At 48.4% G+C, this 144,179-nt stretch overlaps 1 protein-coding gene and 6 non-coding genes across 7 annotated transcripts; all 7 read left to right on the top strand.

The window, feature by feature from the left end:
- The first annotated feature begins 41,034 nt into the window (after positions 1-41,034).
- On the top strand, positions 41,035-92,735 carry LOC143959506 (uncharacterized). Its single transcript, XM_077468184.1, has 4 exons — positions 41,035-41,104; positions 65,932-67,143; positions 77,513-79,186; positions 91,758-92,735. The coding sequence occupies exons 1-4, from the start codon at positions 41,044-41,046 to the stop codon at positions 92,114-92,116; spliced, it is 3,306 nt and encodes a 1,101-aa protein (XP_077324310.1). The 5' UTR covers positions 41,035-41,043; the 3' UTR covers positions 92,117-92,735.
- Positions 92,736-103,628: 10,893 nt separating this feature from the next.
- Positions 103,629-103,700, top strand: TRNAP-AGG (transfer RNA proline (anticodon AGG)). The gene has a single exon. It is a non-coding gene; the product is annotated as a tRNA-Pro (tRNA).
- A 406-nt stretch (positions 103,701-104,106) lies between these two features.
- Positions 104,107-104,178, top strand: TRNAA-CGC (transfer RNA alanine (anticodon CGC)). Its single transcript has one exon. It is a non-coding gene; the product is annotated as a tRNA-Ala (tRNA).
- Positions 104,179-104,522: 344 nt separating this feature from the next.
- TRNAP-AGG (transfer RNA proline (anticodon AGG)) lies at positions 104,523-104,594 on the top strand. Its single transcript has one exon. It is a non-coding gene; the product is annotated as a tRNA-Pro (tRNA).
- A 3,740-nt stretch (positions 104,595-108,334) lies between these two features.
- On the top strand, positions 108,335-108,406 carry TRNAP-CGG (transfer RNA proline (anticodon CGG)). Its single transcript has one exon. It is a non-coding gene; the product is annotated as a tRNA-Pro (tRNA).
- A 142-nt stretch (positions 108,407-108,548) lies between these two features.
- Positions 108,549-108,620, top strand: TRNAP-UGG (transfer RNA proline (anticodon UGG)). The gene has a single exon. It is a non-coding gene; the product is annotated as a tRNA-Pro (tRNA).
- Positions 108,621-108,834: 214 nt separating this feature from the next.
- TRNAP-AGG (transfer RNA proline (anticodon AGG)) lies at positions 108,835-108,906 on the top strand. The gene has a single exon. It is a non-coding gene; the product is annotated as a tRNA-Pro (tRNA).
- The last annotated feature ends 35,273 nt before the right edge of the window (positions 108,907-144,179 follow it).

The following is a 144,179-nucleotide window of genomic DNA, read 5'->3' as shown; positions in this document are numbered from 1 at the left end:
AAGATACTGACCAGTCTAGGTTACATCATCGTCAGTCTACGTCAAGTTCTAGACGCTCTAGATCACCCTCCAGACACCATAGATCAAGATCTGGATCTGGTCGTCATTCAACCCACCGTTCCAGCCGCTTAGAGAAAGCCTGCTGGGGTTGTAAATCTCACGTTCCAGAGGGTAAATCTCTCTGTGAGTCTTGTTATTCCAGAGCTATGAAGGAAAGGGGAGCCGGAGACCAGCAAGTGGAAGCATTGGTCAGGAAGGTGGTTCAAGAATCTCTGAACAAAGCAGAGTCTGATCGGATGTTTAACCCTCCTTCCGTTACAGCTCCTGTCGATGTAGATGCAGACCCCGTAATTCCGGGTCCCTCCAGACACAGTGTCTCTCCAAGTGAATCTTCAGACAGTGAGATTGATGATTCAACTGCAGGTTTTGATTTTTCTCTTGTCCCGCAGTTAGTCAGAGCAGTCAAGGACGCTCTAAAATGGGAAGAGCCAGTTGAAGCACCCTCTAAACAGAGGAAGTACTTTAAACACCTTAAGAAGGACCGCCCGAATTTCCCCTTCTTGGGTGAGCTCGGTGAGATTATTTCAGACGAATGGGGAAAAGTGGAGAGGAAGAACTCCTTAATTTCCAAGATTGCCAAAATGTACCCGTTTAAAAGCGAGGAAGTTAAATATCTGGATTCAGCCCCTCTTATTGATGCGGCTCTAATGCGTCTAGTCAGACATGTTACACTCCCTCTTGAAGATTCCGTTTTGTTCAAGGATGGTTTAAAGAGGAAGATTGACACCGACCTGAAGCGCATTTATATCACCGCAGGCATGGCTTGTAAGCCAGCTCTGGCTCTTGCAGCATTATCTAAAGCCATGGAGTCTTGGACGGATGATGTTGGTGCGGCTTTGGGAAGCGTTTCGGAAGAACTTATCCGGAATTCACCAGTACATGAACTGAAGTTAGCATCAGTCTTTTGGGGGAAGCATCCCTTGATATTATCCGCCTAGTGGCACGTGTCATGCTCTCCTCAGTTACTGCGAAGCGCGCTCTGTGGCTTCGTCTGTGGGTTGCAGATCCTGCCCCTAAACAGGCATGGTGTAAGATTCCCTGTGAGGGACCCTCCCTCTTCGGGAACAAACTTGATTCTGCCATTTCCAGTGCTACTGGGGGTAAATCAGTGTTCTTACCCCAGGATCGTCGCCTCTTGGGTCAGAGGAAAGTTCAGCCCAGACAAGAACAAGAGCGTGCTAGAGATGCTCGCCGTTACAGGCCTGGTCGGGAATTTAGGAAGAATTGGAGAAGGGCTCAGTCTTCAAGCCAAAAATCCTCTAAGTCAACTACATCAAGGTACAATCCTACCACTTGTGGAAAAAAAAAAAAAAAAAAAGAGGTACTCCTGTCTTACACAGATTCCCTGTTGGCTCAAGGCGCTGCCATTCCGGTCCCAACCAGAGAGAGATTTCAAGGGGTCTACTCCCCCCTCTTTATGGTCCTCAAAAGAATGGCTCCTGGAGACCAGTTATCGACCTAACGCATCTGAATTCCTTCATCAAGAAGGAAAAATTCAAGATGGAGACATTACTAACAATACGTCAGTCAATACAACCAGGCGACTGGTTGATTTCCATAGACTTGAAGGATGCTTACTTCCATGTTCTGATCGCAAAAGAGTTTCAGAGGTACCTTCGGTTTGCAGTGGGCGAATTACATCTTCAATTTGTATGTCTCCCGTTCGGGCTTACATCGCCTCGAGTGTTTTCGAAGCTCTTACTGGCTGTGGTAGCACTAATCATGATCAAAGGTATTCGATTACACCATTACCTAGACGATCTACTATTGCTTTCCCAAGACAGAGATAACGGCTACTGTTACATCGAACTCAAGTCATCTCGACACTCACGGAATTCGGTTGACTGTTGAACCGGGGGAAAAAAGTCATCTGGACCCAACTCAGTCTTTGATTTTTCTCGGAGCCCAGTTCAACACGGTCGAATGTACCATCTCCCTTCCGGTGGAGAAAATTCTGGTGATCCGAGACAGGATTCGGCCTGCATTGCATTCTCTTCTTCTCAGGGCCTCACAGTGCCTCAAGATAATTGGCACTATGGTATCCACAGCCCCATGATAAAGTGGGCACAATGGAGGATGTGTCCCTTTCAGAAGGGTTTTCTTCTACAATGGGACCAGGGGTCTCGAGACCATCTGGTCAGGATAACCCCCTCCATGCGGGAGAGTCTCTTCTGGTGGCTCCAACGAAAGAACCTCCTCAATTGCCATTCTATAGCTTCCGTCTCTTGGATCACAGTAACGACGGACGCCAGCAACATGGGCTGGGGCGCCCTGTGTCTGTCAGAAATAGCCCAGGGCGTGTGGGAATTTCCAGCCCAAGAGGTAGTATCCAATGTTCTAGAGCTTTGTGCTGCTCTCCGTGCTCTTCAAGCCTTTTCTCACCTGATTTCAGGGACCTCGGTTCTCCTAAGGATGGACAACACAACAGCAGTGTCTTATATCAAGAGACAAGGAGGCACCCGCAGTCTCTCTCTGCCGAGGGAAGTGAGCCCGATCATGTCTTGGGCTCAGATGAACTTGTCAAATCTGATGGCGGTTTATCTCCCCGGAATTCAGAATGTCCAGGCGGACTTCCTATTAAGGTTCTCCCTGGACAACGAGTGGTCTTTCCATCCCGAGATATTCACATGGATTCTGTCTCTGGGGATCCTGCCAGAAGTGGACCTGTTTGCCTCCCCGTGCAATTTCAATCCTGAGAAATATTATACGAGGTGTCGTTGTCCTCAGGCCTTCGGTATGGATGCACTGACGGATCAGTGGAGGTTTCGCGCGGCTTATGCCTTTCCCCCAGTCCCGGTCATCCTGCGATTCCTTTCAAGACTCAGGTGGGAGAAAGTTATGGTGGTGACGGTTGCTCCATTTTGGCCCAACAGGCCGTGGTTTCCGCTCCTAATGCAGCTGAGTTTTCGGGATCCAGTTCCTCTCCCTTCCAGGGCAGATCTCCTGCTACAGGGAACATCTCTTCACCCATGCCCGGCCCATCTTCATCTGATGGTTTGGTTCTTGAAAGGGGAAGGTTGGAAGCATTAGGGTGTCCAAGTACTGCCATCGCTACTCTACTGAATGCTAGAAGGCCAGGTACTAATAAAGTCTATCAAAGAATTTGGGTGAAGTTTGCTGACTATACTTCTTCCGTTGGCAGTTCCTGTAGTGACCTGAAGATTCAAGACATTTTGGGTTTCCTACAGACGGGACTAGACCTGTCACTATCAGTGAGTTCCTTACGAGTTCAAATTTCGACAATTTCAGCATTTACTGGCGTTTCCTGGGCCAAACACCGTCTTGTCAGATAGTTTTTCAGGGGAGCAATAAGACTCAGACCCCAGAAAAAAAACAAGATTCTCCAAATAGGATTTTCCTTTTGTCCGGGATTCCTTTTCAGAGGAAAGACCTGAGCATATGGTTCAATCATCTATCAAGGCTCTTTCTCTCAAAGCCGCCTTTCTGGTGGCTATAACATCGGCCAAGAGGGTCTCCGAGATCAGCTCTCTGGGTTGCAAAGAACCTTTTCTGACGTTTTTCCCGGATCGTGTGGTCTTGGTTCCCATGTTAGGGTCAAATCCTAAGGTCACATCTGTATTTCATGAGAACCAGGAGATTTTTCTTCCTACTTTTCGGACTTCCGGAGATTCTAACATTCATCCTTTAGATGTTGGAGAAGTTCTAAAACAGTACTTGGAATCCACAGCTCCTTTTCGGACTTCTGACCCTTTTTGTTTACTTCAATGGAAAGAATAAGGGATCACATGCTTCTTCAAGAACCATCGCAGCTTGGATTGTTCAGGCTATTCAAGGGGCTTATAAAGCTAAGGGTTTGGCTCCTCCAGAGCGGTGACGGCTCATTCTACCAGGAGCGTTTCAACATCATGGGCGGCTGCTCGTCATGTTTCTCCAGAAGTAATCTGTAAAGCGGCCTCATGGTCATCAATTAATACCTTTATGACACATTATTGTGTTGAGCCGGCTTCTTTATCGTCGGTTAATTTTGGTTTGCATGTCTTATCTGTTGACGGTGCCAATTAAACCTTTTTCTGTTAACCAGCAATTTCCCACCCGGGTGTGTATGGCTAGTTATTTCCCATACGTAGGCTGCCATGGAGTCTGTCAGGAAAAAGGAAAATTTATATCAAATACTTACCGTAATTTTCCTTTCCTGATGGACTCCATGGCAGCAGGAGTTCCCTCCCTTTTGCTGGAGTAGGCTAAGTTACGGAACACAGTCTCTGTTCAGAAGCAAAGATTTATGGGAGTGGGGTCCTATGAGGTATGAGAGGCGGGGATTAACCCATACGTAGGCTGCCATGGAGTCCATCAGGAAAGGAAAATTACGGTAAGTATTTGATATAAATTTTCCTTTTTTTCAAATATTCTTGGTCCAAAACACAATGAAAAGAAAATGATCTTACATACACCAAATAACAGACCTACCCCTCTGAAAATGATATCATAAACTCTATAACCATCATGGCTGGAAATCTGATACAGTTCATTCTCCATCAGAATGGAAGAAACAAATCTTAAACAACAAAAAACTAAAAAAAAAATATATATATATATATATTCTAAATAAAAATAATTTCCTTTACTTCTATAAATATGGGGAGACTTGGTTTGAACACATATAATTCTATAATATTTCAAATGGGATTTTTTCATTTCATTTGTTTTAACCTTTAAAGATTTTGTTTGTTTTATTTGTATAATATTAGGTTTAAAAAAAAAAAAAGTTTTTAGGTTAGTCCCTGTCAAATGTACATTTTATTTATCTACAATGGCCTATTTTTTTATTTATTTTTTTACAATCATTAATCTCTTTTTATTTAATAAAGCAGCAATATATAAATAAAAATAATTTCCCTTATTTACTCACTGTATATAAATAACGGAAGCTTTGGTTTGAACACATAAAACGACATATTATTTAGGATGGATTTTGTTTTCCTTCTCATAGATATTTTTTTACCTTTAAAAGAAATTTTATTTTGTTTTAATTAATTAAAGTTAGATTTGAAAAACGAGTTACTGTCAGAGGATATACATTTGTATCTGCAATGGCCTACATTTTTTTATTATCTACTTTACTTTCTTCATCTCTTTATCTTAGAAAAACAACAACATTATATAGAAAATTATTTGCCCTACTTCTACAAATAATGGAAGCCTTGCTTTGAACATGTAAAACGCCATAATATTTAAGGATTATATTTGTCTACTCGCAAATATTTTTTCTCTTTATTTTAATTATTTTAATTGAATAATATTACATTTTAAAAAATGTGTTTTGAGGTTAACCACTGTCAGATGATGCAATTTTATCTGCCATTGTCTAAATTTTTTTGCAATCTTCTTGCAATCGCCGTACAATATATGTGGTTAAAATTTGTTGTTTTCTCATCGTATTGTTATTCTATACCTTAATTTAATTAAAAAAAGAAACATTTTATATATATATATATATATATATATATATATATATATATATATATATATATATATAAAATGTTTCTTTTTTAAATTAAATTAAGGTATTGTTATATTCTTAATATCTAAATTTTAATTGGCTTTATTGTACTTTATTCAGAATATAATTTTTCCATATTGTGTGAAAGAGAACTCTGAATCAATAAATTTCTATGTTGTGACTTGCATAGTTGGAAAAGTAAACATTTAAAACCTGTCAGGATTTTGATAAATGTTGTTTATGTTAAAATTCTCCAGTTCATTATATATATGTTTTTAGAAAGTCATTTTCTATGTCAGGCATGTCCAAAGTCCGGCCCGCGGGCCAGTCGCGGCCCGCGGTCTGGTTTTGAACGGCCCGCCTGGTTGTTTAAACACATATATCTTTTGTGGCCCCCGGCGATCAAAAGATATATAGTCCGGCTGCCTCGGAGGGAGGAGGCGGGACGAGTGCTGTGCACACAGGAGGAGAATTTCCTGTTTACACGGCAGCTGTAATAGGAAGTCCCGTCTCTGCCATTGGATGACTGTGCTGTCCATCAAAGGAGGCGGGACTTTCTCTTAAAGAGGCCGTTGTGTAAACAGGAGATTCTCCTGTAAGATGTCTTTGGCGCTCGTCCTGCCCTCCATGGCTGCACTGATGGTAATGGTAGCTGCATTCCTGGCAATGATGAGTGAATTCCTAGCAATGGTGGCTGCATTCCTGGCAATGGTGGGTGAAATTCCTGGCAATGGTGGGTGAAATTCCTGGCAATGGTGGCAGCATTCCCGGCAATGGTGGCAGCATTCCTGGCAATGGTGGGTGCATTCCTGGCAATGGTGGGTGCATTCCTGGCAATGGTGCCTGCATTCCTGGCAATGGTGCCTGCATTCCCAGCAATGGTGAGTGAATTCCTAGCAATGGCGGGTGAATCCCTGGCAATGGTGGCTGCATTCCCGGCAATGGTGGCTGCATTCCCGGCAATGGTGGCTGTATTCCCGGCAATGGTGGCAGCATTCCCGGCAATGGTGGCAGCATTACCGGCAATGGTGGCTGCATTCCCGGCAATGGTGGCAGCATTCCTGGCAATGGTGGGTGAAATTCCTGGCAATGGTGGCTGCATTCCTGGCAAGGGTGGCTGCATTCCTGGCAATGGTGGCAGCATTCCCGGCAATGGTGAGTGCATTCCTGGCAATGGTGGCTGCATTCCCAGCAAAGGTGAGTGAAATCCTGGCAATGGCGGGTGAATCCCTGGCAATGGTGGCTGCATTCCTGGCAATGGTGGCTGCATTCCCGGCAATGGTGGCTGCATTCCCGGCAATGGTGGGTGAATCCCTGGCAATGGTGGCTGCATTCCTGGCAATGGTGGCTGCATTCCTGGCAATGGTGGCTGCATTCCCGGCAATGGTGAGTGAATTCCCTGGCAATGGTGAGTGAATTCCCTGGAAATGGTGGCAGCATTCCCTGGCAATGGTGGGTGAATTCCCTGGCAATGGTGGGTGAATTCCCTGGCAATAATGGGTGCATCCCTGGCAATGGTGGGCGCTGCATTCCTAGCAATGGTGAGTGAATTCCTAGCAATGGTGGCTGCATTCCCGGCAATGGTGGGTGAATTCCCTGGCAACGGTGGGTGAATTCCCTGGCAATGGTGGGTGAATTCCCTGGCAATGGTGGGTGAATTCCCTGGCAATGGTGGGCGCTGCATTCCTAGCAATGGTGGCTGCATTCCTGGCAATGGTGGCTGCATTCCTGGCAATGGTGGCTGCATTCCCGGCAATGGTGGCAGCATTCCCGGCAATGGTGGCAGCATTCCCGGCAATGGTGAGTGAATTCCTGGCATTGGCGGGTGAATCCCTGGCAATGGTGGGTGAAATTCCTGGCAATGGTGTCTGCATTCCCGGCAATGGTGAATGAATCCCTGGTAATGGTGGTTGCATTCCCGGCAATGGTGAGTGAATTCCCGGCAATGGTGAGTGAATTCCCGGCAATGGTGAGTGAATTCCCGGCAATGTTGAGTGAATTCCCGGCAATGATGGGTGAATTCCCTGGCAATGGTGGGTGAATTCCCTGGCAATGGTGGGCGCTGCATTCCTAGCAATGGTGGCTGCATTCCTGGCAATGGTGGCTGCATTCCCGGCAATGGTGGCAGCATTCCCGGCAATGGTGGCAGCATTCCCGGCAATGGTGAGTGAATTCCTGGCATTGGCGGGTGAATCCCTGGCAATGGTGGGTGAAATTCCTGGCAATGGTGTCTGCATTCCCGGCAATGGTGAATGAATCCCTGGTAATGGTGGCTGCATTCCCAGCAATGGTGAGTGAATTCCCGGCAATGGTGGCTGCATTCCCGGCAATGGTGAGTGAATTCCCGGCAATGGTGAGTGAATTCCCGGCAATGTTGAGTGAATTCCCGGCAATGATGGGTGAATTCCCTGGCAATGGTGGGTGAATTCCCTGGCAATGGTGGGTGAATTCCCTGGCAATGGTGGGCGCTGCATTCCTAGCAATGGTGGCTGCATTCCTGGCAATGGTGGCTGCATTCCTGGCAATGGTGGCTGCATTCCCGGCAATGGTGGCAGGATTCCCGGCAATGGTGAGTGAATTCCTGGCATTGGCGGGTGAATCCCTGGCAATGGTGGGTGAATCCCTGGCAATGGTGGGTGAAATTCCTGGCAATGGTGGGTGAAATTCCTGGCAATGGTGGCTGCATTCCCGGCAATGGTGAATGAATCCCTGGTAATGGTGGCTGCATTCCCGGCAATGGTGAGTGAATTCCCGGCAATGGTGAGTGAATTCCCGGCAATGATGGGTGAATTCCCTGGCAATGATGGGTGAATTCCCTGGCAATGGTGGGTGAATTCCCTGGCAATGGTGGGTGAATTCCCTGGCAATGGTGGGTGAATTCCCTGGCAATGGTGGGTGCTGCATTCCTAGCAATGGTGGGTCTGCAGATAGACATTGACCCTTGTTTTGCTTCACAGTTCTTTATTTTAAATTTTAAGGTTTTTTTTTTCCTGTAGCTTCCCTCTTAAAGTGAAGGTGCGTGTTATACGTCAATAAATATGGTGTATCCAAATAATACACTTGAGTTCATCTATTCACCACACACAGCCACAAAGGCAAGAGAATTCTTGTTGGGCCGTGTATTAGTGCTCGGATGGACACGCTTAGACCGAATTTTAATGGTTCAAAGAATGTCAGGCAAAATGGTCGGCCCTCGCGCATGTTCACTTCATCAAATCTGGCCCTCTTTGAAAAAAGTTTGGACATCCCTGTTCTATGTAATTGAGAAGTTCTGTGTAATTGAGAAGTCCTATGTAAATTGAGACGATATTTTTCTTAGAGTCTGACATTCTACCCTCCTCCCCATTTCCTGCCATTTCATCAGAAGGTAGAATTGTGTTTTAAGTGTTAACATATGGTGACTTGACTATAGTAACAACTCATTAGCCCACACTTTTGTAAAGGAGGAGTTATCTTTCGGCGCCAAAATTAGGAATTTCGGCTGATATAGTTATAAGATTTGGAGAGCAGACCCTCTCTTGAAGATTTGCAGCCTAGAAGGAACACCTTAGAAAGACATCTCATGCACACAGAGTTTTCCAGCATACAAAGGGTTATTCCGCCATTTTAGACAATAGAAGTTACATGGAAATAACCTTAAATCTTTCATAAGACAATTTTTAAAGATACAAATGATTATTATTGTACTATTTTTGTAAGTATTCTTTTCTATTTAAATGTGTACAAATAAATACACATTTTCGAATTACGCTGACTCAGAAATAATTAAGGAAATTCGTCTCACAAGTATCAATCGATCTCACCATATATACTTAAGACTTTGAAATATTTATTCATTACAAGCAATATTTTTACATTGGCGAAGTCATCCAGTCAATCATAAGTCGGAAGTTTTTTTTTCAACTTCCATCCTTTGATCAGAGGGGAAGTGATGAACAGAGATTAACTTCGCAAAGATTGAAAAGAACCTAGAAGAAAATTTGATTGATTGATTGTGAAAGACCGGAGAATTTCAGATATACAGAAGTCTTGAAAGACGGTGGACAGCGGGAAAACTGACGAGTTTTATATTTGGTGAGTAGAAAAGTAATATGGAATTTGTAGATGTTTTAGCTGATGAAAGTACATTAGAATTTAAAGGTTTAGCGAAACAGGTCTCTGATGCTGTTTTATGGAAATCAATGTATGATCAATGCTCTCAGGCAAATGCTGACATTGAGAAGGATAGATTCTCATTAGTTAAAACAAAGAAAAAAGTACGTAATGTAATGAAGCTTGTTACAATTTATAATAATATGGTGTTTGATATGCCAGGAAAACAAAGTCAAAGTGTAACTGAAAATGTACTTTTTGAACCTAGTTGTTCAAGTTGTGAAACTTTTTGCACGTATATTGAGCATTTAGAGAATGCAATAGAAATTGCAGCAAAGCAGGAGAAGAAATATACTGAACAATTATTGACTGAAAAAGTTGAATTGGAACATAAAATGAATGCATTATTGCAATCCTTTAAAGAGAAAAGTCAAATTGTTTTTTTGACTCAGGAAAAGACTGCACATGTTCAGTGTTTAAAAATAGAGGATGGTGAACATGTGACAAAGGCAGACTTGAACGTCATATCCTGTGATGAGTCAAATGTTAATATTTCCTCAGACAATGAGAGTGGGAAGTCAGTTGACTTAAATAATACTGATATTAAGCAGAAATGTAGATTTTCATCGCCATATGCTCAGAGGAGAGTTTATACAAAGTTGACTAATAATAATAATAATACACAAAAGAGGTTGTATTATCCGAAAATTTTGCCCAGGCGTCAAGAGGTTTATTCTGTACGTTGGCACAGTAATCTGAGGTATAGAGGTCATAATAAGCAAATTTATTTTTCTTCTAAGGCCGCGTACACACGGGCGGATTGTCTGCCCAACTTAGTCCGCTGAAACGTGTTTCAGCGGACAATCCGCTCGTGTGTGGGCTTCAGCGGACTTTTTCAGCGGACAGTCTGACGGACTAAGTCTTTCGGAATTTCCGTAATTTTGTCCATCCAAACTTGGTTTCAGCGGACAGTCCGCTCGTGAGTAGGCAAGTTGGACGGACTAAGTATGACGCATGCCCAGAAAGGATTTACAGGGCGGACAGGGCGGAAGCGCTCGGTCTTGTAAAACTAGTGTTCGTATTGAAGCTAGCATATTCGTCATGCTGCTAATTTTGTGATTTTTTAATATAGCCCATTCTTTTCTTCTTCATAATGCAAGAAAAGTGAAGTAGCTTTGCTGCTTATATTCACACAGAGTTATACCAAATGTTTTTATTCATCCTCATCCTATGATTAATCTTCCAATTTTAGAAAAATATTAAAAAAAAAAAAAAAAATCCAAAAATATATATATATATATATATATTAAAAAAAAAAAATATATATATATATATATATATGTGTATATATATGTGTATATATATATATATATATATATATATATATATATATATATATATATATATATATATATATATATATATATATATATATATATATATATATATATATATATATAAAAATATATATATAAAAAAAATATAAAAAAAAATAAAAATTATATATTTAAAAAAAAAAATAATAATAATAATAATAATAATATATATATATATATATATATATATATATATATATATATATATATATATATATATATATATATATATATATATATATATATATATATATATTTTTTTTTTTTTTTTAATTATAGAATTTATCTATTACTATATATTTTTGGAATTACTATTGTCAGTTAAAAATTTTCTTTTTTTTTTTTTTTCTTTTTTTTTGTGGGGGGGGGGGGTTGAAACAAGATGGACTTGCATTTTTTTTGGCCAAGCAGGACTATGTAAGTAGAGATAGATAGATAGATAGCATTTTAGCTTACACATGATTGCATGTTCAAAATCAGCAGAGCTTCCCCTCATTTCAAATGTTAAGCCTCAAATTTACAGCGACTGCACTTCCAAGTGCACTTGCAGTGCTTTAAAAATTGCACTTGAAGTTAGCATATTTATATTAACATGAACGTGTGTTTTGTAAATAACCCCCAGAGTCTTTTGACATGTACCTGCCTACTCACAAATAAACTCTGTTTTTTAAGCCAAAATAACAAAAAAAACATACAATATTTTTGGAAATAATAAATATTTATTTTTCGTCAGAACAAAACTAAATCAAGAGGGAGGCAACACTGGAGACAATTTTGACGTTTGTGAAGCCTTTTGTCCCCCAGACACACATCAAGTGAGTGGCCACCAAAATTCAGAACCTGTGTAACATGTAAATAGGGAGCACAACATGGTCCTAGAATCCCACAGACCAGGAACAGCAGCAGATGAGATCTATGTCCCCAGACTGTGCTACTACAACAGCCTGCGTCTTCTTTCAGAGCAGACTGAAGCCAGGCAGTCACTTCCGACTCTTCCATCTTGCCTTCCCTCCACGCTTCGCTGGAGGCTGTGCCTCTGGTGGTGGACTTGTGGTAGGAGGAGGAGGAGGAGGAGGAGCAGTAGGGTCTGCGTTATACAGTTTGGTGGTCGGTGTTAGCTCACCCTTCAGACCCCGTTGAATGGCATAAAAAAAAATGGCTTCGCACAAGTTGCGCTGTGCCTTCTCCATTTCTAACAACCTGCTTGCTAAATAAGTACCGTAGGCCTCCTCAGGATTGGGGGGTTTGCTCAGCACTTGGGTGGCTTGGCGTATAAGTGCCAAGGACTCCTCCTCTGTACGTGTCATCCTCCTGGGCCTTTTGCTGGCTAGGCGGAGGGGAGGGACCTTGCTTTCGGTCCGACTCCTGCTGGGCCCAGCTAGCTCTTGTGTGGGGCTGGTCCCGGCCTCCTCCTCCATACCACTGGTCCCGGCCTCCTCCTCCATACCACTGGTCCTGGCCTCCTCCTCCATACCACTGGTCCCGGCCTCCTCCTGGGTGAGCTCATCCTGTGTAAAAAAACAAAGAAATCAATAAATAAAATATGTCTATATTTTGAAATCATCAATCACTAACAATTTTACAGTTCTCACTTGCAAATACATTTGTCTTGAAATACAAAAGGCTATCATTTTGACACCATCATTTTTCCATCAGTTCACCAAGATTTGAGCCACATTTGTGGAAACTACTATATCCTTCTATCTAATTTAATTTGTGATGAAATCCTAGATTTGGAAGCAATTCAAACATTGAACTTTACATCATTAATATTTGAGCAATCCTAACTTTAGAAACTAAAATATACCTGGCTCCAGCTGGGCGCATCAACTTTTCCAGCAAGGAAGGGTCTGGATCTTCCAGGGATGGCTCACCTGAGGTGGAGGGAAGGGTGGAGGGAAGGGTAGACGGAAGAGTGGAAAGTGACTGCCTGGCTTCTGACGTGTCATCTAGAAAACGCAGCCTGTCATAATACCACAGCTTAGGTACATAGACCTGACCTGCTGCTGCTCCTGATGTTTGGGAGTCTAGGATCTTTTTGCGCTCCCGCCTATACACGCTACGCAGGTTCTGAATTTTGGAGTTCACAAAGTCAATGTCTGCCTGGGGGAGTCGGGTTTTCACAAACGTCAAAACTGTCTCCAGTGTCTTCCTCCGGCCAGGACGGCTGGAATATTGTGGGTGTTTGGAATCCCAAAGGCTCCTGTGTGATTCTATTAGATCAATAAATGTGGAGAGGAAGGCCTATACTTTTGCATTTTGATTTCTGAAAAAAAAAAAAAATTATAAAAAAAAAAAAATAATGTCAGACCAAATGCACACTATTTATATTGTGACAATGTAGGCAAGACACACACTACACCCACACACACACACACACACACACTACCACACACGCTACCCCCCCACACACACACTACCCCCCCCACGCACCCACACTACCACACGCTACCCCACACACACACACACACTACCCCCCCACACACCCACACTACCCCACACACACACACACTACCTCCCCACACCCACACTACCCCTCCATACACACACACACACACACACTACCCCCACACACTACTCCCCCACACACACACTACCCCCCCATACACCCACCTCCCCCCCCCACACACAAACACACACACACACACACTACCCCCCCCCATACACCCACCCCCACCCCCACACTACCACACAAAACACCAACCCCACTCAACCACCAACCCACATAAAAATCAATTAACCATCAATAAGGTGAAATTTCACTATATACATTCCTAACGCAGGCTTAAAATTTAAATAAAATAAAAAGATAACTATCTTACCGTCGCGTGTAGCACTCGCTGCTTCCGTTCGGACAAGCGTACGGCCTCGCGGTAACGCTTTATATACAGCGCATGCGTTCAAGCTCCGCCTGCGTCGCCCGCCCCTGACGTTCCGTGTGACCGTATTTCTCCGCCCCTTTTACCCTCGTTCCGCTGTGGGAGATTGATAGGTGAAAATGGCGGACGGAAATTCAGTGAGCAGCGCGGAGGAAAGCCCTGAACCCCATGCTTCCGGAGCAAGGAAGAGATATAAGGCCACAAACATGGCCTTTGAAGAGATGGTGGATATATTAAGAAGGGAGGATTATGATGGGGAAAATGGCCCGTACCCCAAACCCAATATCCGCAAAAGCGGCATCATGGATATGGTCGTCACAACTTTGCAGAGCAAATTTGGGGTACGAAGAGGCAAGGACCAGCTCCGGAAACGATGGTCCGACATCAAGTCCAGGGAGCCGGACCAATATCATCGCATCAAAAAGGCCCTGAAAAAAAGTGAGTAAACTCCGCGTTTATCGTGACTGTCGGACATAATCGTTCGTATAGGTATTATATGTAAATCTGGCGAATTTGATCGTGTCTGGCGGACATAATCGTTCGTATAGGTATTATATGTAAATCTGGCGAATTTGATCGTTCGTGTAGTTAATAGTTCATGTAATGAGCGCATATGCTTGTAATGGTGTGGTGTAAATTTATCTGGTGTTGGATTCGATTTTAATTAGTTATTAATTTTTTTGTATTGTTCATGATAAACTGAATTGTCACACTCAGTTTAGGATATAAATTTTTAATAAAGTTTCATAAATTTATTCAGTGCAATGTAGTCTCAATAAAAAAATGAGATAGATAGATAGCAGTGCAAATCACATGTGATCTCTGTGTGATGCGATTTCAGCCATACATATAGTATGGCTGAATTCGCATCGCATCCGGCCCAAACTTGTACATGGCCCTTTTTTTAGTCCACAGCCGAATCGGATCACATGGGTGTTCACACCATGTGGTCCGATTCCTGTCTGAGTTTAAAGATTGCACTGTGATATGAGAACTAATTTGGAGGTGTCAATAAAACTTTACACTGACACTCCCAGCAGGTCACATAGGGCAGTGCGAACTGCCTCCGGGAGGCATGCGATGCGTGAAACCACAGTAGATTTGCAGCGTTCACACATCGCAGCAGTCTGAACACAGCCTAACTAAAAAAAATTCATTTTAATGGTGTATTAAACTAGGAGCTTGTAATAACCAGCTAATAATTGTACACCACTTCAAACCAATGTTTCAGATTCCAATTTCTGAACTCAAATATCACTATGCTTAAAAGTATACCTTTTTTTTTTTGTTTTTTTCATTCTCATAGGGGAACAAAGACTCAGACAAGAGGCGGAGCAGCCCAGGACCCCCCGACCTCACCAGCCTGATTGGGCAGTTAGCCCAAGCCCCGTGTCCGTGATGGAGCTGCCCAGCCCCGTGTCCGTGAGGGAGAAGCCAAGCCCCGTGTCCGTGAGGGAGCAGCCAAGCCCCGTGTCCGAGCTGGATCAGCCCAGCCCAGGGCTAGATGTGGAGGAGGAAGAGGTGGTGGAGATACGCACCCCACAAAGTGAGTGTCTGACAACCCAGCTTAAGGTAAACAATTAATGGCTGTATATGTTAACCAATTTTTTATCTACACATGTTTTTAGGTGATGATCTGGTTGTGGAAGGACAACAAGCCACAGAGCCATTTACGACCGACAGTGCCCAGAGGCTGATTGGGCAGATCATGGCCTGGAATGGCAGGATGGATTTAATGGAGAACAACATCCATGCCATGCAACAACAACTGGTCACTATGAGGCAGGAAATGAAGAACATGATCGATGTTTTAGGGAGAATCTAAGCCCCTTGTCCCTAAAACGAAAGATCATGTTCTTCATTTCCTTCCCAAAATTTTTTTAATGTTTTTACAACATTGTTTTTAGAGGCCAAATTTTGAAGATGCACACGGTGTGTCAACATGTGCTATGTGCCATCAGAGGATCGCAATGTACGCATTTGGTGTTTGCAAACCCTTCCTCATTCTAGTATGTGAGAGGAAGGGATTGCACCCACCAAACACATCCATTGATCACTCATGATGGTACATAGCACATGTTGACATTACCAATTTTTGGTGTGCATCTTCAAAATTTGGCTTTACCCCTTGTTTTCTGTAAATAGTTAAAAATTAGATTTTATGTATTTTTTTATAATTTTATTTTATATATAGATATATCTATATATTTCTATGTTTCCAAAAAAAACAAAAACAAAAAACAAAAAAACAAAAACAAAAATATCTAAAAAAGAGGCACTGGTTGGAATGTGCACTATTAAAAATTCCAAAAAAAAGATGTGTGTGTGTGTGTGTCTACTTCTTTCAATACTCAATACCAGTTTGGGAAGTCATTTTGTGTTTTCTGTCACAAAGGGCCTTATTTACTATTGGCAAAAACCACTTTGCAATACAAATGCACTAGGACAGGAATATGCAATTAGTGGAAATCCAGCTGTTGCAGAACTACAAGTCCCATGAAGCATAGCAAGACTGACAGCCACAAGCATGAGACCCAGAGCCATGATTGACTTGTAGTTTTGCACCAGCTGGAGGTTGGCCAATTGCATATCCCTGAATTAGGAGAATGTAGGAGACAAGCAACGTGAAAAGCAAACAAGAACCAAACTTAAAAATTTGAACAGACAATACATATTTCAAGAAAAATAAATTTTTATTGGTCAGCTGGCATTGGAATAGCCCCCCTACCATTAAAATAGCTGACATAGCGGTCACGCACCTCACGTGCTGTTTGGGGGGCTAAGCCAGGAAGGGCATGATCCAGCCCTGTGAGTTCAGGTAATATTAGTCCGGCCTCAGGCCCAATAGGTTGCAGGTACTGGTTCCCTGAAAGTTTGCGGAGAAAATTGTGCAAAATGCAGCAGCAAAGTATTACATAGTTCAGTTTATATTCTGCTAAGTTGATGGCTGTCAGTAACAGACGGAACTGGCTGGCCATAATGCCAAAGGCACTCTCCACAACCCTTCTTGCTCTGGCCAGCCAGTAATTAAAAACCCTCCTCTCCGGGGTGAGGGTCCTTTGGGGGAAGGGTTTCATAAGATGGTCACTCAGACCGAACGCTTCATCAGCCAGAAACACAAACGGTAGACCCTCCACATTCTCGGCATCTGGTGGCAAGTCCAGGCCACCAGTGATGAGACGGTGGCAGAACTCGGTCTGCCTAAAGACTCCTCCGTCAGACATCCGGCCGTTCTTCCCCACATCCACATAAAGGAAGTCACATTGTGCCGACACCACCGCCATTAGCACCACACTATGGAACCCCTTATAATTCCAATAGTAGGACCCCGAATGGGGTGGGGGCACAATCCTCACATGTTTCCCGTCGATCGCCCCTCCGCAGTTGGGAAAGTCCCAACGGGCAGCGAATTGGGAAGCCACAGTCTGCCATTCCTGTGGCGTGGAAGGAAACTGGGGAGTCAAACACAGGAAAAAAAAAATTAGTCATTAAATAAAAACAATTCATAACAAATAAAACTCAAAAACATTTTGGAACAACAGTTAAACAGAAATATTGCAAAAATTTTTCTGCAAAAAAAAAAAATAGACGGCCCAATTCACAGATTAATCAGCCCTCTGATGGACCAGGGGACATAAGTTAGGTGGGTGAGTGGGGTGGGGGGACTAGTTAATGAGTAGACAATACCTGCAACCAATTTGAGTGGGGTGGGGGGACTAATTAATAAGTAGACAATACCTGCAACCAATTTGAGTGGGGTGGGGGGACTAATTAATAAGTAGACAATACCTGCAACCAATTTGAGTGGGGTGACTAATTAATGAGTTGACAATCTATATATATATATATATATATATATATATATATATATATATATATATATATATCTATACATACACACACACACACACAAAGGGTGTATACAAAGAGTATACAAAGGGTGGGGGGGCCAGTAAAATAGTACAATGGAGCTGACAATATGGATTATAGAGAAAAACAGTCCACAAGGAATGACCACTCACAACATCAGTTCATATGGGGTGACCACTCCCAACACCACTGTCTTCAAAAGCCTGACCACCAAGACCTGCAAAGGTAGGAAGGGTTATTAATAATTGTAGCACTCACCCCCGTAGGGCTCACTGCAGAGTTAAACGGGTACTTTCCCAAGTAAGTTTGAAAAAGTCCTCCCATCGAACTTGTTTCTTGGTAGCACCAACTTGGGGTGACCTAACCTGCCTTGATTGTCCCTGGTGAGGTGTTCACTTTCTTCACCAAAGTGCGTTCTCGCTTCTCCTCTGGAGGTATTCCTTCCTGCACCTCAACATGGTTTGATTCTGTCATTCTCTAGTAGAAAGACAGCAGTCAATCCACTAACTGTTCAGCCATCTGAATTTGTCACTCCAGCCAGGCCATCCTCGTACCTCCCAACATTTTGAGATGGCATTGAGGGGCATCTATTAGCAAAAGTATGTAGGCATAGGACACACCCCCTGCCACACATTATTAAAGGAGAATTATACAAAAACTTGGGGTTCTTTGAGAAGGGGGTGTAGCTCCTCTCTCACTAAGAGGTTGGTTGTAGATTGTTGCTCAGGTAGCCCACTGAAGAGACCCCAGGCAGACTCCACAAGATATGGCTGGATGAGCCTTTTGGTCTGGAGGTTCAGTTGGCTGAAGGTCCTCTGGAAGGGCAGTACTCTGAAATCTGCTGGTAGAGTGTCCAAAAACAGCAACTAGGGTTTAACAGAGATGTGTGCTCTTGCACCCTCTGCTAGAGGCCCGCATGCCAGACACAGCGATGGAAGAATCAGCACCTAGTAAGAGCTCATTTACCTGGTCACTGCTGTATCATCAGCCAGGGTCTCTCTGAGTAGCGGGAGGAGATGGAATTTTTAATCTCCGGGTCTGTCCAGGAGTCTGGAGGATGATGGAGAATTGTTGGGAATGAGTTAAAGAAGCCCACAGCTCCTGCTGAGGGAGGTGAGTTAAAGGGAACCCAGCACGATGGGTGATAAGATTGTCATAGAGGAGGGGGGGGGGGGCAGATCCCTTGAGTCAGCTTAAATGTAAATTTTATGTTCTGCATATCAATATTGTGAATACCGACTAACATGTCTCTCTTCCTCCTTCAGATGGGTTGGCCGACCTCTACATGATGAGCATGCAACTTAGTTGGTGGGACGCCCTACGCTACTGCCGCCAGTACTACACCGACCTGTTCAGTCTTCCTGATCAAAGCACCCAGAACCTTGTGGCCACCACAATGAGGATGGCTAGTATGCCAAAGAATGGTCTATGGATCGGCCTCCGCAGGCACAAAGTGTGGGGGTACCTATACTGGACAGATGGGGAACCCACCAACTACATGAACTGGGGGAATGGTGAGCCCAGTGACCCCATCACCAACATGTGTACCCTCATCTCACCAGACAAGAACTTCACCTGGATGGGCCAGTGCTGTTCCATGAAGCTTAGCTTTATCTGCTACTGACACCCCTTCTGGGATGCATCTCACATCCATCAATCACCACTGAGACCCCTCCTCCCAGGATATATCACATCCACCAATCACCACTAAGACCCCTCCCCCCTTTGGGATATATAACACCCGCCAATCACTACTGACCCCCCCAGGATATAATATACCCACCAATCACCTTTGATACTCCTCCTCTGAGATATATAACTCCCACCAATCACTACTGACACCCCTTTCCCGGGATATATAACACCCGCCAATCACTACTGACCCCCCCAGGATATATTACATCCACCAATCACTAATGAGACTCCTCCTCTGAGAGATATAACACCCGCCAATCACTACTGACCCCCCTTCTGGAATGCATCTCACATCCATCAATCACCACTGAGACCCCTCCTCCCAGGATATATCACATCCACCAATCACCACTAAGACCCCTCCCCCCTTTGGGATATATAACACCCGCCAATCACTACTGACCCCCCCAGGATATATTACACCCACCAATCACCATTCAGACTCCTCCTCTGAGAGATATAACACCCACCAATCACTACTGACCCCCCTCCTCCCAGGATATATTACACCCACCAATCACTATTGAGGCTTCTCCCCCTGGGATATATAACACACACTTATAACTACTGACACCAATCCGGGGATATATCACACCCACCTATCACTACTGACACCCTTCCCATGGTAAATCACATCCACCAATCACTACTGAGACCCCTCCCCCAGCATATATAACACCCTCCAATCACTACTGACCCCCCCAGGATATAATATACCCACCAATCACCATTGAGACCCCTCCTCCCAGGATATATCACATCCACCAATCACCACTAAGACCCCTTCCCCTTTGGGATATATAACACCCGCCAATCACTACTGACCTCCCTTCCCCCAGGATATATAACACCCACCAATCACCACTGACCTCCCTTCCCCCAATCACTACTGAGACCCCTCCCCCCAGGATATATAACACCCACCAATCACTACTGACACCCCTCCCCCCAGGGTATATAACACCCACCAATCACTACTGAGACCCCTCCTCCCAGGATATATAACACCCACCAATCACTACTGACACCCCTCCCCCAGGGTATATAACACCCACCAATCACTACTGACCTCCCTCCCCCCAGGATATATAACACCCACCAATCACTACTGACACCCCTCCCCCCAGGGTATATAACACCCACCAATCACTACTGAGACCCCTCCCCCCAGGGTATATAACACCCACCAATCACTACTGAGACCCCTCCTCCCAGGGTATATAACACCCACCAATCACTACTGAGACCCCTCCTCCCAGGATATATAACACCCACCAATCACTACTGACACCACTCCCCCCAGGGTATATAACACCCACCAATCACTACTGAGACCCCTCCCCCCAGGATATATAACACCCACCAATCACTACTGAGACCCCTCCTCCCAGGGTATATAACACCCACCAATCACTACTGAGACCCCTCCCCCCAGGGTATATAACACCCACCAATCCCTACTGAGACCCCTCCCCCCAGGGTATATAACACCCACCAATCACACCCTTCCCATGGTAAATCACATCCACCAATCACTACTGAGGCCCCTCCCCCAAGATATATAACACCCTCCAATCACTACTGAGGCCCCTCCCCCCAGGATATATAACACCCGCCAATCACTACTGACCTCCCTTCCCCCAGGATATATAACACCCACCAATCACCACTGACCTCCCTTCCCCCAATCACTACTGAGACCCCTCCCCCCAGGATATATAACACCCACCAATCACTACTGACACCCCTCCCCCCAGGGTATATAACACCCACCAATCACTACTGAGACCCCTCCTCCCAGGATATATAACACCCACCAATCACTACTGAGACCCCTCCCCCCAGGATATATAACACCCACCAATCACTACTGAGACCCCTCCCCCCAGGATATATAACACCCACCAATCACTACTGAGACCCCTCCTCCCAGGATATATAACACCCACCAATCACTACTGACACCCCTCCCCCAGGGTATATAACACCCACCAATCACTACTGACACCCCTCCCCCCAGGATATATAACACCCACCAATCAATACTGAGACCCCTTCCCCCAGGATATATTACACCCACCAATCACTATTGAGGCTCCTCCCCCTGGGATATATAACACACACTTATAACTACTGACACCAATCCGGGGATATATCACACCCACCTATCACTACTGATACCCTTCCCATGGTAAATCACATCCACCAATCACTACTGAGGGCCCTCCCCCAGGATATATAACACCCTCCAATCACTACTGAGGCCCCTCCCCCCAGGATATATAACACCCGCCAATCCCTACTGACCTCCCTTCCCCAGAATATATAACACCCACCAATCACCACTGACCTCCCTTCCCCCAGGGTATATAACACCCACCAATCACCACTGACCTCCCTTCCCCCAGGATATATAACACCCACTAGGGATGAGCTTCGTGTTCGAGTCGAACGCATGTTCGACTCGAACATCGGTTGTTCGTGCGTTCGCCGAATTCCGAACGTTTGGGCCGTTCGCGGCAAAATTCGTGTGGCCCACAATGCACTGCGATGGCGCAATGCATTGCTGTCTCACGATTGGCCAAGCATGCACTGTGACCCCGCATGCTTGGCCAATTGCAGCGCCAGCAGCGAGGAGAGCCATGGTTGGCCACAGGCATCCTGCCTGTAGCCAATCATAGCTCAGGATGTGTAGTGCACGCCCCACACTATATAAGGCCGCCATTAAGGCAGCCTCGTGCAGTGTGTTGGCGTCTGAAGCAGTGGGTGTTCTGTGTACCTTCAACACAGTTACACACCAATCGTTTTTGGCTGATTTACTATCTTGCTCTTGTGTAGTGGTTACTGTCTGTGCCCTGACCGCAGTATACACCACTATATTCACCTCACCTATATAGCTAGTGATCTAGCTTTAATAATAGAGCTTGCAGTCAGTAGTGTTAGTGCGTGCTGTCTGCGTGCTCTGTACCCAGTACATACCACTATATACACCTACATAGCTCTTCTCTATTTGAGCCCGATTGTCATCTGCAGGAGTTATTGGAAGTTGTGTGTGCTTCCAGCACAGCACAGTATACATCTGTATATACCCCTTTATCTCTGCTGTTTTCTTGTTATTGTCTGCGTGCCCTGACCGCAGTATACACCGTGATATTCACCTCACCTATATAGCTAGTGGTCCATCTTTAACAATAGAGCTTGCAGTCAGTAGTGTCACTCAGGAGATAGTGCGTGCTGTCTGCGTGCTCTGTACCCAGTACATACCGCTATATCCACCTACATAGCTGTTCTCTATTTGGGCCCGATTGTCATCTGCAGGAGTTATTGGAAGTTGTGTGTGCCTCCAGCACAGCACAGTATACATCTGTATATACTCCTTTAACTCTGCTGTTCTATAAAAAAAGGCATCTGCAGGAGTTAGTGGGTGTTGTGTGCCTCCAGCACAATATAAACTACCCAACTACTGTTTTACCCAACTCCCTTCAGGCCATTACCATGTCTGGAAGGCCAGCAAGGAGAGGCAGACAGGCGCGAGCCGATAAAAGAGGGCAAGCAGGCTCTGTGTCTAGAGACAACAGTGCTGGTCGTGGACGAGGTGCATTGTCATCAGCACGTGGCCATGGGACATGCTTGTCCTTCTTTTCTGCAGCTGGACATGTTGAACCGCAACATGCCAACGACTTGGTAGAGTGGATGACCAAGCCCTCTTCATCCTCCTCATCCTCTCTCACCCAGTCTCAGGGTAGTAGAAAAGCAGCTGACAACACATCGTCTTCCCTCCTCTCAATGTCATCATCAGTGACTCCTTCCCTAGACCCACCACGTCCTCCTGAGGAGTCTCCTGAACTCTTTGAGCACAGTGTTGGGTACATGCTCCAGGAGGATGCCCAGTGTTTTGTAGGCTCTGATGATGACACTCAGCTAGAGGAAGGCAGTAGCGTGAGCGCAGAGAGAGGGGATGCTCAAGAAGCACAGCAATCTGGCAGTCATGTTCCACAAGCTGCAGCATACTGCCAGGTTTGCTACAGCGATGAAGAGGGAGGGGATGATGAGGGCACTGACTCCACGTGGGTGCCTGGAAGGAGGGAGGAGGAGGAGGAGGAGGCACATGTCCAACGAGGCAGGATGCCCTCCGGGGGCCAGCTTAGGGGCAGCACACCGACTGAATCACACCGCAGAGCTCCGCCTGCGCAGAGCGCTTCCTCTGCGCGTTATTCTAAAAGTTCTTTGGTGTGGGCCTTTTTTGAGACGAGTGCATCAGATCGCACCGCTGCTATTTGCAACATATGTCTCAAGCGTATCTCACGTGGCCAAAACATCAGCCGCTTGGGCACCACATGCTTGACCAGACATATGTTGACCTGCCATGCAGCTCGTTGGCAAGCATACCTCAAAGACCCACACCAAAGAACAAAGCGGACCTCTCCTTGCTCCTCATCAGCTGGCATCTCCAACCCCACTAGACCTTCAGTCCTCTCTGAAACCTGCTCTGAGAGGAATGAAGGTGTAGAATTAGGTGTGTCACAGCCAAGTGCTTCCGGGAACTCTGCTAGTGGTACATCCACATCCGATTATAGCAGGCAAATGTCCCTGCCCCAGCTGCTGGACCGGCGGAAGAAATTCACTCCCAGCCATCCACATGCCCAGCGGTTGAATGCTAGCTTGGCTAAATTGCTAGCACTTCAACTGCTGCCTTTTCAGTTGGTAGACTCGGCCCCCTTCCGTGAGTTTGTACAATGTGCGGTTCCTCAGTGGCAGGTCCCCAAACGCCACTTTTTCTCACGGAAGGCGATTCCAGCTCTCTACCGGCATGTGGAAGGCAATGTCCTTGCCTCGCTGGACAGGGCGGTCAGCGGTAAGGTGCATATTACCGCTGACTCATGGTCCAGCAGGCATGGACAGGGACGTTACCTGTCTTTCACGGCCCATTGGGTCACTCTTCTGGCTGCTGGGAAGGATGCAGGACAAGGTGCAGTAGTGTTGGAGGTTGTTCCGCCACCACGCCTCCAAAATGCTACTATTGGTTGTGACACACCTCTCTCCTCCACCCCCTCCTCTTCTTCTTCCTCCATGGCCTCTTCCAGTGCTCTGTCCTCAGAACCAGCGGTGCTCCGTAGGCGTTGCAGGGGCTACGCAAGTACGCAGGAAAAACGATGCCATGCCGTGCTTGCGCTGGTTTGTTTGGGGGACAGGAGCCACACTGGGGCGGATGTTTTGTCAGCTCTGCAGGGGCAGGCCGAGAGGTGGTTGACGCCACGCCAGCTTAAGCCAGGAATGGTGGTTTGCGACAATGGCACCAACCTCCTCTCCGCCCTCCGACAGGGACAACTGACCCATGTGCCCTGTGTAGCTCACGTCCTTAACCTGGTGGTGCAGCGGTTCTTGGGCAGGTACCCCGGCTTACAGGATGTCCTGAAACAGGCCAGGAGAGTCTGTGTGCATTTCCGCCGATCATTTAATGCCTGTGCTCGGCTGGCTGAGCTCCAAAAGGAGTTGAACCTGCCCAAGAACCGCCTTATATGTGACATGCCCACCAGATGGAACTCAACATTGGCCATGCTGCAGCGGCTGCACACGCAGCAGAGGGCCATCAATGAGTACCTGTGCGACTACGGCACCAGGACAGGGTCAGGGGAGCTTGGTTTTTTCTCACCACGCCAGTGGGGCATGATCAGGGATGCATGCACTGTCCTGTCACCGTTTGAGGAGGCCACAAGGATGGTGAGCAGTGACAGTGCATGCATCAGTGACACTGTACCTCTTGTCCACCTCTTGGAGCATACGCTGCGTGGAATAATGGACAGGGCACTTGAGGCAGAACAGAGGCAGGAAGAGGAGGACTTCCTTGCCTCTCAAGGCCCCCTTTATCTAGACAGTGTTCCTGCTGTGCCACCCATCACACAGGAAGAGGGTGAGGAGGAGGAAGAGGAGGAGGAGGATGATTGTGTCAGCATGGAGGTGGAGGCTGGCACTCAGCATCAGCAGCAGCAGCAGCAGTCTTATAGGGATGATTTACAGTCCCAAGAAACACGTGGACTTGTACGTGGCTGGGAGGAGGTAGCTGCGGATCAAATTGTCCTTAGTGACCCAGAGGACTCCGGACCGAATGCCTCAGCTAACCTACGCTGCATGGCCTCCCTGATCCTGCAAAGCCTGCGGAAGGATCCTCGTATTCTTCGGATCAAGGAGAGGGACCATTACTGGCTGGCCACTCTCCTTGATCCACGGTACAAGGGTAAGGTTGCCGACCTTATCTTGCCATCGCAGAGGGAGCAGAGGATGAGACATCTCCGAGAGGCCTTGCAGAAAGCTCTGTGCAACGCGTTCCCAGAGACTGGGAGGTCACAAACTCCTGGTCCTGGACAACGTGTTGCTGAGGCATCAGTCAGAAGGAGCGGTGGAGAAGGTGGCCGTCTGACTGATGCTTTCAGACAATTTTTTAGTCCGCAGCCCCAAGGTATGATTGGTTCCAGCACCCATCGCCAGCGTCTAATTTACATGGTGCAGGAATACCTAGGGGCAAGGTCAGACTTGGACACCTTTCCCACTGAAAATCCTCTGGCTTACTGGGTCTTGAGGATGGATCACTGGCCAGATCTTGCACAGTATGCAATTGAGCTACTGGCCTGTCCTGCATCCAGCGTTCTTTCGGAACGCACCTTCAGTGCTGCTGGTGGCTTCGTTACCGATCACAGGGTGCGCCTGTCCACCGAATCAGTTGATCGACTGACCTTCATCAAGATGAATCAGTCTTGGATCACCCACAGCTACCAAGCACCTGAAGCTGATGTAACCGAATAATTCTTTTTGAAATACCACATCCCTTCAAGACTGCCTATGCTGATGCTGAGTGACTGTCCTGTTATGTTGATTGTCTATCCTCTTCCTCCTCCACTGATATGTTGGAAGAACATTTTTGGTTCTGGGTGATGCCATCAGCCCAATTTTTCTGCCCCTGTTTAACAGGGGCGTTTAAGTACAATTTTTGATGCAATGCTTTGCAGCAGGGCTAATTCCTGCAATAAAACTAGAGTATATGGGAGAGGTTGCAGTGTGGTGGCACCAGCACCAGTGCCTAAGGCCCAATTTTTCTGCCCCTGTTTAACAGGGGCGTTTAAGTACAATTTTTGATGCAATGCTTTGCAGCAGGGCTAATTCCTGCAATAAAACTAGAGTATATGGCAGAGGTTGCAGTGTGATGGCACCAGTGCCTAAGCCCCAATTTTTCTGCCCCTGTTTAACAGGGGCGTTTAAGTAAAATTTTTGATGCAATGCTTTGCAGCAGGGCTAATTCCTGCAATAAAACTACAGTATATGGCAGAGGTTGCAGTGTGATGGCACCAGTGCCTAAGGCCCAATTTTTCTGCCCCTGTTTAACAGGGGCGTTTAAGTACAATTTTTGATGCAATGCTTTGCAGCAGGGCTAATTCCTGCAATAAAACTAGAGTATATGGCAGAGGTTGCAGTGTGATGGCACCAGTGCCTAAGGCCCAATTTTTCTGCCCCTGTTTAACAGGGACATGTAATTACAATTCTTGATATAATATTTCACAGGAGGGCCCTTTCCTGTGCCCACCCAGAGTAACGGTGAGGACTTATAGTGTTGTGGCACCAGCACCACAACCACCAAAGGTCAATTTTTCTACCACTGTTCAACAATGGCATGTAATTACAATTCTTGATATAATCGTTCACAGCAGGGTGCTCCAGCGCCCACCAAGAGTCACTTTGAGGGCTTACAATGTTGTGGCAAAACCAACACCTTGTTCCGCCATTTCTGCAGAGCATATAGGGCAGGCCCCTACTTTCAAACATCCAATTTACAAACATCTCCTACTTGCAAACGGAAGGAGACAACAGCAAGTGAGGTGAAAAAAGATGGACGACAAAACAAATTATACAGGGGTGATAACCCTTCCCTATGTTTTCCAAAAAGCTTAAAAATTGTTTTTTTGACCGGAGCTACACTTTAAAAATGTACCAGTTGAAAATTACAAACAGATTCAACTTAACACAACAAACCTACACAGTCCCTGTCTTGTTTGCACCGCCTGTATACTGCTGTTCTGAGTATATAGGGCCTGGGGGCCACACACATTTCCTTTTTTTAATATGGGTACGGGGTTCCCCTTAATATGCGTACAAGACCCAAATAGGCTGGTAATGGGCAGGGAGGGCTACCCATGCCATTTTTCTGAATGATTTTCAACCATATTGCAGGAACCAGATATAACATTAAAACCGCAAGCAGTTTTAAATGGTGTTATTTCCGTTTAATGTCATTTTGTGCAGGGACTGTTCTAAACACGGGAAACACGTGGCACTTCACAGGCATACTACAGACACCCCCCAGGCACCATATTTAAAGGAATATTTCATTTTTTTTTTTCACTTTAATCGTCATTAACCACTACAATACAGGGCACTTTCGCCCCCTTCCTTCCCAGCCCAATTTTCAGCTTTCAGCGCTCTAGCGCTTTCAGTGACAATTGCGCGGTCATGCTACACTGTACCCAAATGAAATTGTTATCATTTTGTTCGCACAAATAGAGCTTTATTTTGGTGTTATTTATTCACGACTCCGTTTTTTTTTTTTGCGATATAAGCGCAAAAATAGCGGAAATTTGGAAAAAAAACAATATTTTCTTTTTTCTATTTGAAAAGAAATCCAATAAAATCTAATTTTGTCATAAATTTAAGCCAAAATGTATTCTGCTACATGTTTTTGGTAAAAAAAATTCCGTTAAGTGTATAATAATTGGTTTGTGTGATCACGGACATATGTACGCAAATGATCATGTACAGATGTGTGCAGGTGATCACGTACATATGTGTGCAGATAATCATTGGGACATGTGATTTTAGTGGGACATATGTGGGGGACATGTTTTTATTATTAGGGACATGTGTTTTTATTATTTGGGGACATGTATGTTTTGGGGACATGTGTGTTTTGGGGACATGTGTGGGGACTGTGTTTGTTCTATGTGGTGTGTTGTGTGTTTACACTACACTGATGATCAGTGAGTAAAAAGCTGTAAAAAGCAGCCCATACTCACTGATCATCAGCCGGCTGCAGCGTTCTGCTCTCCTCTCCTCAGCAGTGACTTCCGTGTGAGGAGAGGAGAGCCGATTGCCTAGCAACCAGCTGTTTGTTTACATCGCATGACGGCCGTGATTGGACACGGCCGTCATGTGATCAGGAGGGCCAATCACAGAGCCCTCCTGCCGATCTGAGATGTGCCGTGTCCGGGTGACACGAGCACATCGGGATCGCGCCGCTGCGCGGGCGCGCGCGCGCGCGATCCCGCTACTCCTGAATGACGTTCCTGAACGTCCTATCAGGAGTAGACGGCTCCCACCCGGCCGTATATATGCATTGGCCGGGTGGGAAGTGGTTAAAATCAGTGTTCCCGCCAAAACGGCCGCTTTTAAAACTTTTTATTGCATTGACTCATGTCCCCTGAGGCAGGAGTCAGGTCCCCAAACCCTTTTTAGGACAGTATCTTGCATATCAGCCGTTAAAATTAGCACTTTCCATTTCGAACGTTCGAGTCCCATAGACTTCAATGGGGTTCTAACGTTCGTTACGAACGCGGGGTCCGTTCGAAAGTTCTGGTGCGAACCGAACCGGGGGGTGTTCGGCTCATCCCTAACACCCACCAATCACCACTGACCTCCCTTCCCCCAGGGTATATAACACCCACCAATCACCACTGACCTCCCTTCCCCCAGGGTATATAACACCCACCAATCACTACTGACACCCCTCCCCCAGGATTTATACCACCCATCAATCACTACTGACACCCCTCCCCCCAGGATATATAACACCCACCAATCAATACTGAGACCCCTTTCCCCAGGATATATAACACCCACCAATCACCACTGAGATCCCTCCCCCTTTGGGATATATAACACCCGGCAAACACTATTGACACCTCTCCCGCGGGATATGTTACAACTTCCATCACTAATAAGACCCCTGCAGAGATTTATTACATTGGCGGGTCACTGGGGGGGGGGGGGGGGGTGTAAGGATGAAGGGGTTATAGGGGATGGTCCACATTATCCATTCCATACCAGAAGAAGAAGAAGTCATATTCTGTAGTCACCTCCTTTTATTTTAATATTGTTTGCTAATTTGTCTGGATTGTAACATCCGTCTTTTCCTTTCCTGCCCCCCCCCCCCCCACCCCCCAGTGATAATAAATCTGAGAATTGAGAATCTGGTGTTCATTGCTCAAAAGGATGCAGGAAGAAGAAGGGGTTGTTGTGTGTGTGATTGTATTGTGTCACCAGCCCCTGTACGCTGATTGGTAAATCACTGAGATTGCATTGTGTGGATGTATATTTATGTATATTGCAGAACTTGGCTGACAGACAATGAGATGGCCAATCCGATTGCATGCAGGTTTGTATCTGTGTATGGAAATTATAGGTGGGCACAGATCTGATTGCCAGACAGGGACTGTATGACTGGTGCGTGTATGGGGGAGTGGGAAAGATGAATGCGTAGGATTTTGGTTCTGAAGCCTGGGGAAATCACTGTAGCCCCCCCCCGTCTTATACAGGGGCTACCAGTCACATTTAGTGCTGCTGGGTGATAGGCAACTTTATTAGTTTATAGTCTACATCAGGGGTGTCAAACTTAAATTCATTGTGGGCCACATCGGCATTATGGTTGCCCTTAAAGATCCGGTTGTATCTGTAAGACTATGTATCTACTTAGATACTTAGGAGTACGCAGTATACAGAGTGTCGAAGTATCCACCATATCTATATCCACCATATCCACCATATTCATATCCAAAGTATCCACCATATCCATACCATATCTATATCCACCATATCCATATCCACCATATCCATATCCACCATATACATATCCACTATATTCATATCCAAAGTATCTACCATATCCATATCCAACATATTCATATCCAAAGTATCCACCATATCTATATCCACCATATCCATATCCACCATATACATATCCACCATATTCATACCATATCTATATCCACCATATGCATATCCAAAGTATCCACCATATACATATCCACCATTTCCAAATCCACCATATCTATATCCACCATATCCATATCCATAGCATATCCATATCAAAAGTATCCATCATATCCATATCCACAAAATCCATATCCACATATCCATATCCAAAGTATCCACCATATCTATATCCACCATATCCATATCCACCATATCCAAAGTATATATCCACCATATCCATATCTACCCCATCCATATGCACCATATCTATATCCAAAGTATCCACCATATCTATAACCACCATATCCATATCCACCATATCATGGCCAAAGTATTCACCACATCTATATCTACCATATCTATATCCCCCATATCCATATCCAAAGTATCCACCATATACATATCCACCATTTCCAAATCCACCATATCCACCATATCTATATCCGTCATATCTATATCCACCATATCCATATCCATAGCATATCCATATCAAAAGTATCCACCATATCCATATCCACAAAATCCATATCCACATATCCATATCCAAAGTATCCACCATATCTATATCCACCATATCCATGTCCACCATATCCAAAGTATATATCCACCATATCCATATCTACCCCATCCATATGCACCGTATCTATATCCAAAGTATCCACCATATCTATATCCACCATATCCATATCCACCATATCATGGCCAAAGTATTCACCATATCCATATCTACCATATCATATCCACCATATCCATATCTACCATATTCATATTCACCATATCCATATCCAACATATCCATATCCACCAAATGCACACCATATCTATATCCACCACATCCATACCATATCTATATCTACCACATCCATACCATATCTATATCCACCACATCCATACCATATCTATATCCACCATATCATATCCAGCATATTCATATCCAAAGTATCCACCATATCCATATCAACCATATCTATATCCAAAGTATCCACCATATCTATATCCACCATATTCATAACATATCCATAGCCACCATATCCATATCCATCATATCCATACCATGGGTGCGCTACCTACACAGTTCAGAGTTCAGAAGTCTGTGACCTGCAGAGTTCAGGAGTGTGCGGTGTACAGAGTCCCCCTCAATAAAAAAAGCTTCCTCACATCTCATCTGCCCGGCTCTAGTACCTTCTGGAAGTTTAGGTGGCTCTGCGTCTCTCCCTCTCACTTGCAGGAGATCATTGGTGGGCACTATTATGTCCCAATGTGAGTGCGTGCTGGCTAGGCAGAGAGCTGCAAGAGCCAGGGGTGGTGGAACTCTGTTCCAGCTGAAAAAAAAAGCCCTGGGTGTGAGGGCCACATAAAGTGGCCTGGTGGGCCATATTTGGCCCACAGGCCTTGTGTTTGATACTTATGGTCTACATGTTCATTTGGTTTTCCCCTAATTTCAATGTAGCTGTGGTTTCTGCCTGCTGCCCGTAGGTGTCACTGGCACCTCTGGTATTAGTATGACAAGTTACAGTAAAACTGACTTACGAATAGTCATACTTCTCTTAGCCAACCAGTAAGAGTTTCCTGGCTACTGGTGCATGCCGGGAGAGGAAATCCCTCCAAAGTGAGGGTAACAAGGAAAAAGCTGTCGCCGCCACGGAGGCGCCATTTTGTTGGTTAGTATTGGAGCGGACTAAGAATATCCGCTCATAATATGGTGTACCCGACTGTACACGGTTGGCGGTGTGGTGTAAAAAACAGCAATAGTGCTGTCAAAACAGCAATTCATCAAAATCTCCAATTACTCATGGTTTACAATAACCCGGAAGTGACGTGATTGGAGATCTTGATGAATTGCCTAATTTGACGGAACAAGGGAATCCTTGATTGTCACCAGAACTACTGTCCCCATTGGAAGATTTCTCCTCTATTCCAATTCTGGTGACAACCTAAAATTTGGGATTTTTTTCTACATTTGTCCCAATCTATCTCCACTCTATCTAAAACCGACGAGTGCGGACTGATGGTGGCCCCCGCTCATCAGTTTTAATGATGGTTTTCTCTACAAATGCTGAAACTATAGGGCCCGGCCCTCCATCTAACAATGCAGCCTGTCCACCTTTGAACCTTTAAGGAGCATCAGCTGGTTGGGTGGGCAGTGGTCACCAAGGGCAGGCCAGGCTCTGTCATTGAGGTTCCAGTCCTTCCTTCCAGGACCAGAAGGGAAGAAGTCCACCACCCACCCTTTTTTGCACCACTCCCTGCGGTCTGGAACCCCAACCAGGTATGAAAAATTAAGAATCGTACATGTTGGAGCAACATGATGATCACTTATTCCTCAACCTAATTAGGAAGCATGCTGTGGGTACAAGGACTGAGTCAGACATGTGCAATGTATACATAGGGAAAATTCACACTTTAACCTAGTATACTGTATCTACACAACACCCAGTGTTGGAATCAAACAGGAATTAATGTTATGCATATAAAGTTCTACACAGCTGTTTGTACAGCCCAACTCAGCCACATTGATACTTGCAGTCCCACATGTAAAGGATAAAGGAATGTCGCACCAAAACACAATTGTCTTAGCAGAATGAGTTCTATTCAGCCCACCTGGAGTGTACTGAACTTCAAGGACAATATGGTGCCGGTCTGTCTGCAAGAACAAAGAAGATAGTTAGTGAGCGGGAGGGGCGTCCGAGATCGAACCACAAGATGGGAACCCAGTCGGAGCAGTTGCAATTCATGGGCAGACACTGCCCCCCAGAGGCCAAGTATGGCAGGACTGTCCGAGGTGATTAGCCTGGGGGAGGAAACGCCCCAGAGACGCTGATTGGTCCACATGAAAAGCAGGGTGGACTATGGGGTGTGGTATGGCTGAGGTATGTTTAACAAAAAGGGTTGCAACAATGAGCTCGGTCTCTCACTTTCATCATGAGGCTTAGCTGCAAAGGTCTGATAAGTATTGCTTATATTGTATTCTGATTGTATGCTATGTATTCTTGTAACCTTTATTGATACCTTATGTAAGCTTTCTTATTTCCTTGGGAAATAAATGAGATTTAATTGATCTTAGACCGTGTATTGATTTCATAGCCAATGGTGGTAGTATTGTGATATTAACGATAGCATGTGCTTGGCGTATTGATGGACTAGCTGAACTATAGGGACTAGACAAAGGAATACATAACTGATAATAATAATAATTGATCAGTTACTTCACCCAGTATTTAAAGGGGTTGTAAAGGTTTGTTTTTTATTTTCTAAATAGGTTCCTTTAAGCTAGTGTGTCACGTACCTAGTAGGCGAGCCCGGAATGCAGGGAGCGGCCCCTCGTATCCCCTGGTTAAAGAACCCCTGGAGGTGGGAACAGGGATTCAAAAGTTCAGAGGGCACAAGTGCCTGGCAGGTAGAGGCAGGTCCGGATCGTCAGCAGCACACAGACAGCAGGTAGATAGGGCTGATGACAATCGGCTGATGTAGGTAGGCACAAGTGGGTAGACTGGCAAGCAGACGGTCGTCAGCGGAGATAGCAGTCACAGGAAATCCGAACAGATTGGCAGGAACAGCAGAGTCGGGTACAGGCCGGGTCGGCAGCAGGCGGTCAACACAGTACAAGGGGACGAGGCAGAGACGTGGTCAAACAAGCAGGTAGTCGTAGGCAGGCAGCAACGGATCGTGGTCAAGAACAAGCCGGGTCACAGGAATCTAGGCAACAGGTACAGGTAACAGAATAGCAGAAACTCCGAACACGCTGTAGACTGGACAGCAAGAAGGGAATGGAGCGGAGACCTTAAGAAGCCTTTAGGGCGCCAAAACGGTCGCACGACGAGTCAGTGTGCCCCTCCGAGTGGCCGTGCGCCCGTTCGTGACCCCGCGTGCACGCGTGCGCTCGTTCGTGCCGACGCGAGTGCGTCCGTTCGCGCTAACGCGCGTCAAAGGGGAACGACGGGTTCTCGACAACAGGCTTCTGCGGGTAATTCTCCCATGTGTGACCGAGACGCCAGGACGATCGTGACATTGCCCCCCCCCCCAAGGGGCAGCCTCCGGATGCCCAATTGAGCCATCTTACTCGGGTGGGAGCTCTTAAAGGCACGGATGAGTCTCTTAGCGTGAATGTTGGATTCTGGCTCCCAGGAGTTCTCCTCAGGTCCGTAACCCTTCCACTTGACCAAGAATTGGATCTGGTTCCGTCTCTTCCTGCAGTCCAGTATGGATTCAATCTCGAATTCAATTTCCCCATCGACCATCACGGGTTCTGGAGGACTGGTAATTCTGTCAGCGAAAGGATCCGGGACTGCGGGCTTGAGTAGTGACGCGTGAAAGACTGGATGGATCCGGAAGGATTCAGGAAGCTTGAGCCCGAATGCCACATTATTTAATTTCCTCTTGATCGGGAAGGGACCCACAAATTTCGGGCCCAACTTCTTGGAGGGGCAAGACAGTCTAAGGTTCAAGGTGGACAACCAGACCTGATCCCCAATCTTGAGATCCAGCTCCCCCCTTCTCTTTCTGTCGAAAACTTCTTTGTTGTACTCCTGTGACTTGGTCAGGGTTTCTTGCAGAAGTTTGTTATTTACTTCAAAGAAGTTAAGATTCTCCTGTACCGCTGGTACCGAACACTCGGGGAGATCGCCAGACAAGAACAGTGGGTGGAAGCCAAAGTTCGCATAGAACGGGGATTGCTTGGTTGCAGAGTGGACTGTATTATTGTAGGTGAACTCGGCCAAAGGCAGAAGGGAGACCCAGTCGTCTTGGGAGAAGGACGAGAAACAACGTAGGTACTGCTCCAGCGTTTGGTTCGTCCTCTCGGTCTGGCAGTTGGTCTGCGGGTGGTAGGCTGAGGACAGACAAAGATCGATTTTCAGGGCTCCGCAGAGCGCTCTCCAGAACCTTGAGGTGAACTGCACCCCCCTATCAGATGTGATGTTGGCGGGGATGCCATGGAGTCTCACAATCTCCTTAATGAAGGTGTTGGCTGTCTCTGTGGCTGAGGGGGTGCCCTTCATGGGCAGGAAGTGGGCCATCTTGGTGAGCCTATCGACTATGAAAAAAATTGTTGAGTAATTCTCCGAAGGGGGTAGTTCAACGATGAAATCCATGGAGATCATACTCCATGGTCTATCAGGAACAGGTAGCGGTTTTAGCAGACCCCAGGCTCTTGACTTGCTGCCCTTACTCCGGATACAGGTGACACAAGCCTCCACATATCTCCTGCAGTTGTCCTTCATTCGTGGCCACCAGAATGTGCGTCGGAGTAACTCCAACGTCTTGAATACCCCAAAGTGGCCGGCCAATGGGTGGTCGTGGCAGGAGGCCAGAACCAGAGTCCGAACTTCCTGGGGAACAAAAATCTTGTCCTCATGCCACAGAAGGTCATTACTGGATGATAACGGGATACCGGATGGAGGTGTTGTGCCTATGGAAGCCTGCTTAACTTGAGACATCACGTCCCCCTGCAGAAGAAAGTTCCCCGTAGAGAGGATGGTATCTGTGGATGGCAGACTCTCCGGCTGACTGTACATTCGGGACAGGGCGTCCGGCTTGGTATTCTTGGATCCGGGACGGTAGGTGATATGGAATGAAAACCTGGAGAAGAAGAGTGCCCACCTGGCCTGACGTGGTTTCAATCTCTTTGCTGTCTTAAGGTACTCCAAGTTCTTATGGTCAGTATAAACCAGGATCGGATGGGTGGCACCCTCCAGAAGATAGCGCCACTCCTCGAGTGCCGATTTTATTGCCAGTAACTCACGGTCTCCGATGTCGTAGTTCTTTTCCGCCTCCGACAGTTTGCGGGAAAAGAAGGCAACCGGGTGAAGTAAGGACTTGGGCCCCTGCCTCTGGGAAAGTATCGCTCCAACTGCTATTTCCGAAGCATCCACTTCGAGGATGTATGGTAGAGCGGGATCGGGATGTTTTAAGACGGAGGTCGATACAAACACATCCTTCAGGGTCTTGAAGGCCTCTTGTGCCTCAGGGGTCCATCGGAACTTCTGACCCTGTTTGGTCAATCCGGTAATGGGAGAGATAATGGAAGAAAATCCCTTAATAAACTTCCGGTAGAAGTTAGCGAACCCCACAAATCGCTGAACCCCCTTTTTATCGGAAGGGGCAGGCCAGTCCTGGATTGCAGAGACCTTCTGGGGATCCATCTCGATCCCTCTTACAGAAATGACCAGGCCGAGAAACTGGATGCTCTGCCGTTCGAAGACACATTTTTCGGGTTTAGCATACAAGCCGTGAAGACGAAGACGAGTCAGGACCTTCTTGACGTGTTCTCGGTGGTCGGCTAAAGTGGGGGAAAAAATGAGGATGTCATCAAGGTAAATAATTACAAATAGGTCAAGGTAGTCTCTAAAAATGTCATTGACAAAATGCTGAAATGTAGCTGGGGCGTTACACAACCCGAACGGCATCACCAGATATTCGAAGTGCCCAAAGCGGGTACGGAAGGCAGTCTTCCACTCGTCACCCCTCCGAATACGGACGAGGTTGTAGGCACCCCGAAGATCCAGCTTGGAAAATAACTTAGCAGAACCTAGTCTCTGAAAAAGTTCGGGTACTAATGGCAGGGGGTAACGATTCTTGATGGTGATCTTGTTCAAAGCCCGATAGTCCACACATGGGCGTAGGGAATGGTCTTTCTTCTCCACAAAGAAAATCCCTGCGCCAGCCGGGGAGGTAGAAGGTCGGATGAATCCCTTTTCAAGGTTATCATCCAAGTAGGATTTCAGGGTACTCAGTTCCGACTCGGATAGAGGGAAGATTCTTCCGAAAGGGATTTCTGCCCCCGGAAGTAGTTCAATAGGGCAGTCATATGGCCTATGGGGTGGTAAGGTCTCGGCCCCCTTCTTACTGAAAACGTCTAGGAAATCATGATAGTCCTTGGGTACAGCTTGCCGGGTTTCTTCATCTGCTTCCAAACAGAGGAGGGCCGAAGAGTCCCTGTTAACAGCAGGGCAACAATGCTGGAGACAGTAAACCGAAGGGAACTCAATCAATCCAGTGGCCCAGTCGATGCGTGGGTTGTGTGCTCTCAACCAAGGCATGCCTAGAATGATGGGGAACAGAGGAGACTTAATGACATCTAGACAAAGGAATTCTTGGTGAGTCCCGGCGATGACAGCAGATAAGGGGGTAGTCTCCTGAGTCACTGGTCCTGATTCCAAGGTAGACCCATCAGCCAGAAATACCGAAAGCCCCTTCTCTCTAGGTCTAAGGGGAATCTTGTTCTTCTGGGCGAAGGACGAGTCTACAAAGCCACTACAAGCCCCGGAGTCAATAACTGCGTGGGTTGAGATAGTCCTTCCTGGAAGCTGCAAAAGAACAGGAACAGCCAGGTGAGAGGTATTATCAGACAACACAGGTGAGGGGACAGGTGGGACGAGGAGGCACTTACGCATCTTAGCTGGGCAAGTGTGAACAAAGTGTCCTGATTCTCCGCAGTACAGGCAGAGGTTACCGGCCCGGCGACGTTGACGTTCCTCTGGAGTCAGGGATGGACGGAGTAGCCCCAGCTGCATAGGTTCCGGAGGATCCAGTGTGACTGTAGCAGGAGCAGAAGGAGCTGGGTGGGTGGAGCTAGGCACCCGTGGCAACATCCAGACCGGGCGAATAGCTGCGGTGGAACGCTCTTGGCGGCGCTCTCTCAGGCGTCTGTCAATTTGGACTGAAATGTCTATCAGAGCTTCCAAAGTCTCGGGAATGCCTACACATGCCAATTCGTCCTTCAGAGGCTCGGACAGACCCATGCGGAATTGGTATCGCAGGGCCGCGTTGTTCCAGTCCGTGTCAGCGCTCCAACATCGGAATTCCGACACATAATCTTCCACAGGCCTGCGACCTTGTTGCAGGGCGTGTAAGGCTGCCTCTGCAGTCGCAGCGAGTTGGGGGTCCTCGTAGAGTCTAGACATCGCCAGGAAGAAGGTGTTCAGGGTGTCTAAGGACGGATCCTTGCGTTCCAGTAGATGGTGTGCCCAGGCCTGAGGTTCGTTCGTCAGTAGGGAAATGACGAACCCCACATTGGTCGCCTCGAGGGAGAAGGTCCTCGGTTGCAGGGCAAAATAGAGCTCACAGGAGTTGCGGAAAGCTCTGAACTTATTCCGGTCTCCGGCAAATCGCTCCGGAGTTGGGACCCTGGGTTCGGGTGGCATCATCACCACTGATGGTAGGGCATGGGCCCCTGGGGCAGCTGGCGTGGTAGCAGATAGCGCCTGGACTTGTTCTTCCAATCTGCCGTAACCTTCTTGTAGACTCTTTACCGCCTGGGTAAGGCCAGCCAGGTGGCAGCAGAGCTCGTCCATGGGGGAGGCTCCCTGCGCAGGCTCGGACATGGCTGTCCAGTACTGTCACGTACCTAGTAGGCGAGCCCGGAATGCAGGGAGCGGCCCCTCGTATCCCCTGGCTAAAGAATCCCTGGAGGTGGGAACAGGGATTCAAAAGTTCAGAGGGCACAAGTGCCTGGCAGGTAGAGGCAGGTCCGGATCGTCAGCAGCACACAGACAGCAGGTAGATAGTGCTGATGACAATCGGCTGATGTAGGCAGGCACAAGTGGGTAGACTGGCAAGCAGACGGTCGTCAGCGGAGATAGCAGTCACAGGAAATCCGAACGGATTGGCAGGAACAGCAGAGTCGGGTACAGGCCGGGTCGGCAGCAGGCGGTCAACACAGTACAAGGGGACGAGGCAGAGACGTGGTCAAACAAGCAGGTAGTCGTAGGCAGGCAGCAACGGATCGTGGTCAAGAACAAGCCGGGTCACAGGAATCTATCCAACAGGTACAGGTAACAGAATAGCAGAAACTCCGAACACGCTGTAGACTGGACAGCAAGAAGGGAATGGAGCGGAGACCTTAAGAAGCCTTTAGGGCGCCAAAACGGTCGCACGACGAGTCAGCGTGCCCCCGCGAGTGGCCGTGCGCCCGTTCGTGACCCCGCGTGCACGCGTGCGCTCGTTCGTGCCGACGCGAGTGCGTCCGTTCGCGCTAACGCGCGTCAAAGGGGAACGACGGGTTCTCGACAACAGGCTTCTGCGGGTAATTCTCCCATGTGTGACCGAGACGCCAGGACGATCGTGACATAGTGCATTGTTGGTTCACTTACCTTTTCCTTCGATTTCCCTTCTAAATGTTTTTTTTCTTTGTCTGAATTTCTCACTTCCTGTTCCTCCTCAATAAGCTGTTCAGTAAGCTGTTCTGGCTGACTAAACACCGCTCGGATGATGGTGTGAAGTTTACTGAGGAGAAACAGGAAGTGAGAAATTCAGACAAAGAAAAAAAAAACATTTAGAAGGGAAATCGAAGGAAAAGGTAAGTGAACCAACAATGCACTAGCTTAAAGGAACCTATTTAGAAAATAAAAAATGAACCTTTACAACCCCTTTAATGTTTTGTAGCCACACCCAACTTTCACGATGCAATGCAAAGAGGGCCCTTCTTCTCCTTTCTTCTGTGGTCCCCGGCATCCCAGTTCACCCGTGGAGAAAGGTCTTCTGAATGGGGTGACCGAGGGGTGATTGAAGATCAAGCACACATTCTGAATATTGGATCTGATGAAGATGATGAACTTTGTCGTACATTGTATTGATTTCCAGGTGTGATATGATTTATATTTGGCCACAAACGCAGTAAACAGTATGGCTCGCACGCAACAGATTTCTACCCTAACCAGCTGGTTCCGCCGTTGCTGGTTGGGATGAGTACCGACTCCTCAGGATCTCTCTAGGACTACAGGAATATGGCGCCCATCCACACATTGTCTTGGCACACTGTAAATAAAAATGGCTCCAGATTTGTCCCCCACCCACCTGTAGAAGAACCCCCTAATGCATGTTACCCATGTGACTTTTGGGTGAAATGCGTTAGTAGGGGTTCTTCTATAAATCTTTTTTTTTTTTCATACAAGTTTCACAATGTTCTGAGACTATGTGTGGATGGGCGCCATTTTCCTGTGATATGATTATGTTGCATGTGCTCTTTTGCTTTCTTCCTCTCTATAATATCAGTTATTGAGTAGGTTGTGGCTTTGTATTCGATGGATATTTATGTCTTATTGTCTTTTACTTATTTTTATAAAATGGACCCCAGATCATCATCCTTTTCCTAGAAACTTGTGTTTTTCCTATACAATGAAGAAGTCTCATCTTAGTGTTCGGATGACCCGGGGTTATATGTAACAGAATACCTATGGAGGTCCATGTCCCGAGTGTCCCCCATTATCCCTCCAATGTATAAACAGGTATCCCTGGTCCTCACGCATTCTGCTCCAGACAAATTCAATGTATCAATGTGCCCAGGGAGAGGTTTATTGTATCCATAACATTGCATGTTTAATAGACAACCCGGAGAGGATGGAGAAGGAGGCACCAATAATCATTTATGGATGGCTATAAAATATGGAAATGAAAGCCGTACATAGTCTGTAAAACCCAAAATGTATGCAAAAATGATATTATTGTCACCCTTCAGGATATTTATACATACATGGCATTGTCATGGTTGCGCGGGAGGAGGGGCACTTGGTGTAATGATGATGTAATGTATATGTATGTACAGATATCCCCCATCCCTCCTCATCTCCTGTCATTGTCACCTCGGACTGTCCGGTAGCACTATGCTGAGCTCTGCCTGCCTCCTCACCCTGCTGTGCCTCCAGCTGGCACCCCCTATACAAGGTACCCTCCTCCTCCAAACCAATGCTGTAAAGGCTTTTTCTATGGCTTTGAGGATCAATGATGCAGGAGATGTTTCTTGGCTGGATGATGGGGTCATATGATGAGTTCTGTGGGTGATGGGTCATGTGATGGGTACTGTGGGTGATGGGCCATGTTACGGGTGTTCTGTAAATTGGATTATGCTATGGGTACTGCTAGTAATAGAGGCATGCTATGGATGCTGTGGGTGATGGGGGAAATGGTATGGGTACTGCGGGTGATGGGGTCGTGTGATAAGTATTATGTGTGATGGGGTCGTGTGATAAGTATTATGGGTGATGGGGTCATGTGATAAGTATTGCGGGTGATGGGGTCGTGTGATAAGTATTGCGTGTGATGGGGTCATGTGATAAGTATTGTGGGTGATGGGGTCGTGTGATAAGTATTATGGGTGATGGGGTCGTGTGATAAGTATTGCGGGTGATGGGGTTGTGTGATAAGTATTGCGGGTGATGGGGTCGTGTGATAAGTATTGCGGGTGATGGGGTCGTGTAATGGGTGTTCTGTATAATGGATCATGTTTTGGGTACTGCTGGTGATGGAGGCATGCTATGTTTGCTGTGGGTGATGGGGGCATGTTATGGGTGTTGTGGTTAAAGGTCCACCCCTGTATGAACCCAGATCTATAGGAGGCCTCACTTGTGCTGTATGTACTCAGCTCTATAGCATACCTCTCCTGTATAGATTTAGGCCTACAGAAGGTCTCTCCTGTATAGACTCAGATTTATATAAGGTCACCCCTGTACAAACTCAGATTCATAGAAAGCCTCTGTATAGACTCAGGTCCTATAGGCCTCTTTTATATAGATTCAGATCTATGGGAGGCCCCTTTTATATAGGCTCAGATCTATAGATAAGAGTCCTCTTTTACATAGGCTGGGATCTATAGAAGGCCTCTTTTGTATAAGCTGAGTTCTGTCGGAGGCTTCTCCTGTATAGACTCAGATTTATAGGAAGTCTCTTGTATGGACTGATCAATAGAAGGCCTACCTCGTATCGACTCAGATCTATAGAAGGCCTCTCCTGTATAGACTCAGATCTTATAGAATGCCCATTTCATATAGGCTGAGATCTATGGGAAGCTTCTTTTGCATAGACTCAGATCTATAGAAGACCTACTTTGTAAAAACTCAGGTCTTTAGAAGGCCTGCCTTGTATTAACTCAGATCTATAGGAGGCCTCTCCTGTATAGACTCAGATCTGTAGAACCTCTCTCCTGTGTGGGCTGAGATCTATAGGATGTGTCTCCTGTATGGGCTGAGATCTATAAGAGGCCTCTCCTGCATAGACTCCGATGTATAGAAAGCGTCTCCTGTATGGACTCAGATCTATAGGATGCCTCTCCTGTATGGGCTGAGATCTATAGGATGCCTCTCCTGTATGGACTCAGATCTATAGGAGCCTCTCCTGTATGGACTCATATCTATAGGAGGCCTCTCCTGTATGGACTCAGATCTATAGGAGGCCTCTCCTGTATGGACTCAGATCTATAGAAGGCCTCTCCTGTATGGACTCAGATCTATAGGAGGCCTCTCCTGTATGGACTCAGATCTATAGAAGGCCTCTCCTGCATGGACTCCAATCTATAGAAGGCCTCTCCTGTATGGGCTGAGATCTATAGAAGGCCTCTCCTGTATGGACTCAGATCTATAGGATGCCTCTCCTGTATGGGCTGAGATCTATAGGAGGCCTCTCCTGTTGAACTCAGATTTATAGGATGGCTCTCTTGTATAGACTCAGATCTCTAGGAGACTTCTCCTGTATAGACGTTAGATCTGTAGAAGGCCTCTTACAGATAGACATCTATAGACTACTCCTCTTGTATAGACAAATCTATAGGACTCCTCACATATAGACATACATGTATAGCACACCTCCTGTATAAACACAGCTCTGTGGGTTATATATTCTATATATCCACCAATGTATCTCTTACTCTTATACTGTATACTATCTTCCTGCTGTATATCCATTGAGGTGTGCCATGACCAGCTCCCATCTTCCCATAGCACAGTGTATATAGGTCAATAATGGCATTATGGTAGGGATGAGTGCCCCATGCACCTCCATGACTAAGCCCCATGGATAGGATGAAACGTGTTGAAGTGTGTGGCTGGGACTGAGATAGACTGAGGCTGCTACCACCTCCTTGATGTCTGGGATTGCCTGGTGTGCGGCTCATACATAGCTCATACTCACCAAGCTAAGTTCCGTTTGCTGGAGGTTTGTTAAACCCAGTCTGAAATCCTGACCTTGAAATCAGCACCAAACCCCACTGAAGCTTTTGAGAAAAGAAGGACGTGGCAAGCTGGACCCTTCCATGGCAGACATGTACCAATGCAAAAAGAATTAAAAGAAGCAAAATGTAATGATGAGTGTGTCTTTTAATGAGCCTTAAAGGGCATCAATAATACAGACTTCCCATAAATAACAGGCCTGGGAGATGCCTTAAAGTGGTTGTAAACCTCAGACATGAAATATGAACATAGCATATCCCTCTATAGTGTGCACTTGTCTCAGTCCAGAGCATTAAGTGTCATTTCTCTCTGCTGCCTCCTTCCTCTGCTATCATCACGAGTCGCTTCTTACGTTAAGTTTTTTCTGACACCGGGAGAAAAATGATGACGGGGGAGGGAGCTCCAGCACACAGCCTGAGATTGATAGCCTCAACTCTGTTCTGGTGTGAAAGGGGGGGTGTCCCTCCCCTCCAATCAGCTCCCAGAGCTCTCATCACTGATGTAACTTCAGCTCTCCGCCCCCTGCTTTTCAGAGCCAAGAGATCCTGTGCAAAATTCTGCACTTTCAATGGATGTAGGAGAAAGATGGCTCTAGATAAACAGGTACAACTGATGTAGGAGGATTTGTTTCACCTGAGACTAGTCACTTCACTGGGAACATTGAAGGGATTACAATGACTTTAAACCAACAAATCAATATGATTCCCTGCAGCAAGAAAACTATTGCTGCTAAGTGACATTCCCTGTTTGTGTGTTGAGTTCCCCCTTAGAATCCATCAAGCAGATAAACCTTGGATATGGATTTTGAAAAGGAACCCACTTTCTTGAGGGGACAGTGCATATTCTGTACAAAGAAATGGTGTGGGTATCCCCCAAAGACTTCATACAAGAGCCTTGTCCTTGATGTTTTTAATTTATCCCCCCACAAAATCTATGCAACCTGAGTGGGTGGCCAGGAAAGGAGATGGCAGTGAGCATGCACCCCTATCCTGAAATGCATCGGGCCATATGACATGAAGAATTAAAAGTACAACAACAAACAAATGGTGGCACGTCTCTTCCAAAATCCATAACATCTCCTTTTCCCAGTTCTGGCCACATACAGTGAATCCGGAAAGTATTCACAGCACTTCATTTTTCACAGGCTCCTCCCATGTACATAAGTATCACAGGCTCCTCCCATGTACATAAGTATCACAGGCTCCTCCCATGTACAGAAGTATCACAGGCTCCTCCCATGTACAGAAGTATCACAGGCTCCTCCCATATATATATACGTATCACAGGCTCCTCCCATGTACATAAGTATCACAGGCTCCTCCCATGCACATAAGTATCACAGGCTCCTCCCATGCACATAAGTATCACAGGCTCCTCCCATGTACATAAGTATCACAGGCTCCTCCCATGTACATAAGTATCACAGGCTCCTCCCATGTACAGAAGTATCACAGGCTCCTCCCATGTACAGAAGTATCACAGGCTCCTCCCATGTACAGAAGTATCACAGGCTCCTCCCATATATATATACGTATCACAGGCTCCTCCCATGCACATAAGTATCACAGGCTCCTCCCATGCACATAAGTATCACAGGCTCCTCCCATGCACATAAGTATCACAGGCTCCTCCCATGTACATAAGTATCACAGGCTCCTCCCATGTACATAAGTATCACAGGCTCGTCCCATGTACATAAGTATCACAGGCTCGTCCCATGTACATAAGTATCACAGGCTCCTCCCATGTACAGAAGTACCACAGGCTCCTCCCATGTACATAAGTATCACAGGCTCCTCCCATGTACATAAGTATCAAAGGCTCCTCCCATGTACATAAGTATCACAGGCTCCTCCCATGTACACGAGTATCACAGGCTCCTCCCATGTACATGAGTATCACAGGCTCCTCCCATGTACATAAGTATCACAGGCTCCTCCCATGTACATAAGTATCACAGGCTCCTCCCATGTACATAAGTATCACAGGCTCCTCCCATGTACACAAGTATCACAGGCTCCTCCCATGTACATAAGTATCACAGGCTCCTCCCATGCACATAAGTATCACAGGCTCCTCCCATGTACAGAAGTATCACAGGCTCCTCCCATGTACAGAAGTATCACAGGCTCCTCCCATGTACAGAAGTATCACAGGCTCCTCCTATGTACAGAAGTATCACAGGCTCCTCCCATGTACAGAAGTATCACAGGCTCCTCCCATATATATATACGTATCACAGGCTCCTCCCATGTACATAAGTATCACAGGCTCCTCCCATGCACATAAGTATCACAGGCTCCTCCCATGCACATAAGTATCACAGGCTCCTCCCATGCACATAAGTATCACAGGCTCCTCCCATGTACAGAAGTATCACAGGCTCCTCCCATGTACAGAAGTATCACAGGCTCCTCCCATATATATATACGTATCACAGGCTCCTCCCATGCACATAAGTATCACAGGCTCCTCCCATATATATATATATACGTATCACAGGCTCCTCCCATGTACATAAGTATCACAGGCTCCTCCCATGCACATAAGTATCACAGGCTCCTCCCATGCACATAAGTATCACAGGCTCCTCCCATGCACATAAGTATCACAGGCTCCTCCCATGCACATAAGTATCACAGGCTCCTCCCATGTACAGAAGTATCACAGGCTCCTCCCATGTACAGAAGTATCACAGGCTCCTCCCATGTACATAAGTATCACAGGCTCCTCCCATGTACAGACGTATCACAGGCTCCTCCCATGTACAGAAGTATCACAGGCTCCTCCCATGTACATAAGTATCACAGGCTCCTCCCATGTACTTAAGTATCACAGGCTCCTCCCATGTACATAAGTATCACAGGCTCCTCCCATGTACATACGTATCACAGGCTCCTCCCATGTACAGAAGTATCACAGACTCCTCCCATGTACATAAGTATCACAGCCTCTGCCATGACACTCTGAATTGATCTCGGGTTCCTCCTGTTTCCACTGATCATCCTTGAGATGTTTCTACAACGTGATTGGAGGCCACCTGTAGTAAATTCAGCTGATTGGACATGATCCTGAAAGGCACACGCCTGGCTATAGAAGGTCCCACAGGTAACAGTGAATGTCAGAGCACAAACCAAGCCATGAAGTCCAAGGAATTGTCTGTAGACCTCCGAGACAGGATTGTATCGGGGGAAGGGAACAGAAACATTTCTGCAGCATTGAGGGTCCCAATGAGCGCAGTGGCCTCCATCATCCAAGAATGGAAGAAGTTTGGAACTCTTCCTAGAGCGGGCCGCTCCACCAAACTCTTGGAGGAGAAGGGCCTTAGTCTGGGAGGTGACCAAGAACCCAAAGGTCACTCTGACAGAGCTCCAGTGTTTCTCTGTGGAGAGAGGAGAACCTTCCAGAAGAACGACCATCTCTGCAGCTCTCCACCAATCAGGCCTGTATGTAGAGCGGCCGGACAGAAGACACTCCTCGGAAAAAGTCACATGACAGCCGCCTGGAGTTTACCAAAAGGCACCTGAAGGATCTCAGACCATGAAAAATAAAATTCTCTGATCTGATGAAACAAATATTGAACTTTTTGGCCTGAATGACAAGCGTCATGTCCGGAGGAAACCAGGCACCGCTCATCACCTGGTCAATACCATCCCTACTGTGAAGCATGGTGGTGGCAGCATCATGCTGTGTCAATGTTTTTCAGCGGCAGGAACTGGGAGACTAGTCAGGATGGAGGAAAAGATGAATGCAGCAATGTACAGAGACATCCTTGATGAAGACCTGCTCTAGAGAGCTCTGGACCTCAGACTGGGGCAAATGTTCATCTTCCAACAGGACAACGACCCTCAGCACACAGCCAAGATAACAAAGGAGTGGCTACAGGACAACTCTGGGAATGTCCTTGAGTGGTCCAGCCAGAGCCCGGACCTGAGAGCCCGGACCTGAACCCGATTGAACATCTCTGGAGAGATATGAAAATGGCTGTTCACCGACCCTCCCCCATCCAACCTGATGGAGCGCGAGAGGTCCTACAAAGAAGAACGGGAAAAACTGCCCAAAAGTAGGAGTGCCGAGCTTGTAATATCATACTCATCATACATCATACCCATCATAATTCATACTCATCATACACATCATACTCATCATACATCATACTCATCATTCTCATCATACATCATACTCATCATACATCATACTCTTCATACATCATACTCATCATACATCATACTCAACAAGACTGGAGGATGTAATTGGTGCCAAAGTATTGAGCAAAGGCTGTGATACTTCTTTACATGGGAGGAGCCTGTGATACTTATGTACATGGGAGGAGCCTGTGATACTTGTGTGCATGGGAGGAGCCTGTGATACTTGTGTACATGGGAGGAGCCTGTGATACTTGTGTGCATGGGAGGAGCCTGTGATACTTATGTACATGGGAGGAGCCTGTGATACTTCTTTACATGGGAGGAGCCTGTGATACTTATTTACATGGGAGGAGCCTGTAATACTTCTTTACATGGGAGGAGCCTGTGATACTTATGTACATGGGAGGAGCCTGTGATACTTCTTTACATGGGAGGAGCCTGTGATACTTATGTACATGGGAGGAGCCTGTGATACTTCTTTACATGGGAGGAACCTCTGATACTTATGTACATGGGAGGAGCCTGTGATACTTGTGTGCATGGGAGGAGCCTGTGATACTTGTGTGCATGGGAGGAGCCTGTGATACTTGTGTGCATGGGAGGAGCCTGTGATACTTGCGTACATGGGAGGAGCCTGTGATACTTGTGTGCATGGGAGGAGCCTGTGATACTTATGTACATGTGAGGAGCTTGTAATACTTCTTTACATGGGAGGAGCCTGTGATACTTATGTACATGGGAGGAGCCTGTGATACTTCTTTACATGGGAGGAGCCTGTGATACTTATGTACATGGGAGGAGCCTGTGATACTTCTTTACATGGGAGGAGCCTCTGATATGTACATGGGAGGAGCCTGTGATACTTGTGTGCATGGGAGGAGCCTGTGATACTTGTGTGCATGGGAGGAGCCTGTGATACTTGTGTGCATGGGAGGAGCCTGTGATACTTATGTACATGGGAGGAGCCTGTGATACTTCTTTACATAGGAGGAGCCTGTGATACTTATGTACATGGGAGGAGCCTGTGATACTTGTGTGCATGGGAGGAGCCTGTGATACTTGTGTGCATGGGAGGAGCCTGTGATACTTATGTACATGGGAGGAGCCTGTGATACTTATGTACATGGGAGGAGCCTGTGATACTTATGTACATGGGAGGAGCCTGTGATACTTATGTACATGGGAGGAGCCTGTGATACTTATGTACATGGGAGGAGCCTGTGATACTCGTGTACATGGGAGGAGCCTGTGATACTCGTGTACATGGGAGGAGCCTGTGATACTTGTGTACATGGGAGGAGCCTGTGATACTTATGTACATGGGAGGAGCCTGTGATACTTGTGTGCATGGGAGGAGCCTCTGATACTTGTGTGCATGGGAGGAGCCTGTGATACTTTTGTACATGGGAGGAGCCTGTGATACTTTTGTACATGGGAGGAGCCTGTGATACTTTTGTACATGGGAGGAGCCTGTGATACTTTTGTACATGGGAGGAGTCTGTGATACTTGTGTACACGGGAGGAGCCTGTGATACTTGTGTACATGGGAGGAGCCTGTGATCCTTCTGTACATGGGAGGAGCCTGTGATACTTGTGTACATGGGAGTTTTTGTTTTTTATTTTTAAGGAATTGGCAAAGATTTCAAACAAACTTCTCTCACGTTGTCATTATGGGGGATATTTGTAGAATTTTGAGGAAAATATTGAATTCAATCCATTTTGGAATAAGGCTGTAACATAAAATGTGAAGCGCTGTGAATACTTTCCGGATGCTCTGTAATTTCCCTGTCCAACAAACTGCAAACCAACTGCGTTCGGCTCAATCTCAGGTCGATCGTAATCCGAAGCTCGTCCTCGATGATGAGTGGTGTCTCTGTGTTTTCTGTATCCTTGCTGCTTTGCATAATGTGTACACACTATATATACACAGTATATACACACACTATATATACACACTATATATACACAGTATATACACACACTATATATACACACACTATATATATACACACTATATATATACACACTATATATATATACACACTATATATATACACACTATATATATACACACTATATATACACACACTATATATATACACACTATATATACACACTATATATATACACACTATATATATACACACTATATATATACACACTATATATACACACACTATATATACACACACTATATATATACACACACTACATATACACACACACTATATATACACACACTATATATACACACACTATATATACACACTATATATACACACACTATATATACACACTATATATACATACACACTATATATACACACTATATATACACACTATATATACACACTATATATACACACTATATATACACACTATATATACACATCACACAGCCGGCTGGTGCTTTGCATTGAGTCCCATCACTGGAGATAATGAGAAGGTTTATTGTGAGTATATAAACACCAGCGGCCCAGCGATGCAAATATGCGGCATGTGGGCATTAAAGCCCACCATTTTGTCCACCTTAACCTTAAAACAAAAAAAAATCCCCTGCAAGGCAATGTCATAATGTGCTAGTATGCATCATATACTAGCACATTATGAGAGACTTACCTTAAAACAAAGCCATCCAGCATCACACTGTCACCGTTGAGAGGGCTTTCATCTTCACCAGGTCTTCTTACCAGGTTTGCTTGAACGCAGGAGCTGCTGTTTATGGCGCAGTATGCCGGACCTTCACAGCACATGAGCCAGTGAGGTCACCAGCTGACAGGGAGGACAGCGTGGATGCAGCCAAGTGGAGGGGAGGACAGGGTGGGAGCAGCCAGGTGCAGGGGAGGACAGGGTGGATGCAGCCAGATGGAGAGGAGGACAGGGTGGATGCAGCCAGGTGGAGGGGAGGACAGGGTGGATGCAGCCAGGTGGAGGGGAGGACAGGGTGGGAGCAGCCAGGTGGAGGGGAGGACAGGGTGGGAGCAGCCAGGTGGAGGGGAGGACAGGATAGATGCAGCCAAGTGGAGGGGAGGACAGGGTGTATGCAGCCAAGTGGAGAGGAGGACAGGGTGGGAGCAGCCAGGTGGAGGGGAGGACAGTGTTAATGCAGCCAGTTGGAGGGGAGTACAGGGTGGGAGCAACCAGGTGGAGGGAGGACTGGGTTGGAGCAGCCAGGTGGAGGAGAGGACAGGGTGGATGCATCCAGGTAGAGGGGAGGACAGGGTGGATGCATCCAGGTGGAGGGAGGACAGGGTGGATTCAGACAGGTGGAGGAGAGGACAGGGTGGATGCAGCCAGGTGGAGGGGAGGGTAGGTTGGGTGCATCCAGGTGGAGGAGAGGACAGGGTGAATGCAGCCAGGTGGAGGGGAGGACAGTGTTGATGCAGCCAGGTAGAGGGGAGTACAGGGTGGGAGCAACCAGGTGGAGGGGAGGACAGGGTGGGAGCAGCCAGGTGGAGAGGAGGGTAGGTTGGATGCAGCCAGGTGGAGGGGAGAACAGGGTGGATGCTGCCAGGTGGAGGGAGAACTGGGTTGGAGCAGCCAGGTGGAGGAGAGGACAGGGTGGATGCAGCCAGGTGGAGGGGAGGACAGGGTGGATGCAGCCAGGTGGAGGGGAGGACAGGGTGGGAGCAGCCAGGTGGAGAGGAGGGTAGGTTGGATGCAGCCAGGTGGAGGGGAGGACAGGGTGGATGCATCCAGGTAGAAGGGAGGACAGGGTGGATGCAGCCAAGCGGAGGGAGGACAGGGTGGATGCAGCCAAGTGGAGGGAGGACAGGGTGGATGCAGCCAGGTAGAGGGAGGACAGGGTGGATGCAACCAGGTGTAGAGGAGAGTAGGTTGGATGCAGCCAGGTGGAGGGAGGACATGGTGGATGCAGCCAGGTGGAGGGGAGGACAGGGTTGAAGCAGCCAGGTGGAGGGGAGGACAGGGTTGAAGCAGCCAGGTGGAGGGGAGGACAGGGTGGATGCAGTCAGGTGGAGAAGAGGACAGGGTGGATGCAGCCAGGTGGAGAGGAGGGTAGGTTGGGTGCATCCAGGTGGAGGAGAGGACAGGGTGGATGCAGCCAGGTGGAGGGGAGGACAGGGTGGATGCAGCCAGGTGGAGGGGAGGACAGGGTGGATGCAGCCAGGTGGAGGGGAGGACAGGGTGGATGCAGCCAGGTGGAGGGGAGGACAGGGTGTATGCAGTCAGGTGGAGAAGAGGACTGGGTGGATGCAGCCAGGTGGAGGGGAGGACAGGGTGGATGCAGCCAGGTGGAGAAGAGGACAGGGTGGATGCAGCCAAGTGGAGGGAGGACAGGGTGGATTCAGACAGGTGGAGGAGAGGACAGGGTGGATGCAGCCAGGTGGAGGGGAGGGTAGGTTGGGTGCATCCAGGTGGAGGAGAGGACAGGGTGAATGCAGCCAGGTGGAGGGGAGGACAGTGTTGATGCAGCCAGGTAGAGGGGAGTACAGGGTGGGAGCAACCAGGTGGAGGGGAGAACAGGGTGGATGCTGCCAGGTGGAGGGAGAACTGGGTTGGAGCAGCCAGGTGGAGGGGAGGACAGGGTGGATGCAGCCAGGTGGAGGGGAGGACAGGGTGGGAGCAGCCAGGTGGAGAGGAGGGTAGGTTGGATGCAGCCAGGTGGAGGGGAGGACAGGGTGGATGCAGCCAAGTGGAGGGAGGACAGGGTGGATGCAGCCAGGTAGAGGGAGGACAGGGTGGATGCAACCAGGTGTAGAGGAGAGTAGGTTGGATGCAGCCAGGTGGAGGGAGGACATGGTGGATGCAGCCAGCTGGAGGGGAGGACAGGGTTGAAGCAGCCAGGTGGAGGGGAGGACAGGGTTGAAGCAGCCAGGTGGAGGGGAGGACAGGGTGGATGCAGTCAGGTGGAGAAGAGGACAGGGTGGATGCAGCCAGGTGGAGAGGAGGGTAGTTTGGGTGCATCCAGGTGGAGGAGAGGACAGGGTGGATGCAGCCAGGTGGAGGGGAGGACAGGGTGGATGCAGCCAGGTGGAGGGGAGGACAGGGTGGATGCAGCCAGGTGGAGGGGAGGACAGGGTGGATGCAGCCAGGTGGAGGGGAGGACAGGGTGGATGCAGCCAGGTGGAGAAGAGGACAGGGTGGATGCAGCCAGGTGGAGGGGAGGACAGGGTGTATGCAGTCAGGTGGAGAAGAGGACTGGGTGGATGCAGCCAGGTGGAGGGGAGGACAGGGTGGATGCAGCCAGGTGGAGAAGAGGACAGGGTGGATGCAGCCAAGTGGAGGGAGGACAGGGTGGATGCAGCCAGGTAGAGGGAGGACAGGGTGGATGCAACCAGGTGTAGAGGAGAGTAGGTTGGATGCAGCCAGGTGGAGGGAGGACATGGTGGATGCAGCCAGGTGGAGGGGAGGACAGGGTTGAAGCAGCCAGGTGGAGGGGAGGACAGGGTTGAAGCAGCCAGGTGGAGGGGAGGACAGGGTTGAAGCAGCCAGGTGGAGGGGAGGACAGGGTGGATGCAGCCAGGTGGAGGGGAGAACAGGGTGGATGCAGCCAGGTGGAGGGGAGAACAGGGTGGATGCAGCCAGGTGGAGGGGAGAACAGGGTGGATGCAGCCAGGTGGAGGGGAGAACAGGGTGGATGCAGCCAGGTGGAGGGGAGGACAGGGTGGGAGCAGCCAGGTGGAGGAGAGGACAGGGTAGATGCAGCCAGGTGGAGGGGAGGACAGGGTGGATGCAGCCAGGTGGAGAAGAGGGTAGGGTGTATGCAGCCAGGTGGAGAAGAGGACAGGGTGGATGCAGCCAGGTGGAGAGGAGGGTAGGGTGAATGCAGCCAGGTGGAGGGGAGAACAGGGTGGATGCAGCCAGGTGGAGGGGAGAACAGGGTGGATGCAGCCAGGTGGAGGGGAGAACAGGGTGGATGCAGCCAGGTGGAGGGGAGAACAGGGTGGATGCAGCCAGGTGGAGGGGAGAACAGGGTGGATGCAGCCAGGTGGAGGGGAGGACAGGGTGGGAGCAGCCAGGTGGAGGAGAGGACAGGGTAGATGCAGCCAAGTGGAGGGGAGGACAGGGTGGGAGCAGCCAGGTGGAGAGGAGGACAAGTTTGGAGCAGCCAGGTGGAGGGGAGGACAGGGTGGATGCAGCCAGGTGGAGGGGAGGACAGGGTGGATGCAGCCAGGTGGAGGGGAGGACAGGGTGGGAGCAGCCAGGTGGAGGGGAGGACAGTGTTGATGCAGCCAGGTGGAGGGGAGTACAGGGTGGGAGCAACCAGGTGGAGGGGAGGACAGGGTGGATGCAGCCAGGTGGAGGGGAGGACAGGGTTGGAGCAGCCAGGTGGAGGGGAGGACAGGGTGGATGCAGCCAGGTGGAGGGGAGGACAGGGTGGATGCAGCCAAGTGGAGGGGAGGACAGGGTGGGAGCTGCCAGGTGGAGAGGAGGGTAGGTTGGATGCAGCCAGGTGGAGGGGAGGACAGGGTGGATGCATCCAGGTGGAGGGGAGGACAGGGTGGATGCATCCAGGTGGAGGGGAGGACAGGGTGGATGCATCCAGGTGGAGGGGAGGACAGGGTGGATGCATCCAGGTGGAGGGGAGGACAGGGTGGATGCAGCCAAGTGTAGGGAGGACAGGGTGGATGCAACCAGGTGTAGAGGAGAGTAGGTTGGATGCAGCCAGTTGGAGGGAGGACAGGGTGGATGCAGCCAGGTGGAGGGGAGGGTAGGTTGGATGCAGCCAGGTGGAGGGAGGACAGGGTGGATGCAGCCAGGTGGAGGGGAGGACAGGGTGGATACAGCCAGGTGGAGGGGAGGACAGGGTGTATGCAGCCAGGTGGAGAGGAGGGTAGGTTGGATGCAGCCAGGTGGAGGGGAGGACAGGGTGGATGCAGCCAAGTGGAGGGGAGGACAGGGTGGGAGCAGCCAGGTGGAGGGGAGGACAGGGTGGATGCAGCCAGGTGGAGGAGAGGACAGGGTGGATGCAGCCAGGTGGAGGAGAGGACAGGGTAGATGCAGCCAGGTGGAGGGGAGGACAGGGTGGATGCAGCCAGGTGGAGAAGAGGGTAGGGTGTATGCAGCCAGGTGGAGAAGAGGAGTGGGTGGATGCAGCCAGGTGGAGAGGAGGGTAGGGTGAATGCAGCCAGGTGGAGGGGAGAACAGGGTGGATGCAGCCAGGTGGAGGGGAGAACAGGGTGGATGCAGCCAGGTGGAGGGGAGAACAGGGTGGATGCAGCCAGGTGGAGGGGAGAACAGGGTGGATGCAGCCAGGTGGAGGGGAGAACAGGGTGGATGCAGCCAGGTGGAGGGGAGGACAGGGTGGGAGCAGCCAGGTGGAGGGGAGGACAGGGTGGGAGCAGCCAGGTGGAGAGGAGGACAAGTTTGGAGCAGCCAGGTGGAGGGGAGGACAGGGTGGATGCAGCCAAGTGTGGGGGAGGACAGGGTGGATGCAGCCAAGTGGAGGGGAGGACAGGGTGGGAGCAGCCAGGTGGAGGGGAGGACAGTGTTGATGCAGCCAGGTGGAGGGGAGTACAGGGTGGGAGCAGCCAGGTTAAGGAGAGGACAGGGTGGATGCAGACAGGTGGAGGGGAGGGTAGGTTGGATGCAGCCAGGTGGAGAGGAGGACAGGGTGGATGCAGCCAGGTGGAGGGAGGACAGGGTGGATGCATCCAGGTGGAGGGGAGGACAGGGTTGATGCAGTCAGGTGGCGAGGTTGGATGTTATCTGCTGATAGCGTTATTTATGGCGATCACTGATCAGTGGAGGAGGTACTTTTTTTTTTTATATACATAGCATTTTTTGCAGTTCAGGTTGCCCGGGCCCCCCTGCTGGTCAGGCCCGGTACAGCAGGGCCAGATGTACTGGCCTATCAGCGGCCCTGGATGCAGTCTGATGGAGGGGAGGACAGGGTCGATGCAGTCAGGTGGAGAAGAGGGTAGGGTGGATGCAGCCAGGTGGAGAGGAGGGTAGGATGGGTGCAGCCAGGTGGAGAGGAGGGTAGGGTGGGTGCAGCCAGGTGGAGAGGAGGACAGGGTGGATGCAGCCAGGTGGAGGGGAGACATATTGGAACAAGTATGTGGATAAGTAACACCAGGGATAGTAGTGCAGCACCCTGATTTTTAGGCAGGGTTGCGATCAAATGTATTTGCCAAGTGATAGTTGCCTTGGCCAATTGTTAGGAGGTCAATTGATTTTGCCCTAATTCTGGAGTTGCTGCACTTCTCTCTTTTGTCACTAGATGGCCGGGTAACTGGTGGCATTAGATAAGGCAAGGGCATTGGAAGGACAGATTAGGAATCAATTGGGTGTCTGAGCCAATGGGCAGGAATTTTCTTGGGTCCCTTGGCCTGCTGGGAGAACCTATTTATTTGGGTGGAGTCGGGTGATCGGGGGTTCTGTGTCACCTGGACGGCTGTCTGGGTGGACGTGCGTTGTATGCCCGGGCTGATAGGCCAGAAACCTAAGGCCTATCCCGGGGACATCTGGCCTGGTAGGCTGTCTGAGAGCCTATCCAGAAGTAGTGCAGGGTTGGGACTGCAGGCTTGTAGTCCAACCAGAAGTAAGGGTTCCACCGGCCGGGGAACCAGCCGTGGTCAGAGGTAGAGGGGAAGCTGTCGCCACTAAGGGACCACCCACCTTGTTACCAGGGACCACCGTGAGTAAGCTGAGGCCAGTACCAGACTTCTCACCAGCCGGGGGAAGAAGTGGGAAAGTATCAGCAAGTGCCAGGTCAGGGACCCAGTGGGACAGCAGAGGTGACGCTAGTGGGGTGCCAAGGCAGGGACCTAACGGGTCAGCGGGGGGGAAGTTTGAGACGTATTTGTGAATACCAAGCCAGGGACCCAGCAGTGATTCTTGAGGAAGATACGGAGTGCTAGATTGGAAGAGCTCAGGGGGTCCAGTGGCAGTGGATCAGTAAGTCTAGTGAAAGACTGAGGGCTCAGAGGAAGTGAAATTCTACAACAGGAGATTGTAGAAGAAGTGAAAGAGTTCATTGCAACCTTTGTTAGAAACTTTTACAAGACTGTTGTCATAGGAGACGGCATTCCTACTCATGCAGATGTGATGTCTGGCTAGATACCTTTCCCTGCATGGCTTTCTGCCTATAGAAGTCTCGGAGTCTGACAATTAACATTGCATCTACTTAAAGAGGAAGTGAACCCTGATGAGTGTTACTTCCTCTTTCATTCCCTGGAAAGGCAAAGCATAATGGACTACTATGCATCGCATCGCATCGCATCGCATCGCATCGCATCGTAGCCCATTATGTGTCACTTACCTGACACAGGAGCCAGCGAAGTCACCGCTGTCCCCTGTAATCCGGCGCATCCATCTTCTCGGTGGGGTCTCGCAGCTCCGCCGCTGTCATTCGGCGAAGCCGCGATGACGTCACTCCCGCGCATGCGCACGGGAGCCGAGATGCGTGGCATTGCGCGGCATCTTCGTCATCGACGATGCCACGCTCAGTGCGCCTGCGCACCGTTGTCTACGGCGCATGCGCCGTAGACAGCGGTGCCCGCCTTCGGGCAAATATCTCCTAAACTGTGTAGGTTTGGGAGATATTTCTTGGACCTACAGGTAAGCCTTAATCTAGGCTTACCTGTAGGTCAAAGTGGTTTGTAAGGGTTTACAACCACTTTAAGGGTGTCCTGGCCCCAACCCTAGGGAACAAGACATTTTCAAAAAATATATTGCTATATGGTACTTAAGTCCACTTACTGCGACAAAATACCCCATGATTAGTGGGTCCTACACTATCCATAGACTGGGAGATCCTGCATCTCTAAACCATGGGGGCCATACACTCCTCTATATGGGAGAACGAGAGGTCTCCACCATGACACAGGTGGACACTAATGAGAGGCACTGGTGACGGCCCCAACCCTCTCTCCCACAGTTCTGTCCAAGAGTCAATAAATCTCTTTGCATTCAAGAAGTGTCTGGCGCCAGTGGCGCATCCAGGGTATGGCACATACGGCAAGTGCCATGGGCGCCATATGAAGTGGGTGCTTGTGAGTGGCTGGACCCCCCCCCCCAACATTATCCTGTGCCCCCCCTAATTAAATGAAACTGACACTGGGAGCATTGGCGTCCGCAACTCAGTGGCCGATAATGGGCAGAAATCAGGATTATTTCTCCACTTTCTGGTGCAGGCGGAGTGATCCACCGCACTGCGGCTCCCGACAAGTAAATGAAAGTCTCGGCCCCTTCTATATCAATACGCCGAGGCAGGCTAGAGCTTTAATTGACTTGTCGGGAGCTGCAGTGCGGTGGATCACTCCGCCTGCACTTGAAAGTGATGGTGTCCCACACCCAGCTCGGTTCTGAAGAGGAAGGGACGCCACCGGTCCCTAGCTCCCGACTCACTCCGGAGAATGCCGCAAAAGGAGCACTGCACCCAGTTCCTGGGCCCCGGGTAGGAGAAGTCGGCCGGACTGGGTGCGGAGGGAGACAGGGTCGCCACCTCTCTTGTTTCACTCTGAGATGGCTCCCTACAGCAATGATAGCTTCCCTCTGTGCTCTCCCGTCAGCTGCTGCGGGGGAAGGGGGGTAGGTTTGCTATGATTCAGTTTGTGAAGGAATGGTATGCCGCTCTTCCCATTCATTCACTTTCCAGTGCAGCTGAGGCTGCAGAGAAAGGGGCTGGGCAATCTGTGTCCTCAATCCCTTTCTCTGTCTCAAAAGTGAGATATTAGGGATCTGTTTAGAACCCCGATATGTCACCAAAGCCCCCCCCCAACAGGGCTAGACAGTGCCACCTATCAGTGCCAGCGCTACCTATATCAGTGCAGCTCATCAGTGCCACCTATATCAGAGCGGCTCATCAGTGCCACCTATCAGTGCCAGTGTCACCTAGAAGACAGTGCCACCTATCAGTGCAGCTCATCAGTTCCACCTATCAGTGCTATTGTCACCTAGAAGACAGTGCCACCTATCAGTGCTAGTGTCACCTATCAGTGCTATTGTCACCTAGAAGACAGTGCCACCTATCAGTGCAGCTCATCAGTGTCACCTATCAGTGCTAGTGTCACCTAGAAGACAGTGCCACCTATCAGTGCAGCTCATCAGTGCCACCTATCAGTGCTAGTCTCACCTACTAGTGCCACCTACCAGTGAAGCTCATCAGGGTCACCTATCAGTGCCCGAATGTAGGGATGAGCCAAACACCCCCCGGTTCGGTTCGCACCAGAACTTTCGAACGGACCCCAAATTCGAACGAACTTTAGAACCCCATTGAAGTCTATGGGACTCGAACGTTCGAAATGAAAAGTGCTAATTTTAACGGCTAATATGCAAGATACTGTCCTAAAAAGGGTTTGGGGACCCGGCTCCTGCCCCAGGGGACATGGGTCAATGCCTAAAATGTTTTTAAAAATGGCCGTTTTGGCGGGAACACTGATTTTAATGACGATTAAAGTGAAAAAAAAAGTGAAATATTCCTTTAAATATGGTGCCTGGGGGGTGTCTGTAGTATGCCTGTGAAGTGCCACGTGTTTCCCGTGTTTAGAACAGTCCCTGCACAAAATGACATTTAACGGAAAAAAAGTCATTTAAAACTGCTTGCGGTTTTAATGTTATATCTGGTTCCTGCAATATGGTTGAAAATCATTGAGAAAAATGGCATGGGTAGCCCTCCCTGCCCATTACCAGCCCCTTTGGGTCTTGTATGGATATTAAGGGGAACCCCGTACCCATATTAAAAAAAGGAAATGCGTGTGGCCCCCAGGCCCTATATACTCAGAACAGCAGTATACAGGCGGTGCAAACAAGACAGGGACTGTGTAGGTTTGTTGTGTTAAGTTGAATCTGTTTGTAATTTTCAACTGGTACATTTTTAAAGTGTAGCTCCAGTCAAAAAATCTATTTTTAAGCTTTTTGGAAAACATAGGGAAGGGTTATCACCCCTGTATAATTTGTTTTGTCGTCCATCTTTTTTCATCTCACTTCCTGTTGTCTCCTTCCGTTTGCAAGTAGGAGACGTTTGTAAGTTGGATGTTTGAAAGTAGGGGTCTGCCCTATATGCTCTGCAGAAATGGCGGAACAAGGTGTTGGTTTTGCCACAACATTGTAAGCCCTCAAAGTGACTCTTGGTGGGCGCTGGAGCGCCCTGCTGTGAACGATTATATCAAGAATTATAATTACATGCCATTGTTGAACAGTGGTAGAAAAATTGACCTTTGGTGGTTGTGGTGCTGATGCCACAACACTATAAGTCCTCAACGTTACTCTGGGTGGGCACAGGAACGGGCCCTCCTGTGAAATATTATATCAAGAATTGTAATTACATGTCCCTGTTAAACAGGGGCAGACAAATTTGGCCTTAGGCACTGGTGCTGGTGCCACCACACTGCAACCTCTGCCATATACAGGGAGGCCCGGAAACGCAGGCTGGACGGAGGTGCAGGGCTGGCATGACAGATGCAAGGTAGCCCCTATAGGGTTAATTTTAGAGAAGAACGAGGAAGGGGTGGAGCGGCAGGAGAGGAAGAAGAGAGGGCGGAGCACTATATAAGAAGGGGGAGGAGCTACGGCAGCAAGCGTGGGGTCACAAGCCCCTTTAGGTTAAGTTGCTGTGTTGTTTGGCTTTCAGGTTGTTGTCGGGTTTTTCCTTTTTCTTGCAGGTTCAGTGGAGGAGGTCGTCATAGCAGTGGAAGGCGGTGTCTTTGGTCTTTGACGGGGTAAAGGAAATTAGGTGATGGAAGTGTGTGGGGGGCTCATAGGTGGTATGTGCCCCTTTTGGTGTATCCCAGCGGAAGGGTAGGCTGGGATACGGGTTTGGTGACACTGCGGGAAGGTGGGGTTGTCTCCGGGCTGTTAAACGGCCGGAGGCCTGGTATGGTCAAATTTTGGTCCCGCAGTGGTTTGGGAAAAAGGTAAGGTTAAATGGAACCCAGGTACCGTCAAAGACCAAACGACTGGGAGTTGTAATTGCTGTTGCAATATATATATAAGTATGTTTCTATTATAACATTAAAGTTATTTATTTTATTTTGGTTAAAGTTTTGGTTAAATAAAAGGCTGCTATGGCCAATTTATACGCCAAACTCCGGTGTGGTCTATTTATTGGGAATGGGGAAGGTAAAATGGGAATGGTAATAGGTATGGGTAGTAAAAGGGAATATTTACGGAAGGGGTAATTACCGAATGCATAGGTCATGTAGTTTTATTGCAGGAATTAGCCCTGCTGCAAAGCATTGCATCAAAAATTGTAATTAAACGCCCCTGTTAAACAGGGGCAGAAAAATTGGGCCTTTGGCACTGGTGCTGGTGCCACCACACTGCAACCTCTGCCATATACTCTAGTTTTATTGCAGGAATTAGCCCTGCTGCAAAGCATTGCATCAAAAATTGTACTTAAACGCCCCTGTTAAACAGGGGCAGAAAAATTGGGCTGATGGCATCAACCAGAACCAGAAATGTTCTTCCAACATATCAGCGGAGGAGGAAGAGGATAGATAATCAACATAACAGGACAGTCACTCAGCATCAGCATAGGCAGTCTTGAAGGGATGTGATATTTCCAAAAAAAATATTCTGTTACATCAGCTTCAGGTGCTTGGTAGCTGTGGGTGATCCAAGACTGATTCATCTTGATGAAGGTCAGTCGATCAACTGATTCGGTGGACAGGCGCACCCTGTGATCGGTAACAAAGCCACCAGCAGCACTGAAGGTGCGTTCCGAAAGAACGCTGGATGCAGGACAAGCCAGTATTGCATACTGTGCAAGCTCTGGCCAGTGATCCATCCTCAAGACCCAGTAAGCCAGAGGATTTTCGGTGGGAAAGGTGTCCAAGTCTGTCCTTGCCCCTAGGTATTCCTGCACCATGTAAATTAGACGCTGGCGATGGGTGCTGGAACCGATCATACCTTGGAGCTGCGGACTAAAAAATTGTCTGAAAGCATCAGTCAGACGGCCACCTTCTCCACCACTCCTTCTGACCGATGCCTCAGCAACACGTTGTCCAGGACCAGGAGTTTGTAACCTCCCAGTCTCTGGGAACGCGTTGCACAGACCTTTCTGCAAGGCCTCCCGTAGATGTCTCATCCTCTGCTCCCTCTGCGATGGCAAGATAAGGTCGGCAACCTTACCCTTGTACCGTGGATCAAGGAGAGTGGCCAGCCAGTAATGGTCCCTCTCCTTGATCCGAAGAATACGAGGATCCTTCCGCAGGCTTTGCAGGATCAGGGAGGCCATGCAGCGTAGGTTAGCTGAGGCATTCGGTCCGGAGTCCTCTGGGTCACTAAGGACAACATGATCCGCAGCTACCTCCTCCCAGCCACGTACAAGTCCACGTGTTTCTTGGGACTGTAAATCATCCCTACAAGACTGCTGCTGCTGCTGCTGATGCTGATGCTGAGTGCCAGCCTCCACCTCCATGCTGACACAATCATCCTCCTCCTCCTCTTCCTCCTCCTCATCCTCTTCCTGTGTGATGGGTGGCACAGCAGGAACACTGTCTGGATAAAGGGGGCCTTGAGAGGCAAGGAAGTCCTCCTCTTCCTGCCTCTGTTCTGCCTCAAGTGCCCTGTCCATTATTCCACGCAGCGTATGCTCCAAGAGGTGGACAAGAGGTACAGTGTCACTGATGCATGCACTGTCACTGCTCACCATCCTTGTGGCCTCCTCAAACGTTGACAGGACAGTGCATGCATCCCTGATCATGCCCCACTGGCGTGGTGAGAAAAAACCAAGCTCCCCTGACCCTGTCCTGGTGCCGTAGTCGCACAGGTACTCATTGATGGCCCTCTGCTGCATGTGCAGCCGCTGCAGCATGGCCAACGTTGAGTTCCATCTGGTGGGCATGTCACATATAAGGCGGTTCTTGGGCAGGTTCAACTCCTTTTGGAGCTCAGTCGGCCGAGCACAGGCATTAAATGATCGGCGGAAATGCACACAGACTTTCCTGGCCTGCTTCAGGACATCCTGTAAGCCGGGGTACCTGCCCAAGAACCGCTGCACCACCAGGTTAAGGACGTGAGCTACACAGGGCACATGGGTCAGTTGTCCCTGTCGGAGGGCGGAGAGGAGGTTGGTGCCATTGTTACAAACCACCATTCCTGGCTTAAGCTGGCGTGGCGTCAACCACCTCTCGGCCTGCCTCTGCAGAGCTGACAAAACATCCGCCCCAGTGTGGCCCCTGTCCCCCAAACAAACCAGCGCAAGCACCGCATGGTATCGTTTTGCCTGCGTACTTGCGTAGCCCCTGGAACGCCTACGAAGCACCGCTGGTTCTGAGCACAGAGCACTGGAAGAGGCCATGGAGGAAGAAGAAGAGGAGGGGGTGGAGGAGAGAGGTGTGTCACAACCAATAGTAGCATTTTGGAGGCGTGGTGGTGGAACAACCTCCAACACTACTGCACCTTGTCCTGCATCCTTCCCAGCTGCCAGAAGAGTGACCCAATGGGCCGTGAAAGACAGGTAACGTCCCTGTCCATGCCTGCTGGACCACGAGTCAGCGGTAATATGCACCTTACCGCTGACCACCCTGTCCAGCGAGGCAAGGACATTGCCTTCCACATGCCGGTAGAGAGCCGGAATCGCCTTCCGTGAGAAAAAGTGGCGTTTGGGGACCTGCCACTGAGGAACCGCACATTGTACAAACTCACGGAAGGGGGCCGAGTCTACCAACTGAAAAGGCAGCAGTTGAAGTGCTAGCAATTTAGCCAAGCTAGCATTCAACCGCTGGGCATGTGGATGGCTGGGAGTGAACTTCTTTCGCCGGTGCAGCAGCTGGGGCAGGGACATTTGCCTGCTATAATCGGACGTGGGTGTACTGCTAGCAGAGTGCCCGGAAGCACTTGGCTGTGACACACCTAATTCTACACCTTCATTCCTCTCAGAGCAGGTTTCAGAGAGGACTGAAGGTCTAGTGGGGTTGGAGATGCCAGCTGATGAGGAGCAAGGAGAGGTCTGCTTTGTTCTTTGGTGTGGGTCTTTGAGGTACGCTTGCCAACGAGCTGCATGGCAGGTCAACATATGTCTGGTCAAGCATGTGGTGCCCAAGCGGCTGATGTTTTGGCCACGTGAGATACGCTTGAGACATATGTTGCAAATAGCAGCGGTGCGATCTGATGCACTCGTCTCAAAAAAGGCGCACACCAAAGAACTTTTAGAATAACGCGCAGAGGTAGCGCCCTGCACAGGCGGAGCTCTGCGGTGTGATTCAGTCGGTGTGCTGCCCCTAAGCTGGCCCCCGGAGGGCATCCTGCCTCGTTGGACATGTGCCTCCTCCTCCTCCTCTCTCCTTCCAGACACCAACGTGGAGTCAGTGCCCTCATCATCCCCTCCCTCTTCATCGCTGTAGCAAACCTGGCAGTATGCTGCAGCTTGTGGAACATGACTGCCAGATTGCTGTCCTTCTTGAGCATCCCCTCTCTCTGCGCTCACGCTACTGCCTTCCTCTAGCTGAGTGTCATCATCAGAGCCCACAAAACACTGGGCATCCTCCTGGAGCATGTACCCAACACTGTGCTCAAAGAGTTCAGGAGACTCCTCAGGAGGACGTGGTGGGTCTAGGGAAGGAGTCACTGATGATGACATTGAGAGGAGGGAAGACGATGCGTTGGCAGCTGCTTTGCTAGTACCCTGAGACTGGGTGAGAGAGGATGAGGAGGATGAAGAGGGCTTGGTCATCCACTCTACCGAGTCGTTGGCATGTTGCGGTTCAACATATCCAGCTGCCGAAAAGAAGGACAAGCGTGTCCCATGGCCACGTGCTGATGACAATGCACCTCGTCCACGACCAGCACTGTTGTCTCTAGACACAGAGCCTGCTTGCCCTCTTTTATCGGCTCGCGCCTGTCTGCCTCTCCTTGCTGGCCTTCCAGACATGGTAATGGCCTGAAGGGAGTTGGGTAAAACAGCAATTGGGTAGTGTATATTGTGCTGGAGGCACACAACACCCACTAACTCCTGCAGATGCCTTTATTAAAGAACAGCAGAGATAAAGGGGTATATACAGATGTATACTGTGCTGTGCTGGAGGCACACACAACTTCCAATAACTCCTGCAGATGGCAAGTGGGCTCAAATAGAGAAGAGCTATGTAGATGGATATAGCGGTATGTACTGGGTACAGAGCAGGCACACAGCACGCACTATCTCCTAACACTACTGACTGCAAGCTCTATTATAAATGATAGATCACTAGCTATATAGGTGAGGTGAATATAGCGGTGTATACTGCGGTCAGGGCACGCAGACAATAACCACTACACAACAGCAAGATCGAAAATCGGCCGACAACGATCGGTGTGTACTGTGTTGAAGGTACACAAAACACCCACTGCTTCAGACCCCAACACACTACACGAGGCCGCCGCGATGGCGGCCATATATAGTGTGGGGCGTGCACTACACAGCCTGAGCTATGATTGGCCACAGGCATCCTGCCTGTGGCCAATCATGGCTCTCCTCGCTGCTGGCGCTGCGATTGGCCAAGCATGCGGGGTCACAGTGCATGCTTGGCCAATCATGAGCCAGCAATGCACTGCGCCATCGCAGTGCATTGTGGGCCGTGAGCGCCACACGAATTTGGCGCAAACGGACCAAAATTTTCGGACTTCGCCGAACGGACGAACAGCCAATGTTCGAGTCGAACGTATGTTCGACTCGAACACAAAGCTCATCCCTACCCGAGTGTCACCTATCAGTGAAGCTCATCGGTGCCACCTGTCGGTGACAGCTCACCTATTAGTGCCCATCAGTGCTGCCTATTAGTGTTAGTTCTACCTCATCAGTGCCCATAAATGCTGCAAATCAGTGCCCATCAATGCAACCCATCAGTGCTGCTCATCAGTGCTGCCTATCGGTGCCCATTAGTGTAGCTCATCAGTGCTAATCCATAATTTGTTAATTGAAAGATTAAAGAGCTTGACTTTTCCGTTTTTACGTTTTGTTAGCAGGTTTTTTTTTGGTAAGGTTATCTGAAAGATGGGTTTGGAATGTTTTGACAGGGGCGCAGTTTCAGTGCTTGCCATAGGCGCCCTTTTCACTAGATACGCCTCTGTCTGGCACCCATCGATCTACATTGCATCGCCCCCACCATGCCTTGTAACCCACTCTACACAGAAGGACGTCAGCTGTCCCTAAACCTGGAGGTCATCATTAGGCCTCAGGGGCCCCAGGACTTGGCTACAGTAGGGACCCCCATAATAAGAACAGCAGCCGTGGAAACCCCATATCTATGACTTCTGTAGTAGCGCTAGGCTTCATGTAAACGTTGTTTAGCCTCTCCTGAACGATTTCACTTTGACAGCTAGAAGCCGGCGTCTAGAAACGTCCATAAGAAGGAGCTGCCAGGTTTTCTAACTTTCCAGTATCTAGGGGAAAAAAAAAAAAAAACAATGAAACCTTAATTTGGGGTGCACTTATTTAATTTGTCACATTTCAACTTTAAGCTATGTTGTGATTGCAGCCACGAAGGTTATAGCTCTGCTTTTGTCTCCTCTATAGGGTCAGCTTCTCTCTTCGGTGGCTTAACGTTTGTTACCGCTTTCATGGAATCTTCGAAATCAGACGACACCCGGTTTGAGCTCATCTTGAATGGGATTGATTGTTGCGCCGCGGTCACTGTGACAATACAGGGTACCAACTTCTTCCGGAGCGTTACCCTCCAGCAGGGAGAAATGGTCAACCTCGCAATTCCAATCAGCGCCATGCTCCATGGGAGTTCCATCTCCTCCGCAGGAGTCGTTGTGATTTCATCCAATAGCAGTATATCTGTCATCTCCAACGTCTGGGGGACTGATGGCTATGATTGGTCATACGTCTACCCAGTGGATCTTCTAGACAAAGAATACTATATCATCACACCCGTCTCAGACTTTACGAGAAACACCCAATTTGCCATAATAAGCCTGGACCAGCAAACTTCTGTCACAGTGACATTATCTGGTGGCTCTGTCACATTGCAGGGCATGTCCTTTACATCTAAAAATTCAGAAAATTTCTCACTCTCACCCTACCAAAGTGCCCAGTTTCAGCTGCCTGGCGGTGACCTCTCAGGATCCTTCATACAAGCGGATAAACCTATCGCTGTTCTGAGTGGCCATCAATGGTCCATTCGTAAATTATTTTGGAATAGTCTCAGCTCTGGCAACATCTTTGAGCAGATGCTCCCCATAAGTAGGTGGGGGAGATCGTTTTTAGTGCCCCCGATGTCTATCCAGTGGGAGACTGCTAAAATCCTGGTGATGGTTTCTCAAACCACGAATCTGGATGTATATAATGGGCCTAGGGTAATGGCCTCTAACCGAATTTCGAAAGGAGTCACTTTTGAGCAAACGATCAATGCAAATGCCCTCTGGATAAAGGCCGATCAGAATGTGATGGTCATGTTTTTCTCTTATGGAAGTCTTGGTGGTCTAGGAAACCTACTCCTGAATCCCTTCATGTCCAATGTGATGGCCACCACCATGCTTGAGACTTCCCAGGTGGTCCATGCTCCCTCTGGCTTTACAACCAACCTGCTTGTAGTTCCCATCAGTAGCCAAAAGTCAAGTATAGTGGTAGATGGAATCTCACTCCCACCGAGCACCGCCTGGAATGACAATGATTTGAAGACACTGAATACCTGCTGGGTGGAGGTGACCATCTCCCCGGGATCTCACTATGTTCAACAACTTTCAAATGAACATGTCTGGGTCATGTCCTACAGCACTACTGGTAATTATGCTCTTTATTTTGCCATTCATGTAATTGATTTTAGTATTGTGGTTATTCAACAGAAAAACAAGCTGCACAGCTAGGGTTGCCACCTGTCCAGGATTCACCCGGACAGTTCGGGTTTGGAATCATGTGTCCGGGTTTCAGACTGCCTGAAACCCGGACACATTATTTAGACTGGGCTATGGCTTCCCAGCAGGGTTGCTGCATGCATTTGTCTAAGCTGAGAGTGTCAGGGTTCTCAGGTCACCCCTTACATCAGAGTTCCCCTTTACACCAGAGGTCACAGTGTTTCCCCTTACATCAGAGACCTCTCCATACATCAGAGTTCTCTGTGTTACCCCTTAAATCATGGCTACCAGAGCATCCTTTACTCCCCAGAGTTCTCCCTTACATCAGAGTCTGCAGAGTCCCCCTTATAGTGAAAGGGAACTCTGCAAGTTCAGATGTAAAAGGGGGCCCTTGTTATTAACTTCATATGATTAGAAATGTTATTTAATAGCAAAATATATGTATAAAAACAAATTGCTGTGCACCGCTAAAGTGTTCGGGTTTGACTTGAAGAAAAAGTGGCAACCCTATGCACAGCCTAAATAATTACTCTCAGGGCTCATTCAACTTTAACACATATTACAGCGCCTATCACTTTAATATGCTTTTTTGATGTGTTTTTGATGCTTCTGTGAAGCTTTTTTGAAGTTTTATGGAAGCTCGGCAAATGCCCTGTGAGTATGTTAAAGAGGAAGTAAACCCTGATGGGTGTTACTTCCTCTTTCATTCCCTGCAAAGGCAAAGCATACTGGACTACTATGCATCGCATCGCATCGCATTGCATCGCATAGTAGTCCATTATGTGTCACTTACCTGGCACAGGAGCCAGCGAAGTCACCGCTGTCCCCTGTAGTCCGGCGCATCCATCTTCTTGGTGGGGTCTCGCAGCTCCGCCGCTGTCATTCGGCGAAGCCGTGATGACGTCACTCCCGTGTATGCGCACGGGAGCCGACACGCGCGGCATCTCCGTCGTTGACGCTGCCATGCGCCGTAGACAGCGGTGCCTGTCTTCGGGCAAATATCTCCTAAACCGTATAGGTTTAGGAGATATTTCTTGGACCTACAGGTAATCCTTAATCTAGGCTTACCTGTAGGTCAAAGTGTGTTGTAAGGGTTTACAACCACTTTAAATTTCTATTTGTTTTAAAGGGGCTTAGTAGAACCCTTGCTCAGTAGTACCTCCACTCAACAGATCCCCAGCTCCTTAGCACCCATGTTCAGCAGATCCCCAGTGTACTGGAACCATCATTCAGCAGATCCCCTGCTCGGTAGTTCCCCCAGCTCTGCTGAACGCCAACTGAGTAGCAACCCTCAGGTCTGCAGATCCTCTGATTTGCTGATCCTCCCCTCAATCCTGATCCTCCCCTCAATCTGGTCCCTGCTCACCTTCTGCTATATTGCTTCCATGCTGCACAGCACGTGTGACATCTGCTAGTTCCCTCCTGCCGCTCCCTCAGCTCTGCTGATTCTCTGCCACTCTGTCCTTTCTGTCTCCGGTCCCCACTCACCTTTCACTATAGTGTTCCCATGTTGCACACCACGTCTGCCGTCTGCTAGGTGCTCCTCTCCAGTCCGGACCCCGCTCACCTTCCTGCTACTCCACGCTGCGCACCAGATGTGACGTCTGCCCCAGAAACTCCCAGAATATATGCACACAAACCGGAAGTGACAGCTGATGACGTCTTTCAGGTTCGCTTGTTGGTTTTCCCAGTGCATCCTGGGATATCTCATACCTGCAATATCTCCAAAACAAAGCAAAGCTAATGCTGAATAAAAGCCCCTCAGAAGCTTCAGGTGCTGTAAGCATGGGCGTCCGCAGCAGGGGCCAAGGGGGGTCAAGTGCCCCCCCCTTGTAATCCCCAAGGTGTCTGCCGTAGCCGCCGCCATGCTGCATTTTTTTCACTTTTTTTTAATTTATTTTTTTTGTCCGCTGGCGGCTGCATCCTCCGCCCTCTCCGACTCCTATGGATCAGAGCGCTGGATGGCTCTGTTTACTGCAGCCGCTCTGTAACATGGCCCCGCCCCCTCAGACCGGCTCATGTGATAGTAAAGAGAATCAACGTTCCGCCTATCACATGAGCCGGTCTGGGGGGCGGGGCCATGTTACAGAGCGGCTGCAGTAAACAGAGCCATCCAGCACTATGATCAAGAGAAGGAAATGCTGCAGGTACAGCCCGCCCTATGTGCCACAGTGCCTGGATAGGAGGATCGGGGGGGTATCCAACTTATTTTACTGTCCCCAGTTCACCTTGTGCTCCCCCACCAGTGCTCTCCTCCACCACCGCACTCTCCTGCCCCCCAGTGCTCTCCTCCACCACCTCACTCTCCTGCCCCCCCCCAGTGCTCTCCTCCACCACCGCACTCTCCTGCCCCCCCCAGTGCTCTCCTCCACCACTGCACTCTCCTGCCCCCCAGTGCTCTCCTCCACCACTTCACTCTCCTGCCCCCCCCCAGTGCTCTCCTCCACCACCGCACTCTCCTGCCCCCCCCCCAGTGCTCTCCTCCACCACCGCACTCTCCTGCCCCCCCCAGTGCTCTCCTCCACCACTGCACTCTCCTGCCCCCCCCCAGTGCTCTCCTCCACCACCACACTCTCCTGCCCCCCCCCAGTGCTCTCCTCCACCACCACACTCTCCTGCCCCCCCCCCCAGTGCTCTCCTCCACCACCACACCCTCCTGCCCCCCCAGTGCTCTCCTCCACCACCACACTCTCCTACCCCCGCCAGTGCTCTCCTCCACCACCACACTCTCCTGCCCCCCCCAGTGCTCTCCTCCACCACCACACTCTCCTGCCCCCCCCAGTGCTCTCCTCCACCACCACACCCTCCTGCCCCCCCAGTGCTCTCCTCCACCACCACACTCTCCTACCCCCGCCAGTGCTCTCCTCCACCACCACACTCTCCTGCCCCCCCAGTGCTCTCCTCCACCACCACACTCTCCTGCCCCCCCAGTGCTCTCCTCCACCACCACACTCCCCTCCACCACCGCACTTTCCTGCCCCCCCCCAGTGCTCTCCTCCACCACCACACTCTCCTGCCCCCCCCCCCAGTGCTCTCCTCCACCACCACACTCTCCTGCCCCCCACAGTGCTCTCCTCCACCACCACACTCTCCTGCCCCCCCCCAGTGCTCTCCTCCACCACCACACTCTCCTGCCCCCCAGTGCTCTCCTCCACCACCACACTCTCCTGCCCCCCCCCCAGTGCTCTCCTCCACCACCACACTCTCCTGCCCCCCCAGTGCTCTCCTCCACCACCACACTCTCCTGCCCCCCCCCAGTGCTCTCCTCCACCACCACACTCTCCTGCCCCCCTCACATTTTTCTCCTCCCCTGTTCTTGCTGCCCCCCCAACTCTCCAGCTCTCCCCATCCTTCTCTAGCCACCATCCCAGTGCTCCCTCCTGTCCCCCCCAGTGCTCTCCCCCCCGTTCCCCCCACCCCGTGCTCTCCACTCCCCCCAGTGCTCCCCCCGCTCCCCCCAAGCACTCTCCGCTCCCCCCAGTCCTCTCCCCTCCGTTCTCCCCCCTGTGCTCTCCCCCTGTTCTTTTCCCCCCAGTGCTCTCTACCCCCTCCAGTGCTCTCCCCCCTGTTCTTTCTCCCCCCTCTTCTTTCCACTCCCCCCAGTGCTTCCCCCCCCCCAGTGCTCTTCAGCTCTCCCCATCACTCTCCAGCCCCCACCCCAGTGCTCTTCAGCCCCCACCCCAGTGCTCTTCAGCCCCCCATTCTCCCCACCCCTGTTCTTTCTGCCCCCCTGGTGCTCTCCAGCCCCCCCCCCCCCCCAGTGCTCTTCACCCCTGTTATTTTTGGCTCCCCCAGCACTCTCCACTCCCCACCCCTGTACTCTCCACTCCCCCTGCATTCTGCCCGCACCCATGTGCTCTCCAACCCTACCAGTGCTCTCCAGTCCCCAGTGCTTTCCACCCCTGTTCTTTCTTGCCCCCACTGGTGCTCTCCACTCCCCCCTGCTCTTTGTACCCCCCCCAGTACTCTCCAGCCCCCGTGCTCTCCACCCCTGTTTTTCTGCTCCCCCAGTGCTCTTCACCGCACCACACTCTCCTGCCCCCCCCCCCCCCGTGCTCTCCACCACCACACTCTCCTGCCCCCCCTACTCTCCAGCTCTCCCCATCCTTCTCTAGCCACCTTTCAAGTGCTCTCCCCCGTTCCCCCCCCCCCATGCTCTCCCTCGTTCCCCCCCCCAGTGCTCTCCCCCGTTCCCCCCCAGTGCTCTCCCCTGTTCCCCCCCCCAGTGCTCTCCACTCCCCACAGTGCTCCCCCCCCCACAGTGCTCTCCACTCCCCCCAGTCCTCTCCCACCATTCTCCTCCCCAGTGCTCTCCCCTCTGTTCTCCCTCCAGTGCTCTCCCCCCTGTTCTTTCCCCCCCAGTGCTCTCCACTCCCTCTAGTGCTCTCCACTCCCTCCAGTGCTCTCCCCCCCAGTGCTCTCCCCCCTGTTCTTCCCCCCCTGTTCTTTCCCCCCCCAGTGCTCTTCAGCTCTCCCCATCACTCTCCAGCCCCCACCCCAGTGCTCTCCAGCCCCCCATTCTCCCCACCCCTGTCCTTTCTACCCCCCTGGTGCTCTCCAGCCCCCCCAGGGCTCTCTACCCTCTGTGCTCTCCACCCCTGCATTTTGCCCCCACCCATGTGCTCTCCCCCCTGTTCTTTCCCCCCCTGTTCTTTCTCCCCCTCCTGTGCTCTCCACTCCCCCCCCAGTGCTCCCCCCTGTTCTTTCCCCCCCAGTGCTCTTCAGCTCTCCTCATCACTCTCCAGCCCCCCATTCTCCCCACCCCTGTCCTTTCTGCCCCCCTGGTGCTCTCCAGCCCCCTCAGTGCTCTCTACCCTCTGTGCTCTCCACCCCTGCATTTTGCTCCCACCCATGTGCTCTCCAACCCTACCAGTGCTCTCCACCCCCCCATAGTGCTCTCCAGTCCCCCGTGCTTTCCACCCCTGTTCTTTCTGGCCCCCACTGGTGCTCTCCTCTCCCCCCTGCTCTTTGTACCCCCCAGTACTCTCCAGCCCCCGTGCTCTCCACCCCTTTTTTTCTGCCCCCCCGGTGCTCTTCACCGCCCCACACTCTTAGACCCCCCAGTGCTCTCAGCCTACGTGCTCTCTATCCTTGTTCTTATTGGCCCCCCCAGCGCTCTCTGCTCCCCACCCCTGGGATCTCCACTCCCCCTCGCTCTTTGCCCCCACCCATGTGTTCTCCAACCCCAGCAGTACTCTCTACTCTCTAGTACGCTCCCCCTTCTCTCCAACTCCCACCCAGTGCTCTCCACTTTCCCAGGACCAGAGGACAGGCTGACTGGGGCCGGAAAATGAGGATGGCTGAAGGTGCTGGTGGCCAGGGACCACTCCAGACAGATCCTCTGGAAGGAGCACCGTCCCCATCCAAAACGAGAACAGACCCTGCCTGCTGCTGCCCATCATGGATATCCTGCTGGCATGCAAGGTACCGTACTAAGCATCAACAACACACCTTCCCACAGACAGGGACTGCAGACTGGGACATGGGGCACATGAGGGGCTGCAATGATGGACACAGTGAGGCTGTATTTGGTGGGCACAGTGAGGCTGCATTTGGTGGGCACAGTGAGGCTGCATTTGGTGGGCACAGTGAGGCTGCATTGATGGGCACAGTGAGGCTGCATTGATGGGCACAGTGAGGCTGCATTGAGCTCTTGCATCAAGTCTGCAGTCTCTGACCATCTCCTGTAGCATGTCTGCAGTCTCTGAGGGAGTCTGGAGAGGAGTCAAGAGTGGGAGCACCGCCGGGATGGGGGTCATGGGAGAAGTCAGACTTGTGTGGACTGTGGACAGGAGACTATAGGATAAAACCAGACAACCAAGCTGGAGCCGACTGACTGAGCCCTGCACCATGCACCTGAGAGTAGGTCAGTGAAAGCACCGCCAGGCCAGTCAGGGGGGGGGGGGGGGAGGGGTCACTGATGTAAGGGAGGAGTGAATACGATAATGTAAGGGGGCACTGATATAAAGGGTTTCCTCCTTATATTGGTAACCCACCCCCCTTACCTTTGAGTATTCTTTCTGCAGAAGGTGGTCCCCCCCCCATGTTCTGAGTTCCTGGGGTCCCCCTTGATGATTGATCACTTACCACTATTAACTGGTAAAATGTATGGTTTTCCCTTTCATGAACAAGAAAATAATGACGTTATGCTGTTGGGCTGGTATAATAATGCTGTGAGGCTGGTATGAAATTTTCCCAGGGCTGGTTTTTGAAAGCATGGGCATCCGCAAGGTTACTCAGGTGGCTGCGTACCAGGCCCATATAGCCTAGAGAATGTACATCTTTTTTACATTGCAATACATCTGTTGTGGCCATATTTTTATCTTGATGAAAACAGCCAATCCAGTGACAGTATGAGATCAAAATATGGCCACAACAGATGTATTGCAATGTAAAAAGATGTAGATTCTCTAGGCTATATGGGCCTGGAACACAGCCACCAGAGTCACTCCCAATACAAAGTGAAGATGAATTATCTGTTATATAACACATATGTGGCCTTAAAATGATGCCCCCCCTTGGAAAAAGTTCTGCGGACGCCCAGGGCTGTAAGTGAGCGTTGTCATAGACTTCTATGGAGGCTTTGGAGACTCTTTGAAGCACCAAGAAAGCAACATGAGAGATCATTTTTGAAGGGAAGCAAATACAACGACTGTAGGGAACCATTTTATTTAGTGATAGAAACTTTGATTGGCATTCAGAGCACTTTAAAAAAGTGTGTCCAATGCCACATATTTGTATATATATACAGTGGGGGCAGAAAGTATTCAGACCCCCTTACATTTTTCACTCTTTGTTATATTGCAGCCATTTCCTAAAATCATGTCATCAAAAAGGGGGGGAGGGGAGGGCAAAGGAAGTTTGGGACTTTACGTGAGGCAGTGAATGGATAGGTTCATCTGCCTCCATCCCTAATGTATACAAAAATGTCTAAAAGAAAAGTTGGGACTTTATATGAAGCACAGCTAGGAACGTAAAAATAAAAACCACATGATTAACCACTTGCAGACCGGACCATTTTGCTGGTCAAAGACCAGACCACTTTTTGCGATTCTGCACTGCGTCGCTTTAACTGACAATTGCGCGGTCGTGCGACGTGGCTCCCAAACAAAATTGACGTCCTTTTTTTCCCACAAATAGAGCTTTCTTTTGGTGGTATTTGATCACCCCTGCGGTTTTTATTTTTTGTGCTATAAACAAAAATAGAGCGACAATTTTGAAAAAAACGCATTATTTTTTACTTTTTGTTATAATAAATATCCCCCAAAAATATATAAAAAAACATTTTTTTCCCTCAGTTTAGGCCGATACGTATTCTTCTACATATTTTTGGTAAAAAAAATCGCAATAAGCGATTATTGATTGGTTTGCGCAAAAGTTATAGCGTTTACAAAATAGGGATAGTTTTATAGCAATTTTATTAATAATTTTTTATTATTTTTTTTTACTAGTAATGGCGGCGATCAGCGATTTTTATTGTGACTGCAACATTGTGGGGGACCCATCGGACATTTTTGACACATTTTTGGGACCATTGTCATTTATACAGTAATCAGTGCTATATAAATGCAGTGATACCTGTGTAAATGACACTGGCAGTGAAGGGGTTAACCAGTGGGTGGCAGTGTAGGGGTTATGTGTTCCTAGGGGTGTGTTACTAACTGTGGGGGGGTTGGGCTTTCATTTAGTGAACACTGATCTCTGCTCCAATCACATGGAGCAGAGTTCAGCGTCACTAGTTGCTAGGCAGAATGGAGAAATGTTGTTTACACAGCATTTCCTCCATTCGGCCGCTCCGTGAGACGATCGCGGGGATGCCCGCGGCGATCGAGTCCACGGGTCCCGCGACCGGACTCACGGGGGTCCCGACCAGCGCGGGAGCGCGCCGCCGGCGGCGCGCTCACGATGGCAGGGCGGCATTGAATATTGGACGTACCTGTACGCCAATATGCCTGCCTGTGCCATTCTGTCGACGTACATCGTCGTGCGCTGGTCGGGAACCGGTTAAGGATGCCAAAAAAAAACGTATACAATAAATCAAGAAAATAACATGGTAAAATTAATAAACCTTTAATCATTTATTATACATGATAGTAACACAATTCATAGCCAATCTATAGGTGACAAAATTGTTGATACATGATAAATACAATTAAACTTGTTTATATTAGTTCATGAACAGCATGATTAGGTTAATAACATAATTCCAAACCAGTCTATAACTAGTGAGAACATGGTAGCACGGTAATGCAATTATGCTAATACATAAACAACAAACATAGCAATAATAATAAGTCAATAAACATTAATAGAAAATAAGTTAATATTACTTATTGCGGCATCTCAAAATCACGTGATTAATGGATGTAGCATAAGGCTAGGGCTCTACGCGTTTCGTGGGGGGGATTCCCACTCATCAGGAGCAGTTGCGTGTGCAACGATCTCAAAATGCAGGCAAGTAATAGGGTAATAGTATTAAAGGCTGAAGACGCCATGGGGAGATCATACCTCCCACGGGAGCTGAGGCTGCATAAACACGGCCACATCGAGGCCCGGGACTGCAGCATGAGGAGCGATGGTGGGATTGTGATTCAAAATAGATAATAGAATCTTCATCCCAACATCTCGTCGGACCTGCCCGCAGCGTCTGGTAGCTGCCTCGCAGGCGTGACAATGCCCCTCCTCCGCCAGGTCTCCCCCTGCGCTGAAAACTCCGCTGTGGAAGGGGGGACCGGACTCCCTCTCGCTACTGCCCTTGCCGGTGGGGAGGGGGCGCCATCCGTCTCTACGGCCCCACTCCCCGAGCCCCACCAAAGTGTAGGATTCCGCCCGTTACCGGGCTCCTAGGAGGGCGCTGGGCTCTGGTGGAGGGGCCAGGTGAAAAGCGCTCCGGAGGCCTGGACCTGCGAGTACGTGGTGTGCATTCCCCCCCACTGGTGGCCCCCCGCCGCCTCCCGCGTGATGGCCGCCACCTGCGTCTGCAGCCAATCTGTCCCCCGAGATGCTGCTGCCGCTCGTAACCTCTCCAAAAGAGCAGTCAACATCCGCCATACCGCCCACAGCCTCCGCTCACTGTCCCCAGAAACAACAGGCCCCTCATGCTACCCGCCCCCTATCGTGCACTCGGTAACCTGTACAGTCCAACTTCACCCGTGTTGTGACCCACGCTTGCCTCACGACTCCTCCCCTTCTTTATATATTACTTTATATATTACTCCACCCCCTCCTTTCTTCCTCCATTGCTCCACCCCTTTTCTCCTATACTTTTTTACTTTTTTTTAACCCTGCAATTGCTTCCCCGAGCCTCAGTCATGCCCAGCCCTTCACCTCTGTCCTTGCCTTCATTTCCGGGCCTCCCTGTTCTAGTTGAACCTGCCCTAAGATCCCTGTGGGTGGAAAGAAAATAAAACAAGCCAAGCAGGCTTGTAAAGGGGCTTCGATATGGAACTCACAGCGGCATAGATACAAAGTTTATTAAAAGAAAAGAGACACCATTTTCAATAATTTATGGCTATTAGTCACAATAACAGTAAAACCTTCACCAATATTAAAAAAATCACGACAACGTTGTCACAATAAAAGTGGTCCCTGTGGGTGGAACCTATACAGAGATCCCTGTGAGTGGAACCTGTCTAGAAATCCATGTATGTGGAACTTGTCCTGAGTTCCCAGTGGGTGGAGCCTCTGTGGAGAACCCTGTAGGTGGAAACTGTCCTGAGCTCCCTGTGGGTGGAGCTTGTTTGGATATTCCCGTAGGTGTAAATGGTCTAGAAAATCCCTGTATGTGGAACTTGTCATGAGTTCCCTGTGGGTGGAGCCTGGCTGGAGACCCCTGTTAGGGGAACCTGTCCAGAGATACCTTGGTTTGATCATTCATTTGTGCTACCAGCTACTGTCAGCCTCCTTGTGAGAGTGATGTTACCCCCAGGAGACGGTTTGTACTAGGCAGAACTGTGTTGGGTTGTTTAGCGCTAGTGATTTCTTCTCTATTTTCTCTGTTATTTGCTACCACCTAGTGACATTTGTGGGAGTTACAGCTGGGCAGCCTTATACAGCAGTAGATGCACTGCCTGTTTTACATTGCCATATGTGTTTTACATACCCTTTTCCATTTTTAGTGATATGTTTAACTTCTCTTGTATTCACACAGTAAACTTCAAGTTGCACATTACGATTTGGCTTATACCTCTACATAACGGAACTTTTAGGAGCACACTTGGTACAGCTCGATCCAAGGAGGACATATGTTAGAAATGGGTGAGATGTTACAATAATCTGTGACTTTCTGTTCTGCACAGGTAACGCAACATCAGCTTTCAACGCAGTGAGCAACTCCACCACCAGTCAAAATACAAAGGACACCTCCACCACCAGTGTAAATAAGACGGACACCTCCACCACCAGTGTAAATAAGACGGACACCTCCACCACCAGTGTAAATAAGACGGACACCTCCACCACCAGTGTAAATAAGACGGACACCTCCACCACCAGTGTAAATAAGACGGACACCTCCACCACCAGTGTAAATAAGACGGACACCTCCACCACCAGTGTAAATAAGACGGACACCTCCACCACCAGTGTAAATAAGACGGACACCTCCACCACCAGTGTAAATAAGACGGACACCTCCACCACCAGTCAAAATACAAACAACAACTCCACCACCAGTCAAAATACAAAGGACAACTCCACCACCAGTGAAAATACAAAGGACAACTCCACCACCAGTCAAAATACAAAGGACAACTCCACCACCAGTCAAAATACAAAGGACAACTCCACCACCAGTGAAAATACAGAGGACACCTCCACCACCAGTGAAAATACAGAGGATAACTCCACCCCCAGTGAAAATACAGAGGATAACTCCACCCCCAGTGAAAATACAGAGGATAACTCCACCCCCAGTGAAAATACAGAGGACAACTCCACCCCCAGTGAAAATACAGAGGATAACTCCACCCCCAGTGAAAATACAGAGGATAACTCCACCCCCAGTGAAAATACAGAGGACACCTCCACCCCCAGTGAAAATACAAAGGACAACTCCATCACCAGTGAAAATACAGAGGACACCTCCACCCCCAGTGAAAATACAAAGGACACCTCCACCACCAGTGAAAATACAAAGGAAAACTCCACCACCAGTGTAAATAAGACGGACAACTCCACCACCAGTGTAAATAAGACGGACAACTCCACCACCAGTGAAAATAAGAAGGACAACTCCACCCCCAGTGAAAATACAGAGGACAACTCCACCCCCAGTGAAAATACAGAGGACAACTCCACCCCCAGTGAAAATACAGAGGATAACTCCACCCCCAGTGAAAATACAGAGGATAACTCCACCCCCAGTGAAAATACAAAGGACACCTCCACCACCAGTCAAAATACAAAGGACAACTCCACCACCAGTCAAAATACAAAGGACAACTCCACCACCAGTGAAAATACAGAGGACACCTCCACCACCAGTGAAAATACAGAGGATAACTCCACCCCCAGTGAAAATACAGAGGATAACTCCACCCCCAGTGAAAATACAGAGGATAACTCCACCCCCAGTGAAAATACAGAGGACAACTCCACCCCCAGTGAAAATACAGAGGATAACTCCACCCCCAGTGAAAATACAGAGGATAACTCCACCCCCAGTGAAAATACAGAGGACACCTCCACCCCCAGTGAAAATACAAAGGACACCTCCACCACCAGTGAAAATACAAAGGAAAACTCCACCCCCAGTGTAAATAAGATGGACAACTCCACCACCAGTGAAAATAAGAAGGACAACTCCACCACCAGTGAAAATACGAAGGACAACACCACCACCAGTCTACACACGATGACCACTTCCACCACTCTTCAAAAGACAACCACTACCACCACGAATCTACATGAGATGACCACTCCCACTACCACCACCACTGTGGTCACCAGCCTGAGCACCAAGTCTTGTGAAGGTAGGAAGGGTTACTACTTATCAAAGCTGAACTCCAGACAGAGATATAATACACAAATGAGCGCAGCTCTCTATTTCTTAACCACCTGACCTCCAGAATATTTACCCCCTTCATGACCAGGCCATTTTTTTCACTATTCAGAACTGCGCTACTTTAACTGGCAATTGCTCGGTCATGCAACACTACCCAAATTAAATGTATATCATTTTTTTCCCACACAGATAGAGCTTTCTCTTGGTGGCATTTGATTACCACTGTTTTATTTTTTTTGCGATATAAACAAAAAAAGGTCGACAATTTTGAAATGTATTGAATTTTGTTTTTTTGGTATAAAACATATCCAATAAAATAAAAATCTAATTTCTTCATACATTTAGGGCAAAATGTATTCTGCTACATATCTTTAGTAAAAAAAAAAAAAAAAATCCCAGTAAGTGTATTTTCATTGGTTTGTGTGAAAGTTATAGCATCTACAAACTATGGGATATGCAGTATACAGTATACTGTAATTATTATTTTTTGTATACTAGTAATGGCGACGATTAGTGACTTATAATGGGACTCTAATAGTGTGGCTGACAATCTAACGCTAACTGATGCTGAAGGGGAACTGACTAGCTGACCCTGACACAACCAGTGACACTAATACAGTGATCAGTGCTAATGCTATATACTGTCACTGTACTAATGAAACTTGCTGGGAAAGGGTTGGCATCTAGGGGGTGATCAAAGGGTTAACTATGTGCCTAACAACGCGTAATGCCTGCAATGTGTGCTGCTTTTACTAGGAGATCCGGCTGATTTCTCTCCCTACTTTCCAGGGAGAAAAATGAGCCACATTGCTGCTCCATGTACAGAGCCCTGTGTTGTTAGTAAACACAGGGCTATGTGCTGTGATTAGCTAAGCTGATCAGCAGGTCCCAGCCATGAATCATTGGCCGGGACCTGCTGACTGGCTTGGGCTGTACCGAATCACAGCACAGATCGGGCGCGCCCCCTACCCATAATTTTAAAATCATGTACATGTACGTGATTTAGCACACGGGGGAACATGGGGTGGTCCGCTAGTGGTTAATACACCATTAAACCGGATAAGAGGAAAAAATCAGCATGTAAGAGGGGCTTTATGGTCGGCTAGATTTGGCATCAAGAGCACAAGGCCCCACCCCTGCTAGAACATTGTCCTCCCCTGCTTAAGCCGAACCCTCTGCCTTCTTGTGCCTCACTCCATATCAGAGGCCTCCATACTACATTCATGGCCATTGAACTTTACATCCCCAAAGGAAGGAATGTCCACACTTTCTGGAAACAGAATAACAGTCACATCACATTGACTTACCATGCAGAGTCACTTGACATTAAATAGCCATTCACCTTTAGTGGACAGTCCGCAGTAGTCACATGTGAAAGCATTTTCAGCACCTTGGCAGCCATCTCCCTTTTACAGTCTCTTCTCCACCCCAGGGTCATTAATACTCACAGGACTGAGCTCTCTGTAGTCACCTCCTTGCTAGTTACACCTCTCCAGGGACCCTCCAGGGAAGCAGCCTTACTCAGAGAACTCTTAGCCTGCCCTAAAAGGCCTTAAAGGCCTAGCTCCAATCTCCATAAGGGAGAGAAAGACTACAGCCGACTCTTCTTGGGTGCAGGTCTAATCCTCCCGAGCTCCTGACCTATCCAGGGTCTACAAATGCTGGTTGCATCCTCATAGGTGGGGGGTGTTTAGCTCCCTTGTTGTGTTGGGTGAACGGTTCGGCCCGGGCATGAGTTTGGGCTAAACATTGACTGTTTGCCCTGTTCGGGGAATACCCTGCACACAGCACAGTGCAAAGTAAAATCTGGTTGTTAAGGAGCGAGTAACAGGAAGCATCCTTGCAGCATCCTTAACAACCGACGAGTCATCAACTGTCAACGGGTCTCCCCGCTGACAGCTGAATGATAAAAATTGCAGTAAAAAAAAATTGTAAAAAAAAAAAAAACAATGTGGAGTCCCCCCCAAAATCCATACCAGACCCTTATCTGAGCATGCAGCCCCCCATCCTGAACCATACCAGGCGACATGCCCTTAACATGGGGGGGTGCTTTGGGGTGGGGTGGTCTCTTCCCCACAACCCTGGACTGTGGTTGGGGGGGTCTGTTGGTGGGGAGTTTATCAGAATCTGGAAGCCCTTTTTAACAAGGGGCCTCCAGATCCCGCCGCCCCCCATGCAAATGTATGGGGTATATCCATTACTTATAGAACAAAACAAAAAAAAGCTCTGCATTAATTGACAGCTGAAATGTCTAATGCAGGGATTCCCAACCAGGGTTCCTACAGAGGTTGTAGGGGTTCCTTCAGCATTGGACAATTTCTGCCTCTGAGATAATTTCCCACTCACACCATTGATCTTTTTAGCTATCTGTAAGGAGGTAATTCTTCCCAATGACCACAAGTGTAAGGACCATTCTTCCCACTGACCACAAGTGTAAGGACCATTCTTCCCACTGACCATCACACTAATGTATCAGGAGTTGTAGATTTCAAATTTTTAGCAGGGGGTTCCCCGAGACCGGAGAACTATTTCAAGGGTTCCTCTGTGTTGAAAAGGTTGAGAAAGGCTGGTCTAACGCCTCCTCCGCCATTTGAGAGTTCCTTTATAGGTAACTGTGGGGCCACCTGGTGACATCCCCTGGTGGCACCGCCCCCTTGTGATGTCACCGACTCAGTGTGCACATGTCTGTAACATCACAAGTCGGGTTGGTATGGACTGGGGGGGGGGGGGGCGCCTTTTTTTTCTTTCTTTTTTTCAATAGCTGGGTGTCGGCAATTGCAACCGAGAGTCAATTTAAATGCGAATTGACTATTTTTTTTTATAAATGTAATTTTTGCTGCAGCAGGTTCTATACGTGCAATAGATGTGCCACTTTACAGGCACACTAAGGGGACCTCCCAGGCACTATATTTAGAGGATTTTTTCATTTTTATTGTTGCAATTTAACCACTTCCCACCCGGCCAATGTATATATACGGCCGGGTGGGAGCCGTCTACTCCTGATAGGACGTTCAGGAACGTCATTCAGGAGTAGCGGGATCACGCGCGCGCGCGCCAGCGCAGCGGCGCGATCCCGATGTGCTCGTGTCACCCGGACACGGCACATCTCAGATCGGCAGGAGGGCTCTGTGATTGGCCCTCCTGATCACATGACGGCCGTGTCCAATCACGGCCGTCATGTGATGTAAACAAACAGCCGGTTGCTAGGCAATCGGCTCTCCTCTCCTCACACGGAAGTCACCGCTGAGGAGAGGAGAGCAGAACGCTGCAGCCGGCTGATGATCAGTGAGTATGGGCTGCTTTTTACAGCTTTTTACTCACTGATCATCAGTGTAGTGTAAACACACAACACACCACACAGTACATATGTCCCCAAAACACACATGTCCCCAAAACATACATGTCCCCAAAACATACATGTCCCCAAATAATAAAAAACACATGTCCCTAATAATAAAAACATGTCCCCCACATATGTCCCACTAAAATCACATGTCCCAATGATTATCTGCACACATATGTACGTGATCACCTGCACACATATGTACATGATCATTTGCGTACATATGTCCGTGATCACACAAACCAATTATTATACACTTAACGGAATTTTTTTTACCAAAAACATGTAGCAGAATACATTTTGGCTTAAATTTATGACAAAATTTGATTTTATTGGATTTCTTTTCAAATAGAAAAAAGAAAATATTGTTTTTTTCCCAAATTTCCGCTTTTTTTGCGCTTATATCGCAAAAAAAAAAAAAACGGAGTCGCGAATAAATAACACCAAAATAAAGCTCTATTTGTGCGAACAAAATGATAACAATTTCATTTGGGTACAGTGTAGCATGACCGCGCAATTGTCACTGAAAGCGCTAGAGCGCTGAAAGCTGAAAATTGGGCTGGGAAGGAAGGGGGTGAAAGTGCCCTGTATTGTAGTGGTTAAGCATCATTAAAATCACTGCTCCTGAAAAACAATTGTTTTTTTTTGTTTTATTGATACATGTTCCCCAGGGCAGTACCCGGACCCCCATACCCCCTTTATGGCCAATTATTTGCATATAAGCCTTTAAAATGGGCACTATTGATTTTTTCTGTTTGGCTCCCATAGACTTCAATGGGGTTCACTGCTCGGGAGTTCTGCTGCAAACCGAACGGGGGGGGGGGGGGGGGGTATTTGACCCATCTCTGCTCCCATGCCTCAAGTGCTCCTAGGGCTCCTCCAAACCTGGCTTATAACAAGCCACTGCCTCACTCATGACATCACTGTGGGAGGGCTCTACCTAAAAGGGGCCCAGCACCTGATGACTCTATTTGCTTTAACCAGACACTATTCTGGTACAGAACCCCCCTAGTGGCAAATTAGCTAACAAGTAGCTACAAATAGTGCAGCTACTGACTTTTAATTTAGGGAAACACTTACCAGTCCAGGGATCCGGCGCTCTCCCCGCCCAGGCTGCTTCTTTGCTGGTCTTCAGGTCCCATGGGCCGCCAACTTTACTCTGGGAAGCTGGCTACGACTCCCTGTGGCTTCACAGCCTGCTCTCTACTGCACATGTATGAGCTACGGCACACTATGAATGGTCCCACAGCCTCCTGGGACCTGAGACTTGTCCCAGGAGGCCGTGGGGGACATTTTTGTTTTTGTTCTTCCATAAAGGAATTGTCAAGAACTGTCCGCTGTCGTTTTGACTTTTTTGATACTTTTTTGGGGAATGGGTAGGGGTACAATGTACCTCTACCCATTCGCATGGGGGGGATATGGGGGCCACCTTGTTAAAGAGGGGTTCCAGATTCCGATAAGCCCCCTGCCCACAGACCCACAGGGATGAGACCATTGTCCCCATCAACATGAGGACAAGGTGCTTTGGGGGGGACCCAAAACCCCCCTCCCCATGTTGAGGGCATGTGGCCTGGTATGGTTGGGGGGGGGGGCTTTCTCATCTGCCCCCCCTTATACTGTGGCCTGCCAGGTTGCATGCTTGGATAATGGTCTGGTATGGAATTTGGGGGGACCCCCACGCCATTTTTCAAAACCACGTCAATACATTGTGTTTCATAAACTACACTGCCTGCATTGACAGACTATAGAGTCTACACTGCATATCTAGTCTATGCTAAATGCAGAGTACATATATATATATATTTACAGTATCTCACAAAAGTAAGTACACCCCTCACATTTTTGTAAATCTTGACACTTATCTACAATGTAAAGTAGTGAGTGTACAGCTTGTATAACAGTGTACATTTCCTGTCCCCTCAAAATAACTCAACACACAACCATTAATGTCTATACCGCTGACAACAAAAGTGAGTACACCCCTAAGTGAAAATGTCCAAATTGGGCCCAATTAACCATTTTCCCTTCCCAGGGTCATGCTGAACTTCCAGTGACCAGTATGAGAGAGTGAGAGCGATAACACCAAATTTAACACACTTGCTCCCCATTCACACCTGAGACCTTGTAACACTAACGGGTCACATGACCCCGGGAAGGAAAAATGGCTTCTTTTTTTTTTTTTTCAAAATTGTTGCTCTTTTATAAAAACCGCAGCGGTTATCAAATACCACCAAAAGAAAAGCTCTATTTGTGGGGGGAATTTTGTTTGGGAGCCACATCGCACGACCGCGCAATTGTCAATTAAAGCGACGCAGTGCCGAATCGCAAAAAAATAAATTAAAGCGATGCAGTGCCGAATCGCAAAAAACGTGCTCTGGTCAGGAGGGGGGGGGGGGGGTAAATCCTTCCGGGGCTGAAGCGGTTAAAATGTGACATGCTTGGTATCAATTTACTGAGCCTAACATCATCTCTTATATTTTTACATTGTATTCTAATATACTGTACTAATGGATGCCAATCAGTGCCAAACAATAATGCATGCCAATCAGTGATGCCCATTGTGGGCACTGATTGGCATCCATTATGGGCACTGATTGGCATCCATTGTGGCACTGACTGGAATCCCTGGTGGTCTAGGGTGGCATACCTTGTCCTGGGCATCCCTGGTGGTCTGGTGGCGTCCCTGGCGGTTCAGTGTGGGCATCCTCGGGGGGGCTGCGCTGATAATCGATCAGCACAGACCCCCCCTGTCAGAGGAGCAGCCGATCGGCTCTCCTCTACTCATGTCTGACAGACGCGAGTGAGGAAAAGCCGATTACCGTCTCTTCCTATTTACACTGTGATCAGCCGTGATTGGACACGGCTGATCACGTGGTAAAGAGTCTCCGTCGGAGACTCTTTACCGAGATCGTAGTTGCCGGGTGTCAGACTGACACCCCGCAACAACGATCGCCGCGATGCCCGCCCCCGGGGGCGCGCAGCGGCTCAAAATCCTGATCACGTCATATGACGTCCGGTCAGGATTAGGGATGAGCTGAACACCCCCCGGTTCGGTTCGCACCAGAACTTTCGAACGGACCCCAAATTCGAACGAACTTTAGAACCCCCTTGAAGTCTATGGGACTCGAACGTTTGAAATTAAAAGTGCTAATTTTAACGGCTAATATGCAAGATACTGTCCTAAAAAGGGTTTGGGGAGCTGGCTCCTGCCCCAGGGGACATGGATCAATGCCTAAAATGTTTTTAAAAATGTCCGTTTTGGCGGGAGCACTGATTTTAATGACGATTAAAGTGAAAAAAAAAAAGTGAAATATTCCTTTAAATATGGTGCCTGGGGGGTGTCTGTAGTATGCCTGTGAAGTGCCACGTGTTTCCCGTGTTTAGAACAGTCCCTGCACAAAATGACATTAAACGGAAATAACATCATTTAAAACTGCTTGCGGTTTTAATGTAATATCTGGTTCCTGCAATATGGTTGAAAATCATTGAGAAAAATGGCATGGGTAGCCCTCCCTGCCCATTACCAGCCTATTTGGGTCTTGTATGCATATTAAGGGGAACCCCGTACCCATATTTAAAAAAGGAAATGCGTGTGGCCCCCAGGCCCTATATACTCAGAACAGCAGTATACAGGCGGTGCAAACAAGACTGGGACTGTGTAGGTTTGTTGTGTTAAGTTGAATCTGTTTGTAATTTTCAACTGGTACATTTTTAAAGTGAAGCTCCAGTCAAAAAAACTATTTTTAAGCTTTTTGGAAAACATAGGGAAGGGTTATCACCCCTGTATAATTTGTTTTGTCGTCCATCTTTTTTCATCTCACTTGCTGTTGTCTCCTTCCGTTTGCAAGTAGGAGATGTTTGTAAGTTGGATGTTTGAAAGTAGGGGCCTGCCCTATATGCTCTGCAGAAATGGCGGAACAAGGTGTTGGTTTTGCCACAACATTGTAAGCCCTCAAAGTGACTCTTGGTGGGCGCTGGAGCGCCCTGCTGTGAACGATTATATCAAGAATTGTAATTACATGCCATTGTTGAACAGTGGTAGAAAAATTGACCTTTGGTGGTTGTGGTGCTGGTGCCACAACACTATAAGTCCTCACAGTTACTCTGGGTGGGCACAGGAAGGGGCCCTCCTGTGAAATATTATATCAAGAATTGTAATTACATGTCCCTGTTAAGCAGGGGCAGAAAAATTTGGCCTTAGGCACTGGTGCTGGTGCCACCACACTGCAACCTCTCCCATATACTCTTGTTTGATTGCAGGAATTAGCCCTGCTGCAAAGCATTGCATCAAAAATTGTACTTAAACGCCCCTGTTAAACAGGGGCAGAAAAATTGGGCCTTAGGCATCACCCAGAACCAGAAATGTTCTTCCAACATATCAGCGGAGGAGGAAGAGGATAGACAATCAACATAACAGGACAGTCACTCAGCATCAGCATAGGCAGTCTTGAAGGGATGTGATATTTCAAAAAAAATTATTCTGTTACATCAGCTTCAGGTGCTTGGTAGCTGTGGGTGATCCAAGACTGATTCATCTTGATGAAGGTCAGTCGATCAACTGATTCGGTGGACAGGCGCACCCTGTGATCGGTAACAAAGCCACCAGCAGCACTGAAGGTGCGTTCCGAAAGAACGCTGGATGCAGGACAGGCCAGTAGCTCAATTGCATACTGTGCAAGCTCTGGCCAGTGATCCATCCTCAAGACCCAGTAAGCCAGAGGATTTTCGGTGGGAAAGGTGTCCAAGTCTGACCTTGCCCCTAGGTATTCCTGCACCATGTAAATCAGACGCTGGCGATGGTTGCTGGAACCGATCATACCTTGGGGCTGCGGACTAAAAAATTGTCTGAAAGCATCGGTCAGACGGCCACCTTCTCCACCACTCCTTCTGACCGATGCCTCAGCAACACGTTGTCCAGGACCAGGAGTTTGTAACCTCCCAGTCTCTGGGAACACCTTGCACAGACCTTTCTGCAAGGCCTCCCGGAGATGTCTCATCCTCTGCTCCCTCTGCGATGGCAAGATAAGGTCGGCAACCTTACTCTTGTACCGTGGATCAAGGAGAGTGGCCAGCCAATAATGGTCCCTCTCCTTGATCCGAAGAATACGAGGATCCTTCCGCAGGCTTTGCAGGATCAGGGAGGCCATGCAGCGTAGGTTAGCTGAGGCATTCGGTCCGGAGTCCTCTGGGTCACTAAGGACAGCATGATCCGCAGCTACCTCCTCCCAGCCACGTACAAGTCCACGGGTTTCTTGGGACTGTAAATCATCCCTACAAGACTGTGGCTGCTGCTGATGCTGAGTGCCAGCCTCCACCTCCATGCTGACACAATCATCCTCCTCCTCCTCTTCCTCCTCCTCATCCTCTACCTGTGTGATGGGTGGCACAGCAGGAACACTGTCTGGATAAAGGGGGCCTTGAGAGGCAAGGAAGTCCTCCTCTTCCTGCCTCTGTTCTGCCTCAAGTGCCCTGTCCATTATTCCACACAGCGTAAGCTCCAAGAGGTGGACAAGAGGTACAGTGTCACTGATGCATGCACTGTCACTGCTCACCATCCTTGTGGCCTCCTCAAACGGTGACAGGACAGTGCATGCATCCCTGATCATGCCCCACTGGCGTGGTGAGAAAAAACCGGGCTCCCCTGACCCTGTCCTGGTGCCGTAGTCGCACAGGTACTCATTGATGGCCCTCTGCTGTGTGTGCAGCCGCTGCAGCATGGCCAACGTTGAGTTCCACCTGGTGGGCATGTCACATATAAGGCGGTTCTTGGGCAGGTTCAACTCCTTTTGGAGCTCAGCCAGCCGAGCACAGGCATTAAATGATCGGCGGAAATGCACACAGACTTTCCTGGCCTGCTTCAGGACATCCTGTAAGCCGGGGTACCTGCCCAAGAACCGCTGCACCACCAGGTTAAGGACGTGAGCTACACAGGGCACATGGGTCAGTTGTCCCTGTCGGAGGGCGGAGAGGAGGTTGGTGCCATTGTCACAAACCACCATTCCTGGCTTAAGCTGGCGTGGCGTCAACCACCTCTCGGCCTGCAATTGCAGAGCTGGCAAACTATCTGCCCCAGTGTGGCTCCTGTCCCCCAAACAAACCAGCGCAAGCATGGCATGGCATCGTTTTGCCTGCGTACTTGCGTAGCCCCTGCAACGCCTACGGAGCACCGCTGGTTCTGAGGACAGAGCACTGGAAGAGGCCATGGAGGAAGAAGAAGAGGAGGGGGTGGAGGAGAGAGGTGTGTCACAACCAATAGTAGCATTTTGGAGGCGTGGTGGCGGAACAACCTGCAACACTACTGCACCTTGTCCTACATCCTTCCCAGCTGCCGGAAGAGTGACCCAATGGGCCGTGAAAGACAGGTAACGTCCCTGTCCATGCCTGCTGGACCATGAGTCAGCAGTAATATGCACCTTACCGCTGACCGCCCTGTCCAGCGAGGCAAGGACATTGCCTTCCACATGCCGGTAGAGAGCCGGAATCGCCTTCCATGAGAAAAAGTGGCGTTTGGGGACCTGCCACTGAGGAACCGCACATTGTACAAACTCACGGAAGGGGGCCGAGTCTACCAACTGAAAAGGCAGCAGTTGAAGTGCTAGCAATTTAGCCAAGCTAGCATTCAACCGCTGGGCATGTGGATGGCTGGGAGTGAACTTCTTCCGCCAGTCCAGCAGCTGGGGCAGGGACATTTGCCTGCTATAATCGGACGTGGGTGTACTGCTAGCAGAGTGCCCGGAAGCACTTGGCTGTGACACACCTAATTCTACACCTTCATTCCTCTCAGAGCAGGTTTCAGAGAGGACTGAAGGTCTAGTGGGGTTGGAGATGCCAGCTGATGAGGAGCAAGGAGAGGTCCACTTTGTTCTTTGGTGTGGGTCTTTGAGGTACGCTTGCCAACGAGTTGCATGGCAGGTCAACATATGTCTGGTCAAGCATGTGGTGCCCAAGCGGCTGATGTTTTGGCCACGCGAGATACGCTTGAGACATATGTTGCAAATAGCAGCGGTGCGATCTGATGCACTCGTCTCAAAAAAGGCCCACACCAAAGAACTTTTAGAATAACGCGCAGAGGCAGCGCCCTGCACAGGCGGAGCTCTGCGGTGTGATTCAGTCAGTGTGCTGCCCCTAAGCTGGCCCCCGGAGGGCATCCTGCCTCGTTGGACATGTGCCTCCTCCTCCTCCTCTCTCCTACCAGGCACCCACGTGGAGTCAGTGCCCTCATCATCCCCTCCCTCTTCATCGCTGTAGCAAACCTGGCAGTATGCTGCAGCTTGTGGAACATGACTGCCAGATTGCTGTCCTTCTTGAGCATCCCCTCTCTCTGCATTCACGCTACTGCCTTCCTCTAGCTGAGTGTCATCATCAGAGCCTACAAAACACTGGGCATCCTCCTGGAGCATGTACCCAACACTGTGCTCAAAGAGTTCAGGAGACTCCTCAGGAGGACGTGGTGGGTCTAGGGAAGGAGTCACTGATGATGACATTGAGACGAGGGAAGACGATGCGTTGGCAGCTGCTTTGCTAGTACCCTGAGACTGGGTGAGAGAGGATGAGGAGGATGAAGAGGGCTTGGTCATCCACTCTACCAAGTCGTTGGCATGTTGCGGTTCAACATGTCCAGCTGCCGAAAAGAAGGACAAGCGTGTCCCATGGCCACGTGCTGATGACAATGCACCGCGTCCACGACCAGCACTGTTGTCTCTAGACAAAGAGCCTGCTTGCCCTCTTTTATCGGCTCGCGCCTGTCTGCCTCTCCTTGCTGGCCTTCCAGACATGGTAATGGCCTGAAGGGAGTTGGGTAAAACAGCAGTGTAATGGAGTCACACAACACCCACTAAACCCTGCAGATGACTCTATTAGAGAACAGCAATAAAGGGTAGATACAGGTGTATATTGTGCTGGAGGCACACAACACCCACTAACTCCTGCAGATGCCTTTTTTATAGAACACCAGAGATAAAGGGGTATATACAGATGTATACTGTGCTGTGCTGGAGGCACACACAACTTCCAATAACTCCTGCAGATGCCAAGTGGGCTCAAATAGAGAAGAGCTATGTAGGTGGATATAGCGGTGTGTACTGGGTACAGAGCACGCAGACAGCACGCACAAGCTCCTAACACTACTGACTGCAAGCTCTATTATAAAATATAGATCACTAGCTATATAGGTGAGGTGAATATAGCGGTGTATACTGCGGTCAGGGCACGCAGACAACAACCACTACAGAAGAGCAAGATCGAAAATCGGCCGAAAACGATCGGTGTGTACTGTGTTGAAGGTACACAGAACACCCACTAACTGCTTCAGACGCCAACACACTACACTAGGCCGCCGCGCTGGCGGCCTTATATAGTGTGGGGCGTGTACTACACAGCCTGAGCTATAATTGGCCACAGGCATCCTGCCTGTGGCCAATCATGGCTCTCCTCGCTGCTGGCGCTGTGATTGGCCAAGCATGCGGGGTCACAGTGCATGCTTGGCCAATCATGAGCCAGCAATGCACTGCGATGACGCAGTGCATTGTGGGCCGTGAGCGCCACACGAATTTGGCGCGAACGGCCCATAACGTTCGGAATTCGCCGAACGGGCGAACAGCCGATGTTCGAGTCGAACACGAAGCTCATCCCTAGTCAGGATTTTGAAAGCACTTTGCCGCCGTGTTTCTGTTATAGGGCGGGCGGCAAGTGGATAATGTTTGGGGGGTTCTATGTAATTTTCTAGAAAAAAATACAGATTGTTAAATGTGAACAAAAGGTGCCAGAAAAGTGCCAGGTTCCCCTTAAACGTTGAATTTTAAGGGGATCCCACCAGACATGAAGGGCCTAACCCGAATTGGGGGGAACCCCCAGCACTGAGCTGGCATTTCATTGGGGGGTAAATGCTGCATGCTTTGCACCTCTATGGAAGGTGGTCTGCTGTTCAATGAGAGAGGTCTATGGAAAGGTTGGAGGGGTAGAATATAATGGGGGCAGATAAGTCAGATGGGGGTGGGGGATCAGATGCTACTGGAGGATGAGGGAAAGGAGGAGGGGCCACTGGTCAGGTCAGGTGATAAGAAGCGTGTCATTCATCGCTGAGGCCGCGTTGTCTCGAGTTGTCTACAATCCTCATGGTGGAGTGCGGCTTATCATCACTGTGAGTTCCCACTTCTCTCCCTCCTCTAACTCGTCTCTTCTCCTCCTCTTCCTGCAGATGGGTTTGCTGAAATCTACTTGATGGACACTCCCCTTAGTTGGTGGGACGCCCTGCGCTACTGCCGCCAACACTACACCGACCTGTTAAGCGTGCCGGATGAACGCACCCAGAACCTTGTGGCTACTATGATTAACCAGACCGGAGCGTCGGGGACCAGACTATGGATCGGCCTCCGCAGGCACAAAGTATGGGGGTACCTGTACTGGATGGATGGGCAACCCACTGACTACATCAACTGGGGGGATGGTATGCCTAGCGACCCCGACACCAACCTTTGTACCCTCATCTCACTAGAAAACAACTTCACCTGGTATGACCAGTGCTGTGCCACCCACCTTGGTTTTATCTGCTACTGACCCCTCCCCCCAGGGTATATAACACCCACTGATCTCTACTGACCCCTCCCCCCAGGGTATATAACACCCACTGATCTCTACTGACACCCCTCCCCCCAGGATATATAACACCCACCAATCACTACTGACACACCTCCCCCCAGGATTTATACCACCCATCAATCACTACTGAAACCCCTCCCCCAGGATTTATACTACCCACCAATCACTACTGTGACCCCCTCCCCCCAGGGATATTGACTGTCTGAGGGCCTTAAAGAGCCCCATTGATCTTGACATGATGACATCATACATGTCCATATAAAAGGGAACTCCAGTCCCGGAATACCTGAGGTTTATATATGACAGGTCCCACCTGAATACTCTCCAAGGAGTTTCTAATCATTGGATCCTAATCTGGAACACCCATTGTAATTTCATGGTGGTAAATGTTGGTAATTATTGGGGTGCACTTCCATTGTTTGTTCACATATATCACCTTTACCTGTATGGGAATCGGGATCTAATGTTTGCCTATTAAATTTCTGTATGTTGAAAAGTCAACAATTTCCAGTGTTCCAGCCGTCGTATTCATATTTTCAAATGACTGGACCTCATAGTACATTGTCTACACCCCACCCCACCCCACGCACACCCATTCCATTCAGGGCTCTCCAAACTATGACCCTTCAGCTGCTGAGGCACTTCAAGTCCCATAAAGCCTTTGCTTTATGGGACTTGAAGGCTTTCGAGTGGTGCCTGTCAGTCTTGCAATGCCTCATGGGACTTGCAGTCCATCAACAGCTGAAGGGCTGTAGTTTGGGGGCTCCCTGGAGCAGAGGCCTGAATAACTGACCGCACTAAGCCCTGGTGATCAGTCCATGGTGAGGAATGTCTGAATGTTGCAGAAAGACCCTATTAGAACGGTAATGATATCATGAATTGCAGAGCTGTCAGGTCTGAGGGGTTGACTCTGCACGAGTGAGGCCATAACCAGAGGCTGCCGGTGGAATGTGGTTTTTGTGGTTTGATTTAGAATATGAGATGTCCCCGAGCTAACACTGAGACACCGTGGCCTGCTTCTGTTTTTTCACGACTTTTTCTTCTCTGAAGATAATCTGCGATGCATGTTTGTTCCAAGAAATGGCCGTGTTTTCTAAGTACGAAGAAAGTGCTTTTCACAGTGGAGGCTTCACGTTCCGAAGAATTCATATCTCTATCACTTGTTGTTGTGCATGTTTGAGCTCTCCTGGCAGATTTCCAGAGATTCAGAAAATAAAGAACTAGAAGTATGCCACCCATCACGCCCCCTTTTCTGCATCTTCCTAAACGTTTGCGTTAAGGCACAATACTATTTAGAAATATTTTAGTAAAGTATATTAATAATGTTTAATTAATAATATTAAAATTAATTAATGTTTCAAAAAATATTTATTTAGGAAATGTATAGAAAATAATATATATAAAAGCATAGAATGTTTAAACACGTCTAAAACTTATACACTGTCACATGCATAAATATACAATACAGTTTGTGGTTTCTTGTACCCAACGCGTTTCAGAGTACTAAGTTGTCTCCTTCTTCAGGGGTATAAGCAAGAAGAAACTATGTTTTTCTAGAACAGAATAATAAATGGATAAATGCATAATAATGACACTAGTATTCAGTGACATACAGTATTATTAGAGTGCAGTATCAAAAAAGAAGAACACTTACAAATATTATAAATGGTGTAGTCAACATTCCAGTTATTATGTCTTTAAAAACATGCGAGGGTACGGATGCCTTCAAGTTCTGATTTAGGAAACCCCTAGTGGCGGGAATTTGTGCAGATGTTTGTAGATGTCGCACCCAGGAGGAATCCCGCCGCTAGCCCAATACCCCCTCCTCCGTCAGGCTCTCCTTGCCCTCTGGTTGGTCATCCCTCCTCTGGTGGAGGAGGGGGTGTTGTGCTAGTGGCGGGATTCCTCCTGGGTGCGGCATCTACAAACATCTGCACACATTCCCGCCACTAGGGGTTTCCTAAATCAGAACTTGAAGGCATCTGTACCCTCGCATGTTTTTCAAGACACTTTAAAAACAATAGCACTCTGCGATGTGTGTTGCCCCCTCACTGAACTGACCTGAGCCATCTTGGCGAACACAGCGAGCAGCACTTGGCTGGGGTACCTCCACCCTACACCTGAACTCTCCTATCTCGGCATGGTTCCCCGTAGGGGACATTCCCTCTCCTCCTCTGGTACACTCCTGCAGACCAGACCAGCCACCCCGACACCTCCACCCTGGGCGCCATGCTGGTGGGCAATGACAGACGGCAATCTGAGCTTTGGGCTGACTTCAGCTGCAGCGAGCAGCGATCACCATTGTCCAGTGAATGATTTTGTCCAGAATCTCAGCTCACTTCCGCTGTGTGTAGGTGCACCGGTGTGTGTGGAGGAGGGGCAGCGGCTGCCTAGTTCACCTAGTGATAGCACCGGCCCTGTGTATAGCATTACCCCCAAAGGAGCTGCTGAGAATTGACAGGTTCTCCGGCAATAGTACAGTACCACACATACCTACAACACAGGAAAAGTGTCTAGGAGATGCCTTTTTGTGGATTTTATTTCCAGAAAATGAGGTTAAGGGTCCAGGATGCTCCAAAATGACAGCAGAAATCAACAGGTAGACAAACTTTTACAAAAATTCTTTTGAATCAACCTTGAATGGAGGTAATAGGGAATGGCCAGTAATTCTAGGTCTTTGTAAGAGTAGACCCAGTCCATCCAGTAACCTCTGGCACTAAATTCCTTCCTGCACACCTGAAAGTCCAGAACCAAGTCCTACTCATGGTGTCTTCTGACAGCTGTCTGCCACTCAGCTTCCATGCAGCACTCTTCAGTAAGGAACGCAAAGATCCTTCTCCAGACTTCAACATAATTACTTCCAGGTGAAAATAATCCTTTCAGCATATCTTCTCCAGGCCCAGCACTTGCAGAGACCCAAACAGCACCTTCAGTACACAGGCTGCACCCTAGGGGCATCAGCCCCAGGACAAAGACCCTCTGAGCAGGCCTTCCAAACATTTATTACCTTCCTCCAGCACCTTCTGAGCGCCTCTTCCCAGGCATCTGCTGCAATCTGTTAAATATTCATAACCCGATGGCTGACCCACCTACTGTATTTATGGGCAGGGGGCCACCTGGTGATGTCATTGACAATACATGGACACAGTCATGCTTTGTAAATTACATCACAAGGGGGTGGGGCAACCCAGTGATGTCATTGACCAAATATGGATGTGTCCATGCATGGTCTATGACATCATTGACCTTGCCACCCTTTGTTTACTTAGGCAGTAGGGGGAGGTGGCATGCCAGATGGTGGAACTCAAGCATCAGGTGTCGACGTGTTGGTGGTCAGCAGGTTTTTTTTTTTTTTGTGTGTGGGTGGCATTCAGTAGAGGAGAGCAACCAATCGGCTCTCCTCTACTGGCACCTGTCAATGCGAGTGAGGAGAAGCTGATAAACAGCTTCTCCTGTTTATGCTGTGATCAGCTGTGATTGGACATGGCTGATCACATGGTAAAGAGCCTACATCAGAGGCTCTTTACCGAGAACAATGATGCGGTGCATCAGACTGACACACCACACCAACGATCGCCGCGCTGCACTCCCCCCGCATGCATGCGATCGCGGCTTATCTTGTGGACATCATATGACGCCCAGTCAGGATAACTTAACCACTTTCCGGCCGTCATTCTGCTATATGGCGGGTGGGAAGGGGTTAACAAAAAAAACTTCTCAAAAACAGTTTACTGGTTTTATTTACTTGTCATCTTTGTGGTGGATGTTTCTATGTACCCCTACTCATTCACATGGGGAGGGGGGGGGGGGGGGGGGGTACAGGATCTGGTGGCCTCCTTGTTAAAAGGGTTTTCCAGATTCTGATAAGTCACCCCCACCACCATAGGGCAGGGTTCTAGGGAAGAAGGCCTTGTCCTTGTCAACATGAGGCTTCCCTGCCATTTTTGAGCTTTCCAAAAACCAATACCAAACCTGAAGGGCCTTCAGCTGTCAGCGAGGAATCCCCGGCTGACAGCGGATGAGTCCTTGGTTATGAAGGAGGCAGCAGGGGCCGACTCCTTAAGTTGTTTCTAAAGCCTAAACATTTTTTAGATGATTCTTTCTACGTACCTAAGTCCTCACTCGATCTGGTGCTTTGCCTGTCTCCCTTTCCCCCACCCTTACACAGGGCCGGATCAAGAAAATCAGGGGCCTGGTGCTGAGGATTTTGATGGTGGGGCTTTTTATAAATAAAAAAATAAATAAAATGCAATTTTTTTTGGGTATAACAAATGAAATTAAATAAAGAGGGAGGGTGAGAGAGAAAGAAAGGGAATGAGAGAGGAGTGAGGGGTAAGGGAGGGGGGATGAGAGAGAAAGGATGCGCATGAGCATGCGTGGGAGTGACAGCAATGCAGCCTGACCAAGGCAAGTGACTGAAGGCACAGAACCCGGGAGGAAGACCGGATGAAGATCACAGCGCAGGGCTCAGTATGACAGGTAAGTGTACCCTAATGTGCTAATATGCTGGGCATACTTGTACATCATGACATAACCTACCTCACAGCCTCTAAAAAGTAGTAATGTTAGCAAAGTTTACTACCACTTTAATATCACAGGATCCCAGAAGCCTCTCATGGGGACCCCTGCTGACCCGGTGACCGGAAGTGCCCAAGTGCATAGTTGCCAACATTGAAAAAATATTTCCAGGGACACTTTTTTACCAGTGGTATATTTAGAGTAGCTGACATTCCCTATGTTCCTCTATACATCACTGTAGTAATCACAAAATTAAATGAGTACTAATAATGGGCAGGACAAATATAAGGATTGAGATTTCCTTTAGTTAAACTAACAAAAGTGCCCATTCTAGAGCTGGTAACATTGAGGTTACTCAATATAATTTTAAAGAACTGTTTTTGTGGGTAAGAGGCATAGGGGAGGAGTATGGATGGTATAAAAGTGGGAAGGATGTGCAGTTGAGGGAAAGGAATGTGGAGGGTATGATATTGGGCAGTATGCACAGAAGAGGAGTGTGGTGGGTATGACAGTGGGCATTATGTACAGAAGAGGAGTGTGGTAGGCATGACAGTGGGCATTATGTACAGAAGAGGAGTGTGGTGGGCATGACAGTGGGCATTATGTATAGAAGAGGAGTGTGACAGTGAGCAGTATGTACAGAAAAGGAGTGTGGAGGGTATGACAGTGGGCAGTATGTACATGAGAGGAGTATAGAGGTTATAAAAGTATGTATAGGAGAGGAGTGTGGCGGGTATTACAGTGAGCGGTATGTAGAGGAAAGAGTGTGGAGGGATATACAGCTGGTAGTATGTACAAAAGAGGAGTGTAGAGGGTATGATAGTGGGCACTATGTACAGGAGAGGAATGTGGAGGATATGACAGTGGGCAGTACGTACAGGAGAGGAGTGTGGAGGGTATGACAGTGAGCAGTATGTACAGGAGACCAGTGTGGAGAGTATGACAGCGGGCAGTATGTACAGTTAAGGAGTGTGGAGGGTATGACAGTGAGCAGTATGTACAGTAAAGGAGTGTGGTGAGTATGACAGTGGGCGGTATGTACAGAAGAAGAGTATGGAGGGTATGATAGTGAGCAGTATGTACAGGAGAGGAGTGTGGATGGCATGACAGTGGGCTGTATGTACAGGAGAGGAGTGTGGAGGGTATGACAGTGAGCAGTATGTACAGGAGAGGAGTGTGGAGGGCATGACAGTGGGCTGTATGTACAAGAGAGGAGTGTGAAGGGTATGACAGCGGGCAGTATGTACAGGAGAGGAGTGTGGAGGGTATGACAGTAAACAGTATGTACAGAAGAGGAGTGTGAAGGGTATGACAGTGAGCAGTATGTACAGGAGAGGAGTGTAGACGGTATGACATTGGGCAGTATGTACAAGAGAGGAGTGTGGAGGATATGACAATGAGCAGTATGTTGAGGAAAGGAGTGTGGAGGGTATGACAGCAGGCAGTACATAGAGGAAATGAGTGTGGAGGGTATGACAGTGAGCAGTATGTACAGAAGATGAGTGTGGAGGGTATGACAGGGGACCCTATTTACAGGAGAGGAGTGTGGAGGATATGACAGTGAGCAGTATGTACAGGAAAGGAGTGTAGAGGGTATGACAGTGGGCAGTATGTACACAAGAGGAGTGTGAAGGGTGTGACATTGGGCAGTATGTACAAAAGAGGAGTGTGGAGGGCATGACAGTGGGCAGTATGTACAGGAGAGTAGTTTGAAGGGTATGACAGTGGGCAGTATGTACAGAAGAGGAGTGTGGAGGGTATTACAGTGGGCAGTATGTATAGGAGAGGAGTGTGAAAGGTATGACAGTGGGCAGTAAGTACAGGAGAGGAGTGTGGAGGGTATGACAGTGGGCAGTATGTACAGAAGAGGAGGGTGGAGGGTATGACAGTGGGCAGTATGTACAGGAGAGGAGTGTGGAGGGTATGACAGTGGGCAGTAAGTACAGGAGAGGAGTGTGGAGGGTATGACAGTGGGCAGTATGTACAGAAAAGGAGGGTGGAGGGTATGACAGTGGGCAGTAAGTACAGGAGAGGAGTGTGGAGGGTATGACAGTGGGCAGTATGTGCAGAAGAGGAGGGTGGAGGGTATGACAGTGGGCAGTATGTACAGGAGAGGAGTGTGGGGGATATGACAGCGGGCACTATGTACAGGTGAGAAGGGTGAAGGAATCTGGGAAGGAAAATTTTAAAGGTTTATGGACGGATGTTTAGGGACTGCGTAGAAGTTAAGCGGGCCATACATGGATTGAAATTAAGCCAATTAAGCCGAGACCAGCCATAGTCGATATATGTATGGACTAGCTGGTTGTACACAAGTCAATCTATTAATTGAGTTGAGTACAACCAGCCTGTCAGGTTTTTCCCAGAACAATCAGTGCTGTCAGCTATAGTTAGCAACACTGATGATTGTATTGTGTGGGTAGGGAAGGTTCCCCACTGGCAGAACACAATAACACTACAGGAGTGATTCCCCCATCCACAGGTCAGCAGGTGAGAGGGTGTGTGGGGATAGGCTGGGGAGAGAGGTCTGTCAGCGGGGGAGATGGGAGGTCTGTCAGGAGGGGGGGTGAAAGGTCTGTCAGCAGGGGGTGTGAGGTCTGTCAGCAGGGGGTTGGAGGTGGTCATGGAGGGATATCAATCAGCGAGTGGGGGGAGTGATTTCTTTTGGAGTAGGGTCTTTCATCTGCAGGTTTGGAAATGGTCACCTGTGATATAAGTTGAAGGGAGGTGGCTGGTTAGTGATGAGTGACCTGGTTGTTGGGGAGTGACTTGGTTGTTGGGGAGTGACCTGGTTGGTGAGGAGTGGCCTGGTTGGTGGGGAGTGACCTGGTTGGTGAGGGGTGACAAGGTTGATGGGGAGTGACGTGGTTGGTGGGGAGTGACCTGGTTAGTGAGGAGTGACCTGGTTGGTGGGGAGTGACCTGGCTGGTGAGGAGTGACCTGATTGGTTGGGAGTGACCTGGTTGGTGAGGAGTGACCTGATTGGTGGGGAGTGACCTGGTTGGTGGGTAGTGACCTGGTTGGTGAGGAGTGACCTGGTTGGTAGGGAGTGACCTGGTTAGTGAGGAGTGACCTGGTTGGTGAGGAGTGATCTGGTTGGTGGGTAGTGACCTGGTTGGTGAGGAGTGACATGGTTGGTGGGGAGTGACCTGGTTGGTGAGGAGTGACCTGGTTGGTGGGTAGTGACCTGGTTGGTGAGGAGTGACCTGATTGGTGGGGAGTGACCTGGTTAGTGAGGGGTGACCTGGTTGGTGGGGAGTAGGGATGAGCCTAACCCCCCCCCCCCGGTTTGGTTCGCATCAGAACTTTCGAACGGACCGCAAATTCGTACGAACTTTAGAACCCCATTGAAGTCTATGGGAATAGATAAAAACGTTCGAAATAAAAAGTGCTAATTTTAATGGCTAATATGCATTATACTGTCCTAAAAAGGGTTTGGGGACCTGGCTCCTGCCCCAGGGGACATGAGTCAATGCCTAAAATGTTTTTAAAAATGGCCATTTTGGCGGGAGCACTGATTTCAATGACGATTAAAGTGAAAAAAAGTGAAATATTCCTTTAAATATCGTGCCTGGGGGGTGTCTGTAGTATGCCTGTGAAGTGCCACGTGTTTCCCGTGTTTAGAACAGTCCCTGCACAAAATGACATTTAACGGAAAAAAAGTAATTTAAAACTGCTTGCAGTTTTAATGTTATATCTGGTTCCTGCAATATGGTTGAAAATCATTGAGAAACATGGCATGGGTAGCCCTCCCTGCCCATTACCAGCCCCTTTGGGTCTTGTACAGATATTAAGGGGAACCCCGTACCCATATTAAAAAAAGGAAAGGCGTGTGGCCCCCAGGCCCTATATACTCAGAACAGCAGTATACCGGCGGTGCAAACAAGACAGGGACTGTGTAGGTTTGTTGTGTTAAGTATAATCTGTTTTTAATTTTGAACTGGTACATTTTTTAAGTGTAGCTCCAGTCAAAAAATCTATTTTTAAGCTTTTTGGAAAACATAGGGAAGGGTTATCACCCCTGTATAATTTGTTTTGTCGTCCATCTTTTTTCATCTCACTTCCTGTTGTCTCCCTCCATTTGCAAGTAGGAGACGTTTGTAAGTTGGATGTTTGAAAGAAGGGGCCTGCCCTATATGCTCTGCAGAAATGGCGGAACAAGGTGTTGCCACAACGTTGTAAGCCCTCAAAGTGACTCTTGGTGGGCGCTGGAGCGCCCTGCTGTGAACGATTATATCAAGAATTGTAATTACATGCCATTGTTGAACAGTGGTAGAAAAATTGGGCCTTTGGTGGTTGTGGTGCTGGTGCCACAACACTATAAGTCCTCACAGTTATTCTCGGTGGGCACAGGAATGGACCCTGCTGTGAAATATTATATGAAGAATTGTAATTACATGCCCCTGCTAAACAGGGGCTGAAAAATTGGGCCTTAGGCACTGGTGCTGGTGCCACGACACTGCAACCTCTCCCATATACTCTAGTTGTAGTGCAGGAATGAGCCCTGCTGCAAAGCATTGCATCAAAAATTTTAATTAAACGCCCCTGTTAAACAGGAGCTGAAAAATTGGGCTGCTGGCACTGGTGCTGGTGCCACGACACTGCAACCTCTCCCATATACTCTAGTTGTGGTGCAGGAATGAGCCCTGCTGCAAAGCATTGCATCAAAAATTGTAATTAAACACCGCTGTTAAACAGGGGCTGAAAAATTGGGCTGGTGGCATCACCCAGAACCAAAAATGTTCTTCCAACATATCAGCGGAGGAGGAAGAGGATAGACAATCAACATAACAGGATAGTCACTCAGCATCAGCATAGGCAGTCTTGAAGGGATGTGATATTTAAAAAAAAAATATTCGGTTAGATCAGCTTCAGGTGCTTGGTAGCTGTGGGTGATCCAAGACTGATTCATCTTGATGAAGGTCAGTCGATCAACTGAGTCGGTGGACAGGCGCACCCTGTGATCGGTAACAAAGCCACCAGCAGCACTGAAGGTGCATTCCGAAAGAACGCTGGATGCAGGACAGGCCAGTAGCTCAACTGCATACTGTGCAAGCTCTGGCCAGTGATCCATCCTCAAGACCCAGTAAGCCAGAGGATTTTCGGTGGGGAAGGTGTCCAAGTCTGACCTTGCCCCTAGGTATTCCTGTACCATGTAAATCAGACGCTGGCGATGGTTGCTGTAACCGATCATACCTTGGGGCTGCGGACTAAAAAATTGTCTGAACACATCGGTCAGACGGCCACCTTCTCCACCACTCCTTCTGACCGATGCCTCAGCAACACGTTGTCCAGGACCAGGAGTTTGTAACCTCCCAGTCTCTGGGAACGCGTTGCACAGACCTTTCTGCAAGGCCTCCCGGAGATGTCTCATCCTCTGCTCCCTCTGCGATGGCAAGATAAGGTCGGCAACCTTACCCTTGTACCGTGCATCAAGGAGAGTGGCCAGCCAGTAATGGTCCCTCTCCTTGATCCGAAGAATACGAGGATCCTTCCGCATGCTTTGCAGGATCAGGGAGGCCATGCAGCGTAGGTTAGCTGAGGCATTCGGTCCAGAGTCCTCTGGGTCACTAAGGACAACATGATCGGCAGCTACCTCCTCCCAGCCACGTACAAGTCCACGTGTTTCTTGGGACTGTAAATCATCCCTACAACACTGCTGCTGCTGATGCTGAGTGCCAGCCTCCACCTCCATGCTGACACAATCATCCTCCTCTTCCTCCTCCTCATCCTCTTCCTGTGTGATGGGTGGCACAGCAGGAACACTGTCTGGATAAAGGGGGCCTTGATAGGCAAGGAAGTCCTCCTCTTCCTGCCTCTGTTCTGCCTCAAGTGCCCTGTCCATTATTCCACGCAGCGTATGCTCCAAGAGGTGGACAAGAGGTACAGTGTCACTGATGCATGCACTGTCACTGCTCACCATCCTTGTGGCCTCCTCAAACGGTGACAGGACAGTGCATGCATCCCTGATCATGCCCCACTGGCGTGGTGAGAAAAAACCGAGCTCCCCTGACCCTGTCCTGGTGCCATAGTCGCACAGGTACTCATTGATGGCCCTCTGCTGCATGTGCAGCCGCTACAGCATGGCCAACGTTGAGTTCCACCTGGTGGGCATGTCACATATAAGGCGGTTCTTGGGCAGGTTCAACTCTTTTTGGAGCTCAGCCAGCCGAGCACAGGCATTAAATGATCGGCGGAAATGCACACAGACTTTCCTGGCCTGCTTCAGGACATCCTGTAAGCCCGGGTACCTGCCCAAGAATTGATGCACCACCAGGTGAACTGGGACACTGGGGACCACAGAAGAAAGGAGAAAAAGGGCCCACTTTGCATTGCATGGTGAAAGTTGGGCGTGGCTACAAAACATGAAATATCGGGTGTTGAGTAGATATACTAGGTTAAAGTGTGAATCTTCTCTCTGTATACATTGCACATGTCTGACTCAGTCCTTGTACCCACAGCATGCTTCCTAATTAGGTTGAGGAATAAGTGATCATCATGTTGCTCCAACGTGTACGATTCTTAATTTTTCATACCTGGTTGGGGTTCCAGACTGCAGGGAGTGGTGCAAAAAAGGGTGGATGGCGGGCTTCTTCCCTTCTGGTCCTGGAAGGAAGGACTGGAACCTCAATGACCGAGTCTGGCCTACCCTTGGTGACCACTGCCCATCCATAGGCTATCAGCTTTCGGCTGGTTGGTCTATGGGTATGATTCTCGCTTTGGGTGCGAGAGGTCTCGGGTTCAAATCCCGCACGAGCCCATGAGGAGTTCTTTTTCCCCTCTGTGCAACCAACAGAGATGATTTTACCTCATCTCCAAGTCTCCCAGTCCCCTTGACCCTAAAAAAGATTTTTTTAAGCAAAATTTGCAGATGCTGTTGTAGGAGGCACTTGGTTTTGGCTATCAAGAGGCACTTGTTGGACTGAAAAAAAACACAAGTATGTGCAATCAAGGCTCGTTGGTCTAGGGGTATGATTCTTGCTTAGGGTGCGAGAGGTCCCGGGTTCAAATCCCGGACGAGCCCATTGTTTAGCATTAGAATTCTCATTCTAACTCGAGGCTTTGTTTACATGGTGGATTAATCCATGCAGGCAACTGTGCTTGCAACGCACAAAAGTGCCTAACAGCTCTTGCATCTCCAAAGTGCTGGAAACGTCTCTTCTGAGAGGTGGCTCTTGGGTTCTGCTCCTTCAAAGGTGTTTATCCACCTTTGGTTACAGGAGGTCCAAGCCACAAGACCTTGAGTTACTTTCCAGACCCTACTGGTGGAAAGGAGGTGCTTTTGCCCTGACATCATTTCCCCTTGGAGTTTGATATTTTCAAAATAGGCAAAGATTGCAAACTCCTTTCATCCAAGGAAGAAGACGTTTGGGGAAGAGAAGGCTCTTTTTTGGGGAAAAAAAATAATCTCCAACGAATGCGACATTCTCGGCTCATTGGTCTAGGGGTAAGATTCTCGCTTCGCGTGCGAGGGGTCCCGGGTTCAAATCCCGGAGGAGCCCAAGCTTTAGGTAGCAGGCCCGATTTCCCATCGTCTTCTTGTCACAGTCAAGGTGCCTTTATGCTATGCCTGAACTTTTGCAGTGCCCTTGTCGCTTTGGGTGCGAGAGGTCCTGGGTTCAAATCCCGGATGAGCCCATGGGGAGTTTTTTTTCCCCTCTGTGCAACCAACAGAGATGATTTTACCTCATCTCCAAGTCTCCCAGTCCCCTTGACCCTAAAAAAGATTTTTTTAAGCAAAATTTGCAGATGCTGTTGTAGGAGGCACTTGGTTTTGGCTATCAAGAGGCACTTGTTGGACTTAAAAAAAAAAAAAAAAAAAAAAAAAAACAGCGTGCGCAATCAAGGCTCGTTGGTCTAGGGGTATGATTCTCGCTTAGGGTGCGAGAGGTCCCGGGTTCAAATCCCGGACGAGCCCATTGTTTAGCATTAGACTTGGCATTCTAACTTGAGGCTTTGTTTATATGGTGGATTAATCCATGCAGGCAACTGTGCTTGCAACGCACAAAAGTGCCTAACAGCTCTTGCATCTCCAAAGTGCTGGAAACATCTCTTCTTTTTTTTTTTGTAAATAGTCTTTATTAAAAATTTTAGCATACAGAAATACAGGATACATAGGGCGAAAAGAAAATACATTCCTTGCAACTGACAGATGCCGATCTCCACAGTGCATTAGGCATAATGGCAAGAAAGGGAAAAGAAAAGAAAAAAAGAAAAAAAAAAACAGGAAAAAAAAAAAGGAGGAAGAAAATAAATAAAAACAGAAACCACAGTTACAGGATATCGGTACAGTGATGTAAGTAAACCAACAAATGCAAATTGCGACAGATAAGCAGTTGAGGGAATATCAGGATGTGAATCATATATATATTAACCCATTTGTAGAGCTAACAATCTGACATCTCTGGGCTGCAGAAGCTCAGTCATACCAGTATTTTACTATAAAAGTATTCTACCGAAGATTGTGCACGCAAGAAATTGTAATAGGGGGCAAAAAGAAGGGAATCAGAGAGGGGGTGGGGAGGGTGTAGGCGGTCTGGTCCAGTCTACCTGGCTGGGGTACTGATCAGTTCGTACGTTTATACCAAGTTGTCCAACACTTCCATTTGTTATCAAAATATTTTTTGTTTCCCCCCGCTGCTGCTATTAGTGACTTATAGGTATAATGGGTCTGCATAGTAGTAAAAACCTCGGCTACGTCCGGGGCTTTGTCCATCTTCCTATGTCTTGTGATTAGAGACCTGGCTATTATCAATACGTGGGTAACCACTACTCTAAATTCTGGTGGGAAAGAGTCTATTCCCAAATTTAGTATGGCCAGGGTCGGGCTGGGGGGAGTGATAAAACCCGTGATGCTGGAGAGCGAGCGGAATATGGAGTTCCAGTAGCTAGTGAGATGTTTACATGTCCAAAACATGTGGAGTAAGTTGCCCACCTCTCCACAGTTCCTCCAGCATAACGGTGAGCCATCTCTGCTAAACTGGGCAACCCTGTATGGGGTAAGATACCACCTAAGGGCAATCTTTTGTGACAGTTCCCAATGGTTCACACATTTTGAGGCTCTATATAGCCACTTGAAAGCTTCCTTCCACTGTGGAATAGTAAAGGTCGTCTGAAGGTCGGCTTCCCATTTTTGATAGGGGGGTGATTTAACAAAGTCCATTTTACATTGGAATAGATTATAAAATAAAGAGATACCTTTAGAAGATATAGGGGTAGTATTATAAAATTGCCAGGCCTCTTTTGGAAGATGAATGGTGGGTGATGTGATGGATCTGCAAAAGTGATGGATTTGGTTATATTTATATTTATCGGATGATGATAAGTTAAAACGAAGTTGGAGAACGTCGAACGGGATAAAGGAGTTCCCATCATATAGGTCAGTGATAAGTTGTAGCCCTTTTTCCTGCCAGCTCGTGAGTGATATATTGGGTATGGCCTGTTGTAGGGTCGATAAGGGTATTGGGATGGTAGTCAGCCTGTCAGATGGAAGAGGAAGTTTTAGAAAAGTCCTCCAAACCTCTAGGGAGGCACGGAGAGTGGGAGGTAAAACGTGTGGGAGTTGGATGTAGGGCGTCGACCATCAGAAGCTGTTTGAGATCTTTGGTCGGGCTCAAGGCACGTTCGACACTGCACCAAGGAGTGTCCGAGGGTTGGTGGAACCACTTCCGCAGTTGAGTAAGGATAGATGCTCTATAATAGTCCTGTATGTCGACCAGACCCATCCCCCCGGCCGATCTGTGTTTGGTCAGTAAAGGTTTTGCGCATCTGGGCCTCGAATTTTTCCAAATTAAATTCTTAAGTAGAGAATTCAGAGCTTTGATATGTTTCGATTTTACCGGGATAGGAAGGGTCCGGAAGACATACAGCACTTGAGGGAGAAGTAGAATTTTAAATGTAGCAAGTCTACCCGACCAGGTCAATTCAGTATTAGCCAAGCGTTTGGTTTCCTTAGTAAGTTTGTCTATGAGGGGCCCGTAATTGGCGTCTGCTAATGTCTTGATATCAGTAATTTTTAGACCAAGGTATGCTATACTATCTGTGCTCCAGGTGTAGGGGAAAGCGTTCTGTAGAGATTCACAAAGGGGGGAGGGAAGTCCTATGGGAGAATAAGCGATTTCGTGCAGTTGACCTTATAGTAGGATATATTGCTAAATTCTGTAAGTGTGCTATGGGCGTAGGGAAGGGAGGTTCATGGTGAGGTTAGAAATAGAATGATATCGTCCGCGAAAAAATTGATAACATGTGAGCTATGTGGAAGGTCAAAGCCAGCAATATTAGGGTGAGTTCTAATCCTTTCCGCTAAGGGCTCTATGAGCAAGTTAAAGATGGTAGGGGATAGGGGGCACCCCTGTCTGGTACCATTAGATATGGTAAACGTGGTCGACAGCATATTAGACGTATACACTTGCGCACAGGGGGACGAGTAGAGGGCCATTATGCCCGCGAAGATAGGGCCTGTAAATCCATATTTTTGTAATGTGAGTCTCATATAACCCCAATGAATCCTGTCGAATGCCTTCTCCGCATCCAAAGAGAGGAGCAGAGAAGACACCCGACAGGTCCCGGCATATTGCATAATGTTAATAACTCTTCTCATGGCATCGGAGACTTGCCTGCCCGGAGTAAAGCCCGCCTGGTCAGCACCAACCAGTCCAGGCAGGATCGGGAGTAGTCTATGTGCGAGGATTTTCGCATACAGCTTAACATCAGAGTTAAGCAAAGAGATCGGCCTAAAGTTGGCTCGTGAAGTGGGTTCTTTCCCTGGTTTCGGAATGGTAACTACATATGCTTTAAGCATTTCTGCAGGAAACGAGGCAGAGGACATTGCTGTTGAATAAACGTTCATAAGTGTTGGTATAAGATTGTCTTGAAAAGACCTATATTAGTCATTGGGGAGTCCATCTGGGCCTGGAGACTTCCCCAGAGGGAGGGTTCTAATTACTTTCCTAATCTCAGGCTCCGTAATAGGGGAGTTCAAGGAGTTAAGTTGGTCAGGGGTAAGGGAGGGCAAATTAATTTTCGCTAAGAACTCCTTTATAGTATGTTCATTCGGTTGAGGGGTGTTGGAGTCATTTTTTAGATTGTAGAGCGAGGCATAATACTCAGCAAAGGAGTTCGCTATTTCCTTGGGGTTATAGATCTTCCGTTTAGTTGGAGGATGTATAAGGTATGAAATTTTTGATTTAATTCTTGCTGCTCTAAGCCTTTGAGCAAGAAACGTGCCTGCCCGATTCCCGGAGGCATAGTGGGACAGTTTGAAATATCTGACATGTTTGTCATATTGTTATATCAAAAGAAGCCTGAGATCAGAGCGATATTGGGCAAGACTTTGGGCAAGTTGTAAAGTCGCACATGTCTTATTGAGTGATTCTGGAAACGTCTCTTCTGAGAGGTGGCTCTTGGGTTCTGCTCCTTCAAAGGTGTTTATCCACCTTTGGTTACAGGAGGTCCAAGCCACAAGACCTTGAGTTACTTTCCAGACCCTACTGGTGGAAAGGAGGTGATTTTGCCCTGACATCACTTCCCCTTGGAGTTTGATATTTTCAAAATAGGCAAAGATTGCAAACTCCTTTCATCCAAGGCAGAAGACGTTTGAGGAAGAGAAGGCTCTTTTTTGGGGGGAAAAAAATAATCTCCAACGAATGTGACATTCTCGGCTCGTTGGTCTAGGGGTATGGTTCTCGCTTCGGGTGCGAGAGGTCCCGGGTTCAAATCCCGGACGAGCCCAAGCTTTAGGTAGCAGGCCCGATTTCCCATCATCTTCTTGTCACAGTCAAGGTGCCTTTATGCTATGCCTGAACTTTTGCAGTGCCCTTGTCTACTGCTCAGCCTAGCCCGGGAAACCAGCCAACATAGGCAAGCAGCTTTCGGCTCGTTGGTTTAGGGGTATGATTCTCGCTTTGGGTGCGAGAGGTCCTGGGTTCAAATCCCAGATGAGCCCATGGGGAGTTCTTTTTCCCCTCTGTGCAACCAACAGAGATGATTTTACCTCATCTCCAAGTCTCCCAGTCCCCTTGACCCTAAAAAAGATTTTTTTTAGCAAAATTTGCAGATGCTGTTGTAGGAGGCACTTGGTTTTGGCTATCAAGAGGCACTTGTTGGACTTAAAAAAAAATAAAAATAAATAAAAAAATAAAACCAGTATGAGCAATCAAGGCTCGTTGGTCTAGGGGTATGATTCTCGCTTAGGGTGCGAGAGGTCCCGGGTTCAAATCCCAGACGAGCCCATTGTTTAGCATTAGACTTGGCATTCTAACTTGAGGCTTTGTTTACATGGTGGATTAATCCATGCAGGCAACTGTGCTTGCAACGCACAAAAGTGCCTAACAGCTCTTGCATCTCCAAAGTGCTGGAAACGTCTCTTCTGAGAGGTGGCTCTTGGGTTCTGCTCCTTCAAAGGTGTTTATCCACCTTTGGTTACAGGAGGTCCAAGCCACAAGACCTTGAGTTACTTTCCAGACCCTACTGGTGGAAAGGAGGTGATTTTGTCCTGACATCATTTCCCCTTGGAGCTTGATATTTTCAAAATAGGCAAAGATTGCAAACTCCTTTCATCCAAGGAAGAAGACGTTTGGGGAAGAGAAGGCTCTTTTTTGGGGGGAAAAAAATAATCTCCAACGAATGTGACATTCTCGGCTCGTTGGTCTAGGGGTATGATTCTCGCTTCGGGTGTGAGAGGTCCCAAAATGTGCAGATGCTGTTGTAGGAGGCACTGGGTTTTGGCTATCAAGAGGCACTTGTTGGACTTAAAAAAAAACAAAAAAAAAAAACAACCAAGTGTTTTTTAGGCTCATTGGTGTAGGAGTATGATTCTCACTTAGGGTACAAGAGGTCCCCTGTTCAAATCCCGGATGAGCCCATGTGGAGTTCATTTTCACCTCTGTGGAACCAACAGAGATGATTTTACCTCGTCTCCAAGTTTCCCCTTGACCAACGAGCCGAGAATGTCACATTCGTTAGACAATATTTTTTTTCCCCAAGCCTTCTCTTCCCCAAACGTCTTCTTCCTTGGATGAAAGGAGTTTGCAATCTTTGCCTATTTTGAAAATATAAAAATCCAAGGGGAAATGTTGTCAGGGCAAAATCATCTCCTTTCCACCAGTAGGGTCTGGAAAGTAACTCAAGGTCTTGTAGCTTGGACCTCCTGTGCCTGTAAAATCTTGGACAGAGGGGTGGCTGTGGACATGGTATACTTGGTCTTTGCAAAAGCGTTCAATACAGTTCCGTACACACGGCTCATGTTTAAGGTAAAGTCTACAGGTTTGGAAATATAAGTTTGTAAATGGATAGAAAACTCGTTAAAAGACAGAATTCAGAGAGTCGTGGTGTGAGGTTATCAGTGGTGTACCCCAAGGTTCAGTATTGGGACCCTTACTTTTTAATATCTTTATAAATAATATTGGGTCTGGGATCAAAAGTAACATTTTTGTCTTTGCAGATGACAACAAGCTATGCAGTGGAATATCGTCCTTACAGGATGTCTCCAATTTACAAGCCGACCTCAATGCTCTGTCTAATTGGGCGACTATGTGGCAGATGAGGTTTAATGTTGAGAAATGTAAAGTTCTGCACTTGGAGGCTAAGAATATGCATCATACACGCTAGGGGGAGTACAACTGGGGGGATCCATAGTGGAGAATGATCTGGGGGTTTTAGTAGATCATAAGCTCAATAATAACATGCAATGCCAAGCTTTCTAAAGCGATCAAAGTCCTTTCTTGTATAAGAGAGGTATGGACTCCAGAGAGAGAGATATCATTTTGCCCCTGTTCAAATCATTAGTAAGACCTCCTCCGGAATATGCAGTTCAGTTTTGGGCACCAGCTCTCAAAAAGGATATCAGGGAACTGGAGAAAGTGCAGAGAAGGGCAACCAAACTGATAAGAGGCATGGAGGAGCTCAGCTATGAGGAAAGATTAGAGGAACTGAATTTATTCTCTCTTGATAAGAGGAGATTAAGGGGGGATACGATCAACATGTACAAATATATAAGGGGTCCATATAGTGAACTTGATGTGGAGTAATTCACTTTCAGTCAGCAAAGAGGACAAGGGGGCACTCTTTATGTCTAGAGGAAAAGAGATTTCATCTACAAATATGGAAAGGTTTCTTCACAGTAAGAGCTGTCAAAATGTGGAATAGATTCCCTGCAGAGGTGGATCTGGCCGGTTCAGTAGATTGCTATAAGAAGGGCCTGGATTATTTCCTAAGTGCACATAATATAACGGGGTACTAACAGTTATAGGTAAAGTTCATCCAGGGAAAATCCGATTGCCTCTCGGGGGATCAGGAAGGAATTTTTTCCCCTGCTTTAGCAAATTGGATCATGGCTCTGCTGGGGTTTTTTGCCTTCCTCTGGATCAACTGTGGGTATAGATTTGGGTATATGGGATTGCATGATATTATTATTTTATTTTTATTTTTTTTGTGGTTGAACTAGATGGACTTGTGTCCTCTTTGTAACTATGTAACTATATATATTTAAGGAGGTGATGTGGTTCTTCCAGACTAATGATACTCCCGATTGGGCCCCTAGGGTGGTTTTGGAGGCCCATAAAGCGGTGATCCAAGTGGTCCTGATTAAACATGGTGCCCAGATTAAATGGGAGAGAGAGGCAAAGTTAACATTTTTGCTAGCGGACATAGTAAGAGAGACAGATTTTTTCTTTGTTGCGCTGCTGGGTTATATGTATCAGGGGTGGGGGAAGGCTATTGGGAGGGGGAGGGGGGGGGAAACAAAAAAAGGGGGGGAAGAGGGGAAGGGGGGGATGGGGAGATAGGGGGTGTATACTGTGACTATGGTATACAGCAGTATTTAGACTTCCGATATAGTAAATTGTAGTCACTGGAAAAAGAAGGTTTCTTAGCACAAGTAGGGAGGCAGCATGTTCAAGGGTTGAAGACACCTTTAAAAGATATACAAACAAAAGACAAAAACAGCGCCAACCTAAGTGCAGTATTGCAAACCACAAGTATTTATTCACAAAGTAATACACTCACTCTCTGTTGGAGTAAATCAGGCACATCACGTTTACACAAAAGAGAAGTTTTAGGGTACATCACAGGGTTCCCAGGGAGAAGCGGTCCTCTTAGGCTGTGGAGTCTTGTCCGGTGGCGCCGGTGGTTCCCAGCATCTCTGGCTCGATATCGCAGCATCACGGAGGTCATCTGATGGGTTGTTCAGGGTCGCGCTGTGATGATGTCATAGCGCACGCGTTCGGAGCATGCATGCTCCTTCATCAGGCATCAGGCATCATGCCTGATGAAGGAGCACGCATGCTCCGAACACGTGCGCTATGACATCATCACAGCGCAACCCTGAACAACCCATCAGCTGACCTCCGTGACGCTGCGATATCGAGCCAGAGACACTGGTAAGACGTTGGGATCCACCCGACTTTAATGCCTCGGGACTGGTTAGCCCGAGGCAGGGAAACTGAAGGAGGATTCTGAGGTGATTGGGTGCCGTCTCCGGTTTGGGAGAGACCCATTGGACTTCAAGCATTCCAGGGGAGGACTCTTTAGAATAACATCACAAGTAAGTTTGGTTTTCTTAACAAGAGCCTGGAAGGGCTGAAGTAATCGAAAAAATCCGGACTGGTGGATATCACCAAGATGGTTGAAAGATCCAGGTATCTCACAAGTGTTCTACAGCTTAGTTTGCCTATATGTTCTGCAACAACGTCTGTGATAAAGACTTTGTTCCTGAATAAGCGCCTTATTGGCTGCGAGGCCTTGTGAGTGAAAGACTGTCCAACCTGCGTGATGATCCAGCTGCGAATGGCTATTCTCTGGATTCAGTCAAAGTAAGCAAGTTCCTTAACGCTTTTGACTTTGACATTGAGAGAACCTGAACTTTCCTTTCCAACCCTCTGATCCCACGTTAAAGACTGTTCAATGGTTGAAGTTTGCAAATAAAATCCATTCAACTGGATTTATTGTCAGTCCCAAGTTATTGGTTCATCTACCACGGGACATCCCCTAGATGTGCCATAAGAAGAAGTGGAAGGTAACGGTAATCCCAAAAAAAAATAATAACCAGCAGCTCCTTTGGGGGTTAGTGCTACGCATATATTTAAAATCTCACAGTGATCCTCCTAAAAAAGTCACAAACTACAACACCTAGAGGCCCTAGCCAACTTCATGAAAATAAAGTACCAGTAATGCGTCTACCGGTAACCAGGCGGGCTTGGTGTAAGTTGATGTAGCTCTACATGTTTCACGCTGTTACTCTTCCTCAGGACTTAAAGTGGAGTTCCACCTCAAAAAACTAAAATGTATAAATGTGCTTAAAAAACTCACCTCTAAATGCCTGTTGCTAGGGGGTCCCTCGTAGCCTGCCTACTTCAGCTCCTGGGCTCCTGACGTCACTTCCCTTGGGGCAGGAAGGGAGATTGCCTCTCCCCACTCCCTCTTGTCAATCATCTGGGACACGTGTACGGTCCCGGATGATTGCGCGGCCAGTGACGGCGCACGACACGCGCATGAGCAGTGGGTGTCCTGGCTGTGAAGCCACAGCCGGGCGCCCACAGTTAAAATGCCAGTGCCGCTGAGCAGAGGGGGAGATGAGCAGGGCTTCGATCCCCTGGATTGCTGGACTCCAAGACAGCTAAGTGTCCAATTATTAAAAGTCAGCAGCTGCAGTATTTGTAGCTGCTGACTTTTATTTTATTTTTTTGAGTGGGAACCCCTCTTTAAGCAGCTATTAGTTTATAATAGCAGGTTGAGGAACTACATTAATGAAAAAAAAATCCATCAGGGGGAACAGTACGGGAGCCACCATCCATCAGTCTCTAAGGTAAGTATGCCAAGAGGATTAGACGTTGTGAGTGCCGAGATATTAACTCAGCTTTGACATGGAGTACGAACTGCTTAGGACAATATATGGATAAATATGTGTAACAATATTAGGGTATAGAATATCCAGACATAATAGGAGTCTCTTGAAAACCACAGGTCTTCAATAGATTAGTGTCTCCAGTATTGGTGATGGGCCCTAAATAACCATGCTTTTGGTCTCCAAGTATCTTGTCTGCATCCTCCTGGAGCACCCACCAGTACTGCTCCCTCTGATGGCTTTTTATCCATGTAGTTCCCCAACCTGCTACTATAAACGAATACCTGCTTAAGCTCCTGAGGAAGCGCAATGGCGTGAAACATGTAGAGCCACATCAAGCCTGTCTGGTTACCGGTAGACGCATTACTGGCGCTTTTTTTGTTTTCATGAAGTCTGCTAGGGCCTCTTGATGTTACATTTGGTGATAGTTGTGAACTTTGGTTAGCAGGTTCACTGTGAGATTTTTTTATACCTGATTATATTTTAGGATTATTTGTAATTACATTTTTATATTTTTTTTAAGAAACAGTTGTTTTTTGGTGCCTATAAAGTCCACCGCTTTGTCCAAATTGTTTATACATTTATGGGACGTGGCACTATGCTGTCAATATTGGCATCCACAGTACCACCCTTTTAAGATGCTCACAATTATAATCCAGATAAAGAAGTAAGTGGGATGGGGCAGATAGAGAAGTTAGAGGGGGCAGACAGAGGGTTGGGGGAAGGGGCCAAGCAAAGGGTTAGAGGGGGCAAATTGAGAAAAGAGTGAGATGGGGAAGATAGAGGGGTTAGAGGGGGCAGATAAATGAGTGGGGGATGGGGGTATGAGTGGGCAGATAGAGGGGTTAAAGGGGGCAGATAGAGAAGTGGGAAATGTAGAAGGGTGAGGGGGAGAGGTAGGCAGTTAGAGAAACATAGAAATAGTGGGGAGGTATAGGATAAGGAGTAGGGGGAGATTAAGCGGTAGACAGAAAATACAGAGCAGATGAGGGGTACAGAGTGTGATAGGTATGGATAATAAATATTTTCAATGTACTAATATACCCCTTCTCTCTACAGTGTCTTGTTCATCCTATAGGGTCATACCAATTGATGTCCCTTGTGAGTACTCTGTCATACGGGTCATTTGAGTGACGTTTGCTGATTCCACTGGTTCACAATCCACTTCCCAGTGTCTGGATAGAGGGTTCCTTTTTTCACTATCTTGCATCCCTTATACCGTCCAGGATATTGACTCTGGTTACTATAGTGGTGAGTGATGCCTTTTGTTGTAAAATAAATAAAAAATGTTTTTTTTTTTTTTTTTTTTTTCCTTGCTCCTGTAACTTCCTCTTTACTTATTTACCGTATATACTCGAGTATAAGCCGAGATTTTCAGCCTCTTTTTTGAGGCTGAAAGTGCCCCCCTCGGCTTATACTCGAGTCATCGCTGTCTGCCCGCTCGATCAGCGTGTCGAGCAGACAGACAGCGGCCATTCTATTCAAAAGCCGCGCCTCCGGCGCCGCCTTCGCCTGTGATAGGCGGAACACTGAATTTCCCAGCAGCCTGTGTTCCGCCTATCACGGACATCGTATCATCCTCGTACTACGGACGAGGATGATACGACGTCTGTGATAGGCGGAACACAGGCTGCTGGGAAATTCAGTGTTCCGCCTATCACAGGCGAAGGCGGCGGCGCAGCTTTTGAACTTTACAATGGCCGCCGACGAAGAGGGCACGGGACGGCACGGCACAGGACGGGACGGGACGGGGGCAAGGCAAGGCAAGGCACGACACGGGACGGGACGGATGCAAGGAGGCAAGGCACGGGACGGAGGCAAGGAGGCAAGGCACGGGACGGAGGCTCGGGACAAAGGTAGGCTGGACACACACACACACACACACACACACACACACACACACACATATGGATGGAGACACACACAGGGATGGATGGATGGATGGATGGAGACACACACACACAGGGATGGATGGATGGATGGATGGAGACACACACACACAGGGATGGATGGATGGATGGACACACACACACAGGGATGGATGGATGGATGGACACACAGGGATGGATGGACGGACACACAGGGATGGACGGACACACAGGGATGGACGGACACACAGGGATGGACGGACACACACACAGGGATGGACAGGCATGTCTCACCCTCGGCTTATACACGAGTCAATAAGTTTGCCAGTTTTTTTGGGGGTAAATTGGGGGCCTCGGCTTATATTCGGGTCGGCCTATACTCGAGTATATACGGTACATACTATTTAATTGTTTTCTATTGATATAGATACTAAATACTGTGTTATTCTGCTTTTAGATTTCCTGTTTTCTGTTTGATGCAATTTATCTATACCCCTGATGAAGAGAGTTTATCTAAGATCTCAAAACGCGTTGGGTTGTTGCCTTCCGTCCACTGTAGGGTGTTGTTATACAGTTGGATTGAGGAAGTACACAGTGTAACAGGATATATATTTTGTATATTTGTCATTTTATGTTTGTAAACACATGAAATTTGTATTGTATTTAATATTGTTAATTTTTTAATTATTATTATTGAATTACAAATTATTATTTTGATGTAATTTTGCATATTTTGTATGGCCACCTGCCCATGTTAAAGTCCTCTCCCTAGAGGAGCCAATGTTTTTCCATATTATCTGGATAATAAATAAAGATGACCATAGATATGGAAAGGAAGATTTATAAAAGTTCATCTGAACAGACGTATGAATATGTTTACATACATAGCATTGCATGTCTTCATGCTTACAAATAAATAAAAACAAGAAATGGTGGTATTCATGGCAGGGAATCAGGAGACATTACTGATGGTAATGATGTTGGAAACCCCGGAAAAGTTCTTCAAAAGCCGACATGAGGTCATACTCCTCTTCATAATTCAATGTACAATTCACCTTCAAACAGAAGAAAACAGAAGGTCATGATGGAGAGAAGTTGGAGAGGGGGACTTAGACAGGCACTGAGATGGGCACTGAGAATGGTACTGGGAGGGGTACTATGACAGGTATTGACAAGAGTACTGGGAGATGTACTGGGACAGGTACTGGGAGGAATAATGAGAAGAGTATGGGGAGGGGTGCTGGGAGGAATAGTGAGAGGAGTACTGGGAGATGTACTGGGACAGGTACAGGGAGGAATATTGAGAAGGGTACGGGGAGGGGTTCTGGGAGGAATAGTGAGAGGAGTACTGGGAGATGTACTGGGACAGGTACTGGGAGGAATAATGAGAAGGGTACGGGGAGGGGTGCTGGGAGGAATAGTGAGAGGAGTACTGGGAGATGTACTGGGACAGGTACTGGGAGGAATAATGAGAAGGGTACGGGGAGGGGTGCTGGGAGGAATAGTGAGAGGAGTACTGGGAGAGGGACTGGGACGGGTACTGGGAGGAATAATGAGAAGGGTACGGGGAGGGGTGCTGGGAGGAATAGTGAGAGGAGTACTGGGAGATGTACTGGAACAGGTAATGGGAGGAATAATGAGAAGGGTACGGGGAGGGGTTCTGGGAGGAATAGTGAGAGGAGTACTGGGAGATGTACTGGGAGGAATAATGAGAAGGGTACGGGGAGGGGTGCTGGGAGGAATAGTGAGAGGAGTACTGGGAGATGTACTGGGACAGGTAATGGGAGGAATAAGGAGAAGGGTACGGGGAGGGGTGCTGGGAGGAATAGTGAGAGGAGTACTGGGAGATGTACTGGGACAGGTACTGGGAGGAATAATGAGAAGGGTACGGGGAGGGGTTCTGGGAGGAATAGTGAGAGGAGTACTGGGAGATGTACTGGGACAGGTACTGGGAGGAATAATGAGAAGGGTACGGGGAGGGGTTCTGGGAGGAATAGTGAAAGGAGTACTGGGAGATGTACTGGAACAGGTACTGGGAGGAATAATGAGAAGGGTATGGGGAGGGGTGCTGGGAGGAATAGTGAGAGGAGTACTGGGAGATGTACTGGGACAGGTACTGGGAGGAATAATGAGAAGGGTACAGGGAGGGGTGCTGGGAGGAATAGTGAGAGGAGTACTGGGAGATGTACTGGGACAGGTACTGGGAGGAATAATGAGAAGGGTACAGGGAGGGGTGCTGGGAGGAATAGTGAGAGGAGTACTGGGAGATGTACTGGGACAGGTACTGGGAGGAATAATGAGAAGGGTACGGGGAGGGGTGCTGGGAGGAATAGTGAGAGGAGTACTGGGAGATGTACTGGGACAGGTACTGGGAGGAATATTGAGAAGGGTACGGGGAGGGGTGCTGGGAGGAATAGTGAGAGGAGTACTGGGAGATGTACTGGGATAGGTACTGGGAGGAATAATGAGAAGGGTACGGGGAGGGGTTCTGGGAGGAATAGTGAGAGGAGTACTGGGAGATGTACTGGGACAGGTACTGGGAGGAATATTGAGAAGGGTACGGGGAGGGGTTCTGGGAGGAATAGTGAGAGGAGTACTGGGAGATGTACTGGGACAGGTACTGGGAGGAATATTGAGAAGGGTACGGGGAGGGGTTCTGGGAGGAATAGTGAGAGGAGTACTGGGAGATGTACTGGGACAGGTACTGGGAGGAATAATGAGAAGGGTACTGGGAGAGGGACTGGGACGGGTACTGGTAGGAATAATGAGAAGGGTACGGGGAGGGGTGCTGGGAGGAATAGTGAGAGGAGTACTGGGAGATGTATTGGGACAGGTACTGGGAGGAATAATGAGAAGGGTACGGGGAGGGGTGCTGGGAGGAATAGTGAGAGGAGTACTGGGAGATGTACTGGGACAGGTACTGGGAGGAATAATGAGAAGGGTACGGGGAGGGGTGCTGGGAGGAATAGTGAGAGGAGTACTGGGAGATGTACTGGGACAGGTACTGGGAGGAATAATGAGAAGGGTATGGGGAGGGGTGCTGGGAGGAATAGTGAGAGGAGTACTGGGAGATGTACTGGGACAGGTACTGGGAGGAATAATGAGAAGGGTACGGGGAGGGGTGCTGGGAGGAATAGTGAGAGGAGTACTGGGAGATGTACTGGGACAGGTACTGGGAGGAATAATGAGAAGGGTACTGGGAGGGGTGCTGGGAGGAATAGTGAGAGGAGTACTGGGAGATGTACTGGGACAGGTACTGGGAGGAATAATGAGAAGGGTACGGGGAGGGGTGCTGGGAGGAATAGTGAGAGGAGTACTGGGAGATGTACTGGGACAGGTACTGGGAGGAATAATGAGAAGGGTACGGGGAGGGGTGCTGGGAGGAATAGTGAGAGGAGTACTGGGAGATGTACTGGGACAGGTACTGGGAGGAATAATGAGAAGGGTACGGGGAGGGGTGCTGGGAGGAATAGTGAGAGGAGTACTGGGAGATGTACTGGGACAGGTACTGGGAGGAATATTGAGAAGGGTACGGGGAGGGGTTCTGGGAGGAATAGTGAGAGGAGTACTGGGAGATGTACTGGGACAGGTACTGGGAGGAATAATGAGAAGGGTACGGAGAGGGGTTCTGGGAGGAATAGTGAGAGGAGTACTGGGAGATGTACTGGGACAGGTACTGGGAGGAATAATGAGAAGAGTATGGGGAGGGGTGCTGGGAGGAATAGTGAGAGGAGTACTGGGAGATGTACTGGGACAGGTACTGGGAGGAATAATGAGAAGGGTATGGGGAGGGATTCTGGGAGGAATAGTGAGAGGAGTACTGGGAGATGTACTGGGACAGGTACTGGGAGGAATAATGAGAAGGGTACTGGGAGGGGTGCTGGGAGGAATAGTGAGAGGAGTACTGGGAGATGTACTGGGACAGGTACTGGGAGGATAATGAGAAGGGTACGGGGAGGGGTGCTGGGAGGAATAGTGAGAGGAGTACTGGGAGATGTACTGGGACAGGTACTGGGAGGAATAATGAGAAGGGTACGGGGAGGGGTGCTGGGAGGAATAGTGAGAGGAGTACTGGGAGATGTACTGGGACAGGTACTGGGAGGAATAATGAGAAGGGTACAGGGAGGGGTGCTGGGAGGAATAGTGAGAGGAGTACTGGGAGATGTACTGGGACAGGTACTGGGAGGAATAATGAGAAGGGTACAGGGAGGGGTTCTGGGAGGAATAGTGAGAGGAGTACTGGGAGATGTACTGGGACAGGTACTGGGAGGAATAATGAGAAGGGTACGGAGAGGGGTTCTGGGAGGAATAGTGAGAGGAGTACTGGGAGATGTACTGGGACAGGTACTGGGAGGAATAATGAGAAGAGTATGGGGAGGGGTGCTGGGAGGAATAGTGAGAGGAGTACTGGGAGATGTACTGGGACAGGTACTGGGAGGAATAATGAGAAGGGTATGGGGAGGGATTCTGGGAGGAATAGTGAGAGGAGTACTGGGAGATGTACTGGGACAGGTACTGGGAGGAATAATGAGAAGGGTACTGGGAGGGGTGCTGGGAGGAATAGTGAGAGGAGTATTGGGAGATGTACTGGGACAGGTACTGGGAGGAATAATGAGAAGGGTACGGGGAGGGGTGCTGGGAGGAATAGTGAGAGGAGTACTGGGAGATGTACTGGGACAGGTACTGGGAGGAATAATGAGAAGGGTACGGGGAGGGGTGCTGGGAGGAATAGTGAGAGGAGTACTGGGAGATGTACTGGGACAGGTACTGGGAGGAATAATGAGAAGGGTACGGGGAGGGATTCTGGGAGGAATAGTGAGAGGAGTACTGGGAGATGTACTGGGACAGGTACTGGGAGGAATAATGAGAAGGGTACTGGGAGGGGTGCTGGGAGGAATAGTGAGAGGAGTACTGGGAGATGTACTGGAACAGGTACTGGGAGGAATATTGAGAAGGGTACGGGGAGAGGGACTGGGAGGAATAGTGAGATGGGTACTGGGAGAGAAACTCAGAGGGGTACTGAGACAGGTACTGAGAGGGGTACTGGAATCGGTACTGAGACGGGTATTGATACATGTACTGAGAGGGGTACTAAGAGGGGTACTGGAACAGGAACTGAGACAGGTACAGGGAGGAGTAATGAGAAGGGCACTGGGACAGGTGTTGGGAGGAAGGGTACTAAGAGGGGTACTGAGAGAAGTAATGAGATATGTTCTGATATGGGTACTAAGAGGGGTACTGGTAGGAAGAGGTCAGAGAGAGGTACTGAGAAGGGTACTGGAAGAGGTACTGAGAGAGAGGCATTGAGGTGGGTTCTGGGATGGATAGTCAGAGGGTTTCTGGGGGGGATACTGAGAAGTGGACTGGAAGGGGTACTGGGAGGTGTACTGGCAGTGATACAGGGGGGAACTTAGATAGATACTGGGGGTACTGAGATGGGTTTTGAGATGGGCACTAAGAGAGGCACTGAGAGGGGTACTGAGAGGAATACTAAGAGGGCTTTTGGCAGAGAAAGGTCATGATGGGGGAAAAGTATGAGAGGCTTACTACGACGGGTACTGAGAGGGGTACTAAGACAGGTATTGATGGGGTACTGAAAGGGGTTCTTTAATCCATTATTGCTGCCTCCCATGGGACCTTTAAGTGGCCTTTAATGCCCAAGAGGCATAAGGGATTCCCTCTGGAGCCCATACCACCCGCTCCTGATCAGAAGACTTGATCAAAAGCTCTTGGTGACAGCTCGGTCAGATTGTTGGGAAAGCACAGTGAAAGCACTCTCAGCACACAACCTCCATCCACCATGGACACATATGTTTCTTTCAAATGTATGCCTCCATTATGCGGTCAGCAAGAGATTAATATAGCAACTGAGGCAGGACGTGAGGCTTACATACACATGTATACAGGGTGTACTTACTTTGTTTGAGAGGTGGATGAGAGAGGATTCCAGTTTAGCATACTCCTTGCCTTGGTTGAAGATGGCCACCAAAGATTTGAGGCCTCTGCAGGCGAGCTCCTCCAATGTCAGTCTCTGTGAATTGTAGAGATATAGAGAGCGTTCAACGGCTTTGGGTGTACAGATAACAGCAACACTGAAAATCGTATCTCAGGCTTCCTCTGGGTGCCTTTCCGCCATTGGTTGGCTGGAAGGGGGTGACATACAGTGGTGTGAAAAAGTGTTTGCCCCCTCCCTCATTTCCTGTTCCTTTGCATGTTTGTCACACTTAAGTGTTTCGGAACATCAAACCAATTTAAACAATAGTCAAGGACAACACAAGTAAACACAAAATGCAATTTGTAAATGAAGGTGTTTATTATTAAAGGTGAAAAAAAATCCAAACCATCATGGCCCTGTGTGAAAAAGTGATTGCCCCCTAAACCTAATAACTGGTTGGGCCACCCTTAGCAGCAACAACTGCAACCAAGCGTTTGCGATAACGTGCAATGAGGCTTTTACAGCGTCCTGGAGGAATTTTGGCCCACTCATCTTTGCAGAATTGTCCTAATTCAGTTACATTAGAGGGTTTTCGAGCATGAACGGCCTTTTTAAGGTCATACCACAACATCTCAATAGGATTCAGGTCAGGACTTTGGCTAGGCCACTCCAAAGTCTTCATTTTGTTTTTCTTCAGCCATTCGGTGGTGGACTTGCTGGTGTGTTTAGGATCATTGTCCTGCTGCAGAACCCAAGTTCGTTTCAGCTTGAGTACACGAACAGATGGTCGGACATTCTCCTTCAGGATCTCTTGGTAGACAGCAGAATTCATAGTTCCTTTTATCACGGCGAGTCTTCCAGGTCCTGAAGCAGCAAAACAGCCCCAGACCATCACACTACCACCACCATATTTTACTGTTGGTATAATGTTCTTTTTATGAAATGCAGTGTTCCTTCTACGCCAGATATACTTGGACATACACCTTCCAAAGAGTTCCACTTTTGTCTCATCGCTCCACAGAATGTTGTCCCAAAAGTCTTGGGGATCATCAAGATGTGTTGTGGAGAAATTGAGACGAGCTTCGATGTTCTTTTTGCTCAGCAGTGGTTTTCTCCTTGGAACTCTGCCATGCAGGCCATTTTTGCCCAGTCTTTTCCTGATGGTGGAGGCATGAACGCTGACCTTAACTGAGGCAAGTGAGGCCTGCAGTTCCTTGGACGTTGTTGTGGGGTCTTTTGTGACCTCTTGGATGAGTCGTCGCTGCGCTCTTGGGGTAATTTTGGGCGGCCGGCCACTCCTGGGAAGGTTCACCACTGTTCCATGTCTTCGCCATTTGTGGATAATGGCTCTCACTGTGGTTCGCTGGATTCCCAAAGCTTTGGAAATGGCTTTATAACCCTTTCCAGACTGATAGATCTCAATTACTTTCTTTCTCAATTGTTCCTGAATTTCTTTGGGTCTCGGCATGATGTGTAGCTTTTAAGGATCTTCTGGTGGACCTTACTGTGTCAAGCAGCTCCTATTTAAGTGATGCCTTGATTGTGAACAGGTGTGGCAATAATCAGGCCTGGGTGTGGCTAGAGAAATTGAACTCAGGTGTGGACAACCACAGTTATAGTATGTTTTAACAAGGGGGGCAATCACTTTTTCACACAGGGCCATGATGGTTTGGATTTTTTTTCACCTTTAATAATAAACACCTTCATTTACAAATTGCATTTTGTGTTTACTTGTGTTGTCCTTGACTATTGTTTAAATTGGTTTGATGTTCCGAAACACTTAAGTGTGACAAACATGCAAAGGAACAGGAAATGAGGAAGGGGGCAAACACTTTTTCACACCACTGTAACTCCCATGCTTGCTTCCAGGAGTATATTCATTTTTGGCACCAAAGAGTGCTAAGAATATACACTGAGCTGAGCGTGCACAACTACCGCAGCCACCACCTCTGAGGACTTGTAAGGACCGGCAAGCTGCTAAATGTTCCATTTCTTCCAACTCTCCCTAAAGCCGCGTACACACGGGCGGACTGTATGGCCTACTTAGTCCGTCGAAACACATTTCAGCGGACAGTCCGCTCGTGTGTGGGCTTCAGCGGACTTTTTCAGCGTGCAATCTGGCGTACTAAGTATTTCGGAATTTCCGTAATACTGTCCATCATACTTTGGTTTCAGCGGACAATCCGCTCGTCAGTAGGCTAGTTCGACGGACTAAGAATGGCGCATGCTCAGAAAGGATTTACACGGCGAAGGTTGCATTGCTGTGTATTGGACGTCCTATTTCTAGTCCCGTCGTACGTGCTGTACACGTCATCGCGCAAGCTTTCGACGGACTGTTTGTGCATCATGTGTGGTCAAGTCCGTTCATTCGAAAGTATGACGGACTGTCCGTCGGATTGTATGATGGACTAAGTAGGCCATACAGTCCGCCTGTGTGTACGTGGCTTAAGGCTTCCTTGTGCATTATAATGGTAAGTGATCGGAGTCTTACTGATATAATGTCCGGCCCCTGTGAGTCAGAATCCTTCACTCCTTCCCTCAGCAAATCATATGATTCCTGGAGTGGGACCTATCAAACCACAGAGAGGATGACTCTTTATTAGACATGTGCACACTGAAATATTTTATTTTCGGAATTTCGTTTTTGTCCGAAAAATACATTTATTTAGTTACTCCCGAAATTCGTTTTTATCTATTTCATTTTGTTAAAAAAATGCATTAGTCCGAAAATCAGAAATAATTAAGGTGGGATCTGTCATGGAAGGCTTATGGTGTCTGTCGAATGTTCTAAGAAGATTCGATGGAGCAGCTAAACTGTACGACGCCGCGATCACACATTTCCGGTCGAATGTTCTGCCTACTAGCTATAGTAGAATTCTAATGTTGTATGACACTAGTAATAATTATATGTATTCATTATTATTACTAGTCACCCAACATTAGAATTCTTCTATAGCCTATGGGCGGAGCATTTCACCACGTCAAATCTTTTCTCTCTATGTAGAATAATCTTGGACTCAGAGTTAGGTTAGGCACATTCAACTTTTTTTTCTATTGTCTCTATAATGTCGAATCTTTTCTCTCTATGTCGAATCTTTTCTCTCTATGTCAAATCTTTTCTCTCTTTGTCAAATCTTTTCTCTCTATGTCAAATCTTTCCTCTCTATGTCAAATATTTTCTCTCTATGTCGAATAATCTTGGACTCAAAGTTAGGTTAGGCACATTCAACTTTTTTTCTATTGTCTCTATAATGTCAAATCTTTTCTCTCTATGTCAAATCTTTTCTCTCTATGTCGAATATTTCCTCTCTATGTCGAATATTTCCTCTCTATGTCGAATCTTTTCTCTCTATGTCGAATCTTTTCTAACCTAACATATAGGGTATGACACCTAGGATATAGGACATAGAGTGTATGGCATATAGGGCATATAGGGTATGACACCTAGGATATAGGACATAGAGTGTATGGCATATAGGGCATATAGGACATGACACCTAGGATATAGGACATAGAGTGTATGGCGTATAGGGCATAGGGCATCAAGGGTATGACCCCCCAGGATATAGGACATAGAGTATATGGCATATAGGGCATAGGGCATATAGTGTATTGATATCACGGTATTAAAGGGTTCATTTTGGCGCATCTACCATAGAAGAATTCAAACAATGATAACTAAATGCTCCATGCACTGGAATGTGATTTTGAAGCTCCAATAACATTGAGAGGAGAAGGCCTTTAAAGCTGAATTTCAGGTATGGCCACTTTTCCATAGTTTCATTGCCCAGCTTGTATGTATGACTGTCCTATACCTCTGGGATCCTGGTAGAAACTAGAAATCACTGAAGAAAGCACCACCAATATAAAACGACTACACCGCTACTCCAGTGATCTCCACTAGCTTCCGGGCCCCACGCTGAGCGGCATGAGCACTATTCAGAGAACATTTCACATTTTCTCAATGAATACAAAGCATTCTCTGATTGGATGATGTGATGAGGTGTGATACTGACGTAAAAATTTCCACCTGACCCAATCACAGAACGCCTTGCATTTATTGAGAAGAATGCAAGGCGTTATATGAATGGTTCCTGTTCTGAGCGGGCATCCTCCAGTGTTCACTGTGCCGCAGGGCGGCCACACCTCACGGGATCTGGAATATAGTGGAGATCACTGTAGTAGCAGTGTAGTAGCAGCATCTATGCCAGGAATTATGCTTTAAAACTTTATAAATAAATCCACATACATTGCAGTATTGATGGACCTCTAACCGCTTTCCATCCAACACACATATATATATATATATATATATATATATATATATAATAGCAGAGGATCATAGAATAAATAGACTATAGAATAAAATGGCGGTTGTTGCAATTTTTTATGTCACGCGGTATTTGAAATACATTTTTTTGGGAAAAAAAAAACACTTTCATGAATTTAAAAACAAACACATAAATGTATGTGGGGTCTCTGAGGGAGACATAAATGTGTGTGGGGGATTCTGAGGTGGACACAAATGTACATGGGGGGCTCTAAGGGGAGATAAATGTACATGGGGGTTTTGAGGGGGACACAAATGTATGTGGGGGCTCTGAGGGAGACATAAATGTGCATGGGGTGCTCTGAGGGGGACATTAATGTACATGGGGGCTCTAAGGGAGACATAAATGTGCATGGGGTGCTCTCAGGGGGACATAAATGTACATGGGGGCTCTGAGGGAGACATAAATGTACATGGGGGCTCTGAAGGGGACATAAATGTACATGGGGCTCTGAGGGAGACATAAATGTGCATGGGGTGCTCTGAGGGGGACATAAATGTACATGGGGGCTCTGAGGGAGACATAAATGTACATGGGGGCTCTGAGGGGGACATAAATGTACGTGGGGGCTCTGAGGGAGACATAAATGTATGTGGGGGCTCTGAGGGGGACACAAATGTACATGGGGCTTTGAGGGGGACACAAATGTATGTGGGGGCACTGAGGGGGACATAAATGTACATGGGAGCTCTGCGGGGGACACAAATGTATGTGGGGTCACTTAGGGGGACATAAATGTACATGGGGAGCTCTGAGGGAGACACAAATGTATGTGGGGTCACTGAAGGTGATATAAATGTTCATGGGGAGCTCTGAGGGGGGCATACATGTACATGGGTGCTTTGAGGGAGACACAAATGTATGTTGGGGGCACTGAGGGGGACATAAATGTATGTGGGGGCTCTGAGGGGGACACAAATGTAGATGGGGGCTCTGAGGGGGACACAAATGTATGTGGGGTTTCTTGGGGGACATAAATGTGCATGGGGTGCTCTGAAGGGGACATAAATGTACATGGGGGACTCTGAGGGAGAAATAAATGTGTGTGGGGGCTCTGAGGGGGACACAAATGTACATGGGGGGCTCTGAGGGAGACATAAATGTGCATGGGGGCTCTGAGGGAGACATAAATGTGCATGGGGTGCTCTGAGGGTGACATAAATGTATGTGGGGGCTCTGAGGGGATACAAATGTACATGGGGCTTTGAGGGGGACACAGATGTATGTGGGGGGCACTGAGGGAGACATAAATGTACATGGGAGCTCTGAGGGGGACACAAATGTATGTTGGGGCACTGAGGGGGACATAAATGTACATGGGAGCTCTGAGGGAGACACAAATGTATGTGGGGTCGCTGAGGGGGGCATGAATGTACATGGGGAGCTCTGAGGGAGACATACAGGTACATGGGGGCTTTGAGGGGGGCACAAATGTATGTTGGGGCACTGAGGGGGACATAAATGTACATGGGGAGCTCTGAGGGGGACACAAATGTATGTGGGGTCACTGAGGGGTACATAAATGTATATGGGGAGCTCTGAGGGGGACACAAATGTACGTGGGGTCACTGAGGGGGACATAAATGTATGTGGGGTCACTGAGGGGGACATAAATGTATGTGGGGTCACTGAGGGGAACATAAATATACATGGGGAGCTCTGAGGGGGACATACAGGTACATGGGGGCTTTGAGGGGGACACAAATGTATGTCAGGGACACTGAGGGGGACTTAAAGGTATGTGGGGGCTCTGAGGGGGACATAAATGCACATGGGGCTCTGAGGGAGACACAAATGTACATGGGGGGCTCTGAGGGAGACATAAATGTGCATGGAGTGCTCTGAGGGGGACATAAATGTACATGGGGCTCTAAAGGGGACACAAGTGTACATGTAGGGGCTCTGGAGGAGACATATATGTGCATGGGGTGCTCTGAGGGGGACATAAATGTATGTGGGGACTCTGAGGGGACACAAATGTACATGGGGCTTTGAGGGGAACACAAATGTATGTGGGGTCACTGAGGGGGACATAAATGTACATGGGGAGCTCTGAGGGGGACACAAATGTATGTGGGGTCACTGAGGGGGACATAAATGTACATGGGAGGCTCTGAGGGGGACATACATGTACATGGGTGCTTTGGGGGGGACATAAATGTATGTGGGGGCTCTGAGGGGGACACAAATGTAGATAGGGCTCTGAGGGGGACACAAATGTATGTGGGGGTTCTCAGGGGACATAAATGTGTATGGGGTGCTCTGATGGGGACATAAATGTACATGGGGGACTCTGAGGGAGACATAAATGTGTGTGGGGGCCCTGAGGGAGACATAAATGTGCATGAGGGCTCTGAGGGAGACATAAATGTGCATGAGGGCTCTGAGGGAATCATAAATGTGCATGGGGGCTCTGAGGGAGACATAAATGTGCATGAGGGCTCTGAGGGAGGCATAAATGTGCATGGGGTGCTCTGAGGGTGACATAAACGTATGTGGGGGCTCTGAGGGGACACAAATGTACATGGGGCTTTGAGGGGGACACAGATGTATGTGGGGGACACTGAGGGGGACATAAATGTACATGGGAGTTCTGAGGGGGACACAAATGTACATGGGGCTCTGAGGGGGACATAAATGTACATGGGGCTCTGAGGGAGACACAAATGTACATGGGGGGCTCTGAGGGAGACATAAATGTGCATGAGGTGCTCTGAGGGAGACATAAATGTACATGGGGGCTCTGAGGGAGACATAAATGTACATGGGGGCTCTGAGGGGGACATAAATGTACATGGGGGCTCTGAGGTGGACATAAATGTATGTGGGGGCTCTGAGGGGAGACAAATGTACATGGGGGCTTTGAGGGGGACACAAATGTATGTGGGTGGCTTTGAGTGGGACATAAATGTACATGGGAGCTCTGAGGGGGACACAAATGTATGTGGGGTCACTGAGGGGGACATAAATGTACATGGGGAGCTCTGAGGGGGACATACATATACATCGGTGATTTGAGGGGGGCACAAATGTATGTCGGGGGCACTGAGGGGGACACAAATGTACATGGGGGGCTCTGAGGGAGACATAAATTTGCATGGGGTGCTCTGAGGGGGACATAAATGTACATGGGGGCTCTGAGAGAGACATAAATGTGCATGGGGGGCTCTGAGGGGGACATAAATGTACATAGGGCTCTGAGGGAGACAAAAATGTGCAAGGGGTGCTCTGAGGATGACATAAATGTATGTGGGGGCTCTGAGGGGACACAAATGTACATGGGGCTTTGAGGGGGACACAAATTCCTGAGGGGGACATAAATGCACATGGGGCTCTGAGGGGGACACAAATGCACATGGGGGCTCTGAGGGGGACATACATGTACATGGGGTTCTCTGACGGGGACATACATGTCCATGGGGGCTTTGAGGGGGACACAAATGTATGTGGGGTTTCTGATTGGGACATAAATGTACATGGGGGGCTCTGAGGGGGACATAAATGTACATGGGGGCTCTGAGGGGGACACAAATGTATGTGGGGTCACTGATGGGGACATGAATGTGCATAGGGAGCTCTGAGGGAGACATACAGGTACATGGGGGCTTCGAGGGGGACACAAACGTATGTCGGGGCACTGAGGGGGACATAAATGTACATGGGAGCTCTGAGGGGGACACAAATGTATGTGGGGGTCACTGAGGGGGACATAAATGTACATGGGAGCTCTGAGGGGGACACAAATGTATGTGGGGTCACTGAGGGGGACATAAATGTACATGATGAGCTCTGAGGGGGAAATACATGTACATGGGTGATTTGAGGGGGACACAAATGTATGTCGGGGGCACTGAGGGGGACATAAATGTATGTGGGGGCTCTCAGGGGGACCCAAATGTAGATGGGGGCTCTGAGGGGGACACAAATATATGTGGGGGTTCTCGGGGAACATAAATGTGCATGGGGTGCTCTGAGGGGGACATAAATGTACACGGGGGACTCTGAGGGAGACAAAAATGTGTGTGGGGGCACTGAGGGGGACACAAATGTACATGGAGCTCTGAGCGGGGCATAAATGTACATGGGGGCTTTGAGGGGGACACAAATGTATGTGGGGGCTCTGAGGGAGACATAAATGTGCATGGGGTGCTCTGAGGGTGACATAAATGTATGTGGGGGCTCTGAGGGGGACACAAATGTACATGGGGCTTTGAGGGGGACACAGGTGTATGGGGGGGCACTGAGGGGGACATAAATGTACATTGGAGTTCTGCGGGGGACACAAATGTATGTGCGGTCACTGAGGGGGACATAAATGTACATGGGAGCTCTGAGGGGGACACAAATGTATGTGGGGTCTCTGAGTGGGACATAAATGTACATGGGAGCTCTGAGGGGGACACAAATGTATGTGGGGTCACTGAGGGGGAAATAAATGTACATGGGGAGCTCTGAGGGGGACATACATGTACATGGGTGATTTGAGGGGGACACAAATGTATGTCGGGGGCACTGAGGGGGACATAAATGTATGTGGGGGCTCTCAGGGGGACCCAAATGTAGAAGGGGGCTCTGAGGGGGACACAAATATATGTGGGGGTTCTCGGGGGAACATAAATGCGCATGGGGTGCTCTGAGGGGGACATAAATGTACATGGGGGACTCTGAGGGAGACATAAATGTGTGTGGGGGCTCTGAGGGGGACACAAATGTACATGGGGCTCTGAGGGGGGCATAAATGTACATGGGGGCTTTGAGGGGGACACAAATGTATGTGGGGCTCTGAGGGGGACACAAATGTACATGGGGCTCTGAGGGAGACATAAATGTGCATGGGGTGATCTGAGGGTGAAATAAATGTATGTGGGGGCTCTGAGGGGGACACAAATGTACATGGGGCTTTGAGGGGGACACAGGTGTATGGGGGGGCACTGAGGGGGCATAAATGTACATGGGAGCTCTGAGGGGGACACAAATGTATGTGGGGTCACTGAGGGGGACATAAATGTTCATGGGAGCTTTGAGGGGGACACAAATGTATGTGGGGTCACTGAGGGGGCATAAATGTACATGGGAGCTCTGAGGGGGACACGAATGTATGTGGGGTCACTGAGGGGGACATGAATGTACATAGGGAGCTCTGAGGGAGACATACAGGTACATGGGGCTTTGAGGGGGACACAAATGTATGTCGGGGGCAATGAGGGGCACATAAATGTATGTGGGGGCTCTGAGGGGGACACAAATGTACATCGGGCTCTGAGGGGGACATAAATGCACATGGGGCGCTGGGGGACATAAATGCACATGGGGACTCTGAGGGGTACATGAATGAACATGGGGCTCCGGGGGGACATAAATGTACATGGGGGCTCTGAAGGGGACATAAATGCACATGGGGCGACATAAATGTACATGGGTGCTCTGAGGAGGACATGAATGCACATGGGGCTCCAGGGGCTCTGAGGGGGACACAAATGTATGTGGGGGCTCTGAGGCGGACATAAATGTAAATGGGGGGCTCTGAGAGGGACATAAATGCACATGGGGCTCTGGGGAGACATAAATGTACATGGGGGCTCTGAGGGGGACATAAATGCACATGGGGCTCTGAGGGGGACACAAATGCACATGGGGGCTCTGAGGGGGACATAAATGTACATGGGGTGCACTGACGGGAACATACGTGTAAATGGGGGCTTTGAGGGGGGCACAAATGTATGTGGGGGCTCTGAGGGGGACATAAATGTACATTGGGGGGCTCTGAGGGGGACACAAATGTATGTGGGGTTTCTGAGGGGGACATAAATCTACATGGGGGGCTCTGAGGGGGACATAAATGTACATGGGGGCTCTGGGGAGACATACATTTACATGGGGGGCTCTGAGGAGGACATAAATGCACATGGGGCTCTGAGGGGGACACAAATGCACATGGGGGCTCTGAGGGGGACATAAATGTACATGGGGTGCTCTGACGGGGACATACATGTAAATGGGGGCTTTGAGGGGGGCACAAATGTATGTGGGGGCTCTGAGGGGGACATAAATGTACATTGGGGGGCTCTGAGGGGGACACAAATGTATGTGGGGTTTCTGAGGGGGACATAAATGTACATGGGGGGCTCTGAGGGGGACATAAATGTACATGGGGGCTCTGAGGGGGACACAAATGTATGTGGGGTCACTGAGGGGGACATGAATGTACATGGGGAGCTCTGAGGCAGACATACAGGTACATGGGGGCTTTGAGGGGGACACAAATGTATGTGGGGGCTCTGAGGGGGACACAAATGTACATGGGGCTTTGAGGGGGACACAGGTGTATGGGGGGGCACTGAGGGGGACATAAATGTACATGAGAGCTCTGAGGGGGACACAAATGTATGTGGGGTCACTGAGGGGGACATAAATGTACATGGGAGCTCTGAGGGGGACACAAATGTATGTGGGGTCACTGAGGGGGACATAAATGTACATGGGAGCTCTGAGGGGGACACAAATGTATGTGGGGTCACTGAGGGGGACATGAATGTACATAGGGAGCTCTGAGGGAGACATACAGGTACATGGGGCTTTGAGGGGGACACAAATGTATGTCGGGGGCACTGAGGGGGACATAAATGTATGTGGGGGCTCTGAGGGGGACACACATGTACATGGGGCTCTGAGGGGGACATAAATGCATATGGGGCGCTGGGGGACATAAATCACATGGAGACTCTGAGGGGGACATGAATGCACATGGGGCTCCGGGGGGACATAAATGTATATGGGGGCTCTGAGGGGGACATAAATGCACATGGGGCTACATAAATGTACATGGGGGGCTCTGAGGAGGACATGAATGCACATGGGGCTCCGGGGGGACATAAGTGTACATTAGGGGCTCTGAGGGGGACACAAATGTATGTGGGGGCTCTGAGGGGGACATAAATGTAAATGGGAGCTCTGGGGGGGGGACACAAATGTATGTGGAGTCACTGAGGGGGACATAAATGTACATGGGGAGCTCTGAGGGGGACATAAATGTATGTGGGGTCACTGAGGGGGAAATAAATGTAAGTGGGGTCACTGAGGGGGACACAAATGTATGTGGGGTCACTCAGGTGAACATAAATGTACATTCGGAGCTCTGAGAGGGACACAAATGTATGTGGGGTCACTGAGGGGTACATAAATATACATGGGGAGCTCTGAAAGCGACATACAGGTACATGGGGGCTTTGAGGGGGACACAAATGTATGTCGGGGCACTGAGGGGGACATAAATGTATGTGGGAGCTCTGAGGGGGACGCAAATGTACATGGGGCTCTGAGGGGGACATAAATGCACATGGGGCTCTGGGGGGGGGGGACATAAATGTACATGGGGACTCTGAGGGGGACATGAATGCACATAGGGCTCTGGGGGGACATAAATGTAAATGGGGGGCTCTGAGGGGGACATAAATGCACATGGGGCGACATAAATGTACATGGGGGCTCTGAGGGGGACATAAATGTACATTAGGGGCTCTGAGGGAGACACAAATGTGTGTGGGGGCTCTGAGGGGGACATAAATGTAAATGGGGCTCTGGGGGGACATAAATGTACATGGGGGGTTCTGAGGGGGACATAAATGCACATGGGGCTCTGAGGGGGACACAAATACACATGGGGGCCCTGAGGGGGACATAAATGTACATGGTGTGCTTTGACGGGGACATACATGTACGTGGGGGCTTTGAGGGGGACACAAATGTATGTTGGGGCTCTGAGGGGGACATAAATGTACATTGGGGCTCTGAGGGGGACATAAATGTACGAGGGGGTTTAAAAGGGAGACATAAATGCACATGGGGGCTCTGAGGGGACATAAATGTACATGGGGCTCTGGGGGGACATAAATGTACATGGGGGGCTTTGAGGCGGACATAAATGCACATGGGGATCTGGGGGGACATAAATGTACATGGGGGGCTCTAAGGGGGACATAAATGTACATTAGGGGCTCTGAGGGGGACATAAATGTACATGGGGCTCTGGGGGGACATAAATGTACATGGGGGGCTCTGAGGGGGACATAAATGCACATGGGGCTCTGGGGGGACATAAATGTACATGGGGGCTCTGAGGGGGCACATATGTATGTGGGGGCTCTGAGGGGGACATAAATGTACATGGGGGGCTCTGAGGGGGACACAAATGTATGTGGGGCTCTGAGGGGGACATAAATGTACATGGGGGGGCTCTGAGGGGGACACAAATGTATGTGGGGGCTCTGAGGGGGACATAAATGTACATGGGGGGCTCTGAGGGGGACATAAATGTACATGTGGGCTCTGAGGGGGACATAAATGTACATGGGGGCTCTGAGGGGGACACAAATGTACGTGGGGGCTCTGAGGGGGACATAAATATACATTAGGGGCTCTGAGGGGGACATAAATGTACATAGGGGTTCTGAGGGGGACATAAATGTACATGGGGGGCTCTGAGGGGGACACACATGTATGTGGGGGCTCTGAGGGGGACATAAATGTACATAGGGGCTCTGAGGGGGACATAAATGTACATAGGGGCTCTGAGGGGGACATAAATGTACATGGGGGGCTCTGAGGGGGACACACATGTATGTGGGGGCTCTGAGGGGGACATAAATGTACATAGGGGCTCTGAGGGGGACATAAATGTACATGGGGGGCTCTGAGTGGGACACGCATGTATGTGGGGGCTCTGAGTGGGTCATAAATGTACATGGGGGGATCTGAGGGGGACATAAATGTACATGGGGGCTCTGAGGGGGACACAAATGTATGTGGGGGCTCTGAGGGGGACACAAATGTACATGGGGCTCTGAGGGGGGCATAAATGTACATGGGGGCTTTGAGGGGGACACAAATGTATGTGGGGCTCTGAGGGGGACACAAATGTACATGGGGGCTCTGAGGGAGACATAAATGTGCATGGGGTGATCTGAGGGTGAAATAAATGTATGTGGGGGCTCTGAGGGGGACACAAATGTACATGGGGCTTTGAGGGGGACACAGGTGTATGGGGGGGCACTGAGGGGGCATAAATGTACATGGGAGCTCTGAGGGGGACACAAATGTATGTGGGGTCACTGAGGGGGACATAAATGTTCATGGGAGCTTTGAGGGGGACACAAATGTATGTGGGGTCACTGAGGGGGCATAAATGTACATGGGTGCTCTGAGGGGGACACGAATGTATGTGGGGTCACTGAGGGGGACATGAATGTACATAGGGAGCTCTGAGGGAGACATACAGGTACATGGGGCTTTGAGGGGGACACAAATGTATGTCGGGGGCAATGAGGGGCACATAAATGTATGTGGGGGCTCTGAGGGGGACACAAATGTACATCGGGCTCTGAGGGGGACATAAATGCACATGGGGCGCTGGGGGACATAAATGCACATGGGGACTCTGAGGGGTACATGAATGAACATGGGGCTCCGGGGGGACATAAATGTACATGGGGGCTCTGAAGGGGACATAAATGCACATGGGGCGACATAAATGTACATGGGGGCTCTGAGGAGGACATGAATGCACATGGGGCTCCAGGGGCTCTGAGGGGGACACAAATGTATGTGGGGGCTCTGAGGCGGACATAAATGTAAATGGGGGGCTCTGAGAGGGACATAAATGCACATGGGGCTCTGGGGAGACATAAATGTACATGGGGGCTCTGAGGGGGACATAAATGCACATGGGGCTCTGAGGGGGACACAAATGCACATGGGGGCTCTGAGGGGGACATAAATGTACATGGGGTGCTCTGACGGGGACATACGTGTAAATGGGGGCTTTGAGGGGGGCACAAATGTATGTGGGGGCTCTGAGGGGGACATAAATGTACATTGGGGGGCTCTGAGGGGGACACAAATGTATGTGGGGTTTCTGAGGGGGACATAAATCTACATGGGGGGCTCTGAGGGGGACATAAATGTACATGGGGGCTCTGGGGAGACATAAATTTACATGGGGGGCTCTGAGGGGGACATAAATGCACATGGGGCTCTGAGGGGGACACAAATGCACATGGGGGCTCTGAGGGGGACATAAATGTACATGGGGTGCTCTGACGGGGACATACATGTAAATGGGGGCTTTGAGGGGGGCACAAATGTATGTGGGGGCTCTGAGGGGGACATAAATGTACATTGGGGGGCTCTGAGGGGGACACAAATGTATGTGGGGTTTCTGAGGGGGACATAAATGTACACGGGGGGCTCTGAGGGGGACATAAATGTACATGGGGGCTCTGAGGGGGACACAAATGTATGTGGGGTCACTGAGGGGGACATGAATGTACATGGGGAGCTCTGAGGCAGACATACAGGTACATGGGGGCTTTGAGGGGGACACAAATGTATGTGGGGGCTCTGAGGGGGACACAAATGTACATGGGGCTTTGAGGGGGACACAGGTGTATGGGGGGGCACTGAGGGGGACATAAATGTACATGAGAGCTCTGAGGGGGACACAAATGTATGTGGGGTCACTGAGGGGGACATAAATGTACATGGGAGCTCTGAGGGGGACACAAATGTATGTGGGGTCACTGAGGGGGACATAAATGTACATGGGAGCTCTGAGGGGGACACAAATGTATGTGGGGTCACTGAGGGGGACATGAATGTACATAGGGAGCTCTGAGGGAGACATACAGGTACATGGGGCTTTGAGGGGGACACAAATGTATGTCGGGGGCACTGAGGGGGACATAAATGTATGTGGGGGCTCTGAGGGGGACACACATGTACATGGGGCTCTGAGGGGGACATAAATGCATATGGGGCGCTGGGGGACATAAATCACATGGAGACTCTGAGGGGGACATGAATGCACATGGGGCTCCGGGGGGACATAAATGTATATGGGGGCTCTGAGGGGGACATAAATGCACATGGGGCTACATAAATGTACATGGTGGGCTCTGAGGAGGACATGAATGCACATGGGGCTCCGGGGGGACATAAGTGTACATTAGGGGCTCTGAGGGGGACACAAATGTATGTGGGGGCTCTGAGGGGGACATAAATGTAAATGGGAGCTCTGGGGGGGGGACACAAATGTATGTGGAGTCACTGAGGGGGACATAAATGTACATGGGGAGCTCTGAGGGGGACACAAATGTATGTGGGGTCACTGAGGGGGAAATAAATGTAAGTGGGGTCACTGAGGGGGACACAAATGTATGTGGGGTCACTCAGGTGAACATAAATGTACATTCGGAGCTCTGAGAGGGACACAAATGTATGTGGGGTCACTGAGGGGAACATAAATATACATGGGGAGCTCTGAAAGCGACATACAGGTACATGGGGGCTTTGAGGGGGACACAAATGTATGTCGGGGCACTGAGGGGGACATAAATGTATGTGGGAGCTCTGAGGGGGACGCAAATGTACATGGGGCTCTGAGGGGGACATAAATGCACATGGGGCTCTGGGGGGGGGGACATAAATGTACATGGGGACTCTGAGGGGGACATGAATGCACATAGGGCTCTGGGGGGACATAAATGTAAATGGGGGGCTCTGAGGGGGACATAAATGCACATGGGGCGACATAAATGTACATGGGGGCTCTGAGGGGGACATAAATGTACATTAGGGGCTCTGAGGGGGACACAAATGTGTGTGGGGGCTCTGAGGGGGACATAAATGTAAATGGGGCTCTGGGGGGACATAAATGTACATGGGGGGTTCTGAGGGGGACATAAATGCACATGGGGCTCTGAGGGGGACACAAATACACATGGGGGCCCTGAGGGGGACATAAATGTACATGGTGTGCTTTGACGGGGACATACATGTACGTGGGGGCTTTGAGGGGGACACAAATGTATGTTGGGGCTCTGAGGGGGACATAAATGTACATTGGGGCTCTGAGGGGGACATAAATGTACGAGGGGGTTTAAAAGGGAGACATAAATGCACATGGGGGCTCTGAGGGGACATAAATGTACATGGGGCTCTGGGGGGACATAAATGTACATGGGGGGCTTTGAGGCGGACATAAATGCACATGGGGATCTGGGGGGACATAAATGTACATGGGGGGCTCTAAGGGGGACATAAATGTACATTAGGGGCTCTGAGGGGGACATAAATGTACATGGGGCTCTGGGGGGACATAAATGTACATGGGGGGCTCTGAGGGGGACATAAATGCACATGGGGCTCTGGGGGGACATAAATGTACATGGGGGCTCTGAGGGGGCACATATGTATGTGGGGGCTCTGAGGGGGACATAAATGTACATGGGGGGCTCTGAGGGGGACACAAATGTATGTGGGGCTCTGAGGGGGATATAAATGTACATGGGGGGGCTCTGAGGGGGACACAAATGTATGTGGGGGCTCTGAGGGGGACATAAATGTACATGGGGGGCTCTGAGGGGGACATAAATGTACATGTGGGCTCTGAGGGGGACATAAATGTACATGGGGGGCTCTGAGGGGGACACAAATGTACGTGGGGGCTCTGAGGGGGACATAAATATACATTAGGGGCTCTGAGGGGGACATAAATGTACATAGGGGTTCTGAGGGGGACATAAATGTACATGGGGGGCTCTGAGGGGGACACACATGTATGTGGGGGCTCTGAGGGGGACATAAATGTACATAGGGGCTCTGAGGGGGACATAAATGTACATAGGGGCTCTGAGGGGGACATAAATGTACATGGGGGGCTCTGAGGGGGACACACATGTATGTGGGGGCTCTGAGGGGGACATAAATGTACATAGGGGCTCTGAGGGGGACATAAATGTACATGGGGGGCTCTGAGTGGGACACGCATGTATGTGGGGGCTCTGAGTGGGTCATAAATGTACATGGGGGGATCTGAGGGGGACATAAATGTACATGGGGGCTCTGAGGGGGACACAAATGTATGTGGGGGCTCTGAGGGGGACACAAATGTATGTGGGGGCTCTGAGGGGGACATTTTTTTCAGACTGCAAATTTGTGTATAATATACAATGTGGCCCTTGAAGTGAAGAGTTTGGAGACCCCTTGAATAGACAATCAAATAATAGGGTAGAATAGAAAAGAATAAAGTAAAACAGAAAAAATGTGTAGAATATAATATAATAGAAAGAATATAATGGTCTTCCGAAATTAGAATTTTATCTAGAATAGAATCAGTTATTTTTTTACAATGAATTCACATGAATTCAATATTTTCAATTCGAATTTGATTCAAATTTGATTTGAATACTTTGAATCCATTGGAGAAATTTGAATAAGTTAGGAGCCGGTCACATCACGGGGGTTCCTTAGTCCACAAGCAAATGAATATGCTGCAAGTGCATCGTAAAAGGTGAATTTACCATTTCGAGCAGCGCCCCACACCCCAATGCATATAGGTACATTGCCTCCTGTTACATCAGCGAGATGTTTTGGGGTGCCACCACAGATGGACAAATGAACGTGTGGCCACCTTAGCACAACCCAGTAGTGTGAATGACCCCTGAGGAAAAGGAATGACCCGGCTAAAATACATTTGTAGAGGTATCTCCACCATTCCTCTACAATGACATCATCTCCATGTGATTTGGCTTTCTTACCTTTTCAACGTTCATCCTTGGAAAATATTTTGGAACATCTTGGGGAATAGTCTAAGGAGAGAGGAAGAGAATTATGGGGTGAAAATTTCAAATGTCCCACAATACTTTGCGTTCAGTCTTATGAGATTTTGCTAAATCAGTCAACCATTCCTGGCAGAGCTGATCACATGGTAAAGGGCCGTTGTGATTAATCCTTTACCTCGATCTGTGTCTGAAGGGGGGCGGGTTCCGGGAGGATGTCAATAGAAGCCCTCCCAGAACTGGATGACTGTGCAGTAGCTTTCTTTTGGCTATAGTGCGTTTGGCAATCGGTCAACAGAACTTCAAAGAATGCAGAATTTACCAACAACGGCGGAGAGTCCGGCTAATCTGACCTCCAGCCCTGGAAACCCTTATGAATCGTTGAAATGGCATGACATACTATTCTGTAATATGGGGCATAAGGATGGGCCAATGGTTCTGTTGGAACCTAGGTTCGGACCAAACATTTGACCATTTGTTGCCCTGTTCAGCAGGGAGCGGAGCATCATATATAGAAGAGGGATTTCTACTGCTGTCAATGGTTCCTCAGGAAGCAGCAGGTGCTTGTCCCCGCCACATAAGCAAAGGGTTAGGGACAGCGGTGTCATCACCAACCAAATATGGCCACTGGCCGTTTAACCAATGATGTCACCACTATCTGTGCCCCTCCCCTTATATAGCTAATAACAGCCCAGGCTAGTGGTTACCCCGGGGATCAGTTGTGTGCACCAGGTCATCGAGCCGTAAAGGACTTGTCAAACGTTTGCGTGCCTTTACTGTTAGGTTACATCTTTTTTTGAGAATGATAAGGGGTACCATGTACCTCATACTCATTCACAAAGGGGGGTCAGTATCTGGGGGGCCTCTTATTGAATAAAGGGTGCTTCCACATTCTGATAAGTCCCCTGCTGGCAGATCCCCACAACCACTGGCCAGGGTTGTAGGGAAGAGGCCCCTGTCCTCATCAACAAGGGCACAAGGTGCTTTGCCAAGGGGCTCCCCACGACATAGCATGCGCTCATGTTGAGGGCATATAACCTGGTATGGTTCAGGGTGGTGCATGCCCTTCTCTGTCAGGTCACATGCTCAGATTAAAGTCTAATATAGGTTTCCTGGGGGGGCTGCATGCATTATTTGTGAGGTACATCTTTAAAGTCCATACCAGATTCATCTTGTGCAAAAAAATCATAAACATTTTATTTGGGTACAGTGTACCATGACGGCGCAATTGTCATTCAAAGTGTGCCAGCGCTGAAAGCTGAAAATTCTCCTGGGCAGGAGGAGGGGGCAAGTGGTTAATACCCCCTTGCTCATTAGTCCATAAAATGGGAATTTTTAATTTGCCAGATTCGTCTCCCTTTGATTTCAGTGGGGTTTGGGCACCTGAACATCTTTGAAGTTCGCCAGAGAATGCTCAAACCAAACCCAGGGCAGTTTGGCTCATTTCCAACAGGAGTCTTACCGTCTTACCTTATTTCTCACATCTTTCAGGATGGACATGACTTCCTCTAGGGTGGTTGGGTTTACTTTGGCACGATGGTGGGGTGAAGCAGCAATGCCACCCAGGAGACAGAAGATAAAGGCGAAGGAAACGCTCATTGATGTCATCATGGTCTTGTATAAGTCTTCCGCCCCGCGAAGTAGATAGGAAGTGTGTGTATTGCCATCTTTGTGTGAGTTTTATACGCGAGTTTGAAACCTCAGCCGGAAATTCTAAGCTTTACACTAGAATTCAGATTCAGCTATTTGTGCTTCATATCTAATCACCCAATCGCTGATAATAAAATCCCACTTTGTATAAGTGTAACATGAAGCTTATCTTATGTCTCGTATGAAAGGCCAAACAAATTAGATGGAGGTGGCGGAAAAACGCCAAAAAAAGTAAATTCAGGGACCTATTTTGATATTTTAAGGCTTTTCTGTGGAAAATCATTGATTATCTTAATTATTAATAATAGTTTTCCAGAACAATTTCCATCAGTAATATATATTTTGCAATTGAAATCTGAAATTCTTTGACTTTTTTTTTTTTTTTTTCTTTTTTACTGGTATTTCACCACCATAATCCATACCTGGGGTAGCATTAAATGATTTTGCTGTCCATTCATATTTCATTATTTATTTATTTATACATGGGAAAAAAATCTGAATATATATGTACCTTTTTAATCAAATGTGAGGGGTAAAGTGTATACAATAAAAATACAATACAATACAATACAATAAAAATATACAATAAAAATAGGATGAGAGAAAAAGTCTAAATTAGAACACCAAATCATTTTGTTGCCTGTATATTTTATTATATTTAGTCATTTATAAACGTAACATATATATATACAGTATATACTGCTAAAAAAAAATGAAAATAACACTTTTATAACACATGAGATCTCAATGGGGAAAAAATCTTGTGCTGGATATCTATACTGGTATGGACTGGCTAATGTGTTAGGATCTATACTGGTATGGACTGGGCAATGTGTTAGGATCTATACTGGTATGGACTGGGCAATGTGTTAGGCTCTATACTGGTATGAACTGGGTAATGTGTTAGGATCTATACTGGTATGGACTGGGCAATGTGTTAGGATCTATACTGGTATGGACTGGGAATTGTGTTAGGATCTATACTGATATGAACTGGGTAATATGTTAGGATCTATACTGGTATGGACTGGGTAATGTGTTAGGATCTATACTGGTATGGACTGGGCAATGTGTTAGGCTCTATACTGGTATGAACTGGGTAATGTGTTAGGATCTATACTGGTATGGACTGGGCAATGTGTTAGGATCTATACTGGTATGGACTGGGAAATGTGTTAGGATCTATACTGATATGAACTGGGTAATATGTTAGGATCTATACTGGTATGGACTGGGTAATGTGTTAGGATCTATACTGGTATGGACTGGGTAATGTGTTAGGATCCATACTGGTATGGACTGGGTAATGTGTTAGGATCTATACTGATATGAACTGGGTAATATGTTAGGATCTATACTGGTATGGACTGGGTAATGTGTTAGGATCTATACTGGTATGGACTGGGCAATGTGTTAGGATCTATACTGGTATGGACTGGGAAATGTGTTAGGATCTATACTGATATGAACTGGGTAATATGTTAGGATCTATACTGGTATGGACTGGGTAATGTGTTAGGATCCATACTGGTATGGACTGGGTAATGTGTTAGGATCTATACTGATATGAACTGGGTAATATGTTAGGATCTATACTGGTATGGACTGGGTAATGTGTTAGGATCTATACTGGTATGAACTGGGCAATGGGTTAGGATCCATACTGGTATGGACTGGGTAATGTGTTAGGATCTATACTGATATGAACTGGGTAATATGTTAGGATCTATACTGGTATGGACTGGGTAATGTGTTAGGATCTATACTGGTATGAACTGGGCAATGTGTTAGAATCCATACTGGTATGGACTGGGTAATGTGTTAGGATCTATACTGGTATGGACTGGGTAATGTGTTAGGATCTATACTGGTATGGACTGGGTAATGTGTTAGGATCCATACTGGTATGGACTGGGTAATGTGTTAGGATCTATACTGGTATGAACTGGGCAATGTGTTAGAATCCATACTGATATGAACTGGGTAATATGTTAGGATCTATACTGGTATGGACTGGGTAATGTGTTAGGATCCATACTGGTATGGACTGGGTAATGTGTTAGGATCTATACTGGTATGAACTGGGTAATGTGTTAGGATCTATACTGATATGAACTGGGTAATATGTTAGGATCTATACTGGTATGGACTGGGTAATGTGTTAGGATCCACACGGGTATGGACTGGGTAATGTGTTAGGATCTATACTGATATGAACTGGGTAATATGTTAGGATCTATACTGGTATGGACTGGGTAATGTGTTAGGATCTATACTGGTATGAACTGGGCAATGTGTTAGAATCCATACTGGTATGGACTGGGTAATGTGTTAGGATCTATACTGGTATGGACTGGGTAATGTGTTAGGATCTATACTGGTATGGACTGGGTAATGTGTTAGGATCCATACTGGTATGGACTGGGTAATGTGTTAGGATCTATACTGGTATGAACTGGGCAATGTGTTAGAATCCATACTGATATGAACTGGGTAATATGTTAGGATCTATACTGGTATGGACTGGGTAATGTGTTAGGATCCATACTGGTATGAACTGGGCAATGTGTTAGAATCCATACTGATATGAACTGGGTAATATGTTAGGATCTATACTGGTATGGACTGGGTAATGTGTTAGGATCCATACTGGTATGGACTGGGTAATGTGTTAGGATCTATACTGGTATGAACTGGGTTATGTGTTAGGATCTATACTGATATGAACTGGGTAATATGTTAGGATCTATACTGGTATGGACTGGGTAATGTGTTAGGATCCACACGGGTATGGACTGGGTAATGTGTTAGGATCTATACTGATATGAACTGGGTAATATGTTAGGATCTATACTGGTATGGACTGGGTAATGTGTTAGGATCTATACTGATATGAACTGGGTAATATGTTAGGATCTATACTGGTATGTACTGGGTAATGTGTTAGGATCCATACTGGTATGAACTGGGCAATGTGTTAGAATCCATACTGGTATGGACTGGGTAATGTGTTAGGATCTATACTGGTATGGACTGGGTAATGTGTTAGGATCTATACTGGTATGGACTGGGTAATGTGTTAGGATCCATACTGGTATGGACTGGGTAATGTGTTAGGATCTATACTGGTATGAACTGGGCAATGTGTTAGAATCCATACTGATATGAACTGGGTAATATGTTAGGATCTATACTGGTATGGACTGGGTAATGTGTTAGGATCCATACTGGTATGGACTGGGTAATGTGTTAGGATCTATACTGGT

The sequence above is a fragment of the Lithobates pipiens genome, unplaced genomic scaffold (genome assembly GCF_037356315.1).
Source record: "Lithobates pipiens isolate NorthernLeopardFrog02 unplaced genomic scaffold, aLitPip1_a1.2 Scaffold_78, whole genome shotgun sequence".
NCBI classification, from domain to species: domain Eukaryota; kingdom Metazoa; phylum Chordata; class Amphibia; order Anura; family Ranidae; genus Lithobates; species Lithobates pipiens.
The sequence above is the reverse complement of the archived record's forward strand: the minus strand, read 5'-3'. Positions and strand labels throughout refer to the sequence as shown.

Coding starts and splice junctions, on each gene's coding strand:
- LOC143959506 (XM_077468184.1), top strand. CDS start 41,044: ATGCTGAGCTCTGCCTGCCTCCTCACCCTGCTGTGCCTCCAGCTGGCA. Junction 41,105..65,931: donor GCTGGCACCCCCTATACAAG/GTACCCTCCTCC, acceptor TCTCCTCTATAG/GGTCAGCTTCTCTCTTCGGT. Junction 67,144..77,512: donor CATGTCCTACAGCACTACTG/GTAATTATGCTC, acceptor TGTTCTGCACAG/GTAACGCAACATCAGCTTTC.